General features: G+C 45.1%; 1 protein-coding gene across 5 annotated transcripts; it reads right to left on the bottom strand.

The window, feature by feature from the left end:
- Positions 1–14,374: 14,374 nt before the first annotated feature.
- Positions 14,375–55,859, bottom strand: MRAS (muscle RAS oncogene homolog). Of its 5 annotated transcripts, none has more exons than XM_075152913.1 (7): positions 55,746–55,859; positions 55,072–55,246; positions 32,639–32,852; positions 23,241–23,394; positions 19,868–19,967; positions 18,479–18,558; positions 14,375–15,333 (listed from the first exon to the last, which is right to left on the bottom strand). In XM_075152913.1, the coding sequence occupies exons 3-7, from the start codon at positions 32,829–32,831 to the stop codon at positions 15,234–15,236; spliced, it is 627 nt and encodes a 208-aa protein (XP_075009014.1). In that variant the 5' UTR covers positions 32,832–32,852; positions 55,072–55,246; positions 55,746–55,859; the 3' UTR covers positions 14,375–15,233. The 5 variants fall into 5 exon arrangements, with proteins under 5 accessions (XP_075009014.1, XP_075009012.1, XP_075009013.1 ...); XM_075152911.1 differs by lacking the exon at positions 55,746–55,859 and adding an exon at positions 55,503–55,614 and having other exon boundaries at positions 32,639–32,849; XM_075152912.1 differs by lacking the exon at positions 55,746–55,859 and adding an exon at positions 55,503–55,614.
- Positions 55,860–144,179: the final 88,320 nt, after the last annotated feature.

Consider the following 144,179-nt stretch of genomic DNA (forward strand, 5'->3'; position numbering starts at 1 on the left):
AGCATGTGTGAGTGCTTAATGGGAATAGGGTGGGGGGCAGTAAGGGATGCAAAGCAATGAAGTAAATGTACTATATGTGAACGGAGCTCCCATTTGAGCTTACTCGGCACCTGAGATGGAGAGGTAGCTCCAAAACACCTTTGAGTTCGCTGTACCTGAGGCTGTGCAGGGATCTGACCCATCATGGCTGCATGGAGGGGGCAGCCCTTTCCCTGGCACAGCCCATCCCATCCCTGTGCCCTGGGTCACCAGCCCATGCGGGTGCTCCCACCCACTTAACATCACTTTAGGTAACTTGAGAGAACCTTGTTATAATAAAGAGCTGGCCATAAATGAGCGCCAGAGGACAGGGGGAGCAGCAGTTTTTCCTAGGCAGGGAGTGTCTGCTGTAGATGGTACAGAAAACAACCTGCAATTTTCAGAGCTTCTCCTGTACTTAAATGAGAAAAAACAGCCTTGTCTCTTGAATTATCTGCTCCGTTCCTGTCCAAAGGACTTCTCATATTCTTGTGTTATAGTACACGAGCCTGAAACACATGATATAAGCAGCTGCCAGGCCAACTGCTCTGATGATAATCGAGCCAGTTGTACATACTTTCGTACATCATACCCCATCGCATCCGACTCTTACTCACCCTGTTACCAACTGCTTCTTGTCTGTTTTCTCCAGGAAATGGACTTTATCAGTGAAGTTTGCAAGAAGCCCTCCCGATCCCGGCGGGGGGAGTGATACTCTCCCCCACCTCCGCTTTACGTTGCGCAGCAGGGCCAATTAGGAATTCAAACCAGGTAGAAAGTGAATATACAGTGGCAATAAGAGCCAGTGGCATGATTGATGATGCTTATACAAATGCTTCTGGCTTGAAAAGCAGTGTCTGGGTTCATTCCAGAAGCTGTGTCTAATTTCAAAAGGATCTGGGAAAAAAAAAAGAAGAGAGTTAGCAGTGCATGTTAGAGAAAGCAACTGCCACAGATTATTCCATCCCCAAAATATCAACCAATTACTAAGAGCAAAGCGTGAGAGAACTAACAAGAGCTTTTACTCATACTGATCCTCCTGCACATTTACTGAAATAGGGATGAGACTTTTTTTTTCTGTGGGCTTCCCAACAGGAATTGCATTGCTCTAAGTATGGTTTTAAACTTAGGTTGTTACATATATGAGGAATAATGGCTTAAAATTATGAAAACCTGAGAGACTATATTAGCCACAGTGAAAAAGCAAACCTGAATTTTCCACTGATTCAAATAGATCTGTGCAATTTTTGGAGAAAACAAGAGGTTTTATTACATCAGCCTTTGATTTTTACCTGACATTTGCTAGCGATGCCCGTCTGTGTGTCTCTGCATTCGTGCACAGCTTTGACATAGTTAAACCAAAAACCCTCATTCCCTGCCTGTCCTTCCTCATCAATCAATGGCCCCTCAGTACTGTCCTGGCACATCCCCTTCTGCCAGCCACCGCAGGAAGGGAACAGAAATCCTATGGAAAGACGTTGACCCAGATTTACCCTGGAAGCCGCCAAGCCCAGGAGCAACAGGAGATGAATGCGGAGCAGGTGTCGAGGAAGCGTGCGGACCTGCCAGCGACGCGGGCGATGGGCTAGTGGATCTCTGGGTATCTGCCAGCCTGGGCTGCCGGACATCCAAAAATCCTGGGCAAATGCAGAGAGGCACTGTGTCCCAGGCGCAGCAGTCCGATGCATTGGGATGCGTTAGCCTTCTTCCACGTGCGCAGAGGCTATTCTGAGCAATCCAGTTTGGGATGCTTTAAAACACACTTTTGGACCCGAAGGGGTTCTTAGGTTAGTATGAACAGGCTGTGACAGGACTGGGAGAGCCCCGGAGTGCGCAGGGTGAGTGCAGGGGCACGGAACGTGGTTAAGACGGGACAGGGGAGCCAGAGGTCTCCAGTAACTTTTGGCACTGAGGCGAGTATTTGCACAACCCAACCTGAGGCATTTAAATGAGGTGTCTAATTTAGGACTGTGGTCTCCAGAGGCCCTTGTGTATTCATTGGAGAGAGGCAAGCTTTCCTGTGGGGTGATCCGCAGCAGAGCCTGTATTACATGGGAGGGGAGCCCATCTCATCCAACAACTGCAGAGGGAGCCATGGTAGTTTGGGCTCTTCACTTGCACACCTAAGCCAAATACACAGAGTTAAATGCTGCGACCAACACGTCTATGCGAGAGGGAAAAGCCATAGTGCTTATGTGTTTAAACAGGTGTCTGGGTGGAACAGGACATCCCTGGCCCTAGGCACAAGACCCCTAACCCTCACTGGACCGTATCCTCATGGTCCAACAAGAACCGCCTCCCTCTGGGTCGTACCGGCAGGACCGCTGCTCCTGGCCTCATCCTGGCTCTTGCCAGCAGTGTAAAACATGATTTCCTTTTATCCAGGTGCCTGAATAATACTGGGATCTGACTGGCACCTCCTGCCATCAGTCTGTTTCCTGGACTGTGTGTGGTGCAACTGGTCCATGTCTCAGAGGCGGGTGTATCATCCCTCTGAGTAACGTTAACCACGGTAAGACATGGGGCAGCCTCCGAAGTCCCACCTCTTTGAAAGTTTTTGCTCCGTTGGTGACTGCTACTTCATTGCCTTTAAAGTGAGGGCTATCCTTAGCATCAGTAGAGCTCTTCAGGTAGATTTAGGGTTTTCAGGGTGTTGGCTGTTCTTTTATTTTGTAAATACTGAGTGGGCTGCAGTCAGATGGGTAATCACCGATGCTTCGTTGAAGGCATTGTTGCATGTGGCAATTCATTAAAAAGCCCCAGGGAACTAGAACAAGATTTTTATTTTAAAATCTGTAGGACACACACAATGTTCTCTCGCAACCCAGATTTGTCACAGCCGGCTGCTGTAAAGCGCCATTCTCTGCTGTAAGCCATCTTCAATGCATTGTCATTATAATTGACAACAGATTTTTTTTTTCAAATGACACTCGAGGAGGATTGGAGGATGACAGCACATGACTGAGTAAAATTATAGTTAGGGAAACATAGCAAAAGCCGACTCTTCCCAGAGAGCTTGTGGCTGTCAGGCAGGGGTTTTTTTTTTTGTGTCTGAAATGGGATTAAGCCAAAAGGCTCATGGATTTACTGCCATTTGTGCTCTGGTCCTTTATGAAAACAAGTAAACCAGTGTCTATTTTGAATACACTGGATTAAGATTTGACCTCACATTTTGCAGGGTTTGGGTATCAGAGCGAGTCCCTGGCAGGGCCCAGTGTGCCGGGGGGGTCTGGGAGGTTGGGGGTTTTGGGAGGCTGGGGGGAGCTGCCCACGCCGCTGCCCTGGGCTTTCCAGCGTGGTTGTGAAGGAGCCCCTTTGGCTTGCTGGGACCCCTCCACCTTGCAGGCTGCTGCATGATATGCACAGGGGGGTATCCAAATTTTTTTTCGGGGTTTAAACAATCTCTCTCCCCGACTCACATTTCAAGCAAGCAGTGTTAAGCTGATCTTTGCCTAATTACTGCCTCCCCTCCACCTATAAGGTCCCTCTACTCATTCAACTGACCAGACTCCTCTTGTCCAGATGAAGCCCCTGCTCCGGTGCCACCTTAAAGGCACAGCCCTGAGCAGCAGGACCACATTTTAGATCCTCCATTCAAAAAGGCTTCACCAAAGAAAAAACATTAAATGCCAGTAAGTCTTAAACAGATGGAGAGTCAGTGGCAAAAGCTACAACAGAGAATGCTCCAGAAAGGTGACGCAATGAAGAAAGCCTCTTATATCAGCTATGATGGATAATATAGAGTGAAGATGGAAAGGCAGTGATGGAGGAGTAAAGGCAACAGCTAAGAGAATGAAAGACAGATAAGGAGAAGGAGAATATGAAAGGAAAAATGATCCGAGTGCTGATTTGGGGAGAGACAGTTTACTCTTGTAAGCTGCAAAATACAAATGCTTTGCCTGAAAGTCCCCTGCAGCAGCAACGCAAAGCATTTTCTCTGTAATGCACGCATTTGGCGAGCACTCTGGGTTACGTTGTAAGGGCCTGCCATAAGTCTCTTCAGTGAGTGTACATTTAACTGCCATGAGGGTAGCAGTCTGATGGACTGCAGCCCCTCTGCAAACCAAGCCTCTAACTGTACTCAGCAGATATTCCTTGTGCGAGGTCTTAGAGATTAAATACATCTCTGGTCCGTTTTGTATGGCAAAAATGCAGAAAATACTTGTTAATAGGCCACCTCTGCATGTCACTGTCATTTTTATGTGGTCTTGTATTGCTAACCCCAGTGAAGACGGGCTCCGTGACTGAGCAGGGCACTGTGCAAAGCGAACAGAAAGGTGGTTCTTAAAGCACGAGAACTAGCAAGGCTCAGAGTGCAGGGTAACAAAAATAAACTTCTGTTTAAAAAAAAAAACCACCACCCATAAACTGACAAGTGATCGATTTACCTGCATAAGAGCCTGTCTGCCTTTTAGAAAGATGTTACCAGATGAAGACAGGAATAAATTATGTAGCAGAATTGAATGTTTTAGGGAGAGGTCATTTCTTAATTGAAATTGTCCAGTAAGAAGGATGACTGTGAATTAAGGCGTAATTGCAGAGCCGCATGTCTTTGGTAAGAATAAAGAAGCAGGCCACAGCTTTTCTGTCAAAATGATTACTGAATTGAAAATTATTGGTGAAGCTGGCACTTTTTGTGGAGTGTGTCTCCTTCCACAGAAGCGCTCTCCGTTTCTGTTGCTAAAAGCCTACCCAGTGCAAGGTCTCAGCCACTTCTTCCCCTCAGGGTTTCTAACTGAATAATATCTGATTTATATTTTGGCTTTCTTGGTGAAAAGTCAACATTTTATCTGCATTTCTCTCCATTGCCCTCCCCTGTCCTCTGCCTAAGAGGGGAAAAGCAGAGAAATAAAGCAGCTACAGAATGCAGCCTCCCAGTACCTCTGAATGGACAATGTGCTTCAGCAGTGACTGAGGGCTCCTTTGAAACCAACAATGAAAGCATCTTTTCTGTCGAGGAGCACAAGGCTCACAGGGGCAAGAGACTTTAATGACACCATTATCTTTCAGGCAATTAGGAGTCGCTGGCACAATCCAGCATTGGTACAGCCACTGTTTTGATTGCACTGCAATGGCTTAGTGAAACGTAAACTGCTGAGACTTAGGAACATCATAAATCGCTTTTAATCTCAAACCACCATGGATAAAAATGTACTAACACAGGCATAATCGGAATTCACAGGCATATTTTCTCTTTTAAAAGCATATGCCTGGGAACAGAGGTCTCCCCTCCTCCCATCCTCTCCCCGCGTACACCAGCTATGTAACGCTTATCCTCCTGCTTCTCTCCTAAAGCGCTTGCAAGAACGGGTTTGAGCCTGCCAGCTACGTGTGTGTTTGTTGTGCATTGTGGATTATATTTTAATGACATACCCTAAGCCTCTTACGCTCAAATGAATGTGCATTTAACTGTCTGTGCGTTCGTGCCGGTTTATAAGGTAGAGGGTCAGCCAGCTTATCCCCCAGCTTCTCTGCAAGGGCACCATCCAAGAATTTTAATGGAGCTTTCAAAAGCCTCCCATTATACAAGGTGCCCTTAATGGAGAGTCCTCCTGCCTCTGAAAGTTCCCTCTTGTTGCTAGACACAATGAAACGTGAGCCATAATCTCTCCAGAGAGCGCCCAGATTTTTTCGTGTCGCAGCGTGTGTCTGGGATGCAAAGCACGGCTCCCTCCGCTCTCCTGCCACAACCAGAGGGATTCATTTCATTAGTTCAGAAAGCTGTTTTGGAGGGAAGGGAGGTTATGTAGGTCACCGATTCATCCCTGCTGCCTTGCAAAAGGAATTCATTATGAAATTTCACTTTAATTAATGCGATGCACCAGCTCTTAATAGTATTTCATCAGGACATCTGGTAAAAGCACATTAGCTACAGTTTAATGTTAAGACATAATTGAACAGAACTCCTGTTGGAGCTTGGCTTTTGCAATATGTTTCACTTCTGCTTCTCCTGCAAGCTGCCGATTAAAGGAATTGTGGGACTCCCTCATCGGAAGGTGACAGAGCCTGATCCAACGCCTGTTCGACTTCACAGAAAGGCTCCGGTTAACATTCACGGGCTCTGAAGTGGGTCTCTGAGGAACAAACCCAACATCCATCCTATATATACATACCACGTGCTACTGATACTGCTGCCGATCTATAATCTTGAATATAAAGTAACAGCTCTGGTGTTTAGTTCCAGTTGTGTTTGAAAGGCCATCGTCAAAAGGTCTTTACAAACCATTTTCTCTTGGCTTAACTTAGAACTTTTTCCTGTTCTAATTTTATCTCTGCATAATTGTGTGTTTTAATGCTTATCTGATTATCTGCCCAAATTAATGTCAGCACAGCAGCTTTCCAAACAGCCGTATTAAATATTCACATCCAAATGGGATTTTTTCAGCCCTTTGTTTTACAATGATCTCCTGGAGTATAAATGCGAACTCTCAAAAGATTTTAGTTACTCAGTAAGTACTAGGTCATGATTATTTAAGTCTAAATAATAGGCTAAAGAGCCTTTGGAAGATTAATATATTTAGAAAAACTTTGTGAACTGTTTGAAATCTTCTGTTTGATTTGAGGCTGCCGCCTCCACTTCTCCTTTTCTTTTTTTGGGTAAGGGTTTGAATAGCCATTAACAGTAATAATAAAAAACATCCGCCACTAACGCAAGTGCAGATTGCTTAGCTTCCCTTTTATACTCTCCCCCTTCAGCAATTTTTTCACCATTGTTTTGGGGGCAGTTTTACTCCCAACCTTTGCTGAAAAGGGACACAAAGGACTAAGGTGTTAGAGAAGGTTTTTCTGCTGTTTAGCTGTTCCTTGGGTTATTTTCTGCACCAGCAGAAAAGAGAAGGGGACAGGAGGGATCTGGAAAAGCATAGTATGCCCTCACCAAAAACCCCAGCGGGTTCCCAGTGGTGCCCAGCACCCGGCAGTCCTGCTGGCAGTACCCCCCTGCACACCCAGAAGGGGTCCTGAGGGCGTATTGACCCCCCAGTCACGCCAGACGCCGCACGGCTGGCTGTATCCGGAGGACCCCACACCACTCACCCTGTCTGTATTTGCTGCGGGACACTGTCGCGAGGGGCCGGTGGGACCGGTGGAGAGTGCTGGGACAAGGCCAGTCCACACGGCAGGTGAGGCCACCTCTCCTCGCAGATGCTCTCCTGGGGTCCAACCTCTCTATAAAACAGCTAATCCTGATACCAAGTGAAAACAGACAAATTGTTCCTGTCCTCGGCTGGTCGACGCAGGGGATTCATTTCTGGGAAATGGCCAAATTGCCCCAAAGAGATGCTAAGACCCTCTTAGTGGTACAGGTTGGCAATGAATTTGACCCTGTCCTTGAAGCTGCTGCGAGGAGGCAGCTGGCCAGTAAAAGGTGCTGTGCTGTAGCCAAACTGGCTCTCCAGTGATTTTTCAATGCTACAAGTCCCATACTGGTCACAGTAAGAGGAAACCCAACTGAGACCATTGCTAGGGCTGAAAAAGCCTGCGGTTTGGCAATAGTTGGCAATAAAACATAAGAAACATATAGGCAGCCTTCCTCCCTGTAGCATTGGTCAGGCCGATGCTAACTCTGGCCCAAAAAGCAGAAGCAGTTTACTCAGCACAGGCATCAGCAACATAATTTACATGGCCAGTTCTGAAAGTCCTCTGGATGCCAAAAGGAATAGCCAGGCTGGCATTAGCATCCTTTCTTCATTGTTGCCTTAGGACAACATTGCCAAAGGACCTGTCATTTTAAAAATAAGCATTAGCCTCTGAACCCTTGGAAACGTGAAACAGCAACCCAGCTGGGGGCTCACGCAGCTTACGCTTGGTGCTCGCGGGTTTGTTCTCCTAGGGCAGCCCATCGCTAATGTGGTCACCGGTCTGGGGGACTCCATGGGGCAAGCACGATTCAAGCTCTTGTTCTGTAAGAAAAACCAAAGCAGTCATGTAAATAAGTCCAAAGGCATTTTACAAAGAGTAAACTTTTTTTTTCCCCTAAATGAAGTAGAACTTGTGACCTTTTTCATTTTTATTTTATCTCCATGATGTGATAAGCTGAATCCCAAATTAAGAACGAGATGGATTGTTTAGGAAAACAAATCAATTGAAAACACCAGGAAATACGCCGCTTCTGGAAGCAGCCTATATCTAGTAGGTATTTACAGTTTGTATCAGGGACTGAACCTCTCAGGATAGCTGGCCTTAGACCTCTTCTTTCAGCATTTAATATTTGTCTTCAGTTAAGTCTATGCTAATTGTAGATTCTCAGCTTGAAGCAAATTGAGCACAAGTCCCAGCAGTGCGAGGTGTTTGGGCATTTCACCAACTTCAGCTCTTTCTTTCTCAACGCTTCAGATCTCTGCGCTCTCATTTCTGCAGCCTACAGAACAAGATCTGCCGCCTCCGAGTGTCCTGGCTGCAAAGTGGTTGGATTGATTTGGGAATGCTTTAAGATCCTGAAATGAAAAATCATTAGTGCCACTTCTCTATTCTTATGGCAGCAGGTACTGTGTGAATTTTCCCAGAATAATTGTTACGTGTTAGAGTAAACCCACCAAAACCGCAGCAGAGTGCCATCTCTGACTTTAAGTATTTCGTGCTGGTGGTGTGACTCCTCTTCCCCATGAAACACCTTACCAAAGGCTGCCCAAACACCCCCCATCAGCAAGCTAACCCTTCTGGCCAAAGGGTGCTGAAGGAAACAAAGAGACTTCACCAAGCCGAGCAAAAAAACGTGGGAATGAAACTCCGTGACCAGCTCTGTGGGAAACTCAATGCCAGAAACCGGCTTAAGCTCTTGTGAAGGTTTGGAGACGGGGATGAAGGCGAGGCAAGGCAGGAAGCTCCCAGGGGAGGGTGGGCAGCACCCTGTCCCCAGCTCACACCATTGTGCTTTGTTCAACCTTCACAATTGTGTGAGCAGAGCCCGGCGCATCAGCCTTCACTTCGAATTTCCTGCTTTTTGTCGGCTCGCATCCCGGGGACTGTTGTTTGAAACACGGCTCTTATTATGGAGCTTGCAGAAAAGAAACCCCTGCTCCATAAGCATGTGCCCAGGCCTTTCAGCGGGTTCCCAGCACCAGGGCTCCTGCTTTAAGGGGACATGGGCTATTGAGATGCAAAGAGGCATACCAAATACCTGACTGGGTCTTGGGCTGGCTAGGCTTGGCTACTGAGGAGCTGCCGTCACAGAAGCCACACGATAACCACCTCTGCGTGCATCAGTCCAAGGACCAGCTCGTGACTTGTTCAGCTGGGCTGACTTCTCAGCAGAGATTGTCCTAATCACAGACCGTGCAATGTCTCTTACCCAGATTTGCAGAGGATTTGGCTTTATAGAACAGGCTCTCAATTCACAAAGCTCCTTCCTCCTCCTCTTACTCCTGCTCTCTTATTGAGCAAATCCAGGATTATGTCCAAGTCCCTCCTCTTTGGCTGCTGGACCTGACCACATGCCCAGTCTGAGCTCTCAGACTATGTCACACGCCCTGGTCTGCATGAGAGAGACCTGGGAGGAAGGATGGAAACCAGAGAAGTAGTAACGCTTGTGGAAAGTCAGACTGCTGTGTTGGGCTTGGAATGATGTTGCCGGTCACCCAGGATTTGGCAAAGGGAGACCTCACTTCAAAAGAAATGAAAAAGCTGTCCCAAACCTGCCAGAAGGATGAGGGGATTTTGCCTGTCTCTTCTCCGCACTCAGCACTGCTGGACATCCCCATCGCTGTCATGAGCACTAACCCCTGCGCTCACCGACCTGGCAGGGCTCACGTGCTGAGCGTGAGCCTTCCTCCCCCGGCCCCCTCTTCGGCACCGCACACAGCAGCGAGGCAGCGCCTGCACGTTTCTCCTGCCGCGGGAAGTCTTGGCCTGCTTGTCCTGCTGGCCACTTACTGGTGACTTCTTAGAGCTGGAGGGAAGCAGCAGTGATTTGCCACAGTGGTGGGGAAAAACCCCAAAACCAGAGCATACCTCCGTGCTGCCGCTCCTGCGCGTCTCTCCCCGTTGCAGGATCCAGCACACGCAGAGTCATCTCCCTGCTCTGTTCTGCTGCAAGCAAGTCCCGTGTTGTCCCAGAAACTGTGTCTGTGAGATCATCTATGAAATATTTATTCCCCTCGCATGCAGGAGGAAAAGCAGCAAAAAGCCTGCATAATATTGATGGAATCCCTGATAGCCAAATATTGAATTATTTACAGCCTAATTGTGCAAGTGATACTCACGAGATCGCTGCAAGATGCAATTAATACATTGTGCAGAATGGGTGACTTCTACTTCAGACTTTGTTTTGATGCATTGGTGAGTCCCTAAAAACCAGGTGAGATCCCTTTGCAGAAGAAGAGCTAGAATATCCACAGACTTTTCTCAAAGCGCTGCTGTGAAAAGGGCTCTCAAACCACCAACTAGCTGCTCAGCTAGCTGCCCGAAGATAAGTGTCTGGAGCCATTTCAGACGCTCAGGTGAATCTTACCTGGCTGCTAGCTGTTGCTTCGGAAGGGCACAGATCTCCGATAGGTCTTGAGTTACATCTGAAACTCCCAGATATGCCCTGGATACCCCAAGGCATCTCAGATGGCATTAAATACATCTATGGAAGACACAGAATTGAGCCTACGTGACCCTGGCCCCAGCAGACCTCCCAGCACAAACTGCAACGTTCCCTGTGTCGTAGCATCCTTCATCTCCTTTTTACTGTAGTGCTGGATCTGTAGCTGTAATGCCGGACTTCACACATACACTAAAGGTCCTCCTTTCTGCCCAGCCTACAGCAGATAGATGAGATTGGCCATTGAACCCCAACTCACAGAACCTGGATTGCCAGACACAGAGTTTTTCTGTCCAGTCCCAGGTACACGGGTTGATGTGGCAGTTGTCACAGGGGCTTAGATATTTCTCTAATGCCAAACTTCTCTAAAGCCCTCTCTCTCTCTCTCTCTCTCATTAGTAAATACATATCTGAACCCTGACATCTGGAGTAGTCCACAAGTTGTGTCTCTTAAAACACTCCTATATTCTGTACTCCTCATTGTATTCTACCCTTAGCAGAGCTTTGGGGGGATCACCTCGTTCCCAAGCACTTCAGCAGCACGTAGTGACCATGCCTTGAAATCGCTGGAGCTGAACAAGGCTCTGGGCAGTCGGTTTTGGCCTTAAGATGGTAACAAGCAAAAAAAAAAAGGAAAAGTCTGAGCCAGTATTACAATGCTCTCCTCTCCGTGCCTAATAATGTTCATTTCCTCTTGAGACGAGACACATCATGTATGTCTAAACCTCTCAGCCTACCCCAATTTACAAATTCTAGTACAGTTGTAGGTTTGAAGAGCCAGCCAAAATTAATTATGACAGATTAAGGAAGAGAGCAACATACTGCAATGCCCTCCTGTTAAACTGAAACAAACTAAGCAATCTCAGCCCCTCATGAAGCTCCTGCTTGTCTCGTTCACCACCTCTAGTGTTTTTCTGCTGAGCACCATCATCTGAACATGGTTGACTCAGATGTACCCAGACTGTCATTCAGCAGCTTTGCCAGCGGTAGCCCTGGCCTTGGCCGAGACAGCCAAGAAAGCAGGTTTTTAGGTAGGTAGGGCGGCACGGTTGGGGTTTTTTGTTTGTTTTTGTTGTTATCAGGCTTTTGTTCCATTTGGAGTTGGCAGGCAGAGGGGGACAATTAAATTCTCTGCTCATGCCAGAGGAAAATGTATTTATTTTAGCCAGGTACTTTTCCTTCTCTTCCTTCCCAAACCCCCTTTTCCTTAAATGAGAGACAAAAATAGACAGGCAGACGACTTTGCTTGTACAATAAATGCCATACGCCTCAAAAGCCAGTAAGAAAACAAGGCAGTGTCTGCTTTGTAAGCAGAAGGACCTGAGGAAACAGCAACGCGATTTACCTGAAGGCAGTGGTACAGCTGGGATGAGATCCCAGGTTGGGGAGGTGAATTACGCCTTTACAAAGCCAAAACTTACGCAGCTTAAGAATTTTTTTGTTGTTTTACAAATATTATTCAGTGCCTAAAATGAAAAAAGGAGGCCATTTAGGTATCAAATACAAATGAATCTGTAAGGTTTTACCCCTTTTCTCTTTTCATTTTGTTTGTAGGTGTCTACTGAAAGCAAGGTAAGGCTATGGCCATCTCTACCTTCTAAATTCCTGTTTAGCAGAAGAGGAACCAGTTGCTGTGAGCCAAGTGAACGCAGATTTACCCAGGGGCTGAAGATGACGTTAGGTCACTTGGACCATCAGCTCTTTGGAAAATGAGCCCCAAGCGCACCCTTAGAGGATCCTTCTCCAGACTCTCTGACCACAGCAAAGAAGTCCCTTTCCATTGGATGCTCCATAGGAAAAAAAAAAAAGCCACCCACCAGTACGGTTGGTGCTTTCGGTAGCGTACCACCAACCAGCGTCTCTCAGCCCCGGTCTCTAGGTGCTGCATATAGCAGGGAAAGTGCTCTTGGTTTGCTAACAGCCCCGAGTATGAAAGGGCGAGTGAGATGGCAATAGGCTTTGTATCTCTTCACTATTTTGAGCACCCTAGACTCGTTAAAGATGCAATCCTTGTTGGAAAACACTCCTTGCTATAAACAAGTTGATGAACATAGAAGAAAACAGGCATGCTCTCCCCATTTGCCACTACCCATATTCAGTTGTTAATCTGCTCCTTTCCCCTCCTCCCCCCGTTATTCTGCAATATCTGTTAGTTGCTAAAGAAGCTGAAGAAACAATTAAGATGCTTCAGAAAAAGCAGATAATTTCTCACATGCAGTGCGGAGTACCCAGCAGATGTGACTCAAGATACACACATGCTGTTTTCAAGCAAGCGTTCCCAAGGGTTTAAATAAAAATGATAAGGCTGAGGGGTTTCAGCAGAAATCAGGTTATTTTTAAGTGGAAGGGCTCTAGGGAGTGTTAGCAGGGCATCATCTTCTTGTGCTATGGGGATCCCATAGCGTTAGTTGTGTACAATTAAAAAAAAATTAAGCCAGTAGCCAGGTTAGATGGGGATTCTGGCAGGAAAGCGGTAACAGGGGTTACAGCAAATTGGGTTGGTTGCACATATCAGACACCTTCTGATTTACTAGAGGCAGAACAAATGAGATGCCTACAGGGAGCTCTTCACCCCAGAAGATAGTGGCAAGTCTCAAGAGCCAGGATTTGACCCGGATGGTTTCGGTCACCACAGTTCAGCCAACAAGGAAACAATATAGTGGGAGAAAGGCTGCAATGGTCTGGAGCCAGATCTCAGTTGACACAGGGTGTTGCAACTTTACTGAAACGTGTGGCCCACATCCAGCGCAAGAGTCCATGAAAAATATTTCTTCCCACTATCCACCTCCTTAATCCAGCCCCAGCATCTGTCACCACACAAAAGGGGACGGAGGCGGTGGAGCCAGCGCTACGGTAAGCAGCTTGCTGAGCCAGCCGCAGACATTTGCCATCTTCTGGCCAGGATGAAGACTGGACAGATTAGGAAAATGTTTTCATTAGCTGCACTCACCTGAAAAATAATCAGCAGCCAACTCCCATTTCACAAGGTGGCCTGGCAAAGAGTCAAGAAACGAAATCCGGCGGCAAATGGATTGCAAAGACAAACATAAACAATTAAGTTTGTGATGATCCACCATCTTGAATGGATCTTCAATATCCAATACCAGGATTTTCTGCGCTCAGACACACAAATCTCAGGCATTCATACTCTGCCAATATTTTAAGTCATGCCCATAAAGTGTAGTTGAATAGGATTCAAGCTGATGAAAAGCAAGTTGTTAATTTTAAAGGGGTTTGGTGACCCTCTGAATGGAGCTGATGGCTTCGGTCCAGCAGATGACAATCCATTAAATTAAAGAAAAAATTGCCACTGTAATTCTTAGTGCCAGCAAAGGTGTGAGAGAAAATGTGGCCCCTCCAGGATGTGCACAACCGTATTCCTGGTGCCACAGACGGCGGCTTGAATGGCTGCAGGTTTTTTGCCTTGCCTTTTCATAAGGCATAAAGATATTTAGTCTCCGCTGTTTTCAGGGAGACATTTTAGATATACTAAGCTTATGAAGAGACACATCCCACTTGAGTAATTTTCAAAACACCTCTTCCTTTCAAGTCACCAACTCCCAGAGAAGTGGGGAGAAGAAGAAATGAAGAAACATTGAGCCAAAGCCCATAAACAGTTTTTTTTCTGTGTGTGCGAGATGAGCCTGGGAAAAGCAAAACAATTCATTGGCCCAAGAGTGGCTTTGCAGGGAAAGGTTAAGGAATAATAAAGAGGGATTTAGATCGCACCACTTTACATGCGTTTATGAGGGAGAAATTCATCACCCAGATAACAAATTCAGTTCAGGTTTTACTTCCTCTCTCCCTTTCCTCCCCCTTAAAGATGACATACCCTTCCATTTGTAAATTACTTTAATTTAAATACTTCCAGGTTAACAAAACGTCTTAACTTTGACATGCCCCAAATTACAGAACAGAAACAAAACCTCTTCACAAAGGGTAAGAAAAAAAAATAATCTAAGCCCAAACCTCCTTTCCTAAGCTGGAGTTTATGGTCTGTGAGCTGGCTGCCCTCCAGAGTCTGACACAATGTCTGGAGCACCCGGAGCAGCTGGAATTCATTTTCTTCCTCCAAATCTATGCACTTTCATATGAAGTCGTGTTTTGGCACTGCTGCCTAAGAGAGAGTTCAGTGCAAAAAATCTAACCCCGGCCGTGTTTCTCTGCAACCCAACACTCGCTGAGCAAACAACGAAAAAGGAGAAGAGGACAAAAAAAAAAAAAATATCAGAGAAAGAAAAGAAAAGCCCTTTCCCTTCCCCCACACATACACAGACGACTGTACCAAACAGGGGGGCTATTCATGGCTGTTCAGAAATGGGTCACAAGGAGAAATGTTTGCAGATAAAACCAACACTTTTTCTTTTTTTTTTTTTTTTCTTTTTCTCCCCCTTTTTTTTTTTTAAATAAACATCATGGAGGCCCCTGGAAGGCGCTGGGGATGTTCGAAAGTCAAGGTCCTGCTGATCCCTTCCGCCTCCCGTTCGCGCGGCTCCCACGCCAGCCCCGGAGCGCAGCCCCCCTCCGGGGGGGTCCGGACCCTGTCGAGCCGCCTCCGGGGAGCCCGAGCCGCCGTGGGGAGCCCGAGGGGGCGGCGGGGCCGTGCGGGCGTCGCGCTGCTGCTCCTTGCCTGGGTTGGCAGTGGGTCAAGGGGGGAGGAGGGAGGCGTCCAAGGCACTCCCGGGCAGTCCCGTCACAAAATCACGCACTGGAGTTTGTGGGAGCCCGTGGCTCTGTCCCCTCGCCATTTGGTCTTCTTCTTCTTCTTCTGGCTTTTCTCTGGGATCTGTTGCCTGTTTTGGGAGACAGAGAGGAAGACAAGCAGGTGAGACACAAGGCTGGGTCGGACATCAGCATCCAGAGCCCTGGGCAGCCAGCAGAACAGCATCTTGGCATGCATATGTATATTTGCATATATATCTCCATATACTCTTCCACCACCACGTGGCTTTTCAAGCCACACAGCTAACAAGATAACAGCCTGCGTTTTCAAGGAAGGAGGAAAGAAGCCGTAAGCAAACATTAAGGCTAATGGCAGGGATGTCCTGCCAGGGCACTATGCCTCCGGTTGCCCTGGGTGAACTGCTGCCTCCTCCCCTGCCAGGGACTGCTCTGGTGATTCTCTAAGCAATGCAACATCACCCATCACGCTGCTGCTAACGCTCGTTAGGGAGGAGGGCAAAAGAGATACAAAGCGCACAGAGAAATAAATCCTCCTGGAAAGATTGGCTTTCAGCCGGCATTGCCCTTAGCCAACTGCACTGCTGTGGACTTGGTTATGGAGGCGGACTAAAAAACAATAATGAAAAAACAGAGTCTGCTGCCGATGGGGCTCTGGCCTCCCCTGGACGCTGAGAAGAGCACCAGAGCACGGAGAGCGAGCTGACCCCAGAAAGATGTCCCTGGTTGCCTAAAGTCACAACTGCCAAACACGCAGCCGAGAGCCCTCCTGCGCTGCGCCCCGGCAGCCCCCATCAGTCGGGTTGTGGGCAACCTCTAAAATGTTACGCTGAGGGCTTCTCCCTTTCTGTTACGATGAGGCATTGCCCAAATGCCTGTTTGCAACTGTACCTGTTTGCAGCAGCCGCTCAGCTAGCCCAGCGGTGGAAATTCAACAGAAGAAGGCTTTGTAGTTCAAACACCCGACAGGCAGCCCGTAGACTTAGATTTTATTGCAAGATAAACCATCCGAACACCGGCAGCTTCCGTTGATTCAAACAGTGTCTAAATAACCAACCTGAGTTCGAACTGTTCAAACCCAGCCTCTTTGCTATGTAATACGCCAGGCACTAAACTGAGTGTTTAGACCAAGTTATCCAGACCAGGATGAGACATAGCTGGGGGACAAATCATTACGGCTTCATCTGGTGTTTTTCTTACAGCCTCAGCTCCCAAATGCTTGCAACCACCTGAAAAAATCAGCTTTGACTAATAAGATTTTTTTTTTCAGTCTTCAGTATGAAGGCTGGAGGCATGAAAAACATAAAACTTCAAAGCTCAAAACTAGAAAGCTGAAATAAAAAAATACTTTAAAGTTAATTTGGATAAACACTAAGCGCCCGCAAGCTGTTCACAGTGTTCTGGAACTGTTTTAGAGATCCAGAAAACCACGTCCCGTGCCCGCTCAAGGGTTCTGCTGTGACAGTCCTTGTGTAGGCATTGCTGCAGCATAAAAAGGATATAAAAAAATGTAAAAGATCTATCGGGCGGACTCAATCACCCCGCTCCTTTCTGGATTACTTTCAGACAACAGTTTCTTGCATGAAGCTAAATAAACTGGGAATCAGCCAAGTGCAAGGAGCACGAACAGTGCCAACCCTGAACGAGCGTCCTCACCCTGCAAACTCACATGGGCTCTGAGGAGCCTCTACATTTGTAAAGCACTCCAGGAATTGACACAGTTATTAGGGAGCTGTAAATTTACATTTTATTTGGAAAAGCTCACTTAAAAAAAGAAAAGCAATACTTCATGGGTGATGCCATCCTATGGCTGCGGGCAGTTTGCAACGTCCAAAGACCAAGCGAAGCTGCTTTGTGGCAAATGACCAGCTAGATCACACAGCATCTCTCTGCTCTCTGACTTAACCCGAGTTCAGCTCTTGTGAACGTTTCTGGTGCCCTTGATGCCACGAGGGTTTCACCTGGCTGGCAATGACTTTCACAGTGACTGCTCAGGGAGCTGAGGTGCATCACCTATTTTTGAGGTTATAGAGTGCATTTTCAGGGCTTGAATTTAGTGATGCCTCATTACAACAGGCTCTTTCCAGCCTGTCTGGAGTCGTGTTATGTAGAGAAAGCGAACAGAGCCTCACCATCTTATTTTGGCTATGTTTTTCCTTCCCCCAGAGTAGAATAGATGGTGGTAAGAGCTCGCTGTAACACAAAAGTAATATCTAGCCAGCTAATGCTGAGTTACAGAACAGTTGGGAAATAGCTTGGGACACTTCCAAGTCAGCTCTGTAGTTCTCCAAAGACTTTCTGCCCCCTGCTTTTGAAACATGTGGGAAGAGTGGGCAGTACCATCTGCTTTTGATGGAGGCTGACTCGAGGCTGCGCTAAGATATTCACAAGTACAGATACGCTGTGAATAAATGCCTCATCGTTTAATTGCCGAGAGAGGCACTTTGACTGCACGGCAGGGAGGAGCATGATTTCATCTCAGCACCCTCCCAAAACATGAAAAATGAGGGCTCAGAAAAATCTGGCAGACAACCGGTGCCAGAAAAACAAATCTTCTCAGAGAGATTTGAGGTTATCAGCCGAGACGCCGAGATGTGCGTGCAGCTCTTTTCCTGCAGGGCAGCCGGGATTTTGGAAGGCAGTCCCTCCCCGCCGGCAGCGGGAGCAGGGGTTCGCCCGGAGAGCAGGCGTTTGCCAAAGCGAGCAAAGGCAATTCATGCCAAAACTGGGAACAAACCTCTGCAGTCTGAGGAGGAAACCTGTGGCTTAGCCATTAGGTCATGCTGTCTCTCCTACAAAGCGGCTTAATTTTTTCCATTTAGCGAGCAGAAAATGTTAGAAGTCACCTACAACATTAGAATTTTGTAAGAATTTTTTGCCAGTCCTTTTTAACCTCTGGCAACGTGATACCCTGAGAGGACAAAGCTATGAAAACCCAAATTACTGGTCCAAAGATTTTAACGCTGGCCTTTTAAAGCTGATCGTTATAGTAGGTTTCGCACTGTTCATTGAATAATGTATTTTTGCCATGGCCACAGCTAGTTCTCAACCTGCCTAGCAATGATGTCCTACAAGGGTAACTAAACGTTAGTAACATCCCTATGCAGATATAGGACAAGAAAGTTTAATAAACCCCATAAATCTCCCACCCCCAACCAAACCACCCTGCTCCCCAAAAATTGGCTCCTGGCTCTCTGGGCCAGGACTCCTGCACGTCCCGTCCACGGGCAGTGAGCAAGTGAAGAGTTTGCAGGTTACCTTATTACCCTCACGAGATCATGGAAGGCCTTGTCAACGTTTAGAGGTGGGTCCTTGGCGCTAGTTTCTATATAGGGAATCTGGAGGACAGAAGCATATCATGAAAGAGATTAGTAACAGCCTACACGTTGGTAGCAAACCAGTTTCAAAATGAAAAACCCTAAAGGCTGGAGAAATCGGATGCCTAAGAGACCGGGGAAATACAGGTAAACAAAGTGTTGTCATGACACCGCTATCAACACTTTCATGCTCACAGCAAGGTCAGCAAACGCTTACAAAAGGTCTGGAATCGGCATCAGGCAAACCAGCTGCTATCAGAGCTCCGGGTTTGGGGAAGAATAATCATAGACTTCACGTCGTCAGATGTTCTCTCCCTCTAAGCTGTGCTAGCAGACATGAAAATAGCCGAAGGTTGTTGAAAGATGAGCACTTGCCAAAAATTCTTGCTTGCCACATTTTATTAGGACTACTGCATGAATATTTCATGACTACAATTCCCCTTCAGTGTAAAACGATCTTCTCCTTCAAAGTGTGACAGCCAGATGGGGCCTCCTAGGGAGCTTGTCCAGCACGCTGGCAGATTTATAAAACTGCCTCTGATAAGGTATTTCAGTACAGGGTCTTTTCCAAAGCGTGTGCGTACAGATGGGTGCAACATGTTGCAGTTCAGGTGTCCTGCCTCCTGCAGAAACGAGCTTCCTTGGGAGGGAGTGAACCTGCCCTGCCAAACTCCCATCGCGGCTCGTTTAGGAACGCCACACAGTTTGCTGTTTAGGCACAGCAAGCTGCCAAGAGGTCTCAGGCTTGTTCGCCTTTTACCTTTCCATTCAGTTCCTCCCATGGGAGTTGTTGCCCCCCCCCGGTATTCATGGCTGCTGGCATTTAGAGGTGATTACTGGAGTATCATGTCGTCTACACTCATCCAAGACCAATTTCTCAAGCTGAATGCAGAGCTAAGAAGTTGGGCCAGATTTATATAGGCTTAACAACCCTGTAATGTCATTATCTTTAACAAACTCACTTCCTACAGACACCTGGTATACCTCCCGATGCCTAACTCTGCCTTTTCACTCCAGGAGGGTGCACTTTCTTCCCTCATTTTGAACATTTCACGTTTCTCACCATTTGCAGACACCTTGTACACGTGGCTTTGTGATGGCCACAGCTTTACTACAGCCTGCTGTATAGCAGAGGCTCTAGTTCCAATCATGAATTGACCCTACTGAAAAGAAACTGTATTGCTACTACTCTGTAGTAGTCAAAAATGTAATTGCAAATGTTCGATTGTAAGAGAAATGCTTCAATTCAGCTCCAAATGAGTAGGGAATTAAATTCTGAATGCCTGTAATGGGACTTACAACAACCAATTAAACAATCCCGCAAACTTACATTATGTTTTGTTGCCATTTCTCTTCCCTGTTCTCTTGTAATTTTCCGTAAATGCATTAGGTCAACTTTGTTCGCCACCAAAATCATTGGAAAGGACTCTCTGGAAAAAATCAAACCCACCACCCAATTATTAGCAAACTACAATAAAAAAAGCTGAGCATAAGTTTCACTTTCTGATGCTGACATCATCTAACATTTTCAGCTACAGACATACCACATACATGTAAAGAAATATAAAGAAAGACCAAACAAACACACATCAGCCCCCAGACTACACATATGCTACACATATGTTCTATCATAAAAATTTACTTGACAAGTTGCATGCATGCATACATTCCTTCTTATTTGCAGGCACTTCAGGGACTTAGTGTCACCGTTTCTGCAATACCTGACAATAGCTAAGACTGAAGATCCAACTAGATGAAGAACTACAGAATTAGTCAGGAAATTAACTGAGACATAGAGACAGATCTTGAACAGGAGAACGGGACTCTTTTGTAACAGTTAAGGCATCTCAGTAACCACATGTCTTGGCAGCTGCTAGTCATTGCAAGGTAATGAGCTATGTTGGAGGAACTGGTGTCAGTTCATGTCCTGGTGGAGACTCATCCACTGAGAGCAACCGTGGCAGAAGAAAAGACAGACTCTGGGAGAGCTGGCACTTTGGGGGGCACCTCATGAGGGACAAAATGACTGGGGGCAAAGATCCCCATCAGTTGTTACCCCAAGACAAATTGGAAGACTAGCAGTGGTAGCTGGAAGGATGCTATTACCTGCTTCTAATCCCAGAGCAAAAACCTGATGGATAAAGGTCCCTCTGAAATACTCAGTGTTTCTTTAACTTTACGGGGCATGTAAGTGACTGTCTTCAGCTACCGCCTGAGGAGAGACCCATCTATCCACAGCACGTCCAGTGCAAGACTCTCCTGACGAGGCGTGTGGGTCAGGCTCATCCCCATAGCTCTGTGACCAAACCGAAGCGAGCCAGCTCACACCACGGGTGGTCCTGGCGTGCGGCTGCTGCCCACCCCACCCCACCCCACCCCACCTCCCATATGGGAGCCTCTCCTCCAGCTGCATGACACAGAGAGCACAGTCGGGCTGCAGGGCCTTTACCCGCTGCCAGGATGGAGGTGGTCCCTTCTTACAATTGACAGTTGTTGCAGTATTATTTTCTTACATTTAACTTTAAACCCTCCTAAAATGATTCCAGTGTTCTCTGCTGTAACAGAGCTGATTTTATGGGGGTAAGGAGCAGCTGGCCGTACTCATTTCTGCATAAAACACTTCCCTGAGTAATTCTGGATTTTCAAACAGCGTTTCTGTGTCATTTTTCATCGAGACGATAAGGGTTCCATCTTCTCTCTGGCACGTTGCCCCATTGCTCTGGCTGGAAAAACACCATACTGCACTCTGCATTTTAAATGAGTCTTACAGTTGTTCATTCTGATAATGTGGCTTTGATTTAATTTTAATACCTGAGCATTGATATATCTTGACTCTGATCATTCTGGAGCAAAACACTTGCTTGTCTGGATTATTTGATTCCTTTTTGGCTTGCAGCACATTGATAAGAAAGGGATTGCATTTGGACAGTATCTCATTTGCCTTGTTTACATCAGACATAAAACTCTATGGGAACTTTGTTCCCTGTTGTAAGCCGTACGATTGCTAGTTGGACAAAGCTACTATAGCTGGAAGTTTTAGTGTAATGAAAGTTATGGAAGGAAACAGGAGGAAGGCTTTGAACAGCTCTGCTAACGCGGCAGCCTGCAATTCCTTTGGATTTTAAGTTGCCAAAACTGACTGCTAGCTTGAAAACCAGGGCGATGCTCTGCCCCCAGCCACTTGCGGGTCTGGCAGGGCGGTTTCTTTACTCACGCTGCTCCTATGGCTGCGATTTTCTGAAGAAGCTCAGGTTTTGGGTGAAGCGTTAAGCTCCTCGCACTCCACGCTTCGGTGGCGTTGAGCGGGGAGACACAAACAACCTCCCCAGCCTGTTTCACTTCCTGCTTCTCACACGCCGGCCGCGGTGTTTGCACGGCGTGCGGAGGGGTAAAAGTTTCAGTCCCGAGCAAAACAATGAATACCGCATCTTATTTTCACAAAGTTAAATTAGATAAAACTGACATCGTTTTGGGGCAGGTTACAGGAAACGCTGTCCCATCTCCCTCAGCTTTCAGAAACAGATTTAATTTGCCCCAAGCTGAGCTGGCAGTGAAGAAAAGATTGTCGCGACCTGGGAGGCAGACCGAGTGACTGACATTTTTCTTCATTTAGATGAAATCAAAGGGTGGTTTTGCCTTTACTTTTCACTCTTGTGGGCTCTGCTTTGGATGCTTTACTGGAAGAGCTGTCAGCTGTGAACCTCACATGATACGAGTCCACCCTTCCTGTGGGGAAGTTATTCAGAGCTGCGAAAGGAAGCCAGCAACGAGGCCCGAATCCTCTGGTGGCTTTTCTTGATGACTTCCATAATTAAAAGCCATTATGAATGGAAAAACTAAGTGTTTCAAAGCTGCAGACATATAAGGGCTTGATTCACACCCCACCCAGTGAGGATGGACTCATCACCTCTTGAACTGGGATGGGAAGAGGGAGTTATCTCAGAGATAAAACCCTGGCAGCTTCCCCTCGCTGTCAAGACACATTTGCTTACCACGATTAAACCCTCAGCGCTACCTTCTCCCACGCGCGCACAAGGAGGGGAGCGGGCGACCTCTCTTGCTTTCTCCCCAGCCACGCAGAGAGGTTTTATTCCTTGAAAACGGTTGCTGCAGAGCATGATGCTTTAACTGCATTACACCCCTCGTAAGAAATACAGTTCCTCCTGACGCAAGGCGTTTTCCCCTTCAAGACGCTTGTTCACAGCCCCGTATCTTGCAGGACCTTCTAAGGTTTCCCTGGCACAAACTGAAGCCAGGGCAAGGAGGATGCTGCCAGGACACACAAAAGGATCAGGGCCGAATGAACGCGTGCTGAGCCCCTGTTGGTGTTCCCGAAGTGCCTGCACTGCACAGAGCATCCTTCTCCCTCTTCAGAGCCAAACAGGTTACCTGCGAAGGTCTCCGCCTTTCTCACACTGCCCTGCCAGACTGTCCTGGCTGGAGTTTCTCCCCTCCAGACCCATTCTCACTCCATCATAACACTACTGGACTCTTCCATGTTGAAAGCACTAGATGCTTATCAGAAAAAGTGAAATACTTCTTATTCCTCATACGTAGGTCTACAAACGCACACAGAGCATGCAAGGATTCGCCCCGGGTCACCCAGGAGGCGAAAGGCAGGGCGAGACGTGCAACCGCCCCCACGGCACGGTCTCCAGAGCGGCGGGAGGGGGTCAGGCAGCGCCTGGCTCCACAGCACCCACCTGTCCTTGACTCTGAGGATCAGCTGGTGGAACCGGTCCACGTGCTCGAAGCTAGCCTTGTCCGTCACTGAGTAGACTATAAGGAAACCATCTCCGGTCCTCATGTACTGCTCCCGCATTGCGCTGAACTCCTCTTGGCCTGCAGTATCCAGAACTAGGACAGAAGAGACGAAGGTTTTTAGTTACTGTGAGGACCTGCGGCTGCTGTCACCGCTAAGTGTCCTACATGGCCCTTCTGCCTCTGCTGAGCTTGGTCCTCTCAAAGGCTGCAAGAGTTGACAAAAGCAAGTTGGATGGACAAGGTGGTTTCTTGTTACAAAGCAAAAAACACTCCCAGACCCCACTCATCACCGTGTGCCTATGCTGGGAGTGGATGGAGGAGAACAAGACTGCGTGGATTTTACTTTCCTTTTCCAGCATCAAATACTGACCACTGAACTTGGGGAGTTGCTCCTCTGGCAAGATACAGCTCAAAGTATTTTGCAGCCCTCCATCTCCCAGCTCTCTCTGTTTCCCACATGGAAAAACCCAAGACTGGAAGAGTAAGTAAATGCCAGTTTAAATGTCAGGGACAATCTACAAACTGCAGGGTGAAGCAGAGCTGGGAGACAACCCAGAGTAACAGCTACAAGCATTTTCCTTTTCTCAATGCCTGGATATTATTTCTACAATTATGTGCTTTCAGATCAAGACGGTACAGCCTTGAGGAACTCCCCTTAAATATTTAGTCCCAAGTGGTGTTCTGATATTGAGAAGCTAGTTAAAACAGGTGGAAAAGCTTTAAGTGACTTGCATATCCTATATAGCGATCGTGTTTCTGTGCATTGACAATGCCTAGATCTATGCTCAAATCCCCTAAAACACCCCAGTTGTGGCAGCAACCCAGATGCTGTTCCCCACTGCATTAACCTCCTGTCTAATGTGACCATAACTCACTGGGTCTCCATCACTCTGCCTCGCAGGGGGTCCCATCAGCTACATCAGGGACCACATGCGGAGCAAGCTACGCCAGCCTTCTGGCTAAACACCACACACTGATGCACATCATCAATGCCAATTCTTGGGCCCCAGCTTCGTACACTGCCAGGATTTTGACTGGCAGGAGGAGGGTACAAGAGGAGTTCGTCAGTTTAGGCCATGCCAGTACAAACACGGTGTGAGCTCAAAATGCACTGGCTGCTCCGAATAGTAGTCCTAACGCATCGTTGTACCCTAGAGGCAAACGCGGGACCTTTATGACGACTGGGAAGGTTTTCACATCCCAGGGCTGGGTGGGAAAACTGTTTCCGCCTCCGCTGTCAAGTCACAGCGTTAGCATCTGCTGCCCACGAGTGATGGGGAAAGCCCAGGGCACCGGTTGATGGAGACTGTGGCAGGAGCGTACTGCTGACAGAGCAGCAGGGCTTGATACGGGTTTTTCTAGTCGGAGCAGGCCCACAGCCCTAGCAAGATGTTCCCTGTAGGGGTAAGTACTCAGGCTGCCCCGATTTCCAGATGGGGCCAGGATAAAGCCCACTTTGCTGCTGGTGTTACTTGCTGAATCAGCAGGGGTGGCCACAGGCGGACACGCTGCGTGTCACAGTGCACCCCACGTGCCAGCCCACATCTTCACTGTATGTCTGGAGGAAAGGCAGCTACGCTGGAGGACCTGGAGACCTTACTTGGTGATGGCAGGCCCTTTAAAGCCTTCAGCCTCATTCATTCGCCTGCCCTTGCTGGTCTTGAATGCCTGTTTCCAGGAGCCTTTAAGGTGAAAAGAGCTTCTAGGCTCTTGCAGAGACCCCGAGATTTAGGCTTGTTTGCTGAGTAGCTGGAGCTTGCTGGAAAGTCACAGGTGTCTTTTCATAGCCTTTTATCCTGTTTCTCTCCTCTAAATCTAGGACAAGGGTCTCAGCTCAAAGGCTTCCAGCCTGTTCTTAAGGACTGTACAAAAAAGAAAAAAGAAAAAAGACAAACAACCCAAAGACACTGCATGTGCTGGTGAATTTCTATGCCCTGGGCAGAATTGCTACCATGGAATAAGGCCAGGCCCGCGTGGCTAGGACGGAAGAGGAAATTAATCCTTCCTACCCACCCAACCTGTAAGGAGAGGTTGGGCTGCCCTCATCTGACTCCTGCACCAGCTGGACGCGATGGCAGGGCAGGGCTGAGAGCTGACAACCAACGCACACACACAAACACACACTCCCTTCCCCTCTCCAACACACGTACCCAACTTGTGGTGGAGCGGGACAGCTTCTCGCAGGGGGCCGGGCTCTCCTGCCCTCCCTCCCCCTGACACGGGGCAGGTGCCCGAGCGCAAGCCGTGGGCAGGAGGGTGGAGATGGATGTGCCGTATCCTGCGTGGTAATTTGCTTAGGGACTTCCCCTTGCTCTGGCACATTTGCAAACCACCATGAAACACAGGAGGAGCATCCAGCTCTGCTTTTGCACCCATCGACCCATCCCCACCTGCTGCCCCTCCAAAGCTTTCTATCCCCTGCGAGAGGGCAGGGGACGAGCCTTGGAGGGGGTCTGTGGGGATACCCAAGGGACAGCACGGGGCTGCGCTCCTGCCACTCCTACCTCGCCTGGATCTTGGCCACGGCATCACACTAAACACAGGCAAAGCTGCTGTGTCAGCAGCTGCTATTTAAAGGGAATTCACTTGCAGCATTCATAGAAAGGCGAGCAAGTCCAGGCAGCATTTAAAATGGCACTTTGGAAATGCAAGTAAGAGACGCGCAGCAGTGAAGGTTAAGGTTAATCTCAGATGAGATATTCATGCAAAATTAAGCATCATATGGTTGGCCAGAGAAAGCCTTTGTTTTAACTTTAAATGTCCTCTGAAAGACACTGCCTGCCCCCCACCCCCCATCCTAACAGTTCTGTGCTACATGAACTGTAAACAATCAGAGCAGAGAGCGCGATCCGGATCCTTAGTAGGCAGGACGGGACCACATCCTGGAAAGCATCAGCAGTGAAAAAGGGCCAGATGCAAGCCGCTTTGCTTCTTGTGGCATAAGAGCTTCAAGACAACTCTTATCTACAGAAATGGGAAAGTAGCAAGGAGAAACCTTCAGAAGGTGAAACTGGGATGGGGATTTGACTGGCTTCCCAAAGGGGTGAGGAGATTTAGGATGTTAGCCAGCATTCGTCTTCTTCTAAAATCCCCGTTTCTGCAGACAGGACGCCAGAAGAGATAGAAATAATCATGAGCAGAGAAGAACTGCGAGCTCTCTCTTCCCCTGGTACACTTTAAAACCAGCAGTTGCCTCTGGCAGCTCATAAAAGCCCATGTGGAAACAAGGCTGGACCAACGCACAGCGGGTTTCCCCTACCTCATTCTTCCAAGAACTGAAATCAGATTCACAGGCTGCGCAGCGCATGGTCAGGGACTTCCAAGCAAACTTGGTGAAGTTCCCACAACTTGACCGAAGAAGCAGCAAGAAGGAGCGTTAACAAAAGCATTTGGGTGAAGCGGGAGGAGAGAGAAGCCAAGGAATATGTCTGACGTAGGAACAGACATCCAAGGAGGGCAAAGCCATTTTACAGAGCTATCATGCAATCAGCTGGAGACTAAACTAAGAGCAATTAGGCTGTGAGAGCCCAGCAGGGAGGTCTCTTGCTTCGCAGGTAGGAGGGTGCTCAGCAGAGAGATGCCCTGTTCCACTTTCCAGTGGATGTGACCCCAACTATTGTGATGAACTCCTTGCTAATTGAATCCTGCCCCCTTAGAGCTCTCCACACCATTTTCCTGTGAATCCTGATGAGTTAGGCAAGAGTACGGCTGCTCAGAGAGCACTTCTGAGCAGACACAGGAGCCCAGGAATACACAGGGATTTGTGGCCCAAAATAGAAGCACTTGGTGCTTCCAGGTATTTTATGTAGCAATGTCTCTGCGACCGACAGTGCTCTGAGTGCCCACCCAGAGACACAGGCATGTAAATCTAAGCCAAGGGCAGAGACGTACGATGAAATCTAAGTCACAGCATTGCTTTTTCTAGAGCCTAGGCTGGATTCAGTTCAGATTCAAACACAGCCTTCCCACCTTCAGAGAGCTCAGATCTGGTTGTGCAGGCGAGTTCCTCTTCTCTTTTCATACCTAGGCAAAATTCTCTCCTACGTTAGCCACCTTTACATTGCTGGGTGGCTAGGTGTATAGATCAACTCAAGAGAGTTTCTCCACTGTCCATGGCATCTAAGGGACCAAAGATGACCAGACAGGCAGGTTAAACCTATTTTCTATTCTTCAGCCCTTGGGTTGCACTGCCCAAATCAGTCACCGGTAGCCCGTTCCAAGCAGCGACTGCATGTTGCTGCAGCCGGTCCTGAAAGCAGCTCAACACGGCTCTTGGAGCACCTTGCCTTCCAGCATCCAGAAGAGCGGCTGCACACCATGAAGCTCAGGGACAGGACGCAGTTTTTTGTGCCTACCTTGATCTCATGCCTGGAAAGGTGAACACAATGTGTACGACTTGATTTTTGCAAGCAGTATCCAGTGAAATCGCTTTGGCTACATATGTCCGGCACATGTGCAAGCCTTTCAGGAGCTGGATGGGTCAGCAGGCAGCTCGGAACCTGGGTTCACAGCGCCAGGGAGAGGAGCAGCACAAAGCAGCCTGACCCCAGGTGTTTTCTGCTTCTTCAGTGACTTCTGAAGCTGCCCTGCAGCTTGGTAGCGGAGCTCAAGGGAAAACTTAACTTGAATTGACAAGTCAAACCAGAGTCTCAGGCTGAGGAAAGCCATCCCCACAGTCTTCATCTTCCTTCCATCAGCAGTGCAGTGGGAGAGGGCAGTCCCCATCAAACACTGGCTTCAGCTGAGGAATTGGTATTCTGGGCACTGAGCAGATGGGGTGCAGGGGCCACAGCTTATATTCTGTATTTCCACACCCCAAGTCACCCTGAAGAGGTACGAGGTGCCCATGCTGTGCGCAAGGCAAGGCAGATGCTTCACTTGGTCACTCTGATGCTTCTGCTCCTCAGATGCAGCCACGCTGCCCCCGGCATGAGAGCCTTCCTCAGGGAAAAACACGCGACAGGGAAACACTGGGGCTTTTATGAGCCCTTCTTCTGTGCCCTAACTAAATACACAGATGTTGTAACATGGAAAACCCGAGTACTTGAATTCTTGCCCTTTCTTTAAGAAAAAGGAAAGAGGGGCCTTCAGAAGAAAGGCTTCCACATCAATAAACAGAATAAAGATGCGAGCCCTTAAAGGAGCTCTTTCTCTAACAAAGGGCAAGTATTCAAAGCCTTGTATTTTCCATGTTGCAACATCAAAATTTTCCTGGCAGGAAGCAAATCCCCACAACCCAAGACAAAAAACCCTCTTTCAAGGTTGCAAAATCCCAGCAATTAAGGGAGGGAAAATACTGTACACACAAATAAAAGAATGAAAGTACAAACTTAATTTGAATTTTAATTCTTTCAATGACGGTACCCAAAGTTTAAATAAAAAAAAGAAAGCAAGCCGCAAACCAACCCTTCTGCCTGCAAGTCTGAAGTGACCTTTGATCTCCCTCTGGCCTCCTGGCTGAATTGTTCCCAAGCTTCCTGAGGAGAAAAGCAGAAAAGCAGACAGCCTGTCCCGGGATGACTAGCAGCAAAAACCCTCGGCAAAAAGGGATGCATGGGAGACACGGGTGGAAAGGGCAGAGCGGGAGCCCGGGGGAAGGAACGGTGCTTGGTGTTACCCCAGGGGGGTGTGCACACCAGGGCTGTGCAGGTCCAGCCCAACACAAGGGCACTCAGGGGAGACTTGGGAAGAAGAGAAATAAAAAGGAAAACTGAAGCGCAGGAGTAGGAAGACAACTTCTAGGCAGTGGGAGTTTCATCTAAACCATACCAGGGGAAGGGAAGGGAAGAGGAGGGAGACCACAGCCTCCTTTCACCTAACACACAGGCACAATTCCTTGCTTTGCTGGTACCAGTTGGCACAGCCCTACTGACAGCCCAATTCATCAGCATGCCCAAGCCATGTGCTTGTGGCCATCTCTTCCTCACCACCTTTTTATCTCTGTGTCGTTTATGAGCCATAAGGAATTTTGAACCATTGGGAATTTTTTGCCATATTAAGGTATCCCACTTTTGGCTTCATACCCAGATTAATAATTCCAGGCTGGCATTTTGCAGCCACACCAAAAGAAATCCTCTGCTAATTGCTAAGTTAGCCTGCACACAGAAAGCAGTGTACAAAATTAATCATAGCAACTCAATTGGAGCAACAGCTAATCAAAGCAGATTAACCCTGCTCCCACTTAATTCTGACCTGATGTGTCTGTACGGCACCTGCGCGTGAATGCATTTAACCAAGCACATCACTGACCTGATTTCTCTATGAACAGCAGGGAATAAATATATTTATTTAGAAAGATAACATATGCAGAGAAAATTGGAGGCTGATCTTAAAGCCTCGTTGAGGTGGCAGCAAGTGAAAAAATGGGCTAGCCACAAATTGCCTGTGCATCCCTTATTCAGCTTAAGTGCCCTGTTCCACTCTACGACACTTGTCCTCCAAACACTGCATCGATGATCTTAGAAAGCTGGCATAAGGCCAACAATAAGTATTTTTTCGTAGTGTTGGACTTCAACACACCAAGTACAGGTCCCACAATCTTCTCGGAGGCAGGGAACTATCCTAGACTCTTCCTTGTAAGAAAACAGACACAAAGCCAGAGAGCAAATAAGTAGAAGAAGAGTGAACACAGGTTTGGCTCCAAGGTCTAAAATCTGAAATAAAAGCCTATTCCATTTAAGTCTGCTTTCAGTGAGAGATTTCAGCAAAGGAAAAAAACGCAAGTCAAACATTTCATCATGCTGCCAGTTAGTGCTATTGAATAAATGTGGGTGGAGGTCTTCATGGAGGGAAGCCAAATGCTTTATGCAAGCTGGCTAACACAAGGGGTTTTTTTACAACATAATGCTGGTGCAGATACCAAATGCTAGAGATGCTTTGTACAGAACTGCTCAGGCAACAGCCTGGAACAGGGCAGGCTGTGTTTTCTTTTTTTCTTTTAAGTTGTTGGATGCCAATATATTTGGCTTTTTTTTTTAATAACTATTTCTGCAAACTCAGAAACTTATGGAGCCCCTCACGCTATATCCTCACTTGGTAGTCTCATCTTCTAAAACTAGTTCCTATTTTGGGGGTGGGCAGCTTCTTCTCCCGACCAAGCACTGCACGAAACATCAGCTTGTAAAGGATTTGGCCATAAAGGACAACTGGAAAGTCTGGAATTTATCATGAGGCATCTTTACCCTTCCTATCATGTTTGTCCCTAATTTTATACCATAAGTGATTCATGCAACCACGTGTAACCACAACAAGAGCAGCTGTCCAAGTATATGGTGACCTCTGAGAATGGCCTAGATCCAAAGCCTATGACAGAAAGCTGTGGCAGAAGACACGTGTGATAGTCAGTCTTTATGCCCTGTTTCTACTGGGCAGATGGTAAAGGCTCACATGCTTTTCCAAGCAAGAATATATATTGCCTTTCTTCCAAAATTCTGATTGTTCAAAATCTCAAGCGATAGGAAAGAGAAGGAGAAGCTGCAGTTTCACTTCTGTGGCTGCAAGGCATCTGTGGGCACACGAACTCTGAAAGTCAGGCATTCCCAACATGCCATTCAAGGCCACAGCTGAATTCAGTTCAGCACAGCCACTAAACTCCATCTGAGCAGAAGAAAAGCTTTTTCATTAAGACAAAAGGTTAAGTTTCTGCTTGTTGGAAAACAACCTCTTTCCCCACTCCCACCCAGGTCAGGGTTGTTTTTTGGTTTTTTTTTGACTAAACAAAAATTCCAAATATGCACGAAAGATGTCTTTTCCACTTCCAAATAATTTACAAAACCCAGGCTGTTTCAGCTGACACCAATGTGTACAGCAGCTGGTACTGTTATATCAGAACACAGGGCATACCAGCGAAGATAAAAGTGGCTCATTTTAGAGGGCTGGCTCTGGATTAAAAAGAAAGAATGGATTTCATTTACAGCAGGATTGGATTTTTCTTTTATACAACACTGGCATTTTAAAAATAAAGGTGCACAGGTACATTATTGAGAGCAGGTATCTCTGATGCAGATGACAAGAAGAGACACATTTGGGCATCGATTTCACAAATATTCCCTCATATCAGCGATCAACCAATGACATATTTAAATGAAGAAATGTCGGCAAGATTAAGTTGCTTGGGTTTTTTTATTATATACTGAGTAAAGGCTGTTCTTTAAGGACATTGGGGCCATTTGTACTCACTAAATTGTATCTGCTAAATCCTTCAGAGTGCAACTAAGATCCCAAGTTTCCAGACCAAGTTTACAGTCTTCACAGCAAACCCCACCACCCTCCACGTTCCACCACTCATGCCAATCCCCCAGTTTTCTGTCCCCGCACACCAATGCACGTGCAGAGACACCAAAGACCTTGAGTGCCTTCACCACAAGAGGATGGAGGGAGGAATGTGCCGTTAAATTTAGTTCAGTTGTGTTAGTGCCCATATACATGCACTTAAGGCACAAAATACGTGCTTGCTTTTATGTACTACCTAATTATTGTATAAAGCCAGACAACATTTGTAACATTTAACAGCAAGATTCCCCTTACGGCTGTGGTCAGTCTGTCTCTTGCAGCACAAACTAATAAGTTGCAGCTTTAGGTAATATAAGGCTTTTTCCTCACTTGCAGAATCAAGATTTTTTGGTTTTGTTTTTTTAGGGTTGGCTGGTTTGGGTTTTTTTGGTTTGTTTGGGTTTTTTTTTGTTTTTTTTTTTTTTTGATTTGGCTTTTTTGTTTGTTTTTTTTTTTTAAAAAAAAAAAAAGAAAAGAAAGTAATTTTTCTTCAAAGAACTGAAAGATCGTGGTTCTTGGTTACAGATCTCTCCAGGCTGGTACCCTACCCGTATTTAAATGAAACAGGTAAGTAGATATGAAAACATCATGCCTGAATGATGAGAGTTAAGAGGTGTTACCATTCTTCACTGTCAGTGGATGACAGTTTTGATTAAATGTTCTTTCTGGTTATAACCCCCGTTCAGTTACTCACTCACTGTTATTTCCCAGGGGACGAGCCTAACCACAATGAAGTATCATTAGCAATAGCCACCTCACGGTGCTGTAATTCACCCTTCGTAGAATCCTACCCCAAATGTCTATGATGATCTATAGGTTTTCACGCTCCTGCAAGAAACATTTCTGTGCAGAACTGGAACCAATGCAACTGGAAGCAGAAGCTTTGCTGGAGGTCAGCTGCAGATCACGTGCCGCAGCTCACAGGCCAGTTTGCACTCAAATTCCTGGCAGCCCACAGCGGAGAAGGAGGGACACAAGGGTACAACGCGCTGTGGGAGGCACTGAGGTCTGTTTGTGCTTATGTTCAGCTAGAATGGAAAGGGGACCACGAGAGTAGCTTGCTTACCGTCAAGAATTGCCCATTGCCCATCTATTTCCGTGTGCTTCAGGTAGGAGTCTTCAATAGTTGGGTCATAGTCCGGCACAAAAATCTTCTGGAAAAACTGAATGGTGAGAGCGCTCTTCCCCACGCCACCGTCTCCAACCACCACCAGCTTGTACGTGGGGAGGTTTTCGCTGGGAACGGCACTTGTAGCCATGCTTCCACTGTGCTAAACCTGCTGGAGAAAGAGATCATCTCCAATCACTTGTCAGCAATGGAAAGAGGGCAACGTGCACATGGCAACTTTCACCTGCTGCTGAAGAAGTGAGGATGAAGGCAGTACTCCAAGGCAGCATCCCAGGGGTTTTCCTTGGCTTTACCCCCTCCCTGATGCACTCTGACATCTAAAGTCCTTTTGGGCAGGAGCAGCAGCACCTACCCTCCCCAAGAGTTCTACCGCAACCCAGACCCATCACTTAGAAGAGCAGACAAAGCCACCGCTGTGGCTTGCTTACTCCTGCCTCGTCTACAAGGATCACTAATTGCCACCAAATGCATGTGCAAAACTTTTATCATCTGAAACACCTTTCCTTTAGGGGCTGGGCCCATGTGGCCACGCCAAAAATCACCCTGGGTCAAGGCAGCTGTCAAGTTCCAGATAATTTCCAGTTGCCAGTGGCCAAATCCCACTGAGAAGCCAGAGCCTTGCAACTCTTCACTGCTTAACCCAGGGTACAGCAAACATTAAACGGCGCGTTACGTCCGGGGGCCACATCTGCTGGCAGAACCAGCGGTGATGGGTGAAACCGGAGTTAAAGGTCCAGTCCTGGCTCTGCCGACAAGAATGCACTTAACTGCTTTCTTCTCCCTCGTTTTCAAGCTTGAGAAATAAAAACAAGAAGGCAGCAGGCCAGGAAGGACAGGTGGGTTTTGTTTTGCTTTAAAAAAAAAAAACAAACCCCAACCCTGCCGTGGCAGGAAGGTTGGTTTCTGTGGCTATGACACAGCCCGGAGAGCCAGCAGAGCAGCTTCCCCGGCAGCGCGGTCACACCGCTCCCCTCGCCTCGGCTGAGCCGCGGAGGAACTGACTCTTCAAAGAAAGAAGAAAAAAATTCACCGGCTGGAACCGGGCAACGTCACACGTGTGTGGAGAAAGGAGAAGAGGCAGCCATTGCTGAACGGCCCATTTCAACACTCAACAGCAGCGACCGCTTATTTAAGAAGCAGCCAGGCGAGTGGTTTTGTACGTATGCTGCAGAAGGCAGTGCCCTCCACCCGCCTGCTGCACACGGGCAACAGTGACGCTCACTCAAATCACATGGGCAATGGGTGGCCATCTCCCAAATTTGAATGGCCATTGCATTTTCGGGGAGGTTTTTCAGACAGCAAAAAAGTAAAATAAAACAAAAAAATCCACCCTAATGATAAGGCTCAAGAGAGGGCCGTTGATTTCCTTGGTATCGGCTTACTTGACGCAAGCCGTACAGCGCGGGAGCAGCTGCGGTGACACTTTCTGCAGGCACCTGCTCCTATCCATTTTGGTTTTCCCATTCATTTTGGTTTTGCTTGTGCCCTTCTGGCTGCAGGCGCTGGCTGGGGTCAGAGCTGAGGGGGAACAAGGACTGCTCTGGACTACCTGCTCTGGGGAAGCTTCCATAAACTGTCGGCTTCCCAATCTGTATCCCCACTTCCCCACACAAGCTTTTGGAGGCTTTCCCAATAACCATAGGGATTTTTCTTCATTAAGAAGAGGACTTTAACTTTTTCCTTCTCAGAGACCACCGAGCAAGGCCGATGCGCCCGGTGCCGCAGGCTGACCCAGGTGGTGCTTAGCAGCCGAGACTGCGGGGCTGCTGCGTGCACGGTGCGAGTGAGCCACCAACTCATATCACTTTATTTCAGCCTATAGTATAGAATATTTTTTTCCCCGAAATTCTTTCATTTTGATATTTTCCAAACAAAACACTTTGACTCTTCGTTTCCAAAGAGGCCCAAAAGCCAACTTAGACAGTTTTTCAAACAGACAAGAGCATAAAACCCCTACTGGTTTGATTTCATATTGAAGAAGATATCCGACTTCCAAGTTTATTTTCTAGTTTCTCTAGTCCCTTTCTCCTAAATCACTATTTCAGTTTAATCCCAATTATCGAACCATAAAGGCACTTGTTCAGGGGTCCCACGTTCCTTACCGTATACCGGAGACCCCAGCCAGACAAAGGGCTTCTCACAGTCATTTCACAGCTCTACTAACCAGCTTCCCCCCACTACATGCCCACCTTCCCACGCATGTGGGCAAGTGCATGAAAGGAGACAAAATAAACCCAGTTGCAAACATTCACATTTGATTTTAAGTTTTACTTATGGGAAAAAGATCCTCCGGCCAGAGCAGCTGTATCTGAATTGCAGCTGTAATCTAAAATCCCCCAAAAACATAATCTAAAACCCCCAAAACATTCATTGTCAGCAGGTGACCCGAGGCATGCCGTGAGAGCACCATTCAAACCACAGTGATGCCCAAAGACAATGTAACAAGACAATGAAACGTGAGTGATTCACCCTATGCTTTTTCTGTCCACAAGGTAGGCATGAGAACAAGGTTTCCTTGCTATTTCTTGATCACCACACCAGAATGCAAGTAGTGCCAGCAGGACACAACTCTGGGAGTTACATTCCCACCTACAATCACAGCTCAATGCCAAAAGAGAAAAATCCACCATTTTTTAAATGAGGGGATCTCCTCTCCTCCATCCTCCCCAGCACCACGTTATGTATGATGACAAGGTACAGCTTGCACTTGAGGACTTCTGCAAACACAGGAATAACTTCCCATATGCATAATCTGTATGTTGTGCAGGTTAAATGCCTTGACCCCTAATTAAGGTCATGTGCTGTACATTTCTCCTTGAACCAAAAGTATAGGAACTAAAAAAGAAAACCCCGTAAGAGGGAGAGAGAGGGTGATCACAGAGGTGAGATCGCTGAGGCTAATGAGAACTGCAAAGGTCTCTTGTCCAAGAGACATTTGAGACAAGCCAAAATTTTCAGAGCAAGAAGAAACATGATCAAGTCTGCTTGTTTCTAAACTATCTTTGGGGAAATTCTTGAGAACAGCAAGAATTTCCACTGCAAGCAACAGCTGCTGGACAGGGAGAAGGAGACCAAGCACCAGCTGAGATCTCAACCAGCCTTATTGCAGTTCCTCACCATAATCCCAAGGAAAAGTTTCTTACCCCCATTTTAGGGAGAGTAGGCGACTTTCTCACGTTTACAAGATCACATCATCAGCAAGCAGCATGCTTGGCTGGACAGAAACCTACGAATTTCAACCAAATTTCTCATTTTTCCTTGGAAGACCAGGTTTTCTTTCCACGTAATCCCGTAAGGCCAGACGATCCTCACAGGCTCTTTAGGATAGAGACCCTGGCTAAAGCCTTGCCCCCCCCAACACATTTGACGACAATTTTTCGCTTTGCCCGTCGCCAAGATTTCACCCCATCCTTCTTTACACGGCTCCGGCCGGGCAGTATGAAAGGCCGATTGTTACTGACATGGCGGGGGACAGGCCGCGGATGTGAAAACCATACTCCGTTTGTGCACGATTTTTGACCTCATCACAAAACCACAAGCTTCTGCTCGGCAGACAAGTGTTACATTTTCATTGACGTTCAGTACCAGCCCCTTTAACTCGCTCCTCAGAAGCCTCGAGCTTATCTTGCATGAAATGCTCCCCAAAGTAGTAGGATAATATTTAGCCCATTGTACAAACTGTGACTCTGCCCAACACGCTTATGGGTTGAATCGGGGCATTTACTTCCCGTTGTTTCCAGAAGTTTGGTCATACTGTACGTCTAAGCTACCAGACTGAGTATTATGTAGCCTGGGGAGAAACAGCAAGAACTGAACTGAAAAAAATAATTAAAAAAAAAAAGAAGTCAAGCACTGTAGGCTGATTTGTTGAGCACAAAAAACCATGGTTTAGGTGACGTTAGCATGAACAGACGAAAACTTCTGTTGAGTGTCAAAAGGCAGTAAGTATAGATGTTTCTGCAGGGCTGTTTCCACTGCTCATGGAAACACTCCTGCTTCCACTGGTCCCATGCTCCCAACACGCAGGTACGTAACGCAAACCCTCTGAAACCCAAGTACATCAATCCCTCTACACCTCCACCTGCCCTGATAACCAAAGCATGAAGACAGCTCATGCCTCGACGAGATTATCATCTAAACCAGCCAATAAATCAAACCTTAAAAACAACATATGTCACCTCCTGGAAAACATTAAACACTCCCAAAGGTGCGCAGAGCTTCCGCGCCGGCTGGTTACGTTGCTACGGGCAAGTGCACAAGACTCGGGCTGATTTTCACATGTTTTTGGCAGGAGTACTGACACAGTCCTCCTCAGATGGGAGCAAGAATAAGCGTGTTTGCTGTAGACCCGACTGAGAAAAACAAAGCACAGACGTTTTTATCTATTGTCTGAATACAAAGCAGCATGTGGTAATACACTAACAAGCTCTGATGATAATCATCTCACAATTTATACAGTTGTTTATTTTGAAGGAGCCAAGAGAAGGATCCATACCCAACGCTGACGAAAGCTGTCAGGGCTCTGGTTAAGTTACTGGAAGGAGGCTGATTTATACCACTGTCTTCATACGCACCGGCAAGATCTGTGTCCTGACAGCACAAGCCAGTAATGCTGACAGTCAGACATGTGGCTACTTCTGGGGTAGATGGCAAGGAAAAAAAGAGAAACGCTGATCCAAGAGCATCACTGAGGCTGAACCTCCTCTGCAGAAAGATTTCTTATGGAGGCAGAATAAACTGCGTAAAACCCCATTTACTTCTCTGGACGTGGGGACGGAGTGGAAGGGCTGAGCCATCCCTTTGGAGCAGCCAAGTAATATAAAAACACCAAAGACAGAGAAATTCAGCTTAGTTTGTGCAGCTGGACCCCCAGGCCCCAACAGGTCACCACAACATAAAGGTAGTGTATCTAATCTCCACCCTCGTTGCAAAACTTGCCCTGAACGCAAGTGGGACAGATCTCAGCTTATGTAAATCATTATAATTTCTGTTCATCTGAGCAGAGGTGTGGCCACATACCACAATAATAAAATTGACCCCAGATATTTGATATTCTACGTGCGAGCATCCCTACCACCGGTTCCAGCTCTGCTCTCCTGGAGGCAGAGCTCCCAGGGCAAAGCCATTACAGCAGCTAAAAGAGCTCAGAACCAAGCCCTGGCTTTGCAGGGGAGGTTAGTGCAATTAAAGACACCGGCTCCCTGACAGAGAAGCCCGGCATGACAGTGATTTATGGTCTCCATGGCAACACGTGACACAAATTGCTTAATTCTGTTATGAAACCTCAAGAAAAAGCTGCAGCAGGGTCTGCGTGGGAACCACCAGCTCCCTTTTCCTCTGCTGCAGCTCTCCAAAACTGACAACTTTAGGGAGCCTGTGGCCGCTATAGCAATGGGCTGAGATTTAGCATATACTTAGGTATATATATGTATGCTGACCAATTCCATCAGCCCATGGCCAAGGGAATTTTCTATCATCGGCTTGCTTTGGTCCATGGACTGCTCTTCACATACGCCCTGCCAGAGTTCTGCGTACCTGAAGACACCAACCTCACCTGAGGCCGAGGAAGACTATCAGCCACAAAGGCTGCCAACTACTCCTACGGTTGCAATTAATAACTCTTCTCTAGCCACAGCTCACTCGATTACGCCCTTTTACCCGGCCACTTTGCAAGCATTAGCAGCTCCATGCAGTGCCTCCAGGGCTGAAACTCTGCAAGATCTGAACACTTCCCTCTCTGTTCCTCTTGCAGACTGCTGGCTGCAGCCACACAACCACCACGACACACCCAGAGACGCTCGCCAGGTACCAAAATAGTTCAGCTTTATGTGTTGCAGGCAATCCCTTGGACTGGGAGCTACTGAGAACCCTTGAAACATGGGACGTGCCCTTTTAGGAGGCAGCTGCCTCCCTTGAGTCATGCTGATCAGGACCAAATGAACTTCAGGAATTTCTCCCTCAAGTTGGCATGACCGTGTTCCAAACCTTCGAAAGCCAAAGGACCCGTAGGTGTATGAACAACCACCGCCAACTATTATTAAATAAAGATGATTAACGCTTAGCCAGGTTTCCTCCAGTCTGCCAGATTTCCTGCCCGGTCAATACCTCAAAAAGGACACACCAAGCCAAAGCTGGGCCGCGTGCAAGTCTTCAGTGGGAAGTCAGCATGGAAGAGATCCATCATGTGGGAAGCCAGAGCCTGATGCCCTTTGTAGTTCTGGCATTAAGTTGTTCAAAACCCAAGTGAAATTTCAACTCTCTGAGGTTTTCTAATAAGGACGATCCTGCCAGGTGAGAGCGCTCTCAACTCCTATCAGCTTCCAGGAGATCTGATGGAGCCCAGCACCTGGCAAGACCTGCACAGGAAATTACAGGCATTTCCTTCTGGAGCAGTGATCAAAGCACTATCAGATTGCTACTAAAGAGGAGAAAAAAAAGTCATAAACCAACTGTTGTTTAAAAATAAAATCCTCAACCCAGCAATAACGAGATGCAACCGGTTGGGTTTTGAATTTGGGGGATGTAGCTGTGGGTCCTGGAAGCGGCCTCGTGAATTCTCCTCCAGCGCAAAAAGATGCTGTACCCCGAGGGCTGCACTCCCTGAACTCCTCACCAGCTTCCCGTGCCAGCCAGACCTCTTCTCCTTTTCAACCCAAGATCGCATCGCCTCCCCCACCGCACAGATGCTGCTCAGATTTACTGTAAGAGAAAAAAAACTCACCGGGGGAGTAATGAAGCACTTGAGATTCACACAAAAGGGAGCTAAAGGCAGTAGCTGCCTCATGAATACTTGGTAGTTATTTCAGGAAACATGGAATTATAGCCTGAACAAACAATAATAATAAAAACCCACGTCACTGGAAATTGCTTAGGTGGTAGGCGGCCCCCCGTCTCCCCCTGCTGCGAGTCCTTAAGCGATAAGAAGGAGCCCTTGCTATAGGACTGAGCAGCAGCTTTCCCGTGGCCAGGCCGGGCTCAGGGGCTCACTCGTATTTACCTGGAAGCACGTGCTTGTCGGTGTCCTGATCTGTATGTAAATGCAGCACAGCATGCGTCAATCATATTGACGCAATGTCATCTGAAACGAACTCCGCTTCCCTCCCCCAACTCCTCCGCCACCTCCCACAACCACTCCATTAATCTTCAGCCTGTTTCTCTTGGTGATTTTGTGCCCTTTTCAAAATAAGTAAAAGATCCCTGTCACTCTGACAAGCCAACACTCGGATGCAAAAGTCAGTTGTTTTTTTTTTAAAAAAAAAAATTAAAAACAACACTTAAAGTCAGACTTGGGTCATCTGTAGAGTTACAGCACTGCCGCTACCAGTTTTGTAGGAGAATCCAGATACAGATAAAGCAGCTATGCGAGATCCACTCCTGTATCTCTCAGAACTTGATTAAAACTGTACGGTTTCCAGTTTAGGGGTGTCCGCTGGAGGTTGATCCAAGCCTTTTGGTAAGGCGTGAAATGAGAGCATCCTTGCACATCAGACTGGGGCCTGAGGAAGCAGATGGCTCAGCTACTTTTACTTCCATCACTTCTGTGTGTTTAAATCCACCATCCCTTTCCTTACTCATTTATTTCCAAAGCTCTTGGGAGACATCGGGACATGACAGATTCTTGTATTACTCTTGAAAATTCTTCACTAGTGAGGCCAGGAATGCCTCTCCTATGTTATCATGGAACTGATGAAGCTGACCTAAACACACTATAGCAAAAAATCAGATAGCCAAGATGTTCCCCTGCCCTGTCCAGCCAGAGATAACACAACAAGAACAAATTTACAGTGGAGGAAGCGGCTTCGAATTCCAATAGCTGCCCTTCCTGCTCGCACAATCCCTGGAAATGGGCAGCTTCCCTCCCACACATCCCAGTCTGCTGACACGCCAATATAAAGACCCCAAATCCACTGCCCTGGGTGGTTTTGCTGCTCCGTTATACTGCTCAGCAAGGTTTGCAAAGCAATAGCCCAGCACTGCGGCAGCGCTCGGTTTGCAGCCAGCTGTTCTGCTGCCTGCACGTAGCCCCGCTGCTGGCGATGCAGCCAGATGTGCGTGGCACAGCCAGATGTGCATGGACAGCCCTCCCGGCCTCGGCCGGCATTGCCATGGGCAGGCAGAGTGGTCCACATGCCAAATTTGTGCACTGCGGAGCTGTTGGAGGGGATCCCAAGCAGCGCTGAAAACTGCCTATCATGGACTCAGGGCTTCACCCTGCCTTCTCCACCACGGTCCCGCATCCCCCTGCCAAAACAAGGGGTGCTTGATAGTATCCTGACCACGCTGTGCACCTACCCCCCGCCCAGCTCTGTGATGGCTCATTGCACTGTAGTTTTATGGACGTCGTGATGTGCACAGGGCAGGCACGGCTGAGCCAACGCACAGACTTCACGGCACCTACAGATGCTTTGGAGATGGTTCATGGTTAGAAAGGGTACAGGGCCATCTCATTCCAGTCACCCTCCTGCAAATCAGTCAATGCATTTGGCTCCAAGTTTGTCTTCCAGTCAGGCTCAATTTGGTATTTAATGCTTTTTACATCTCCAGGGTTGCTACCGGATGTCTTTCGGGATGTAAATGGCTTTTTAAAGACTCCCTTCCCTCCTGGCAAACACACTTTGCGTCTCTTCAGACAGCTGTGAAGAGCTAAAGGCTGTGAAGGTCTCTGGTAATAGCATTGCCATGCAGGGATGGGTGAATCCTGTCAAGTCCATGGCTGATGCTCCCAGAGCCTTTTCAGGGAGATGGAGGGAGGTGAGAAGAGTGGGGATCTCCAGGCTATTTCCAAAACCTGTGCTCTACTGCAAGTCTTCTCCAAAACTTGACTCATGATTGTGTCCTTTCTAGGCAAAAAGACTATTGTTGTCCATATCCTATGGAAAAACAGACAGATCATCCTTCCCTCTCTACATCCCACTGCTCCCTGGAATTACCTGTGAGCTATGGAGCAGCACAGACGTTTCTGCAACACTTCTATACCCCAGGGCACAGGGCAGGCTCGTAGGGCTCTCTTTCAATTTTCCCAGGCTGCTGGGTCGAGGACAGTCCTCCTGGTTCCCCACAGCTCATATAATACTCATTTACAGGTACAAAAGAGCACAGAGCATGCTAGTTTGTGATGCTGGAGCTTTCGTAGAACTTCACCAGCGTGGAATTCAGAAGATGAAGGAACAGCCATCTCCCAGGTTTACACAAATACCATCTCCCAGGTTTACCCCAATAGGCACTTTGCAGATTTTAGGTAGAATTTCATGACTCTAAATCCCAGAACCATGTAGAAGGCTATTTTCCAGCCATTTCCCGGGTCCATGTCATTACTCTGTCACTTGGAAGACTCCAAGATCTCATCACTGGCCCAGGACCCGTAACAGTCATTTTTTCCAGGCTCGTTACAGTGTCTGCCAAGAGCATGTGCCTCTTATTTACGTACAACATGCTGGGGAGGCGACTCCATACTTGGCAAATCCAACAAGCTTGTCTGAAAGAGGAGTGTGGGCAGAGCTCGGGGCCGGGTACCGGGGTGAGGAGTGGGATGGGGGGGATGCGTGGCCCCCTCCCTGCTCCACTCATGGCGACCCGCAGCTGTGCGAGGCCACAGCGTCCCTGTGAACCCATCCGAGGACAGGGAGCACGTACACCGCCACCATCCCGGCCACGTGCCGGGCAAACCCGGACACCTCTTCTCAGCCCTTCTCTTTGGCAAGCTGCGTGGCTGCCAGCTCCCTCCTTGCTGTCCTCCTCCTGCTCCCTGCCAGTCTGGGCAAGCCCTCCTGGTGGCAAACGCACACCTTGACGCCCAGACCAGCGGGCAACTGGCCAAACCACCCTTGAGGAACAGAGTTTACCCATGCATGACTCAAGTTCTCCCTCCCGTCAAGCGCATTCACCCTGCCAGCACCGGAGAGAAGTATCCCGCAAGGATAACCCTTCGGAAAAGATGTACCGGGGTCCCAACTGGTGCTGCTCAGTACCTGCGCTTTGCTGTTGGATGCTCAAGTTTCTTCTCAGGTGTCACGAGTGAACGAGTCCATATATCAGAGAGCAGCAGCCGAAAATCAACACATCTGTGAAAACACAACTTCTGACCCCTGTGGCCAACCCTCACCCCCCAGTTTCAGCACAGACCTGCATCAGGATACCCTAAGCCTGTTCCTTCCATGCTCAGTCTAAACCCTCTGCCTCAAATTTTAAGTCATTCAACTTGCAGCCGCGTGGGAGGGTATATATGTACATTCATTAACACTTCCATTATGCCCTGTGGTTTGGCAGGTGGTGCTGCATTATGGATTTAAACAGTGCCAGCAAGCAAGTCTACAGCACTTCACTGGATTAGCACGCTATGGGAAATCATACCTCAAAAGTGTTTTGCACTCTCGTGAAGCACCTCCGATAAACGAGGGAACAGCAGGGCTCCAACCACCACTACCTCTGTGCAATCACATCAGAAATTCACTCACAACTTCAGGAAAAGATAAACCCCCTCAAAAATCAGTTGCCATTTGGGAAAAAAAAAAAGAAAAGAAAAAGCAACAGCAGAGTCTCTCCCCAGTTAAAGGAAAAGGGAGAGGCACACCCTCTGCTGCCATCGCCACAAAGCATCTTTCGCACACACCAAACAAAAACGTCTTCTGCTTTTGCCCTATAAACTGGTTCTAGCATTCACATGGGAGAAACACACCACACATGGTTATACTCATTTCAGAAGTCAGCCTTGAAGGTACTCGGCCTCCCAATGCCCCATGTCAAAGATGATGCCTTCTGTCTAACCATGGGGCTGGCACTAACAGATTTCTAGAAACTGTGCAGATTCCCCGAGGGGATGCTGTCCCCAAGGGATGAGGAGATGTGCTGGGTTACACCCGACCCACCGAGGAGCTCCCTCCCTGCAGCAATGTGGACAGCAAACACACCACTCAGTATCGGTGAAAGGGCGGATAAGGACCTTTGATGGGACAAGAGGATAAAACATTGGTTAAACACAAATATCACCACATTTCTCATCATTTACTGAGGCCGGACACACTCACTCTGCCTTAAATGTGAGTGGTACCTGCTTAAATGCAGTTGTACCTGCTGTGGTACAGAGCGCCAGCTCCCACAGGACTTCTGCTTTACCTGGGCAATGGGAAGGGCCGTTTCACAGGTAAGACCGCACGTGAACTGAACAAAGCAAAGTACTGGACATGTCTGAGTCTAGACTCTCGGGGTCAAATCAAGAGCTGCTTTTAAAGAAGAATCCCTGGTCCTTGATTAGCTCTTCCAGAACATCGTTTTGGTTCAATTACTCTGGTCTCCTCTGTGAACAGGTTTCCTTGCTCAGATTCTCCTGAGTTTCAATACCCTACAGACCTTGGCAGAGAAGTTTCATAGAAATGTTTAGGCTCCACCATCAGAGCCCAGGAAGATCCGTTTTTTTCTTCCATCCACCATGGAGCTGTGAAGTACAGCTATCCTGCTGCAAAGTCACAACGGAGGCAAGGCATCAAGCTCTTTTCTCAAAAACAGTGGGATGCAGCGCTGCGTTGCTCTGATCTTGTGGTAGATCTCATATGCCATTCCTAGGTCTGTATAGTGCCATTATTTTTAAACACCAAGCAAAGAGATGCTAGTCTTAGTCTTGGCAACTCAGGTACATCTCTCATTTGCATCACATTTTATATCAGACTCATAGAAAGAGCAAGAAATTTGGATTTGGCCCTTCTTTGAACTGCTGGGTTCTCCCTAAGGGACATTCACTCCATGTAGGGGTCTTTTTCATGGGCTTCAGTACATTCAAGGACACCGCAAAAATAAAATTTTAACTGAAAGGCAACTGTAGATATTCTTATGTTTTATCTTGACCTTGAGAGCTGTAACACAACATGGGATGGTTTACCCTGATGGTGTCTTGACATGTTTCTGCATATAAAAATATCTCTACTAAAAGCACAGATAGAGACGGTATGGATTGCAGCCACTTGAAAAAAAAATAAATAAAGCCCCAAAGCATTAAGGGCTGGTAAGGGACAAGATTACTTTCATCCTGCCACAGCATGTTTCAATTTAACCACTGCATCTCTCAGCACTTTTGGTTCATATTCTTTTACCACACAGAGACACAAGTTTGGTATACGCCCAGCCTTAGGAAGGGGAAATGATATTTTGGGTCATCAGCTCCACCCACCGTGTCCACCCACCCCTCCACTCGCCAAGGCTTTTGAAGTGCACCGGTCTCAAACACGAGCAAGAGCACATTAGCCTGGGGTCAGGAGGGCTTGGGGAGCCGGAGCGCTCCTGAGGTTGGGAGGCATTTTGGGAGCTTGTTTGGGGCCAAGTGGCTTCACAGCAAGTCCCTCACCTCCCGCTGCCCACGAGGACACCCTGCCCAGGGCCATCTGCCCCTCTGCCCCCACCACGGACGCTAGCAGACACTTCCTCACCTCCTTCCTCAGCAACTCGTTCACTGCCTTGAAGGTGGAGACCTCCACCCGCCGCCCAAGTTCAGCAACCCGTCACCTCTTTGGCTTAGACAACTCCTCTTTGTCCCTTCCCACCTCCCAGCTAGACCTGTCCACCTCTTTGCGAGCCCTCCCAAGTCCATGCAAACTGCAACTACTGTTATTTTTCTCTATCTTTTTTCCCCCCAAACGGATGAGGCAATCTGACCTCCAAACCAGAGGACTGCTCCCAGTGCTTTGTGCAGCAAAAGGATTTATTCTCACACTGCACAAAACCAAACAGATGCTTCATCGCAGCATACGCCTGAAAACACGATTTTGCTCCTTTGCTTCAACAACCTAACATTTATTCCCATATTCTTGTGAGGCTGGTATGTAAACAACAGGGAGTGACTTGCTGTGCTCAGGAGACCTTAGAAAAAGAGTTGTATTTCTCTGCCCTCCTGGATCCAGTAAGTCGTCCTCCTGAGGTTCAAAGAGTTTCCGAAGCTCCTAATTTAAAAATCCAAGGAATAAAAATAGGTTGCTGGAGAGCTTTACCAACACAAAAGTAGATTGAAACTGTTCCGTTATTTAATAATTCAAATCCCAGATGCTTAATTAAACAGACTTGCTACATTGCAAAAAGAATAAGAAATTACATAACCCCTTAGAAAACTTTGCTGATTAACATGAAAGACTTCTCATGCTCCGCAGGCATTCAGTCTAAGTCAAACTTTTGAAGATCGACTTAACACTCCACAGGTAAATCTCACGTAACAAAACACTCACAGCTCACAGGACAGGGGTGTTGCAGCATCTTATCAGCATCTCTGTGCCGCACGGAGCCATTTTGCAGAACGCGCAGAGGAAACGATGCTCAGCAGAGCATTTTAACAGAGCTTTTCAGACCAAATCTCAGAAAAGCAAATGGTCTGCTCAGCTCCTCATGCTTGCTATTTTGCCTGTTTGCAGATTACATTTAAAAGCATCCACAGCATGTGGAAGAAACAGAGAAGTCTCTCTCCGAGTGCTCTGCCCTTGAGTTACAAAATATTTTCTCAGGGAAGAGCTGCAAGTACTCGTTCAAGTCCACCTCATCACTACGGCTCAGCGTAACCTTCGGACTTTTAATCCAGAGTTACAATCCTTCACCTGCTACCACCAAGGTCTCTTCAGATGGCAGCAAAGGGCGTGCACAGGGTGGGCTCAGGCGATACCTGCCTTGTCCTCCGAGGATGGTTATGTCAGATGTAGACTTGTGGCTAGGCAGGTACCTAACGGCGAGATCATGCGCTACTCAGAGCCACGATGGCAATACTTCATGTTGCACTCCCATTCTACAAAAATAATTCGCAACAGCTTGAGGTTTTGCCAGAGCACTAGGGCATGTCTCCTCCTCCTCCAAGGTTAGCTGGGGACTCTTGTCCCCACCAAATGCCAGCAGCGATCAAACCAACCTCCAGCCTGCAGCAGCTCGGCAGTGAGCACTCCTGAGCTGAAGGGATTCCTTCGGGAGTGATCTCCCCCTTCCTGGTTCATCACCCCACAACACAAGCTCTGTGGACGCCCTTGATGACTATTTCTGGGATTGAGCGCTGGGTACCGAACAACTTCTTCCCCATGAGTCCTACTTTACAGATGGATGTTCCCCACCCGGTAAGTCTTGTGCTTACACTGCTGGCACTAATACTTCCATACCAAGTATTACACAAGACATCAGCTACATATTTTCTGAAGATCACAATCTCTACTACATTGCCAGCTGCCTATGCAGACCACTCAAGAGCTATTTGGGTATGTTAAGTACAGATGACAAACCTGATAATGGTGCCTGGATGTGCCTGAAAGATTAAATTCCATCTGCGTCCTGTTACTTTTTGACATTTCGTAATTTTTTGGAGTCTTTCTGTGTCACAACCACCAACTGGTAAAGGAGCTTGTATCACAGGCTTGCAAACTTAGAGAAGAAAATCCTCTAAATGCTTTTTTGGAGCAAGCGGGTACCTGGAGATGTACTACAGAGGATGTTTTAGTAGCCTTTTAAGTAGGAAGGCCAAGAAAAAAATGGATGGGATTCCCACCGCACCAATGTCCATTAACATCCTTTTAAATTGGGTTGGGTGGGTCTTTGTTCCAGCTATTGTCTATCAGACTCACCATTTGTGCTTCCAGCAATGCAAATAACAGATCCCTATTCAAAAGCTTTTCAACCCCATCATTGCACGATGAGCAAGTATTTGTTTCCACAAACCAGAACCAGCCTTACACTGTCACAGCCTTTTCTGTTTTCCAATGCACCCCTGAAAAATATATCAAAGGAAGCTTAAATATGCCCATTTTTATACTGATATGACCGATTCCTAAAGAAGCAAAACAAAAAGCCCAATGAACCTGAAGACTTCATTTAATGATTATTTTCTGCTCACTCCTCCTCTCAAATAAGCGGGCAAAACAGAGGAGCTGCAGAGCACCTTGTTGTTACCAAATCTGCATGTCCCGGGCACACCGTGCCCTCTGGGTTTGCTCACAGCGAGTCCGTCTCCATCCGCTGTTCTTGGCCCACCCAGCAGAGAAGCCCCAGTCCCTCCTCCACTTGCGACCAGAGCTGAGCCCCGCTGGCAAGCAGACACTTGGAAAGCTGAGTTCACTGGCACTCTCAAATAGAACAGTATTTCATTAAGGAACTTTTAAATAAAAAACTAACCAACCAACCAGAAAACAACACTTGCACGTCATAATTAAGTGCAAGCCAACCGAATTAGCATCAAGACATGCCATAAGCGAAAGTACCTGAACCCTGGCATCCCCAAAGAGCTCTGAAAGGAGCGTGCCGGCAGCTTGCACCGCAGCAGACCCCGACCTCACTTCTCTTTGGGACTACAGCTCTTGTAGAGGAGCGGGCAGAAGCCGAGACGTGCCCAGGCTCTGCCTGCTCCCACCCTGGGTGCAGGTACCTGCTCACGTGGTGCTGCAGGCATGGCCTGAGAGGCACAGGGACGTCCCTCCCCGGGCCGCGACCCAGGTGTGACTTTCCAGCGGAGGAGCAGTAACCTCTGTGGAGGACAACATCTCCGCTGCAGCCCGCGGCTCAGCGAGCTCCCGCCCGAGCCCAGGGAAGTCGACAGCACCGAGTGCTCCCAGGTTTTTCAAGAAGAGTATTTCACTGTAACCAGCACGAGGTACAGGATACGGGCCCCGAGCGAGGCATAGCGTGACTTACAGCTGACTTCAGCGGGCTTTAGTTTGATCTGTAAATCCTCTAGACACTTGACAAGAGTGTTGCTCAACTCCCGCTGCCTTTAGCCTCACAAGAGGTAGACATAAATAATTAGCATTAGCATAGCTCCCCATGACTCATTTTTTCTTCTTTTTAAATATAGCATCCTATAAATGTGGTACATTCTGAGCAATAAAAATCATATTGTTACTGTTCACGATGCAACCAAAACAAAAAATTCCTCCTGCTGGCTTTGCGACAGCTTCCTCCCCCAAATGCAAGACACTGGTGCCCCTCACGAGGCCGGGATGGAGCGAAGGCGGCTCTCCTCCGTCAGGGAGCCCAGGCAGCTCAGGGACACAGTATGGTGGCAGCAGGTGTGGAGCCAGAAGGCTTCATCGTCAACTCAGCCACTCATATCAACTTTATTAAAAAGAGCAGAGCTGGCTCTGGCCACAGGAAGAGCAGGGATTTGCCCAGAGGAACGGAGTTTCAGTGACTGTGAAGCAGCCTGGGCCAGCATCGGGGAAGCCGGGCTCGCTGAAGAAGTGGTGGTGGCATCTCTAGCTAGGGGATGCTCCCCACTCCCCATCTTCCCCCAGACATACATCATCTTCTTCCCTCCATCACCAGGCTTGAGCTTTCCTCCTTAGAAAAGCCAAACCCCACCTTGTCTAGCTAAGGAAATGCCTCAAGCTGCCTCAGAAGCACCGAGGAGGAACCTGATGGGAAGAGCATGGACCAGAGCTTGGTGGTTTGCATGGGAATTGAGACTCAGTTTCAGCACCCTGCTGCCTGTCCTGCTGCAGACTTTCCTGTGTGATCCTGTGTGCTGTGTTTAGCTTTACTGAACACTCCAGTTCCCCAGCTGTACAAATGAGATAAATAGTAGGTCCCTATCTCACAGGTATGTTGCAAAATAAATAGATTTTTTGTATTACAAATGTTACAGGAATGCTTTAAAAATTGCACAAGTACCAAGACTAATCCATCACTGCTCAAAAAGAAACCTAAGACTGATAGCAAATTAAAGTCTTACCTACACAAACATAAGTACTCGAGTATGCAAGACTGTTTTCTTTGTTTATCTGTTTCTTCTGATAACCATGTTTGCCCTGGTGACTCGAACTGTTCCAGTCACAAGTTGTTTGAATTCAGTGCACCAAATTGTGTCTGGAGAAATGCATGTTTTGCTCTGTCTACAGTGACGGCCGAGACATCAGTCATCCTCCCAGCTGTCCTGAAGACATAGCTGAAAATACATGCTTACATCCGTCCTGCTGCCAGGTGACTGAAGAGCAGACATTTTTACATCTTGGACCTCTCTAGTAAGACTACCCCTGAGAATCTATTTTCCACAGTATTTTTCTAATTGTTTCTTCAACCTCCTATTTAATATCAGAAATGAGTAGAGTGGCAGAGCTGCCATGCTCGTCCTAGAAACCGTCATTTTAAAGACATGATAACAGAAGCCTTTTCTTAAAACTTCCAGGAGTATGCGTGGCATAAAAAGCTGATTCCTATTTAAAATAATGACTAAGACTCTTAGGAATCTAACTCCCAAAGTCACACAGGTAGTTTTGAATACGTTACCCTTTTAGAGTAATTATGCCATCAAAGCTCCAGTCAAAAGCTGATGAGCGTTACTAATATATGCTGATGAGTGAGCCTGTAAGTGAAAGACCTCCTTGCTTTATTTACACTCCAGTAGATCAGAAGGCACACCAAGACTTATTTTCACATACAAGAGTAACAGACCTGATCCCAGGAGACACTTAGTGGGGTTAACCCACAGCCCAGGGAGCAGGTTTATTGTAAACTGGCTGCGAGCTGATGCAGTTGTACTCGTTTCTACTGGAGATGATGGAAACTTGGAGCAGCTGTTTGGTCTTCAGTGGATGAACACCAGTCACTACATAAACCAGTGGTCTGGCCCACCATGTTTGATCATTACAAGCCACCATTCAGATGCAAAATAGTCCCCAGGAAGTCCTCAGTGACACTCATCTCTAGACCAAGAACTAGGCAGATGCAGTCAGGAGTTGGCAATAACCAAACAGAGCAGAGATCAGCAAACCATTTGGGGGCATTTCCCCCACCTTTGGGAAAATACATAGATTTTCCCCTCCATGAAATGAAGCGCCCACTTCAGGTAAGTTTAGCAAGTTAACACGGGAATGAGAACTGTTGCATATTCAAGAGAGAGGCTTTGTATGAAACTATGTGGAATTTGCAGCAACAAAGAAGGCTTAGATAGTGGAGGGCTGAGAGAGATGAAGAAAGAATAAACCATTTTTACCACACTGCATGAAGTTATATATTTGGTACAACACTCTTTCCAGAAGCAGACCTTCTGAAAGAGAAGGCAAGGCAGGCATGTTATCTGGGGTAAGGTGAAGGGGTGTCAGCACACTTTTTAAGCTGCTCTATAGTAGTAGTATAAGAAAGTACAAGAAAGTAGTTCAAGATTTTCATCTCAAGCCCATCAATGTCAAACAAATTCTGAGGCAAACAAGATTTAGCCAAAAGTTAATAAAAAACTTCAGTTGTAGAAGCACTGAGCAATTCTGCTGGTCAATTCTGGCCACAAGAGAAGCGGTAGGAAGGGGAATCCAATCCCAGAATATCTCAGATACTTAGATGTCCTCTGAAGTATCTCAGCATTTGCTATATTTATGATCCCAACACACCCCACAAAGAAGAAACGTCTACTACCCCATTTTAGAGAGAAGAAAAGTGGGCTCAGTGAGAGGCAGATTCACAGTTATGGGTATCTGTAAGAATTGCTGACCCTAGCCTAGCTGCCTTTGGGCAGTCTGTGACAGAGAAGGTACCTGGGGGCAGGTTTCTCATCTCTTCAGCTAGCTCCAGCCATTGGACTGGTCTCTTCGATGAAACCTATACATCTGTGCAGCACTAACCGCTACTTACTGAAGAACTAGTGTCTGAAGCAGTAAAATTATCAGGAGAGTCAGCAATAAGTACCATAAGTACTACCAGTACAGCAAACTACTTAAAAATATCGTTAACCTCCCCCAACCCTGCCCCCACCTCTTCCCTCAATCATTATTTCAGGAGAGATATTTTTGTATAATTATTTCATCATCTAAGAACAGGTGGCGAGTTTGCCATATCTCTATGCAAGACTGCCATACGTATTACTCCTCTGCTGACACTTTCTCACATATACATGCATGCATGGATCAGCAATTGCTCCACTACATTCTCAAATGGTGAATAAAAGAGTCATAAATCTCAAAAAAATGAGTATGCCAAAAAATTCAGCATCCGAAGTTACAGCTGTTCATTTCTCCTCTCTGTTCAGGAAGAGCCAGTCGCGTGAAGTTGATGGACTTGCTCTAGATTTACATTGGATACAAACACGCAGGATGTGACCCACTGGAGCGTTGGACCTTCGTTTCCCCACACAGAAAAATACAGCCAGTGACACTCAAGTAGAACAGGAAGGCTGTACTCCCCTCCCCACTAAGGATCTTCTGCCAAGTCCCTCTGTAGGCAACAACAGGAGAAAGAAGCAATAACTCCACCACAGAGCAGGCTAACGTTCCTCCCATCTGCCAGTCCCACGCTCATTCTGTTTTCACTTGGACCAAATCCTCCCAACCCCTTCTGCTTTATACTTCATTAAACTTGGGTGCCTCAGACACCAAGAATAACATTGCTGATCTTTGAAAGGTCACTTTCAAGGCACATTTCCATATCTTTTAACACCACTTCTCGTCCTCAGCCCTGTCTATAGTACTGTCTTGGAAGCCTGAAAATGAATTCCATATTTTCCATACATTGAATTTTTCCCCTCAACCCTGATCTACTTATTTATGACAATAAAAGCTTATGCAAACACCACCACCATGCAAAAACACTCTCCTCTTCGTTCCTCTGGATTCATTTTAATATTCTCCATCTCCAGAGTCTGGAGTGCCCTCTGCGTCGAGGGCAACACATTCCCATGCTGAGGTGCAATCTCTCCTACCTCCACCTCTGCAGGTAAGAGAGGTAAAGGGATGCGTGGTCACGGAGAAGTTACAATGTGGAGGCAAGGGCAGCTCCCAGGCGTAGGGACACCGCGCCGCGCCAGAGGCCCCGCGCAGGCTGCAAAGGCTGAGCGAGGCTGGAGCGAGGAGCCACCAGGAGTGACAGCATGGCTGGAGCAGTGCAAAGAGAACAAACCAGGCAAAACCAAATTAAGACTGGTCCAGTTGAAGTCTGGAACCTAAAACTTTCAAAGGGCAGACGGATTCATCCTAATGAATTGGCTCACCTGTAGCCGGCAGGTCAGCAGCGATGCCCGGGAACTGCGGGAGGTAGATAGAGGCTCTTGGCTTGAATCCAGCCACAAAAAATATTTCACACTTAAAGAGGGAAGATAAAAAGGAAAGGGCAGAAAGGAACAAAGCCAAACAGCCTTCCTCAAGGAGCCCTCCACAATTAAGAGCAGAAGGGAGTAGAGTTTCTGCCCTGATGGTCTCAACAGCGAAACACCACTGGCAGCACGTGGTGCGAGCTAAAGGGCCGCGCAGGTCTTGGGTACAGGACACTGCTTGTGTCTGCAGTTAAAGAAGAGCTCTAAGGAACCACAGCACGATGTCAACGATAACGATTCGTCACATTCACTTTTCCTATATTCACTCGTCCTTACGTTGCCCTCGTGTACTACTTTGCCAATGACAAAACCAGTTCATGTACAGGACTCATCTTCCTCCTTCCAGACCCCAAATGCCATGTCTCCCCCAGTGCCAAAAAATGTGTGGGGAGAAGGAAAGAAGTCCTCTCTAACCACCAGATGATACAATTTTATTCCTCCCTTTTGTTAGCCTCAGTCCCAGTTTAAGAAAAAAACCACCCAACGCAACACATACCAAAAACTCCCCCCATGAAGAAGGCAAGCTTTGTTTCTGTAATTCTTAGTTCCTCTGCAAAAAATTTTGAGCTTGTGAAAACACCCACCAAAAACTTCAATAAATAGAAACTGCCTTTCACATCATTTCTGAAAACAGATGCCAGGCCAGCTCCAACCCTGGTGCAGCTGCTCTGGTTCAGGAGTCATGCTGGTGGGGTGTTTGGCCCTCTGCAATCTGGGCTACACACTCTATCATATGGGATATTTCCTGGAATGGAGGAGCAAAATCAAAGGAAGTCAAACAAATTGACGCAGAACTATAATATGAAGAACACCTATTTTTCTATAGGCACTATTATTTTTGAAGAGATGCTGTCAGCTTTGTGTTTTCAGACTCAAGTACATAGAAAGAAATCCTATCTCTATTAGGCAGTCCAAAGCTATGCTACCGAGATGTGGATTTTTTTAAAGCTATTACTTCATAATTTCCTTGCCACACCCATGTTATCTCTTTTATCTTCTAGTTTTTCTTAAATTAATAGACCCCATTTTTGCAATGCCCCTAAGATTCAGAGCAACAGACAAGCACCTTTCATAAAGAAAAATAATGACAGCTGACCCATGCTGTCTTAGGCCTTTGAAACGCATCTCTCTTGTGCAGAAAGTGCCTGGGCTAACCGGATAAATTCATAGTGAAAATTCAGAAAGCACATCTATATCCAGGTATGACTATAAAGTTGGCGTGCTTGTTCTTAGGACCAACTATTGTATGAACAACAGTTTCCAGGTAAGACATAAATAGAACATTTCCAGTCAATAGCATCCCTTTAAGCCTGCCACCAAAATCTGAACTTAGATGACTTAAGATACCTAAGGACTTGGTGGCTTAGATTTTTACTCTTTCATAACATTAGGCAACTAATGTAGAAAAGTGCCAGCTGATGGGTGCAGAAGGGCTGCAGTTACCTGTGCTGGGGGAGAGCCTCACACAGGGGTCAGGACTCCACTGTGCGCTTTGCTCTTCTAACAAACCCCCAGCCTCTACCCCGAACGGCCACGGTGTAAAGTCCCAATTTGTTGCATAAAGTCATCAGCTCGACAGGCAGGGTTACCAGAGCAGCCAAGCACAGGATGCTGAGACTGGTCCACCCAAGGTCTAACTCTTAACTTGCTCCTCAACTTACACCCAGCGTGGCTTTATCTTAGTTTCTCTGTCTGGGAAGCAGGGTTTTCTAAACACTGTTTCTAGGGCTCTTAAGCCGTTTAAAAAAAGAAAAAAAAAGTTACAAGTTTTCTTTCTAATCCCCAGCAATCCCAAGCACAAGAGCTGAAAGTCCTTGTGTTTCAGCTGTGGTTCAGTTCGCTTTCTCAAAGCGGAGAAAAAGTAAAACCAGAAAAAAAAGCACCTCCTCCTGTCCTTGTTTCGTAGCAATTAAAGGTAGCATCTGTATCTGTCTTCTAAAAGTCTAGCAAATAACTCAAACACATGAATCTGGAAGCTTTCACAAAGTATTTAGTGGTCCAGGAGCAGTTTTAATGCAAGATAAGAAATCTTGCAATACACGGATCAGAACACGCAAGGGGTAGGAAAGTAAAAGATTAGCGTGGCTTTCAATTTGTTGGGGGGAAAAAAAACCCCAGACACAACAAAACTCCAACAAACCCTCAACTTACAAAGACCTTTCATCACACAGCGTGACTGAGAGTGACCCTCTCCCCACCACTCACCCAGAAGAAGACACGCGACCCACGCGGTACAACCACGGCTTTACATGGTCCATTTTCAAGCAGTCAGCAGGGAAGGAAGGAACCCCCCCAGGACACCCAAAGACCACCGCCGCCGCGCAGCACGACCCGCGGCACAAAGCCACCGTACCGTCCCGAGCCCGGCGTCTGGCGCTGCTGAGAGCGGCGGCTCCGCGGCGACAGTCGGCGACAGCCCTTTCTTCCCGACACGGATCTCCGGCCAGGGAAAGCGGCGGTGCCCGGGGAGCGCTCCTCCTGCGGGGGGGCTCATGCCAGAGCGGGGCACCGCATTTCAGCAGGAATTACTGGGGGAAGAGGAGAGACGGGAAAGCCCCGCCGCAGTTACCGCGGGGTGTCACGGTGATCCCACCCCTCCCGCGGGCTTTTCACGCGTGGAGCGCTGTAACTCCTCGCGGCGCTATCCCGCACCCCCTCACTTCGTGGGGGAGAAGCAGAAGAAACTGCGATTTATTGTTTTGTTCGCCGCCCCCCCCCCCCCCCCCGCTAACAGCACCACCCAACGCCGAGCCCTCCAAGCCCCGGCCTCGAAGCCCCGCTCACCCGGGCTGCCGGGGCCGCGCCCTCAGCGCCCGCCCATGCCCGCCGAGAGGCGCCCGCGGCCGGGCAGCGCCGCCGGCCCCCGCCCGCCCGCTCCCGCCCCGCCGGCCGCGGCAGGGGAGCCCGCACCCGGCCATCCCTTATATCGCCGCGGCGGCTGCTATAAATAGCCCGGCCCCGCCGCCGGGGGCCGGGCCGGGTGCCGCCGGCGGGGGTTGCTCGGCGGCGGCCGAGACCCGTCATCACCTGCGGCTCGGTGACGGCGACGCATTTCGCACTTTTGACTCATTTTTATGCCGCTCTCCGGCGGGCGCGGGGCGGCGGCGCGGCTCCCGGGGGGCCCGGGGCCCGCCGACCCCCGGCGCGGCAATGGGCCCGTCCGCCGCCGCAGCCGCCGCCGCGTTAAGGTGGACCACGGCGGCGGGAGCGGGCGGCGGCACCTTAAGCCGCCCGGGCGGCCGGTGCCTCGCCTCTCCCCGCGCGGCACCCGGGCACCGGGGGTCTGTGCCTGGAAGGGAGCGGACCGACCCTCCGGGCCGCGGCGTCTGTGCAGCCGCCAGCGAAGCAGGAGGAGGAGGAGGAGGAGGAGGAGGAGGAGGAGGAGGAGGAGAGTAAACAGCCGCCTCGCTGCGGGCGCTGCTTGATGGACAGGGCAGCAACCGGAGGGCAGGGGATTATACGGGCGGAGTTCATGCCACATGAACACGACGCACACTATGCCATTAAGAACCAGCTACCATAACCACACACACACACACACATATTCATACTAAATACGAGGAAGCCGTATCAACTTTTATCACAGCAACAGAATTTGTGTTTAATACACCCAGGTTTATCCTAGATGGGACTTCAAGGAACACACGGGTAGTGGCTACTTTTCCTACCTCTCCTTTGCGCCCTCCACAATGGGAGACAGAACCAAAGCAGGGCTTCACATCTCACTTGCAGACTCCTTTGCCACCTCACACCTTCCCCTTGCAGCTGACGGGAACCAAAGTCCTGCTTCTGTGCGTGCACGTGTTTATTTACACACGCTGCCTTCACAGAGGATGCAGGCAACGGCTACGTGACAATAATCCATGCAAGTAGGGACTGGTTGGTCTGGCTTTGCCCTGTGTCCTACAAAGGGAGCATCTTGGGCACAGTCCTGCAGGGTGCTGAATCCTGCAGGCACGTGCCAAGCACACAGAGCATCTCAGGGGGCTGCATTTAACTTACCTTGCTGGGTCAGGGTGCACCTCCATGCTGGTTTGCAAAGCAGATGTGACTCGAGTTGGTTCTTACAGACAAGTGAACAGCCCCAGCTCCCCTCCTGTTCCAAAATAGCGTTACGTACACCCTGAAAACATCTACCCGATGCAGCCTGGCACCGTGCTGTGGCCTGCATAAAACAAGAGAAAGCCTCCACGCTGTCTTTCCCACATAAGCAAGAGGCAGAGAGGAGCACGCTGCCATTTTACAAACAAGATACACGAGCCTCTGCCTCAAAATCTGCATTGGTCCAGCAGCATGGAGGAGGTGAGAGGGAGCAGACCCACAGCAAGCAGCTACAGCGTGCCTGGCCACAGCACCCGTGCCGGGTCACCCTGCAAATTCTTCACTAATCTCACTCTGTCTTGAGACGCAGGAGACGCGTCCAGGGGAACCCCCGCAGGCTTTCCTGACCGAACTGCGGGACTGAGGCATTTTGTTCACGTGAATCAACATCTGGGTTTGTAAGACACGTGTTTGTCAACAGGAGTCACAGGTTTGCATGTGAATTTCGTGCAAAACTCGGCTCCTCTGTTGGCTGCAAATTTTCCTTCTGGGACAAAACGGTCTCCCCAGTTTCCCGAGGGCAGACGTTGTCAGCAGCCACGCGTGCAGCGCAGCGGTGGAGGAGGCTGGCTAGGTGGAATCTGCTTTTTTGCTATCAGCACATCCTGCCATGAGCGAGGGCAGCACTGGCAAAGCCACTGGTGAGCGGTACCCATTAGTGAGTCTTAAAATATAGCAGGTCGTTTATACACCCTCGAAGGTGTGGAAATGTTGTCACTAAGTGCTGGGGACACAGCAGTCCTGGGACTGGTAGGCCAAAGGTTTCAGGTTTAGATCTTGAAATCTGAGCATCCAGCTTTGTACTTGGGCATCTTAAACAGATCACCCTTTAGAGCAGGCACATTTCTGCTTCTTGGAGATAGCTGTATTTCCAAACCAAGCCCAACATTCAGACACCGAAACCTGAAAATCTCTGATGCATTTCAAGTGAAAATCAGTAACATTTGAGAGGAAAAGCCCGTGGCCTGGCTCCTGCACGTTGGGTCTCCAGGGTATTCCTCAGTTCTCGGTAGCCTTCCTGCCCATAAGAAATACTAAAATTATGTAGGGAGGAAAGCCAAAAACTCCTCTTTCAATTCCAGCCAGTATCTGGAGCAGCATTAAATTTCTTGTAGTGCGTATTAGTTAACAACATTGCTAAAGGGGAATTGCTGCTGTGGTTGAGCGCTTACACAATACAACTCTTATTTGAGTGCATTTTTTGTATCCTGCTGAGTCACCCCAAGGAGCCCTCAAACAAAACTTCGCGTTCAGTTTGACAGCAGAGGCAGTGGCATGAAGAGCCCTCCCTTTACCAGCCCTCCCCGGGGGGATGCGAGTGCAGGATGGGCAACGCTTCAAACTGTGGAACTTAATACAAAGCTAAAAGAAAAAAGTGCCGTAAGATTTCAGCCAACATTTCCCCCCATACAGTTTTAAGCACACGACATTTCCAGTCTGTTTCATCTTCACTTAATAGATTAAAGTGACCCTACAGTCTCTGAACTGCTCAGGTCAGACTATACTTCAGGCGAACTGTCTCTAAATAAGAGGACACGTTATTTATATAGCGTAATATTTCACTATTAGGGCTAGATGAATGTGGCTGTTTATTGCCCCATATTAAAGCTGAGTGGGTTAATGCAGCGCGAGCCACGTGCGGCCTCTCGGCTTGTTTTGCTGGCAGCTGCCTTTCGGGCTGGCTGGGGACGCTTCCCTTGCCCGCCCTGGCACGCTGCACGGCAGCAAGGCAGGGGCTGTGCACAAAAAAAGCAATGATTTCTCTGCAGGAAGAGTGCAATGGGTAAAATTTTTGTCTGTAGAAGTTCCTGCCGGTGCCACGTAGTTGGGGATAAGAGGTCACTGCAGAGAAGGCAGAGGGTGGAGAGGGATCTGAGGGCACGCGGTGGCCCTCCCATGAGCTAACCCAAGGCGCTGCTGGCATCGCTGCCTGGAGGGCAGCTGGGTTGTGCTGGAGCAGGGAGCTGTACCGAGCTGCACCCTGCAGAGATGCATGCACCATCCTGCAATGGATCAGATCTTGCTAGAGTGGACATCCACGCGCCTGGCCTTTGGTGTTGAATTTGGAGAAAAGCACAAGGAGACAAAGCCTGAGCCCTGTCTGATGGCTCAGTCTCAAACGAGAGGCAAAGGAAAAAGTTGAGGTGCTCCTGTGATGTACCAGATGGCTCCAAATCTGCATGAAACCAACACAATAGCTTTGCTGTCACTGTAAGTCCAGTCGGTCAGAGGCAGCAGATCACTCCTGCAGGCTATGGGCGAGGAATATTGCTGTGCATCTATGGACTAGGAACAATGAAGCTATAAAAAAAGACAGCTTAAACAGCTGAGATTCATTTCACTGATTTTCTTTGTGGTGCTTGGCACGGGCTGCGGTAAAGCTACTTGGCAGTAGAGGACATCTAGTGATATTCACATGCAACTACATAAACCCGATAAAAGTTCACATGTGACTGCTTAAGAGCCAGCGTGGCTAAAGACAGGAGATGGTGTGGCTGTATTGGATATTGTGGATATGGTTGTCCCAGCAAGAGGGCTGGGACAGTTTGACCACCCAGCACCCTCTATAAACAGGTCACGAAGAAAAAAACCCCCGAGAGGCTTTATACGTATACATACAGCAAGGGCATAGACAGAAAGCCCAGGTGAGCTGGTGGTGCTGCAGCTTTTAACAAGGAGACATTACAGGGAAGCACAGGGCTTTTATTTCTACAGCAAAGACCCTGTAAGCAGGGATACAGAGATTAAAATGGGGAGTTTTCTTTCAGGAGTCTTTGCTCTTATCTCAATTTGCCTTTCATGTGACTCACCCTGAGCACACACTGCGAACATCAGCCTCTAGATTTTTTTTTCCTCTCCTAGTGCAAGAGATCAGCCCTTTCTCCATACCCTTTTGCAGCCTGCTGCTCTTTGTTTTAGGAAGGATACATAGAATACTTTCCCCCTCCAGGTTATTTATAACAGAAGATTCTCTGGAAATATTTTTCCATACATACTCTAGATCTGGGATGGAGAATTTGGTTGTGAAACAAAGAGGCTGCCAATTTGGTTTCTAGAAAGACAAGGATCAGCAGAGCTTTATAAAAGAACAAACCTCCCTAAGGAAATAGACTCATTTTATTTCACACTTCCTTTGAATGAAATTATTCCCATTAAGATCACCATTAATTTAAGAGTAAGGGCTTCACATTTGAGGCCTCACCATCTTGCACTTATTTCCATGTCAGATGCACTCAGTTTACAAGTGTTGAGAAAAAGTGGGACTTCATTATTCCTAATAAAACTCAAGGAAAGTAAGTTTCTGCTGGCCAGGTTAGATCCTTGGGAATAGCTGTGCAAACCTACTGTAGGCAAAAGTTTGTGGCTCAGCTGCCCGAGCTGGCTTCAGCTCAGCAAACAGGTCTGATACAGGATCTGAGTGGTACGTGGATATGAAACGATGGCAGCAGACCAGGACTGGGAATAAACTCTGATCAGCACAAGCAGAGAGCGACCACAGCATCAGTGAGTAGCCAGACAAGATTTCTTCTCTTACAGAATAAATTTTCTGGGCTGAATTGCACGTTGAAGGACTGATCCTGGGCACTTGCAATGAGAACTGAGTACGAATTTGGTATGCAGAGATATCTACTCAAAATGCAAATGATGGTGTTGAAAGGCCACAGGGACGTGGGCAAAAGAACAGAGGAAAAGGCTGTATTAGCTAAGACCATGCTGCAATAGCTGTTGGTTCTTGCGCCTTTCATGCATTTATGTTATTTATCAATGGATTCTATATTTAGCAATCGTAAGACCAGAGTGTGGAGCAGCCCCAGCTCCTTGCTGGCGAAGGGGCTCTCCGGAGGGAGCTGGTGGCTAGCAGAGGCTGGCACAGCTCTGGGAGCTCCACGGTAGCTGCTCGTACAAGGCAGGAATCATTTCTCCAGCACACTGAGTCATTGTAGGAAGGAGACCGAATCTTACCCAATTTCCAAAAGCAGAACAGCGCTAAGCTCTCTTGTGATGAAACAAAAGCTGGCAGAGAACATGCTGTTATGTAGCAGGCAGAGAGGCCACTTGAGACACATTCAGAGGGTCCTCGTATGAGCAGCAGTAAAGGACACTTCAGAGGCTGAAAGCTGCTGGTGTTGAGCAGGGAAGGCACAGTGCAGCTGCTTCAGTACTGGAGAGCCGCAAATTAATGTATGATGTGAGTTTTAAGGCAGAGGAGATGAGGAAATCAATGACCCAGACAGAAGGGAAGATAGTGCCAGATGAAGCCCGATGACGACATTTCCAGGCAATTTGTTCACACTGCTGGGTGAGCTGCTCGTGGAGAGATGGAACAGATTAGAGATGACTGCATACACTTTGCCCAAGAGCAAGATTGTGAGATTCACAGTTGCAAGGGCCTTGGTGGCTATGCTGCCTCCATGCAGAAATATTAATAACTGATTCTGTTAACTATCAAAACATTAGCTCCAGCTGATTTTACCATTTCTGCATGTAAAAAGGTAATTACTTTCCCTCTTAGGGATTTCATCTGAGGGATGTACAATGTTACAGTCAGTTACATGTTCACTCACAAATAGAGTCTGGTGAAAAAGGCAGGCTGTCGGGGGAATTTGAACCTGAAGGGACACATGTCAATCAGAACACTAACAAAATTTAGCTATGAAAATCTTATTCTAAGAAATATTGTAATTGCCATTTTACTGGAAAGAGAACAACAAGGGCTTCTTACGTCGCACTGGCAGTCCAAAAGCAGTTGCAGTGGACTAACCTGCACTAATCTAACATCCAACAGGAAGAAAAATTAGCTAATCTGTCTAGTTAATCTGTCTAGTTAATGCTCAGGTTTCTGGTTGGACGCTCACCACACGTCAAGAGCTAAGGCAACAGAATTAAGGACAGGAGAAAGACAAGTGGCCTGGACACTGGCTGCGTGCTGTGAGACATGAAGTCAGACCATGGCAAGTGGGGAGCGGGGTATATTCGCATTGCTTCAGTTTTAATGATCTCAGTCCCACACATATCTTCTTGGAGCGCTTGAGCTTTGGGCAGGTCAGTTCAAACACCACATCTGAGATGCAGCACCACGACACTCTGGAGCACGCTGTCTTAGCCTGCAACTCCAAATACAAAGCAGGGAACACACATTGAGAAATATTATACGGGGAGGGCTGTAGCAGCTGCAGTTGGTGGTGGCTCTGTCCTGCTCTTCCCCAGCATCTCCCTACAAGTTTTTTATTATTCCCTAGGCTCATTTCAACCATCTTATCCAGTGACCTTATGCATCTTTTGGGCTTCTTCAGTATGGTTAGAACATAGGAGAGATGGTCCCCCAAGAGAAGATGCAAGACAGGCTCAACATGGAGACTAAGAAACACTAAAGCACAGATCCAGGTGTCCTTGCACCTGGAGCTTATTTCTGCTTCTGCTGCAAACAGGCCACAGATGTATACGCAGCAAGTCCTGTGCACGGGCTACTCTGCCCATGCGCTCTGGAATCGGCAGGGCTAGTCTGCCCTGCCATTTACTGAGGGCAATATCTCAATAAAGCAGTAGTGGCTGTCAGACCTACGCTGGGGCAGGGGCCCTGCTTTTACTTGGCCTTATTGACTTGTATACAGAGCAGAATGCTGTAAACAGAGCTATAAATACTCCTGTGCCCACTGTACGCTCGAGGTCAGAGCAAACGAGCATAGCAATTCCTTCTGGCTTTAAAAATAAGCTGTGAATCAATGCATTCTTTGCAGGCTGAGTATCCCTGGAACGAGGCTGATGGTGCTGCTCCAAAACATTGGCATTCTGGGCAAGAGCACTGTGGAGAACAAGGTACATGCTAGCGAACAACACAGAAGAGGGCACAAAGCAGCCTGGTTCCCTAAAACCCACCTCTGGCAAGAAGTGATTCAGCAGAACACCTGGATGCCAAACCTGGAAATACCTGTTGGCTCGAGGAAGTATTTATAACCCTCTGAACGGCACTGACCTGTCAGGTTACATCTCAGATCTCTCTGCTGCATCTCAGCTTCCACGCTCTCCATGTGACACTGGCTTTATCAGCTCATAGCTGAGAAAGCAGGACAGACAAGAGGAATGGGAGCTGACCTGGAGTTTGAAAGCCAAACCTCGGCCCTGGGCAGGGCAGCACGACCTCACTGCCAGCACATCAACTACCACCCTGCAAGCCCAGAGAACCCAGTCAAGGCGGCAGGGTGCATGCTACTCAACACTGCCAAGAGCAAAAGCTAACGCTCTTCAAACTCCTTCAGCCCAAACTCCCTACAGGGAAAGTCCAGGGGACAGGGAAAAGTCCTTGAATCCAAACACCTGCCAGAATTATATGGTGGCAGAATCCAGCTTTAGATTAATCCTGCCTTAGCCAAGCACATGAACGAAGGTCCATCCTCCCTACTTCCCTCTTTATGGGAAAACCCTGTAGTTACACCTGGAAGTGATGCACCCTCTGAACCCACCTTGGATGTCCCCTGCAGGGAGACACTTCTCTGATTTCTGAAAGAGTTTTATGTGGAAAGAACAACTGTCTCCAGTAAATTCTTGATGCTACTGGCCCAAAGACTATGGTAGCCAATATTTTTGTAGAAAAGCATTTCAAAGAGGCTCTCCCTCAGATTCTCTTTCCAATTCATATTGCTCCTCTCTCCCTACTTACCAACTTTGCAAACATTTTTGTGGCTGAATAACATTTTTGGTCCTCTGCCTGTTTCAATCAAGGAAAACCTTTCCATTGACTTCTGGGACAGTCAGGCCCAGCTATTAGTGAAACATAAAAGCATTCGAACCCCACACTACTGGGACTGTGTGTGTAAATGGCATTACTTCCCTCCTCCTGTGGTTGCTCATGAGATCAGGACACAAAGGCAGCCAGTCTTTTGGGAGCCTTCCTTCCTTTAGAAGCCTGTTTGCCTTTCTATCTCATAATGACAGTGAGAAATCCTTAAGGGTTTTCTAACTCTCATTCCCCAGCAGAGAGCCCCAGCAGGCAAAGGCTTTGTCAGGCAGCATGTTAATGAAACAGAAAACATGACCTGAATTTTTATAGCTTGTACTTAGCAGGTCATTCACTTGTCATGAAAAGGGACATTTTGCATTGGTTGCCAATAATAGCTTCAGAGAAGCAAGCACTTAGCTTTCATGTTCAATTCCCATGAGGAGGAAGGGGGAGAGGAGACCCAGAGCTGCTCCCTTTCCCCCAGCCCACACTGGGATATTCAAACTATGCAAAACACTCTCCTAAAATTTAGTTGCAGGAATGGGAGTGCTTGTGTGACCCTGGCAGTGAAGCCCACATGTGTGGCCAAGCTGAGCCCCGGATCCCAATCTAGAAGGGTTTCTCATCCTCACATCCCGCTCAGCAGCAGCCCAGCTGGGCAGCTCTTTGCCGAGCACAGCTTGCCGTTTTCCTGGCAGGCCTGCACTGTTCTGGCTGGTCAAGTTAGCTCGCCAGGTCAAGGCTGGGTCACCAGACCCAGGCTAAAATTGTAATACAAAAGTGTCCTAGCTGTGGGGCGATTCTCACAAGCTGGACGGTCAGGCCTTCCTCTTTATGCAAAGGGAGCAGTGAGGCATGCAAACGCCCTCAGAGATAGGGAAGATGTTCTTAAATGGTCTCTGCGTCCAAACTAGCACATGCACCAGCTGCAAGATGAAGTGGGCACAGGAGCAGTCTAGGCCTGTGCCAAAGCCGAATCATTAGATAAAGTGCTGAGAAGCACTTTCAGTCTCTACAGAAGGGACACAAGGGCCCATTTCTCTCACTCCTCCATGACCATGTAAGCTTCAAATAATAAAGGGGGTTGGGATGAACCTCCTCACAAAACCTTTGAGCACCTTTAGCAGCTCCTGCACTGGCCGAGAGGTGAACAAAACTTTCTCACTGATTCCAAGTACTGCATTTTCAGCTGTGCAATATTCTTTGTGTCTCATGGAGAAACCTTAAATCTAAGACCAAACATGTTTGTAATTTCCAATCTTTAAATGGGAAAAACTTCATATTTCCATAGAAAACTCTAGAGACTAGATAATCTCTCTGGTTGGTACAGACTGCTTTGCTCTCCACCCAGTACCTCAGTGTTTTGGCTCAGCCTTGCACTGCCTGTTGTCCCTGTTGCCATAAACCTCTCCAGTGCCTCCTTCTTGATGCCTTCAATTAGCTGAGTCCTTTCCAAAGAAGCACGCTAAAGACTGATGAAGAAAAAGAAAGCAACACTGCGATATTGTTTCCAGCTCTCTCATGATTCCCTGTGCTTATACCCAATATCCTCTCCCCATCCTTAGTCCCCTTTCTGTGACACTAGGCTGTGAACATTTGTGCATTGGGCAACATGACAGGACTCCTGGGCAGGGTCACAGACTCCTGGAAAGGTATGTTGGAAGGGACCTGGGGAGGTCTGTAGTCCAACCTCCTGCTCAAACTGGAAGTTATTGCCAACACTAGCCCAGCCAGCCGTGGTTTTGAGCCCAGACACAACTGTAGTGCGTTAATTACTGCCTGCTGCACTCTCACATACATGAGCTATGTGACTGTTGGTCAATGGCAACAAAATTGAGTTACGATATTATTCCATTAATTCCTTCTGTTCCTACAGCTTACTCTAAGTCTTGCTGTCATCTATACTATTGTTCTCGTTTCAGCTGGGATAGAGTTAATTTTCTTCCTAGTAGCTGGTATAGCGCTGTGTTTTGAATTTAGCATGAGAAGAATGTTGATAACACACTGATGGTTTAGTTGTTGGTAAGTAGTGCTTACACAGTCAAGGACTTTTCAGCTTCCCATGCTCTGCCAGCAAGAAGCTGCGAGGGGGCACAGCCAGGACAGCTGACCCAAACTGGCCAAAGGGATATTCCATACCATATGATGTTATGCTCAGTATATAAACTAGGGGAAAGCTGGCTGGAGCCGGGGGGATTGCTGCCTGGGAACTGGCTGGGCATTGGTCGGCGGGTGGTGAGCAATTGCATTGTGCATCACTTATTTTGTATATTCTTGTATCATTATTATTATTATTATTTTCCCTTCCTTTTCTGTCCTATTAAACTGTCTTTATCTCAACCCACAAACTATACTTTTTTTTTTTTTGATTCTCTCCCCTGGGTGGGGGGAAGTGAGTGAACAGCTGTGTGGTGGTTAGCTGCCTGCCGGGTTAAACCACAACAGTCTTTTTTTGTAATCTACACCGCAGCCGGGGAGAATGGCCCTACCTGGAGCCTCTGGCAGAAAGCACCAGGGAGACCCTCAGGGTTTTGGAGTCGGGGATACAGAGGATCTGAGGCCCCCCACACTCCAACTGAGAAGGAGATATTGGCAGCATATGAAGGGATTCGAGCTGCTTCAGAAGTGGTTGGCACTGAAGCACAGCTCCTCCTGGCACCCCGACTGCCGGTGCTGGGCTGGATGTTCAAGGGGAGGGTCCCCTCTACACATCATGCCACCGATGCTACATGGAGTAAGTGGGTCGCACTGATCACACAACGGGCCCGAATAGGAAACCCCAGTCGCCCAGGAATCTTGGAGGTGATCACGTACTGGCCAGAAGGCAAAGATTTTGGAATATCCCCAGAGGAGGAGGTGACGCGTGCTGAAGAAGCCCCACTGTATAATAAACTACCAGAAAACGAGAAGCAATATGCCCTGTTCACTGATGGGTCCTGTCGCCTTGTGGGAAAGCATCGGAGGTGGAAAGCTGCTGTATGGAGTCCTATACGACAAGTCGCAGAAACTGCTGAACGAGAAGGTGAATCGAGCCAGTTTGCAGAGGTGAAAGCCATCCAGCTGGCCTTGGGCATTGCCGAACGAGAAAAATGGCCAGTACTTTTTCTCTGTACTGACTCATGGATGGTGGCAAATGCCCTGTGGGGGCAGCAATGGAAGCGGAACAACTGGCAGCGCAGAGGTAAACCCATCTGGGCTGCCCCATTGTGGCAAGATATTGCTGCCCGGGTAGAGAACCTGGTTGTAAGAGTACATCACGTAGATGCTCACGTACCCAAGAATCGGGCCACTGAAGAACATCAAAACAACCAGCAGGAGGACCAGGCTGCTAAGATTGAAGAGGCTCAGGTGGATCTGGACTGGCAACATAAGGGTGAATTATTTATAGCTTGATGGGCCCATAACACCTCAGGCCATCAAGGAAGAGATACAACATATAGATGGGCTCGTGATCGAGGGATGGACTTGACCATGGACACTCTTGCACAGGTTATCCATGAATGCGAAACATGCGCTGCAATCAAACAGGCCAAGCGGTTAAAGCCTCTGTGGTATGGAGGACGATGGCTGAAATATAAATATGGGGAGGCCTGGCAGATTGATTGTATCACACTCCCACAAACCCCGGCGACAGGCACTGCGGCTACTCCAACCCCCGCGACAGGCACTGCAGCTACTCAAACCCTGGTGACAGGCAGAAACCAGGACAACTATTAATGAAGTCATCTATCGTATTAATAAACTGAGATCACATGCCCATTTTTCTGGAGGGCAGATAAAACTAAAGGCTGGTGTTTTCATGCCCTCACCAATAAGTAGTACCGTAGTCCATCACAGATCAATGGGGCTGTTGTTGAATAGCCCTTTGCTCCAAAAAGAGCCAGGTGTCAGGAGACTATCCTCACCAAGAGGTAGACCCTGCCCTCAAGAGCTGAAGCAGACCATGAGGACGCATGGCTGCGTGAGATAGGAGCCAGGAGTGCTGACATGACACTGCTCTAACTCATGTAGGTCCACATGCTTCATTACACATTTATGTCTCTGAGGGACAAATCCGTGCATCTGCCAGGCTGGTCTGACCAATGCCTTTCACACATGAGCCATCAAACTGCCAGACTTGCCCCTGTGCGGGGTCTTTAAGACCCTGGTATCTAACTCTATTCACCAGGGCAGGATCATTGAATTACTGAGTGCACTCAGTACAGGATATTTAATAAGGGCATGAAAAAGCTACCGAGAAACAGAGATCGTGACCCTGTTTCTGCTAAACCAGTTTAATTTTAAAATAAAAAACTCTCAAGAAAAATTTGAAGGGACTTGTAAACATGGATAGCATGGCTCATCAGATTAATTACAGGACAGAGTGCATTTCAGATATTGATCTGGGTCTGGAAAGGATTTAATAAGATTAGTTAGGAGTTACTAGCACAAGATGGAGATATTCATCTAGTTCATAGCTTTGCTGAAGTCAGGGTACTTACACTAGACAGAAGTGCAGCCCTTTGAAATCCCCAAGCAGAAACTACCACGAGCTTTACAAACATCAGTAAATCAAGCCTCAGAGGAACTGTTATCTCATTTCACATATGGGAAACGGCAAAACAAAAGCTCTTTGCCCCACTGTTTTAAAGGTGGTTGATGGGAAACCTTCAAGCACAGCAAATTTTAGAAGCAGAAAACCTGCTCACAGCTCAGTGAATCTGCCAGGCATTAGACCAGGTCACAAAAAAACTTATACTCCTTACTCAGAAAAGGACCATCTTGAAATGGAAAGTCACTGAAATTGCCATCATGGTTGGTACAAGTTAGCTTCTTTTTTGGTGCTTCCTGAAAGGGGAGTTGAGTTTAGAACGGTTTCAAAGAGAGAATAATGGTTTCAGCCTGAAATCTTTTCAGTCACTGCTCGCCCAGCATCCAGGCACCGCTTGGAGACCATATCAGGATGCTGCTTGGATTGTGCTACTCTTCACGTTTCTTCTGCTTGCTGCCAGGTTCTGACAAAAGTGAACTATTTCTTTTCAGATGGAAATCAATGATATGTTGCCTGAGTGAGCAAGGACTCAGCCTTCTCTCACTATCCCCTTGCTCACCAGGCCTGGATGGTGTTTGTGGAAGGCCATCCGTTTTTACAAATATTTCTTTGCAAGAAGCAAAGCTGAGGGTCACAGGACTTCAGTGGAAGTCTCCTGATGAAGGTTCCTAATGCTCTAAGAACCTCTGTTTGAGTATAGCTGCATGGACGCATGCAAAGTTGCTTGCAGTGTTGAGGCTCCATCTCACCCTCAGCATATTGCCACTCTGAAATTCATTTGGATAATGGACGTTGCTTGCACAGGTCTTGATATCTGAGGACATAATCTTTTGAACTCTGTGACAGTCTGGGTTCCAAGAAATAATTCAAAGGGTGTCCTAAATGAGCACGTGGGGGTTGTTTGCACTGACAAGAAGTTAATTTAATTGAAAGAGATGCTTCAGCATGCTCCAGTAATTCAGATTGCATGCTAATTCATGCCTCTGTTCTGTTGAGAATGTATCACCAAAATTTCCAGTATCCCCTATCAGCCATGCCCCTTTAGAAAACAGAAGCTGCCAGCTCATTTAAAAACCACCTGTCAGTTTTAACTCAGACCCCAGCCAAGATCCAAATCAGCAAGACTAGAAATAAAAGGCTCTGAAGTGGGCTACTAGCTGGGACCTATTCATTCCCCCCTCAGCGGTGCAAAGATCATGAGCATTTACACGATTTGAGAGCCTGAGCAGCATTTGTCAAGCAGAGAAGCCACAGAAAAGAGAAGTCCAAGTGTTATGCCGACCAGACCCATCCCACAGGGAAGTCTGCTGCCTCCCTGGGGCCCGGGGTAGAGACGTTACTAGGAAACTCCCTGGTCTGGTGCGGCCCTCTGATTACTACCCACTATTGGTTATACAGGCTGGCAGTGAGGAGGTTTGCGGAGAGAAGTCCAAAAGCGGTCAAAAGGGACTTCAGGGCACTGGGGCGATTGGTTGCAGGATCGGGAGCACAGGTAGTGTTTTCCTCAATCCCTTCAGTGGCAGGGAAGAATGCTGAAGGGAACAGGAAAACACACCTGACCAACACGTGCCTCAGGGGCTGGTGCCATTGGCGGAATTTTAGCTTCTTTGATCATAGGGAGGTTTACACGGCACCGGGCCTGCTGGGGACAGACGGAGTTCAGCTGTCTCACAGGGGGAAAAGGCTTCTTGCTCATGGGTTGATGGGGCTCATCGAGAGGGCTTTACACTAGATTTGAAGGGGCAAGAGAATAAAACCAGGCTCACTAGAGATGAGACTAGGGGTGGCATGGCAATGTTGGAGGTGAAATCGGTAGCCCAGCTCAAGTGCATCTACACCAATGCACGCAGCATGGGCGGCAAACAGGAGGAGCTGGAAGCCATTGTGCAGCGGGGTAGCTATGACTTAGTCGCCATCACGGAAACGTGGTGGGATGAGTCTCATGACTGGAGTGCTGCAATGGATGGCTATAAGCTCTTCAGAAGGCGAGGCAAGGAAGGAGAGGCGGCGGGGTGGCTCTGTATGTTAGGGAGTGTTTCAGTTGTCTAGAGCTCAACGATTGTGAAGATAAGGTCGAGTGCTTGTGGGTAGGGATGAGGGGGAAGGCCAACAAGACAGATATCCTGCTGGGAGTCTGTTATAGACCACCTAACCAGGATGAAGAGACATTCTACAAGAGGCTGGAAGAAGTCTCCCAGTCGCTAGCCCTTGTTCTTGTGGGGGACTTCAACTTACCAGACATCTGCTGGAAATACAACATGGCAGAGAGGAAACAGTCGAGGAGGTTCCTGGAGTGTGTGGAAGATAACTTCCTGATGCAGCTGGTAAGTGAGTCTACCAGGGGAGGTGCATTGCTTGACCTGCTGTTTACAAACAGAGAAGGACTGGTGGGAGATGTGGTGGTCGGAGACCGGCTTGGGCTTAGCGACCATGAAATGATAGAATTCTTGATTCTTGGTGAAGTAAGGAGGGGGGCCAGCAAAACCGCTACCATGGACTTCCGGAGGGCGGACTTCGGCCTGTTCAGGATACTGGTTGAGAGAGTCCCTTGGGAGACAGTCCTGAAGGGCAAAGGGGTCCAGGAAGGCTGGACGTTCTTCAAGAAGGAAGTCTTAAAGGCGCAGGAGCGGGCTGTCCCCGTGTGCCATAAGAAGAACGGGCGGGGAACACGACCGGCCTGGCTGAATGGGGAGCTCTTGCTGGCACTCAGGGAAAAAAAGGAGAGTTTATCACTTGTGGTAGAAGGGGCAGGCAACTCAAGAAGAGTACAGGGATCTCGTTAGGTCATGCAGAGTGGAAATTAGAATGGCAAAAGCCCAGCTAGAACTCAATCTGGCCACTGTCATAAGAGACAACAAAAAATGTTTTTACAAATATACTAATGACAAAAAGAGAGCCAAAGAGAATCTCCATCCTTTTTCGGATGCAGGGGGGAACATTGCCACTGAGGATGAGGAAAAGGCTGAGGTACTTAACACCTTCTTTGCCTCAGTCTTTAATAGTCAGAGCAGTTATCCTCAGGGTACTCAGCCCCCTGAGCTGGAAGACAGGCACAGCAAGCAGGATAAAACCCCATAATCCAAGAGGAAGAAGTTAATGACCTGCTACGCCACCTGGACGCTCACAAGTCTATGGGACTGGATGGGATCCACCCGAGGGTACTGAGGGAGCTGGCGGAGGAGCTTGCCAAGCCACTCTTCATCATTTACGAGCAGTCCTGGTTAACAAGGGAGGTCCCAGACAACTGGAGGCTTGCCAATGTGACGCCTATCTACAAGAAGGGCCGGAAGGAGGATCTGGGGAACTACAGGCTGGTCAGCCTGACCTTGGTACCGGGGAAGATTATGGAGCGGTTCGTTTTGAGGGCGCTCACTAGGCATGTGCGGGACAACCAGGGGTTCAGGCCTAGCCAGCATGGATTCATGAAAGGCAGGTTCTGCTTGACCAACCTGATCTCCTTCTATGAGCAGGTGACCCACCTAGTGGATGAGGGAAAGGCTGTGGATGTGGTCTACCTAGACATCAGTAAAGCCTTTGATACTGTCTCCCACGGCATTCTCCTAGAGAAGCTGACGGCTCACGGCCTAGACAAGTACACTCTTCGCTGGGTAAAAAACTGGCTGGACGGCCGGGCCCAGAGAGTTGTGGCGAACGGAGTTAAATCCAGTTGGCGGCCGGTCACGAGCGGTGTTCCCCAGGGCTCAGTTTTGGGGCCAGTCTTGTTCAATATCTTTATCAATGATCTGGACGAGGGGATCGAGTGCTCTCTCAGTAAGTTTGCAGACAACACCAAGCTGGGCGGGAGTGTTGATCGGCTCGAGGGTAGGAAGGCTCTGCAGAGGGACCTGGACAGGCTGGATCAATGGGCTGAGGTCAATTGTATGAGGATCAACAAGGCCAAGTGCCGGGTCCTGCACTTCGGCCACAACAACCCCATGTAACGCTACAGGCTTGGGGAAGAGTGGCTGGAAAGCTGCCCAGTGGAAAAAGACCTGGGGGTGCAGGTTGACAGCCGGCTGAACATGAGCCAGCAGTGTGCTCAGGTGGCCAAGAAAGCCAACGGCATCCTGGCCTGTATCAGAAATAGCGTGGCCAGCAGGAGCAGGGAGGTGATCGTGCCCCTGTACTCAGCACTGGTGAGGCCGCACCTCGAATCCTGTGTTCAGTTCTGGGCCCCTCACTACAAGAAGGACATTGAGGTGCTGGAGCGTGTCCAGAGGAGGGCAACGAAGCTGGTGAAGGGTCTGGAGCACAAGTCTTATGAGGAGCGGCTGAGGGAACTGGGGTTGTTTAGTCTGGAGAAGAGGAGGCTGAGGGGAGACCTCATCGCGCTCTACAACTACCTGAAGGGAGGTTGTAGCGAGGTGGGGGTTGGTCTCTTCTCCCAAGTAACAAGCGATAGGACGAGAGGAAATGGCCTCAAGTTGTGCCAAGGGGAGTTTAGACTGGACATCAGGAAAAATTTCTTTACTGAAGAGAGTGGTCAGGCCTTGGAACAGGCTGCCCAGGGAAGTGGTTGAGTCACCATCCCTGGAAGTATTTAAAAGATGTGTAGATGTGGTGCTCAGGGACATGGTTTAGTGAGCATAGTGATGTTGGGTTGACGGCTGGACTCAATGATCTTAGAGGTCTTTTCCAACCTTAATGATTCTATGATTTGAGACATTTGAGGAAATATCATAATAGAGTATGAGGAAAATTCAGTCACTTGCAGAAAGAAAATAATTTCTGGGTCACAGGATCTAGTTCACCCATGGGTTGTGGAAAGCAGTCTGGGCCATTCATGAGACATTTTCCTTTCTTCTGCCACTGGAGGATGACATAAGCAATCGAGTGTATTGCATCGTTGCCTAGAAGTAGAAATCCGCTAACAGGAGCGGGAAAGCTAAGATTTAAGAGAAGATGGTCTTGATGTGTGATGGTATGCAGGTATCAAGTTTTAAAATGTTGCAATTAAATGAAAAACCTCTGAGGAAAGCAGAAAGTGACACAGCAGACTGAAAATTAAATCCTTGGACGAGTACAGACTCAGGTACAGAATAAAGGGATTTAAGGAGCTGACACATCACGTGCACTTCAGTGATTAGAAAAAAGCTACAAATAAAAGTAAGCATTCCTTTGTAACTTGTACTTTTCTTTGGGAGTGAAGAAAAAAAAAAACCCCTGACTCTCAATTGTATTGGGGGAAAAAGCATCTGATTGTGTTCCTCTCTTAAGAAATTAAGCTAACAAAGGATTTAGATTTGAAAGGAAGAAAGACAATCGTCTTTGCTTTCAGATTAAATACCTAACAATGGCACTTCTGCTTGGAGTGCTTAAAATCTGTGGAAGTACTCACATGTATGCTAAATCCACAGGAGTTAGATCTCGGAGGCTGAGACTGCAGAGGCTGGGTGAATACCAGCAGTCAGGTTCCCCCTCTTCCCCAAAATCTTCTCTCTCCTCCTCCCACTCCCTTTTTCAGCTTTGATGTGAAATCACCGTTTCCAGGATGTGTTCTTAGAAACCCACAATCTGATTTTGGGGGAAATCCTCCATCCATGATAAGCTGTTTCCATGGGGATTGGATATTTCAGTTTCATTTTTATGTTGGGAGCTTCTATATAAGATTTACTTGCCAGTTTTCATGCCACTAAAAAGATAAGGAATATAGCACCATGACAGAGGTCAATTTATATTCCCTCCATATAGAAGGTACTGGGTAGGGTGAAGTATGGCATATCAAAGCTGTTTGATTCTGTGTTACAAATCCAAACATTTTCTCATTATGGAATAATCTCAATATACAAATGAATGAGAAATATCAAGAGATCAATTTGAATAGGTTCAAGTCTCCCAGTCCCTATTAGCATTCCAGAAGAGGCAATAGAAAAACCAGCCCCCTAAACCCAATCTGTCTGGAGAGTAAGCTGGGAAAGCAGGTAGTAATGGCATACCTAACCAGGGGTTTCTCATTTGCTTCTTATCCTATTAACGATAACTGGCCCCAACCTGAATTCTGCAGCTATGCAAGATTCCCAGTAAAGCCACCAAGAGTTTACTGGGGCAGGGATGAGGGAAGCCTCTCAGTTGCACCTTGGATATCTGGAATCACTCTGCCTGTGCCTGGAAAGGCTAAAGCATCTTGGCCATATCCTTTTATACTTGATGGAAAAGCTCCCAAGTTGTATATAACTTAGCAGTGTCACTTCACTGATAAAAAATGATGCAGTTTTTCCTCTGCTTACTAGATTACAAAAACACTTATAAAAGCAGAGTGTCCCATTTCAGTATAGACTACTTACTCATATCTCCCGATTGCAAAACAGATATTTGCGTGGCCTCGCAGGACTTTGGTCCTGGTCCATACCTGCCTATTTGCATGAGTCTGAATTGAGATTAGATTCTCATGGCTTGGGCATCTCCTTCACTTGTTCATAGAATCACAGAATAATTTGGATTGGAAGGGACCTTTAAAGGTCATGTAGCCCAACCCCCCTGCCATGGGCAGGAACATCTTCAACTAGATCAGGTTGCTCAGAGCCCCGTCCAGCCTGACCTTGAATGTTTCCAGGGATGGGGCATCTACCACCTCTCTGGGCAACCTGTTCCAGTGTTTCACCACCCTCATCGTCAAAAATGTCTTCCTTATATCTAGTCTGAATCTACCCTCTTTTAGTTTAAAACCATTCCCCCTTGTCCTGTTGTAACAGACCCTGCTAAAAAGTTTGTCCCCATCTTTCTTATAAGCCCCCTTTAAGTACTGAAAGTTCCTGAACTTGGTCACTGAAACCAGTTGTGAGGTCTTGGGATAAACTCTCCTTTGCCCTTGTCTCCTCAGATGGGCCATGTGAGTAGAATTCTAACACTAGCAGCCTACTCTCAGAGCGGTGTCCCTGTGTCCCCATGGGAAGCATGGATCCAAACTGGTCCACAGCAGAGCCAGAGCAGGCACAAGCCAGCACAGTAAGAGCAGGCAACTGAGCCATGCAACAACCCAAAGCTGCCTTGGCACTGGTGATGCCCAAATAGGTCCTTCTTCAAGGCAACTCTGCAACGCAAATGCTGTTGCTTGTGCCATTCATACCTGGATGGACCCTGCTTAAAAATGATGATGGGAGACACCATCAGACTATAATCAGGACCTGAAAGATTTGTCAGGACTGGTCCTGGAGATGGTCAACAGAAAAGTTGTTTCTTTCCTCCAGAAGTACCACTTTCTGTTGAAAAAGTGTGTGTGTGTGTTTTGGGGAGGGGGAACCCTCGAAACAGATTTCATCAAGAATTCTCATGCTTTCACTAGACACCTCTAACACTTTTAACCCCAACATTTTCCAGGGGGGGAAAAACCCACAAAAGTCAATGACAACATCTAAAGAGATCCTCCTGGCTGTCTTTCTCCCCTCTTCCACATTGAGAGTGGGAAAATAATGAAAGGTGCTTTCCAGGCAGCTGTGATGGTGAGTAACCTGCGAGGGATATGGGACTTTGAGAACACAGAAAAGACTTATTATCTTATCCCCTCCTTAAATCTACCTGTCTAGAAAGCCAGCTGCAGTGTCCATCCACCTTTTTGTTGTCAAATAACACCAGCCTTTAAGGTACTTGGTAAGATGCTGGGTTTGGACACCGAAGAGTAAGCAAGCACCGCATGAGCTAATCTGAGCAGCAAGGAGAATGGACGGGGAGATCCTTGCTTCCAGCTGTTTTGTTGTGTGCTGGCTCATTCACTTAGTGATTTATAATTTGTTGCTGGTGAAGCAAACCAGAGCTCCTGCCTGTTGCTGCCACATGAAGAGCAATGGGGAAAAGCCGCCTCTTGGCTGCCTGTGACACGGACCTTCCCATTGCTGCTTCTAGGCTCAGAGGACATTTGCAACACACTGCTTAAAGGCTGAATTTGACACCATCTTTCCTTTTAAAGAAGCTTTAAAGCCACTTTTTTCTATTTAGCAAGTATCATTACTTTGAAGAAATTCAGTCCTCCAATTCAGCTTGTAAAATTAATCTCACCATTTCCCCCAACCCCTATTATCAGATGGAGTAAAATATCCACGCTGTTTTCTTGATTAAAAGATTGTTGCAATCAGCAATGAATGAACAACTGTTCATGAGGGTAAAATTGAAATGATCCCTGATGTGAGCACATGAGCTGTTACAAATTTTTCCACACTGAGCTTTCAAAATAATTGTAATAACCCTGCATAATTTAGCTTGGGCTTTATTGTATTCCACATCAAATCAAACCCAATAATGGTTATTTCTAAAATAGCAATATTCTTTCAGTACAACTCACCCAAATAGAATCAGTTCTCTCAGTGGGTTTTCTCTTCTACGAATAAATGCAGCATGATTTACGGTTACACAGAAAATTGGCCCATCAATGCAGCCCTATCGCTGGTACCATGAATAACAGGCTCTGCTGTCAGAGATTCACCTAGTTAAAGATAGCAGATATTTCACACCTAATACACTAGTGACAGCCGAAGCCTTCCAGCTGCTCTCAGACTACACCCTGGAGAAATAAATGCTTCTGTTTTTTCAGCTCTGGTCCTGATCTTGCACACAAAAGTAGCTCTGCCAACTGGCTCCCAATAGCCACAAGCTGGATCCTAACAATTCCTAAGAAAAAGGATCAGGTTAGAGGCCCGTGTCCTGAGATTTGGCTGGACAAAGAAAATGAATCAAGAATTATATAGCAAAGGAGAAAGATCAAATTAAGCTGGATTTAAATAGACTTAAAATGTTGTCAGATACAATTGTACAAGTTAATGCTCAATCGCACAAAGGTCAGAAGCCCTAGAAAATAATTAGAAGACTTTGCATTGATGAGTATTGAGTTTGGGGAACAGGAATGGGAACTGAAGGAGGTAATCCTCTTATTACGCTACTAAATTGTTGGTGGAATTACTGGGTGAAAGTCCAACTCATGAATTGATGCATTCAAATATTCCCCATTAACAGGAAATTTTATCCCTCTGGAGTTTACCCTAGCAGAGAGTGGCAGTACTTGAACAACTTGCTGAAAAGTGAAGCTGGTAAAGTTTCACAAAAGAAATAAGACAAAGTATTCTAAACCAAAGTCGGTGTTTATCATTGGAGCAAATCTCTGGTGGAAGGGCTGGATTTTCTCCCATTTGTGCTTTTGTATGGAGACAAGATGCCTTTGTATAAGATCTGAAAAAACCCCCACAGTTTTTGACCTTAAAATAGGGGAACTTCGTAAAATTAGGATCATCTGAAATACAATGTTGTTCCTTCATGAAAGACTTTGGTTTTGAAACAGGTTTTTGTCTTCCACCAGCTACAGAAATAAAGCTTTCAGGACTCCCCAGTCCCAAGGGCAGAAAAGAAAGATTCCCCACAACAATGAGTGTGCCAAAGCCCGGGGCTGATCCGCAATACGGAGCTCTGGTTCAATCCCTTCTCTGTCCAGGCTGGTGAAAACTTTTGGATCTCCTTTTTTGCATAATATAAATGCTACAAAGAAGTTTAAGGTGAGCGATAGTTATCATACTGAAATTAACAAATTAGTAATAAATTCATTTATTATATTTATTAAAATAATTCCCATTGCAAAGAGACCCATTTCTGTTTTGAGGAATTGGGTAAGGGGGAAATGTGAAGAGATTCCTCTGCAATTCCATGTGGTATTAAATGGCCTGTGACAGGCAGGCGATCATAATACACGAGCTAGTGGGCACAGACCTTAATCCTTCCAGCTTTAGACATCTAGGGAGTAAGATTTTATTAATGAGCCAGGTGAAGTTTAAAGGTAAATCTGCTATAACTAGCTTAACAGGGACAGCTGAAAAAACCCAGACAGGTAGCTCTCATTCAGTCTGAAATAAGCAGAGAGAACTACGTGAGGTTTCCCAATTGACCATTTAGTTATCAGTAAACATGCGAGGGGGGAATTGTCTTCCGCGTGAAGCACACACTGATGTTTTACAGAATCAGCACCCAAAATGAGACTAATACGGTCTGTTCAGTAACTCATCAGCAGATATGGTATGAAAGTGTTTGCACTTGCTTATCCACAATGGGACAGCCTTGCTCTTTGGATCAGGAGGGACTCCCAGGGATTTTCAGCTCTGTATCAGGCCCTACACATTAGAGTTTGCCACGCTCCACAGGCTTCAGAGGAGATAAGCCAAGCCCCTGGATGTGGATTACACTGTCTACAAGTGTGGGTCGCATCCTGAAGCCATTCAAACCCAACAGGCATCAGGAGAGATGCTGCCAGCCCCAAGGTGCGCGGTCAGGGCCTGGAGAGGGCTTAATTCTGAACATTAGCCTCTTACGTAAAAAATGCGGATACTCAGGTCCTCTTGCTTTTTAGTCTCTGTCCTTCCTGAAACAAGAGCCTTCCCTTTTTCTAGCTGATCCAAAAAGCAAGCAAGTGAGGACACTAAGTGGAGAGTCCTATAATAACACCCTCCTGCCCAAGGCAGCTTCAGGTGGCTCTCGGTGGAAGGCAGCTCCCCTATTCACAGGAGGCCAGGAAGCAACACCTCAATTTCGGTGGTCACTGGAGCTTCCCAGGGCCAGACCAAATAGCAAAACGGTCACACAAGTGTTCACACACGCAGCAGTAGCACTGCTGACCTCCAGACGAGCACACCAAGATCCTGCTCAAGTTCTATACAGAATAAATGACAAAACTTGATCCCCTTCCCATGCTCCAAGCCTCGTTTCTTCATGCTAGCTCAGTGCTCTGGCCAGCTTAATATTTCAGTTTATTCAGTGTGACATTATAAGACACAGCATTGACGTTTACATCTCATTTGTGCGTGGTGAGGATCACTATGCTGTTATCAGCAAAAACACTTTTCAGCACCTTCTGGTGGTGGGCCTATGAAAGGACCTTGGCATCTGCATCACTTGGGGGAAAAGATGCCTTATCATTCACTGGTAACTGGAATAAAGTGATTTTCTAGGAGAAGAATGTGGAGTAATTTACTTAGTTACTCTGAAAAAAAAAATCTGACATCTGTATTAGATACCAGGAAGCTGAAACAATATCCTGATGTTACATAAAAAATACATTTTTTAAATACCTGGCTGAAGTGTCCTACAGAGATATATATCATCTATTTTCTTACCCCTGTTTTTTGTTCCTTTGCCACACTAGCTGTTTTCACTGCAAGCTGCGACAAGAACTTTTCTCTAACCTGTCCTGCCGCCATAGATCTGAGAGATCTTATGCCATAGCATAAGAAGTAGAATAATAACAGTCTCAGACTAAACCAAAGGTTTTTCTCCCACACAGTTTTTCCAAGGCTATTATGTTTGCAAACTCTGCTAACCATGTTAAAATTAGGTTGCAAACAACATTTTTTTCCAGAAAGAGATCTCTCTAGCACATAGGGCATCTGCAACAACACTACTGAAAATAAGAGCATGGTCTGACAGAGCATTCAATTATTCATGCGTTCACAAGTACAGGACAGGCAGGCTCGCAGCCTTCAGAGCTGCCACCACATCTCCGGTACTGTCCGGCTCCGACATCTCAGTGCAGCCTCTGCTGGATGCACTGCACCCTTCTGCTAAGAAGGGGCCAAACCTTTGTTTAACAAAAATCTATGGAAGTCCAAGGAGGAAAATCCCCAGGTTCTGAGAAAGCCGCCTCAGCTACCGGAGACTTCATGGCCCGCTCCTGCGGGCACTCAGGCTGTCACTGCCACACCAGCTCCTTCCTCTCAGGGAGACGTCTGTTAGGAGGCCAGCTCATGAAACATTTACTCTGCATCAGTGTCACATACTGTGCACTTTTCTATCCCAAGCTATAAAAAATGCAGTGTGCCTCCCTGCCTTTGGTTAAAGGGAATGGTTTTGCAGTTAGCTGGTTAACCTCTTCTTTCCCACCCTTCACTTGAGGATGACTCCCTGCTGCTTTACCTTAACTCGGAAGGAACCCAAGTGTTTAAGGCAACTTGCAGTAGCAGGACACTTCTGTTGGATGAAGTTCCTTCAGAAATGACTGGGCTGGTAGGGATTTCTGTGAGCAGTGAAGCAGTAACAGGGAACTGAAAGTCTTTGACTGAAGCCTGGGGCGTACCTGGGTCCTCTGGAGTGCATTTGGGAGGGGCTGAGGGAAGGTGGAGATGATGTCTTCTCTCAGGCCTCTCTGAAACGCTGTTCATCCTGGGTCCATCTTACCATTAGTAAGATGAGGCATCGGAGTTTGTCATTCTGCATTTCCCCTCTGTAAGGGAGATTAGTTGAAGAACCCAAGATCTGTACAGGGAGTTGCTAGGTGGGATGTGGCCAGGTCTCCTGGATCCCACTAGATTAGCAGCACAAACCATTGCAGACAGAAAGCAGGCCCTGGTGGGTTGAAAGGCTGTAGTTTTCCAGCTGAAGGCTTAATGATCATGCAGTGAGATGCAAGAAGAGGTTATAGACAATCCAGTGTTAACAAGGTAATTTTTATGCGTAAGGAAGCTTACCTAAAGTTTGCTCTGCCAATTTCTAATCTAGCTGGAACTTGCTATCCTAATGTCTCAGGTCTCATCTTTGAATGGGGTAAAATATTAATTAGTGACTGTATTAAAGAGCCTCAACGTAAAGGTGCTGCAAACATGCAGAGCACAGAAGCCATCCCTGTCTGGGATACTTTGAATGAGAGCTGCCCTGGTCAAGGACAATCTTGTATTACATGACTGCACACTAATAAAAACTACCCGTGTCTCTGGTGACATCTCTAACTTATAATGACAGCAAAGGATGAGAAGCACTGCCCATTGTCAGATTAAAATGTAATTGCCCCCTGTTAGCCATACACTAGTCACTTTATTGGTGCTGTGCCACTGGACAGTTCTGAAATTGCTGAAGAGAAACTGTGCGCCTGTAAAGTAGGAGCCAATTAGTGAGCAAACATCCCCTTGCTGCCAGAATCAAAATGGTACTGTCCTCCAGGTATGAGCTAGAAAGTCAAAAGAGATCTAACTTCATCCTGTTATATATTTAAAAGCTAAAAGTAAGGCTGATGTGGTTTATAGCATTCAAACTTCGTATTTTGGAATTAGGCATTTTTCCCCCAACCAGTTTCTAACCAATAGTTCATTAACTGTTCAGGGCTATCGAGTGCTAATTTACATGCAACTTAACACTTACATTACCACTAAAGATTATAGTGCTATTGCAGCTCTCTTGACCCTTGGACACAAACTAATAGCAAAAACCAAAAGGCTAAAGAGCTTAGGACTGCTTGAAAAACATCCCCCCTCTCCCTCCCCCCAATAACATATAAAGCCTTTTAAAAAGCAAAACTTCCCGAGAGCTGGGATGGTGAAACAATAGATTCAGCTCCTACTTTGAAAAGCAATGTCTGCAGTACAGACTACAGCTGATTGATCTCACTCGGTGGAGTTGCGCTCAGGAGGGTCGGGCAGTGGGGTGAGATGGGAGCTTAGACGCCTCAGTCGGATTTGCTGAGGTGGAAGTGAACCAGCCATGTTTTGTGCTAAGGAATCTGCAATTCAAACAAGAAAATTCTCTTTCATCACAAACTTCAAAGTGGTTTCCAGTAGTTTCATTGACTGGCTTATTGATTCTGCCTTTTGTTCTCAGAAGGGGAAAAAAAAGTCTGAGAGGTAGCTTGCCTTAAGAAACAAAAGGCTGTACTATGGGTTTCATTTAAATTCTCTGTGATTATTCATTATTTGGCAGCTTGTTTCAAAGCATCTCTTCAGCTGTTTTATATGCCTTCATTTCTAATGCTGTCCACGATTATCCTGTAAGGTCCTGATCTCCTAGCTCAAAGCTTCACCCATGAAATAGAACTCAAAGGAACCTTTCTGTGATCTTAAATGTTTTAACAGCAAACTCCAATGGGTGGCTGCAAGTATGGTGTACTCCATGCCAGCCCTCACTGAATCCCACTACCGTTCATGCAGCTTGGAGACAGCTTGTTCAGGTGTGCCCAGAGCATGAAAAAAAGGGTGCTCAGCAGTATGCAGGGAAGACCATGGACATCTTCCCCTCCTCACTCTGCAGAATAGTCTCCAGCTCTACTGGATACCCAACCGCAGCTTCACCATTATCTTGCCTCTCAAATGCAACAGAGATGTAGCTAGGAGAGTTCAAGCAGGTATCCCTTAGTCAGGTAAGCATGACAGCATCTCCTACCTCTTCAAGCATCTTCCTCATCTGGCCCTGACATTAGAATAGATCCTCTATGATTATCCCACTTGACCCAAGAGAGCAACATCATCTGTGGATTTTTTTCTTGCTACTTTCAGAACCACTTTGCTTATGCAGGAAGACGAGTATAAGGGTAAGTGTTCTACCCATCTGTTGCACATAGAATGGTGATTTATTCAACAAGGGTCTGGGAGAAGTTTAAAGAAAGAAGAGACGGGGGTTTGGTCCAAAGAGGGACCTGACAGTGTTGCCTTCAGATCCCACTCAATGCTTATGAGAGCAGTAGCAGAGAAGTGACTAGAAAGTGCAAGGCAGCTCCTGTTCCCCCTATAACCCTAGATCATCTCTGATCGCTAAGTAGATTTATTAAAACTGTCAATACAGAGTAGTTTTGTGAATGACAGTTGTTAATTTTTCTCAGTGACAGCTTAACTAGGATCCCCTATGACAACAACTCAAGTATCTTCATATTCCTATTCATTAATAAGGTTTCACCCCCCCCATCCATTCCAAGCTTTCAATTAGGTACTGAATCTACATTTTCAGCCTTGTAGTGACTAAAGTAAATGCATGAAGGTCCTGCTTTGAAAATTATAGGAGCCATCTGTAAGACTGACCCCTCAACCCTGTACCTGGGTTAGGAAAACATTGTATGACCCAGGCTTGAATTCAAGGTCTATTCTAGTTGCAACTGGTGGCAGTTTAGTAAGTGAAGCAGCCAAAAGGACCATCTTCTCTGGGAAGGGCGGGGACAGTTGTTCGTCAGGCTCTGACAGGTTGGAGATGACATCCTCTACCCCATTTAACTATTCCCACCCTGGGAGCAGCCCTGAGAGTACAAAAGTCCCAAAACATTAAATTCAGGTTCCTAAGTTTGGTGATACTGGCTGTAACACTAGAAAAATAAGTAGTCAGGAAACTTTTTATCTACAATTATTTGATGGAAAGTTTAACTGTGAACTGGCAAGCCTCTGAACTGGCTATCGGTGCTGCAGGGCAGCATTCACAGCGTGAAGATGAGTGCGGAGCCTTGCCAAGTGCAGCAAGTAGGGTGGGTAACAGTAATCACTTTGCCTGCATTTATTAGAGTTTAGCACCACCTAATGTGTAAGTGCTTCAACTTCAAGCACTTCCCAGTGCAGGCAGGATGGAAACAGCCTAGCTGGAGCTAGAGAAAGCCTGTGGCATCAGGAAGCATTAAAATTTAATCCCTTATCTACTGAGCTCCTTACTCTTCCCTTACCAGGGGAGAAGAATTTAGGAAGAGGAGCAGGCAGCTCTGTTGTGAGCACACCTGGGACAGTCGAGAGGCAGAAGAGCCAGGAGAGAAGGGACCCCAACCATACCGATGGTGACTGTCCACAGTTCAGACATACAGGAAAAGATCATTTTTTCATTCAGCTGACAGATACAGCTGGGAAGAGTTAGCAGCCTTCTCTCGATTTTCATCTTGGATATTTGACATTTGTAGGGTTAAACATGACAGATGGCCACTCCAGCCATTTCAGGAGCAGCAGCTGACAAAGGGACCTGGAAAGGATTTCAAGACTGCTCTGAGTCTGGGATCAATTTGGACTCTTCAAAAGCTGCAGGAATTGCATTAGAAACAGCTTTGCAGGGTTTGAGAGACGAAAAAAGTACTTGCACTTCTAAATTAAAGCAGCAAGTGTAATGATTCGCAACACCCTGCAGGAGCACGGGGCTAATTTCCAGAGTCCGCTTAGGAAAGGACTGTTTTAGAACAAGTAATTCAGTTGAGCTCTAGTGATATTTCTATGTTTCTAACTTTTCTTTAGCCTCAGAAGAGCTACGCTTGGGAAAATATTGCCTCCAGTAATACTTTGGGGAAATCAAAATGAATAAGCCAATAGATAAATTGTCTCCCCCTTCCTCCATTTAAAAAAAAATGCTATTACAATTAGGATACATGGACTACGAGGATAGCTGATAACTTCAGCAAAACAAAATGAGAATATTAGAAAGCATTTGGGTTTCTGACACATTTAGATCTAAATACATAAAAGAAGAGAGGGACTGAAGTGCTGCCCAGGTTTGCCAAGGCTCCCTATAGAGTACCTGGAGAGAAGTAAACACCTAAGAGACACCCACAGCCAGCTCTCCACCACCTCCTCTTACACAAAGTTCCTACCTGCAGCTGAGCATCTCTCAGAGTACAAACAACAAACTCTCTTTGTACGCAGATTTGAGCTGTTGGCCATTTCTTAAAGCTTAGCACTTGAGTCACATATGGTGCAAACAAATGTTTTGGCCCCTGGCCTGGCTAGAAGCCACCCTTGGCTACAGAAGCCATTATTTTCTTAACGTACTATATCTAAAAAAACGAAGCAGCCCAAAGCTTCCATCTGCTTCTCCCCTGCGACTGGGAGAGGACACGAAGCAGGCCAAGGCGACAGCTGCTTCTCAAAAGACCCCGCAAGGAGTGATGCCTGGATCAGGAAATAAGGCTTAAGGTAAAAAAACATCAAGTGTCAGGAAAAAGATGAGACCACGTCCTGTCCAGCCTATGTTGATTTTTTGGAACAACCCATTTAGAAGACAAGCCTAGCAATATCTAAGCATGCTTTCAGTTTTACCCTGGGTAGGCATCTCTTAAGACACCAGGATGCTGTTTTCAGTCACAAAAGCTGTTATTAAAGAGCACAAAGCTCAGTATCCCACTGCCCAGAGCCATTTATCTTCACTTGCTGCCATTTCATGCAGTCAGGAGCTCAGGCAGCTCAGCACAGCCCAGTGCATCTCTGGAGCATCTGGAGATGGTGTCCTAGCCAGAGCTAGGGATTCCCCAGCTCCCATTTAACAAATAATCTCCTTTGGGCTCCCCAAAGTGACACAAGTCAGCCTTGTTATGATCATGAAGTAGGCTCTGGGTTTAGCTGGGAGCTGGGCCAGGATAAAGAATGGGGTTTCAAATAAATATAGAAAGTCTCAGTCATACCAGGGTCATTCTAAGTCAGCTTAACCAACAGACCCTGAATAACCCCCCTGAGAGCACCATCCTCCCTTGACTAAGTTAGCAAGGTGACTCAGACATAAAAAGGATGTTTCAAAAGAATTGCAAACTAAGGGCTTACAGGGCTGGGACTTGTAGGTCTCCATTACTTGGTAAGATTCAATGACCCAAACTTGAGAGACTTTTCCCCCCGGAATTGTTACATTTGAAGGCATCAGAAGCTTTAAAATTAGATGACCCCCTAGAGTATATGCTGAAAAAATAAAACATATCTATTACATTAGTGCTAACGCTGCAGAATATATGGTGGTGTAACAAATTAAAAGAAAGTTTCATCTTTCTTAAGTCCAAAATCAAGGGATTTTTAGCAGTCAGAAATTAATTAACATCTCTAGAGATAATTATCTCTGTGTGCAGTTATGGTTCCCTATATTCCTACCTCTTTAAAAAATTTTATCCAACCTAATAGTAGGATAATTCAGGAGTCCCTCAATCATTTAGCTCTTGACAGCTCATGGTTTTCAGCTAGATTCTTATAAATATTTTGGTGTTTAAAGGGGCTAATCAGTTATGATTCACAGCAAGATTTTAAGCGACTTTTCAAACCACTTTCAGGGATGAGGCTCTTCTGAGGTGCAATGCTCTGGACCTTTTAAGTCATTGATTTTGGTCACCTTACCAAAATACATGAGAAAAATCTCCATGTCCCTATAGAGCTTGTCCTAACCGTAAATAATTTTGTTAAGGGACTAGTTGTAACATGTAGGAGAAGGTTTCAGCATTTCTTGTTTATACCACAGAAAAAGCATTATGAAGCTTCAACCTGGGCTGATTTTTTTTTTCCCTTGTAAAACAAAAGAACAAAGTACAAGTGGTTTTATTTCATGAAAAAAACTTTTTAGCCTACATCCTTTTAAAAAGTTTGATTGCCCATAAACAAACCACTGTAATTTTGTTAGTCTTTTCAATCAACTCTTTAACTATTATCCTTAAAAACCAGGACTGTGGAACACCACTCATCAAGTCGATATAGCCAGAACCAAATCAATTAGTGGATTTATAATACAGTATTAGAAAAGCAGTTAATAAAACTACCAGCCTGAACAACACTAGGAAAATTCAAGCAGCACAGGACCAGTTCTTACAAACGTAAGAAACCAGCTCAGAGCACGTTCTGCTCACCAGCCTAAGACAGTAGGCAAGTCTTTCCATTTTTACTGAAGTTTCACCTTATCAAAGCTTTTTAGTGAAATATTAAACAAGCTCTCAAGAAGTACGTTAAAGCTAAGGTGTTACAGGGCACATCAATAGTCTGGCACAAGGTTTGCACACTAATTCTACCTGCATTTCCCAGCCCTGGTTCAAAGTCTGGCAAAATACGTCCATGCGTTGCTGTGTGCATCATTCCCTGATAGCACAGTCTGCAACTTTTCTTTATCTTACTATAAAAAGGGGCACCCATCTTTGTGCAGAAGTGTGCACGCTCCCTGCAGATGCCATTACGAGCCTCCTTTTTTTTCCCCCTCAACCATCATAACCCCAAAAGCACCCTCTTGCTCCAACAGTATAACAGCATCCTCTGCAGCCCATGGCCTTCCAACGTGTTCTGCCAATGTAATCTCCCAATAAAGCTAAAAACAAAAAAGGAAAACCAATAATAAGACAGGCAAAATCCATGTACTAAGGATTGTGGTCATGTAACACACACCCGAGTCCCCAAACACTTCTGTCTCCTACAGATGCACAGGATCATTTGCCTCCTAGAACTTTTTTTCCCCCATTGAGCTCCTTCCTGTTAAGTCCTCCCTGTGCATGGATACACCCTCCAAGAGTTACACAAGGTGCAGCTAATGGAGATGTGATGGTCTATTAAGCCCTCTTAATTAGTGTGGGATTACACAACTCGTGAAAAGAATTTAATAAAATGGCACAAATCAGAAGAATAGAGAAACATATGACCTCACTATATTGCTGCTTTGAAAAAAGAAAGAGGGAGATAGATAGCATAAGAACTGGATTAATCTCTCCTTCCCCCAGAGCATGTTACCAGTTCTTCCTTCAGAATGAGACAGAGTACTGCAAAGCTCTACTGTGAAGGGGAAGCTCACGCCAGATGTACAACACTTGTGCAAGAGCAGGACTATCACTGCGTATCTTCTCTGGCAATTTAAATGTGCTCCAGACCAACTCCCCAAAAGTTTGAAATACAAGCTTCTTCTAACACATAGAAACCCAAGTATTCTCCTTAAAGAAAAGAGCTCGTGATCTTCTGTGTAAGGCTTTTATTCTCGTCTTGCATCAAAAGAGAGCCTGCAATGGAGATGAATCAAAGAGACACTTCCTGTTTATGCTATGGCTGTAGATGCAATTGGAGATTAAATTACGCAGGCACAAAATTGTGCTCATCTTAGTCTCTGTACAAGAGAATGGGATGTAAAATTAAGATAACAACCCTTAAGAACAGCCACCGTGAATGCAATTCAGTCCAACTGATCTTTGAAAGAGAGAAGTTTTTTTCTTCAGAAACTATCAAATCAGAAGGACTTGAAACTTCAGAATAATCCTAAGGAAATTGCAGCAGCATGTTGCAGAACACCATTGCCTTTAATAACAGCCTGGTGGGTTTGTTTATTGCTGGCAGTGCAGGAGACTGGAAATCTCATTAGTTCTCCAGACCGCTACGGCCTGGCTTGTGGGGAAAGAAACCTGCCCCTTGCTGCCCCTTTAGTCTGACCAGGTGGAAAGTGAGTGCTGATGGCTTTGGCGCTTTTCCTTGGCATTATGGCTAGCACTACCAGTAACTGTGGCAATTAGTATATTCAGTGCATGACAAATGGTACCAGAATAAACTGACCCTAATACTGCTGTCGATCAAACCTAGTGTCACTTCGATTTTGGGGTTTGGAAGGTTTAACTGTAGGCAGAAGTTGGCTTTGCCTCTGTATACGGGTGTATTTTTCCCTCCCCACTTTTTTTTCCTGCTTGTACTACCACCTTTAAAGGCACCAGTTAGAGAATTTTTTTTACTGTTAAGTCTGTATTGAAAACTCATCATTCCAGTAAAATGTAAGCTTCCCCAGCTCAGGAAGATCATGGACTGAAATCCTATATAAACATAAGACATTGATGTCTGCAGGTCTTTTTTTTTTTTTCCTTTCTTTTTTTTTTTATGCACTTCTCACATAACACACCGTTTTTTAATTCTGATTTAGTAACTTCATTGCTGCATCTCCAGTAACAAGGCAGAACTGCACTATGCCAGGTGCTGTAGAAAGAGAAAATAATTCCTAGTCTAAACAAGTATGCAGTGCAGTTTAGGTAAAATATTGCATCTCCCCTTCCCTGATCGTTGCCATAAGATGCCGGGAGTTGGCAGCAGAGCCTGGAGCAGCCCCAGAAGCCCCCGCTCCCCCTGCAGCTGCTGCAGCAAATGCTCCTTTCACCTGAAAGGGCTCTTGTCTTCCAGGGCTGCCGTTCCCTCACTGCTCAGCAGTGCTGATGATGGTGCATTTTACAGCATAAACCAGAGGATTGTTCTGAATATTAGCATATGGCTTTTGACATCTGGTCCTCTAAGAGCGGTAAGCTGCCAATCAGGAAGCATATTGGGTACAAGCATATTTTTATCACTACCCTTACTAATCACCAAGATTAGTCCCCGCTTGGCAATTGGGACTGACAAACACACTGAACCTATTCAAATATCCTCATCCATATTCATTTCCATTTAAACAAATTAAATTCTCGTGTAAAATAATCCTCAAATTCTCAAAAAAGCTGTTTGTTTTTCTACTTAGGTGGCACGAGTTCAAAGACATCCTGTTAAATATGCATAATTTCTTAAGAGCAAAAATTACAGCTTTTAATGGTGTTTGCCTTCCACTTCATGAAAATCTCTTTTAATGTCACTAGAGATCTTAGGAGCCTGGACAGAAGTTTCCTTTTCCAGCCCAGGAGGCTAGAAATGTCATCATTTTCAGAGCACAGCTGCTTTGTCAAGACACATTGGCACGCTCAGTTTGAATAACAAACACTGAACTCCAGGAAGCATTTCTAAATCTCCATCGATTAAAAAAACGCAAAAAACCTCAAACATAAAACAAGCCTTAAACGAGGACCAGATAATCCATCCATCCTGAATCTTTTGACTTTTGGGGAAAGAAATGGGTTTTTCAGAAAACGACCTTCAGCAGCTAGTAAATACACATCAGAGGAGGCCGTTTTTCAGTGCTTGTCTCTCAGAGGTGAGAGAGAAGGACATGAATTTTAAGCAGAGATTAATCTAATGAGCCATTGTATTAATAATAAGAAAAAATCTTCAAGCTAAACTGGATTGTTTCAGAGAGTCAAAGGCAGAGGAAATTGAGAAGATGAAATAAAACCAAAAGTGAAAAGAAGTAAGATGGATTTGACTGAATTGCTCATTGGCATAGAAACCTTAGCCCCTCATCACTTGAAAAAAAATAAATTGCCAGAGAACCGAGACTCTGAGAAAAACTTCATGAAGACAATTAGTGTAGGAAGGAAGAGGTGAAATGAACCAAGAGAAACAGGTATGGCTATATTTTAGCTTGCATATAGTATGGGCGTGTTCTTCCTATTATATCATGACTCATAAACCTTTGGTTCAAAAGATTTGAATATTAATAAAGACTAATCAAAACTATGCAGAATGATTTGATACAGTTGGCTCCTTTTCCAGTCTTCTGGTAATGTGTCACCTCTATTTCTGGTATGTGGTTTTGTTCGTGCTCTTCAATTGGATACATTTTTTTTCCAAATTGTTTTCAAGATTTCCCTACTATCTATAGGCAATAGGCAATTTTGTCCTAAAATTATTTTGCTGGCTTGACAGTGACGACTCACTCAGAAGACTATTCTTCATTAGGAACATGGATATCTGTATTTGACCTTACATGAAATAATTTTATGGAACAAATTAATTGTCTGAAACAGTTCTTTCTTTGTATGTTTACGAGAATATAAATATTCCTGAGGAACAAATATTGGATCATAGATTTTCAGGGTCTGTACTTTCTTGCTACAATAAACTGTAAAACAGAAACGATAACGGAATCCTTTAGATCAAAAAGGCAGCCCAGATGCCATTCTAGCAATTTCAGGGTATTGCCATGATCTTATAAAAATGACTCAAGTTAGGAAATTGCACCAGTGTGAGAAGCACCTGTGATGTTCACTTTCTGTTGCTTTGTCTTTGTATGCTAGGGAAGAATAACATGTCATTTTGCAAGTAGCACATCAAAAGATGGTGATTCTGTGGACTTAGGTTTTCCAGCTGCCCTCCCAAGTGCACACTTTGATGTCTAATCAAGGGTCAGTTTATGCTCCACTCTTTATTCTGGGTAAAAGCACTAATAGAGTCTCTCTGATCTTTTCTTATTTTTGCAAAATATATGGGAATTTCAGGTCTTTGAAACTTCTACAGAAGGAAAGAATGGTAGAGAAACTTACATTCCTGCAAACTTTGCTTCTACAGAAAAGCAGGATAGACTGTGCGGGTTCAAGGCTATGAGACAGAGTATTCCCTGGTGGAGCCTTCTGGAAACCATAATGCAATTCAGAAAATATGTTAGAATGCCATTAGACATATTTCCTGCAGTCTTTACTTCATTAATGTTACCATCGCTTACAGAGTAAGAAGCACTGGATAAAGTTTTCCAGAACTTAGCACGAGCCAGGAGCCAGAGCGCAGGAATGTTGCCCTACATCTGTGCGGAATGTTGCCCTACATCCCCGAAACTGCCAAAGGCTGCTCACTGGTAGTGGTCATGGATGCTTAGAAAACAATACAGTTTCCTTGTGTCTCTCCCAGATCCAAATAGAAACAGCAGCTCTGTAGAACAAAAATGAATCCCCCTACGTAGGGTTTTTGCTGCCTCCGAGAGTCAGGACAGGCACAAGCCCTCCTTTAGGCAGATCCCATCACCTTCTTCCTTGGCCACTTACTAATTTCTCTATAAGAGCTTTTAATGTGCTGGTCTACGGGAAACTCTGCAGGCTGCAGCAGCTCACAGGGATGAGGGCAGGCTTGAAGGCTGTATTTGTGGCTTATTAGCCGTTTGGCAGGGCTGGGCTCAGCGCAGGTCCCGGGGATGCGGAGGGGGCGGCAGCGCGGCAGCAGCACCGCGCGGTGGCAGAACGCACACGCGAGTGGGGCTGCAGCCGCCTGCAGAGCGGCGAGGGCAGGGAAAACCGCCTGCTTCCTTCCCCTGCTTCAGCTGCAGGGTTTATTAGGCTACCGAGGGGATAAAGCTAATGAAAAACAAGAAGAAATTCAATCTTCCTAACTGGGAGAGGAGGAATACCACTAAGCCTGTCGGAGAGGTGGGGAGCATCAGCTGCTACATAGTGCACATCATAAGCAACCAAGAGGGATGTTGTGGATTTAAAAGTGGAACTGAAATCAGAAGTAGCAATTTTTTCCTCTCTTTCATAAGGACAAATCTTGGGAGGCTGAGCTGATCCCTCCCATCATCAGACCTCCCACCTGGGAGAGAATTTGCTACCCAAATGACTGTTGTTTGATGGTTAAGGCAGGGAGGTTTGATTGACAACCGGCACTCAATCAAGCATTATACTAATCCTATCAGTCTATTGATAGGCAGACAGACAAAAAGGCAGAGGGAAGAAGGGAGAGAAGTGTGGGTATTATGGAAAGCTAAAAGCCAGTGGCTTTTCAAGCTAGTGATTGGAAAATTACTAGTGAGAGATGTAGAATATTCAACCAGAAAGTCTTGAAATGCTCTTGCTTTTAGTCATGGATTTTTTTTCTTTTTTTTTTTTACCTTGCAGAGAGCAAAGGTAGAGGGCATCTGTCACCAACCAGATTTACTTCTGGGCATAAGACAACAAGACAAGAGTGATTTCACTTGCTTCCCCATTGACCCCGAGATGACCAAATCATGTTCGGTTTTCCTGACTTCTTATAGACAAGACCTGCACATCAAAGATGGCCTTGCTGGCTAATTCTTAGCAAGTTAACAATTGTTAAAGATGATCAAGGTGAAATATTTAATACGAAATAAAATGCAGGATTCTTTGTTCTACCCAGTGTAACAATCCATTCCTGAAACTTCTAAACACTTAGTGAAGTGTCTCTTCTCCTTCATACTTTAATTTTTGTGAAGGACTTAGCTTGCAGCAGGGAGTGGAACTGGAAGAGTGCAAATCAATGGTTTCTCAATCATTTCAATATAATTAAGCAGGTACAAAAGGCTGAGCCAAGTTCCGAAGAAAACTGGAGCTCTGATGACCCTACCTGCACCACACCTTGAGACTTCAGACGCTCTCTTAGCCCCTGACAGAAGCCAATGCTATTTTTGATCCTGATGCATGATCAAAGCACCATGAAGCCCAGGGTCATGCTCCCACAGTGACAAAGCAAGAGCTCCTGTTTGTAGGGTGCACCATTTTTCAAAGAGCGTAGTCTCCCTTCCACGTCCTTGCAGATTTACTGAGAGATCAGATAGGAACAGCATGCGATTTCTGCAAATGGCACTGTGACAGCAGGGAAGACAACTCTGTTATTGCTGTTAATCTCGAAGCCTGTGCGTGTACCCAACTCACTGCTCCACCACCACTCTCCATATGTGAAGAGCCATGGTGCTGCATGCTCTCTCCCTGGGAAATGAGACTTGTTACTAGCAGTAACCTTTATCTCTGTGTGACATTTGAGCTGCCAGGAGAGGATGGCAACCCTTTCATGCCTGTGCTTGCGCCTTCCCTTGGCAAAGTGTCAATCAAATCTGGCATGTGCTTCTGCTGCTGCGGTTCTGGCATACTTCACGGAGGGCACAGAATTACAAGGTTTACAGGATGCTTTATCACTGCAGACAGTATTTTCCTACACTACCTCCTATATTCCTCTCCAGTTAGTATGAAAGAGCAGAAGCTCCTATCTGCTTCTGCTGGGCACGCGACTGATCCTCTCACCTTGCTCTCCTTAAATTCTTCAGTGACCTTGATTTCACACAGAAGATCACTAAGGCTGTTATGTTTCCTGTTTCAAGGCTTATCTGCCTATCTGTGCCAGGAATGAAAAGCTTTCAATCCTGTCTTTTCCTTTTTACTAAGCCCCAATCTATTTTTTTGAAAATGAAAGTCCTTTTAAAGTAAATCCTTTTTTTAAAAAAAAAAAAAACAAAAAACAAAACCCAAAAAACAGGGATTATATAACGCAGGTATTAGCAGGAGACTAAACTTTGTTATCCAGGAAGTTCCTTTTACTCTTACATTTCTGTGCAGATGACAAATCTTTGTCAAGCTATACTGTAATTGGACCTTCATCCTGAATCTGAAATTTGCTCCATCCAAAGCACAATGAACTCTAAGTTCTTGATCCCCTCACTTCATACTCAGGTTTTCATTCTGTTAAAAGGGATGAAAACTCGTCTAAATGACTTCAATTCTGCAAAGCTGGACCTGACCGAAAGTTAATGTAGCTGGCTCAGGTTCTGAAATGCAACAACATCCTAAAATTTTGGGTTGATAAGAAAGCTTTAAATAAAGTTACAGTAAATTGATAGCATGCTTCTTTCACACCGCATCTAATGTCTGTCTATATTCAGAGTGAAAACTACCCTTGGAAGGAAAGACAGAGTCCAGCTGTGCAACCGGAGGCCCATCGCTGTGTGACGGATGGACACTTCAGGTGTTCCACTTCCCTGTTGCAGAAAGTCTTGTTTGGGCTGTCAGATATGACTTTTAGGATTATGATGAGCTTGCAAAAAAATAATCAGAACTTCTGTGAAAGATTTTGGTTGTTTCCCCCCGGCCCAGAAAGCCCTGAGAACAGTATTTCAGTGGACTGGTAAAAATATACATATTCTAGTTTGTCCTTTCTGACACATGCCACAATGGGGACCTGTCCCTGGAAATTATATTTCATTAAGAGATTCACACTTTCTTGAAGCTAAAACTCAAATGCAAGTAGCTGATACAATGAATGTTCCTAAGCAAGTCCATAATGAGAGAAAAAGAGCATTAGAGATCCAGGTCAGCTGGTACTACTCACGTTCTGGATTTTGAGTCGTGAAATATTTTTTTGTTTTAAAGCCCTCACTCTTGAGCCAAACAAGCTTCAACTTTCACTTGTTTTTAGAGCAAAATGCAAATGGAAGGAAGCCAGAAGGGATTTGCTTTCAGAAACTACTTGTGTGATTTCTGTATGGCTGGAATTGGCAAAGCAGCTTCAAATGTGGAAACGCCGGCCAAGGCACTACAAACACGTGCTCTTCAAATAGTCATGTCTTGGAGTGGAGATCCATCAGGGACAGGCATGGGAAGGCTCTGTTTGGAAGGGAAAAACTCTGGTGGAAAGCTGATGTCTTGGCAAGTGAGTGGCCATTCTAACCTGATTTCCACATCTCCAGAGGCCACCCAGGGGTTTGCTTTGGCCCCACTAAGTGAAGGAGCAAGTGGGTTTTTCACTTTTACATCTCCAGCAACAGGACTCCAAGGACCACACAGGTCCAACTCAGTGCATTTCACTCCCATCCACATGGGCAAAGGTTTCTTCTCTCCCTGTTTCTGTGCCTCTCCAGAACAGACTCCCTGGGATAAAATAAAACCAGATATGGTTCCTGGGACTGCTGCTCTCTGACTAACAAAGAGGAAAGAATTTCCTCTGTCTCCTCAGACTACACTGACCATTACTTCTAGAAAGCTTTGGTGGCATAGAAATACCAAAGAAGGAACAAAAAAACCCACCTGTCACAGAAAGAACCCAAGAAGGGATAATAATTTAGTGATCCCTTCAGGAAAAAGGGGTGCATTTCCTGTACAAGATCACCGTGTTGATGGGTTAGAAAGGACCATCCCTTTTTTTGGCACCACAGGCTGATTTTCTGTGTTAGCTCAACAGGAGGCCTGTCAGGAGAACTGTTAAGACAGACAGCAAATAAAAATACTCAATCCTATTTTAAAATCTCACGAGTTTCAGGACCTGATTCATGACATGTATTTGCCTGCAGTTGGTCACGCTTTATTCTGACACATCTCTAGGTCTGATCTTCTCCTTCCCCTGCTTACTTTGAAAGCTGGGTCTCTGTTTTCTGCCTGCAAGTTCGGCTCAGATGCCTTTAGTCCCTATCTTTATACTTCCTTTCCCTGCCATAAAATTGTCCACCCTAGTCCTGGAGACCGTAAGCGAGATGTGGCAAAAGCCTGCAATATCAGACTTTAAAGCTTAAATAAGCAGATGTCACCATTGCAGCACATGGCAATTCTGCACCTAAGCAGAGCAGAGCAAGATATACAATCTGGGCTGAAAAGAGCCCCCAGTCACTGGTGCACATTGAGTCTCTGAGGCGTCGTACCTGGAAATCTTTCAAGCCATTGCTGTAACAATCTGCCTCCTTCCCACCTGCTACAGCGTGAAGTATCTCAGCAGAGCTTTACTGGCAATGAATATTACCATGTTGTTTTGAGCCTCAGGCCAGTGCTGTAAAGGTCAATGTAAATAGCTTCTTAGTTACCTCTCAAAGACTTCGATAAAACACTACAGTAATGAAGTTGCTCTCATTCGTAGCCTTTTCCCTTAGAAATTCAGGCCAATGTACCAGCCTGCCGTGAACAGAAATGTCACTGACACCTGGCAAAACTGATGAGCTCTTCATGATTCTAAAACAATTCCAGGTCGTCCCATGGTGACCTTCGTTGATAGCCCCTCAGCCTTGCTGCCCCTTCTTTCTAAAAAAAGAAAAAAGAATTTGGTTTAAGAGTTTATAACATCTGGGTTTCTTGTGGAAAAAAAAATCCCTTCTTTTCAGCATAAGGGAAATGCAGCAAGATCAGAAAAGGCTGTCTCTGTAAGGGAAGGCCATGCTATGTTGTACTGCTGTGCCGAGTTTTAGCTTCCTCTTGGATTTTTTTTTTTTAAGCTTCAGTGGTGGGATTTCTGTATTTATGATCCAATCAGTGACTATGACCCATTAAACTAATACCCGGAATTAGTCACTGGAAGAAACCTGGGAAGTTAGCCACAGAGCTGTTTAAAGGGAACTGATGTAAAGGCTCAGACAAGTCACTGCTCAGAGCTCTAAAGTGCCTTTTGCCCCCTCTTTTCCTGAATTTTACTGCCAGCTAATTATGTAAGAACAAAAACATTTTATTTTGCGAAGCATAAGGAGTGGGGAAAGGCTTTAAGGCTGCCTGACTGAGGGAATGCCACATTGGAGATGCTTCAGGTTTTTGTTCTTAACAGAAAATTCAAACTAATTGACCTCAAGCCCGACATAGACATGTAACACTTAGCATTTTATAACCGGGGACTGAAATGCAGGAACAGTGTTTATCTAGGTTCAGCTCTTTTGAAATGAACAACTGATCTGTTTTTATGATGTGGGAATGGGAAAAACTCTAAGGAGATGCTGTTGCACTTGGGGAAGATTTGGGTACCTCATACAGAAGGCTGATATGTATTAATATGAATAGATACTTATCAAATCTAGCTGCAGAACTGGCTCTTTTCTATCACTGGTTATTCCTGCTTTTAGCTGCAAAGATTTGTTGGAAGACATATCTTTTTCAAGGTATTTTAGATACTGCCAATTCTAATCCATGCCAGAAGACAGAATGGCAGATATATGGAAAATAAAAAAAAATAGCATCAAAAGCAGAAAACGTAACAGTAAACAGTAAAAGTGTTGCTTTAAATTTTAAAATGCCCAGGAAATATGATGTATGTGCAAGTAGGACAGAAATGTTATACAGTTAAGAAAAAACTGGTTTTGTCAACATTTGGACAAAAAAGGAAAAAAATTTTAATGAAAATAACTCTTCATCTTTTTGTATTTCCATATAGAATTAACTCTCATTATTAACTCTGTCAGGCCTGCACAATACAGTATCTACTAAATATAACTGTCTCAGTGCAGTCTACAAATAGACTAATACATTAGTCTGCTAACACCCTCCTACAGCCCCCCAAATGTGGAAATCCTAGTCCATAAATGTATCCAAGACAACCTGTAAGGAAACAGTAAGGTAAAGTCCAGGTACATTGGAGACCCCTAAATCTGGATGTTGGAAGGGTCTTTAAACCTCTAAGTCAACACCTTTAGGTCAGACTTGACTCCCCGGTGACTAAGCCCTGTTTGGGATTTGGACCACCACTACTCAGGTGACACCTCCATCGCATGGAGGCTGGAGTGTAGCAACTGAAGCAAAGAAGTACATGTTTAATTCTGACAGGTTTCCCTTACAATTTCCAGTCCTCTTCACTTTCTGATTCTTGTGCCCTTTTGCAATCAAAGACAAAACCTTTCAAAATGCTTCCAAAACCCTTTTTTTGTTGAATTTACATTTCAAAAATTCATGGGAAAATGTTGAACTCACGTAAAATTTGATAATAGTACTGGGGGATAAATTTGAAGAGGACTGTAATTCCACAAAAGATAATAATGAGATGGATTAGTCCTAAATCTCTGACAGTGATGCTAAAGTATGCTTCATTAATATTATTGACTGTGATTAATGGAGTTAACAAAGCTAATGAGGTTTATTTACTTCAATGTATACAATACTATTTGCAGGCTTCCCAAACAGCAGCATGATGGTAATATCTAACAGCATTTGATGTGCAAAGTGATTAAAAAAACATTTGAAATATCTTTTAAGGAAGAAAGAGAAGATGAATGATCTAGTTTAAGTAAAAAGGAAGTAAATGAGAACAAATAAGTGGAGCTGAGTAAATAATTCAGAATGAATAATTTATTTTATATACTTAGCCCTACATTTTTTTGCTCATGGGATCCATGGAAGTGAAGAGATTTCCTCAAACCTATTTATCATATGAACTTGATAGCTTAAGGAAAGCCTACACAGGAGCAGGACCAGGAGCACTGGAAACTCAGGCTTCACTATGAAGGTGTGAATGGCTGGGGAAGTCAGATTGTGTTACTTTTGTTCTCTCATTAGCTAAACAACCAAAGACTCCAGCACCAGTAATTCTCAACTTGGCAGATGAATGCCAAGTATTATCAGTATTTATTGTCAAGCCTAAAAAAACCTCTGGCTGTGACTGGAGCCTACTGCTCCAGGGTATTTGCAAATACATAACAGAAATACTGTGTTTGTCCTCAAGGCTGTCTACACTGATGGGGTCAATCCTAGGAAGCCATCAAATCCTGTAGCCTGGTCTGCTGAAATATATCCAGTAAATCCCTTTTCTCTCTAGCTCAATCCCTCTTTTGAATTTCTGGTTCTGCTCAGTTGCTGCCTGATGTACGTTGCAGCATATCTGGAGCTTTCACCCATTCTTCAAGCCTCCAGCTCAAGCAGGCCACTGCCAGCCATGCCAGAAGTCCCTGTTCTGATTTCTGTTTTACACCTCATTTTCTAAATCTGCTACAACTAAGTTAAATGACGTCTAGAAGAAAAAGCAAATAAATATGCAGACTGATGCTTTGAACAGCTCTTCAAGCCAACCCAATATACACTTATGCAGTACTTAAGGGGGTGAAAAAAAGAAGCCCTAAAACCCCACGGAGAATCATCTCTGAATCAACCCTAAATACCAATACAAACTCTGTGAGTCTACAGGCTAAAGCACTAACCCTCCCCTTCAAGGTGACCCTAGCGATAGTCCTTGTGGTTATGGCAGTTTTCTTGGACGAAATAAAGTATAGGAGCAAAACTTTGGAAAAGTGTGACCGAGACCTATGTGAAGCTGAGCATTTTTATTTGCCAGTGATGTTAGTGAACGTTGATGCTCTCAGCATCTCTTGGGCACCAGGCAGGCTCAAGAGATGTACAAACAGCGAAGGTAAACAAGGGAGCTCCTGTAAATACTCATCCACACAAACCTTGGAAATTCACTTGTTAAAAGTGCATGTGGGCATAACACTGGACACATATGGCATGAGGATGTAAAAAGTACATGGGGAGAGTGAAAGTAAGTAATGGAAAAGGCATACTGTGTTTGCTGTATGGACTACGTTTATAGCTGCAAATCATGATTACCAACAAATGATGAAGTGGTCTATTTGGAGAAAAGGAAGTAGAACAAATGCAAAACAAAAACAACAACAAAAAATGAAGGCTTAATTGCATCAATTTTTTTCTTGTTCCAGCTCACTCCATTCTAAACTATTACCTTCCAAACAAATATTAAAGCAGTCAGACATGTTTTACTTTGGTTTGAATCAAGCAACTGCACTCAGCTACCTGAGGCGGGTACTTTCCTTATAACATAAATCAGAACACATTGAAATCAGTGGGAGAATTCCCTTTGCTTCAAAGAAGACAGGGTTGATTGCTTGTTATGAAAGAAACTGCTTCATTTGCTCTGCACATCTAAGCCTACCCCATCTCTGCACTGTAGGAACATTGGTCAATTGACCTCAGATGCCAGGTTGCTTCTCTCCTTGTACATGAGATATCTTTTTTGTCAAGAGATAGTGCAAATCAATCATTTCTTCAGGTCATGTCAGATTTCTGAAATTGTCCTGGTAGCTATCAGGTCCCCCTAATCCTACTAGTTCTTGCTTGGAGCACAATCAGCCTGAATAACAAAGGAGGTGTGAAAAATCTGTGCTGAATTTCCCCTCCCTATGGAAAATTGAGTTTTAAATCAAATTCAGTCCTAGTGAAAAGTGTTTCTTTTTTGTGTGAAAACCTAAAAATTTTCCCATAAGGAAACTTCTGAATTTCTATTTTGAGGTAGCTTTCATAGTAAACTAAAATGTAATTAAAAATGTCAAAATCAAGAGAGTTTTCTTCCCAGGTTTCAGTGAGATTTTTCCTGCTTGATCAATTTCATAGGTTACCCAGGAATATTAATGGTCTCAAGGAGCTTAGTGTCTGCAAGGAGCTCTGCAAGGTACCTGCAAAAGCACAGGTGGGACTGATGTGCTGTACTGCTGAGGAGCAGCTTGTGTGGGGAGGGATGATTCAGCCTCCCAGATTGAGGCGTTGACACCTACATTTGGTGTCTACATGCAAGTGTCTAGATGTGCACTAGGTGTCTGAGCTCTCACTGCAGTCAATGGAAATGGAATTCAAGTGCCAAAACGTGTCTAAAGTGCCACTAGAGGTACCCTAGTTTACCCCCCTGGTCTCCATATGCCACTTCTGAAGGGCTTGGGTAGCCCTACATCCTGGGTCATATCTGCCAGGCCCACACGGATGTTTCGGATACCCTGGAACATTTCAAATAACCCTAGATGTTAGGGCGTTTGAACTCAGGCTGCAAGTAACCAGAGTGAAGATGCCAGTAAAATAGACATCCTATATTACATAGATTGCTTCACCTGTAATTGCTTCACCTATATTACATACATTACTTCAGTTTGTAAGAATGGGTAAAATAGATTAACATTACCAAATGCAATGCACATCTCCATCCCTGGCTCCAGTCCGTGACTCCCAGACCTACACAGGTGATGGAAGGGAAGTGTTTGGGCAGACTGTATGAAGACTCAGCATTTCTAGAGGTTTGCTGTGGCATTTCTACAGTAATTTGGGATTGCACTGGCCTGGTCTGTGATAAACCAATTACAATATGGTGGTACACAAAGAAAAAAAGGACAAAGAAACAAAGCATAGGGAAGCTAAGCTGCAATTTTGCTCCCTTTTTGGTCCCTTTGGGATGCATTCACTATTAATCCACCAAAAGCACTACGAGGTCTCCACCAGCAGTTGTTTCTGATGCAGACCTGGCCCACTGTCACATCTTTTGCACTGTCTGGAGGCCCTGCCATGCTCTACAGCCTGTTTACTTGCAAGGCATTTTTTTTTTTTGAGGGTCCCTGGCCCTGTGCCCATTCTCCCTTTATAGTTTCTCCAGCAAAAACATGTTGGAGGTCATTGTGAAAGGAACTGGTCAGAACAGGGCATGTTTAATAACATATTTCAGGAAAACAGGCTGAAGTTTTTAAAAAGCAATCCAAGATCTGATTGATTTATCATGGTCTGTCAGTGAGCTTCTGCCTTCCATGAATCTTTGCCAAGACAGGCCTCACACGATTTAAGGGACAGAGGCTATAGGCAGCTACTGAGATTAGTAATGAGAGAAATTTCTTGGTCAGTATGTGCAATTTTTTTTTCTTTTTTTTTTTTTTTTTTTTAGGAGGCTGAAGTAGAATGTGTTCCCTGGTCTCTGGTGATGGCAAAGACCTACAACAAAATCACTCATGGCCCATTCTTGCAGAGCACCCATCCCACCTGCAATAAGGCTTCCCACCATATTTCCCCAGCAGGAAACCTGGTGCTCCTGGCACTGCCAGCCCTGTCATTTTCATGGGTACTTGAACAAGGTTTAACACTGAAATGCAGAATTTCATCTGGTGAAACGTGCAGCAAAGCCTCGTTGTGGGTTGTGCAGATGCTTCTCAAGGAATTTATATGAACCTAATCTCGTTAAACTCTTACAAGATCCTACAAACTGCACCATGGGGGACTTCTCTGCTGGCAGCCTTTTATATTAAAAACGCATCTTTACAGAAAGCCTTTCATTTGAATCCTTAATCACATGAATGGGCTGACTTTTTATTTTTTTTAGCACTGTCAGACAGTATAGCAGCCTCTTGTCCATCCCTAACCTTGGGGCCCGTGCAGCTCAGCAGAGGCACAGTGCAGGAGGACTCTAAAGTGCAGCCTGTGCATCTGTGCTGTCCTCGTTGGGAAGATGGGTTTCATGGCAATGACTGTTTTAAGGAGTCAAACTGACAGCACTGATTTCAGGAGGCAGGAAAGTGCTAACAAGAGCCCTTGAAGCCCCTGCCCCCAACTTGGATGAAAGTCTTGTCCACATTATTCCCCTTCTGTCACTTAAGCAAACTTCTCTACCTGCTATAGTTGAACAGAAAGGAAAAAACTGTCTTAGCATCTGTAGTAAAAAGGGTTTTCTAATTGAATAGGAAAAATGGTGCCTTAATATGCTAAGTAAGTTGGGTACAACATTTTGCTCATTTTGCAAAGGGAGAAATTAATCCTCCAGGTGCATCTCAGTAGCACAGTGGAGCCTTAAAAGGTTTGGGACCTGCTCCCACATGCAGATTTTCAGAGGGACTCAGATAAGCATCTCCTTTGCAATGCTTTTAGGTAAGTACTCAGAAGACCACCGTCCACTGGACTGCATCCAAACCTTATTAATTTGGCACCATGGCTGTGGCTGATGATACATTTTGAGTTGGCTCTGACGGTTGATGCTGAGCTCTTGAAAATTTTGCCTTCTGTGACTTGCCCAAGGTCACAGTGGAGGTCAGTGGCAGAGACAAGAAGCAGACTCAGATCCTGAAACAATTTGATCCTGGCTATTAACCAAAAAATACATTCTCCTTCATTAGGCATATAGTGCTGAACCCACATGAGGCACCTAACATAAAACCTAAAGCAAAAGATCTCTATTTGGATCTGGTCATCTCTAGTGGAAAATGAATTGGGCACATATATACAGAATCTGCTGTTTCTTCCTAAGGCTTCAACTGATTAAATGAAAGCCATGTGAGAAAACCTGCCGTAGGCCACAACATCTTTTAGGTCTGTGAAAGGAAAAAACCCTTATAGCTTTTAATAAGCTCATGAGATTTTACCCTCTGTAACCACTAAATCCATCACTTTGCAACAATGAAGATAATTTATGATTGCCTCAATTGTTTCTTTTATTTATGGGACATTTTTAGTATGGAATTTAATCAAAGAGATTAAATGTCATACTACCTATTACCTTGCTGTTAAGATATTAATCCTATAGAAAGACATATCAAACTCCGGATTAATCATAAAAAGAAAGAAGTGTGATGGCAGTGCAATTGCTTTAGGATTCATGATTTTTTAACTTATTTAATCGGGGCAGAAGTTGAGATGTCACTGCCTCTTGTAACATACTTGTTGTTTTTCAGAATTAGGAATGGATGTGAAAATAAGTAGAGTTAGGTCTTGATTTAACAAAGTGCTTAGCATACACTTAACTTCAATGTGCTTGCCTTGACTTCAGTGAGACTTATGCCCGTGTTTAAGAAACATGTAATGCAGGATTAAATCACCTGCTTAATTTTAAGCATCCACTTAAGTGCCTTTTGGTAGGTAGGGCTTCAGTAAGCTAAGTTACATATTTGACAGGTTTGCCAGCTTAATAGTATAATTTCAAAGCTAAGAAAAGGGAATAAATATGCTGCCTATATTTATATCTCATTTTCTGTACAAAATGGTTTCCCAAAGCCCTTTATGAACCATAAACTGAACTACATTTCAGCAATTGATTTCAAAGCCTTTTCTACTGTAAGAGCATAGCACTAAGAAACATGATGAGAGCAAGCACAAAGATAAAAAGTTCAATATACACTCGCAGGAGCTATTGTAAATTGAGGGGGAAATCCAAGACCACAGGAGCATAGCAACATGGTGTTAATTTGTAGTTTTAATCTATTGATGCACTTTTAAAAAAGACCTGGGTCAAGTTAGCACACTGTTCCTGCAGAAGATATTTGCCATCACAGAAAGTAATGATCATCACTGCGTTATTAGGAATAACAACTCATTGGTGACCTTATGAGATGTACTTGCATTACAAGTACCATGTTCTTTTCACTGAGAAGTGAGTAAAACTGTATTGTCCAAACCAGGCATGGGTAAGCCCAGTTCACAGGCATTTACTATTTATTGCACCAGTGATGTACCTTCTGGATAGGTCTAGTTTTCAGGTGCTCAGATCAGCCAACTTACTGTGTTTTCTCACAGCTGGCCAGACCTCCTGTTGGGTAGGTCATAGTTTTCACCAGGTCTCCCCTCAGTTCTCCCCTTTGCTTCACCCCAGATAAGCTCTTTTCATCTGTGCTGACCTAGCCTCAGGCAAATGTGGCCTCCCAGAGACCATGCACAAAGAGCTTTCAAGAGCACCTTCAGAAAACAGGTTGTCTGGCAGCTGCCCGAAGTGTAACCTACAGATTAAAGCTTTCCTGAAAGAACAGGTAGCCAAAGTAAGCTTTGTATGTGTATAAGTTGTGCTAAATAGCTAATTGGTTTTGTAAGTCAAGTCTGACAATGCCAGCCAAGAACTCTTCCCCTAGCAAAGCCTCAGGAGCACCTCTCCACTCCACACCACATAGGTGGATTAACCTTGTGCTAAGACCTAGTAGTTAATGGGGTCTGGATGTATTTTTAAGTGAAGGCCAAGAAGAATTATCAGTACCTACTCATGATATATATATAAATTAGTGAATCCCTCAAACTTCCCAGGGAGCAGGCAGGAGGATTTGAAAGGTTTTCAGATGAAAACAAGACTGTGATATATCACATCTGTAAGGGCTCCCATCACCACCTGCTGAATGACTGTCTACTGAGGATGACCTTGACATTGCTCTAGCCACTCCTGACATCAGCTAGATTGAACCTGACTGGACTAGAGTCGAATAAGTAATGAACAAGTGCTCCCTGTTTGCAGTTCCCTTTGTTCCTCCCTGCATAGATTACAGAGAAAAGGTTTTCTAGGACACAGCCCCAGCCACTGTCTAGCTTTACCCTGGCTTTCCAGCCTCATCAGGGCAAGGAGCACAGGGACTATCTTGCCATGTCATCCAGGAAATGCACAAAAAGCCTCAACAAAAAACATCATCTAGCAAAAATGAAATATTCAAACAGGTTTGCAGATGACAATGCCTGTTTCTGACAGGAGAATATTGTTTGGGAGAAGTTATTTGCACAAGCCAGTGAATGATTGATGCGAGGCCAATGAAAGATTGATGTGTGAAAACGCAGAGCACATCTGCCCTAATTGAAAGTCCTGGGTTCCCCAGGATTATGGGAGGGAAAAAAAAATCCTGCCTACGAGATTCACCCTGTCATCCTGTTCTCCAGAAATTTTCTAATCACTCATCCTACCTCTTATTTTCATGCTGATAGCTCCTTGATGCCTCCATCAAGATTATCATGGAGTGATAAACTGTGCATACATAGAGGACTTGGTAAGAAGTCAGGTTGGAAGCAGAGTAGTTGTGGAAAAGGAAAGCAGCAAAGTGAGGGGAACTGATAAGGAAATCCAGGTTTGTCCTTTAGCATCCAGCTCACTAGACAGTATCACAGATGTCATACAGATCCATCCTGGTGTTTTGGTTTATGACCAACAATTGATTACATAGAGTCAGGAGAAACTCTTATTATACCATCTTATGTTCCTTGCTTCCCCTGCACTTAATGCTTAGGAAACAGAAAATTCTAAGAAATACTTTGAAAATCATGTCTATGCGTGATCTGTGCAATTCAGACATGCCGAAATGGCATCAGACAGGTTGTTCCTGTGAAATTCTTTGCAAGGCCAGAAAGATATAATTTAGAGACTTATCAAATGAAAAAAAGGCCAATCTGGGCTTCCTTTTGCAAATCAGAAGGCTTCAATATTTTGGAGGTTTAGTTGCACAGAGCTTGCAAACTTCACAGTCAAATCTCACTGATAATATAGCCAGGACATGGCAAATTGAATCCCTCTCTGAACAGCTGTGTTGCCTCTCGCTCACAGCCAAGTCATGCCCAGTACATGCCTTCTGGTACACATTGACACATAACAGCACATTAAACAATAGTATATTCTTGGTCTCCTTCTCCCTTCAGTGCTTCCACCTCCACTCACTGACCTCCTCCAACAGACACCAACATCAGCGCCCTTTTCAGTGCACGTACTATCTGGCACCTTCAAGGCCAGCAGCACCATTAGGAAACACCAGTGAACCTGACCAAAAGCATGAAATTACAAGCATTAACTCTCAGCCAGGGTTCACTGGTAGTTCACAGAATTCCTTGCAGCCAGGAGCTAATTAAAGAGAGTGGTATGTATTTAAAACATTTTAAATCTCATTGTTTTCCTACTAACTCTGCTGGTGGCACAGAGCACCAGCAACTAAGTAATTAGTGATACTGCAATAATGGGCACAGACGGAGTCACTAGAAAGCTTCAGTCTCACCCTGGAATGGATTTCTTTGCTAATATTATCAATATTGTCCTCAGAGTTAAAGGATGGTAGATGGCAAGAGACATGGTTCTGAAGCCTAGAAGGGATCTACCCATCCACAAAGAGGTGGTGAATGGAGACTGGTCTTCCCTCAGCCTTGCAGGCTTTAAGACAGACAGCAACAAAAAATAAAGGCAGAAATAATTACATATATGATTTTCTTCAAAGTAGTCAGTAATCTCAAATAGTTAGTTTTTGGAAAAGTACTGGGAGACTTTCCTGGTATCATTATTTGATGTCCAGTAATGCCCGAGATCTCTGTTTGAACCTTCCCTCCCCAGAGCAGACTCTGCACAAGCACAGAACAAAAATCTTTCTGGTCCCCGTGATCTTTCACTGGACAAGCTCTGTCAGACTGGATCCAAACTTTGATGTAAATCAGTTTTTCCCTAAAGAAGCCCATACACAACACCCAGGGTTTCAAAACAAAGTGTTTTTATAATTATTAAATGTCTTATGGCGACTATTCATTTTTGTTCTGCTAGTAAAGTAAAAATAAAGGGGGTGGAAGGTCACAAGGGGACAGGAGAAGGCTTAAACATCTTTGTCTGTTACATGCACATTATACTGCAATTGAGGGAAAAAGTTTCTATTCAGATGGCATAAGGGTGATATAGCTGTCATTGAACTGGTTGATCGGGCACTGAGCAAGCACTGCACTGCTATATTCTTGCCATTCAGCAGAAGTATCATTTATTTGCATGGTCAAATAATAGAAAGTGACTTTATCCCTTCTGCTGGCTCTGCTTTGAGCAGGGGGTTGGACCAGAGTCCCTTTCCAACCTCAGTGACCCCATCCCATCCATTGTAAATGCCCTGTCTCCAGTCTCTGAAATAGGCTTTCCCTTCCCAGCATCTTCTGGAGCCCCCATAGCTTGGCCTCTGTCTCAAGAGAGCTCAGCCTTTGATTTTCCTGTGCTTCTGGTCTCTAATTTCACAGGTTAAAACCAGTGGATTTATTTTCAATGCCACTGTTTTTGAAGGGGCTTGGGGGTACCTGAGGTGTTGCTGTTACAAAGGCTATGCTTGCAAAAACACTTTCGGGAAATGTGAGCTATCCCTGCTCTCCCATTAAGAAAACAGCAGTTCTGTTTTAGGACTATATTATGTGTTGTTTTTACACAGCAACAAAAAAGGGAGGACTGTCATTGTAACATCTGCTCCTGATATTGGACTGTGATGAAGTGTAAATCCAAGCTGAGTAGGCTATAAATTGTATTATACCATTGCTCCTCCTGACCCTATAGTCAGCCAAGTTTTCTATTACAAAGACCCTATATTCAGGAGTTTATATCCTGGCTATAAAAGTTTAGTCTAAGCTGAAAGTTGGCATAAAACACCATAACTCCAGAGTGAATCTTTTTTGTAAACTTGATAATAGCTTGTAATACACTTCAATAGCATTTTTCATCCAAAGTAGATGGAGTGTTTAAAAATCACTTCACACCCCATGGAAACAGTTACCAGTGGAATCGCCTTCTTAATAGGCAGAGTGAAATATTGCTCCTAGTTAGTTTAATCTGCAAAGGAAAGGCTGGGTTTTGGTGCCTGGTTTGGTAAACTGGGAGGAAAGAATGAAATTGATTCCTTTTTCTTTTTTTTGCAACAGACTATCACAGTCATTATAAACTACTTCTGAAGATTTTTAAGTTCTAAGCTAGTCCTAACTTTAGTTATCAATAGTACAAAAAAAAGAAGCTGTAAACTAAGAAAAAAATTCTATTTGTATTTTTAAAACACACTGGGTAAGAAGTAGAGAAAGGTTTTTAATGAATTTTTCCCCTTCTTTCCTACTTGCAAGTCTCCAGCCTTTAAGTTTTATTTCAGTTCAAACATTTAAGTCAAATCTGTTTCCTCCCCCTTCTTGATTTTTAGTTCAGTTGATTTGATCACCTAAATCCCGTATTATTGTCCCTGTTCTCTGCACAGATTAACATAACTTGAAGCACCAGCAGATAAATACAAGAATTCCACTGTTAACCCATAAAGAGCAGACACCACCCAATCTCTTCTTGACAAAAATAGGTTCTCAGGAGCATTTGCCATAAAAAAGATCAAAATCTGATCAATACATGACTGAGGGTGGATCACAGCCTGTTGCTCTGGATGTGAACGCCCAGTCCCTAACAGTGTCACATTAAAGAACTCCAGGCACAAAGTGGGCTCAGATTGGAGTAAATCCAATCCAGGCCAGTCTCAGGGGCTTTGCATTGGAGTGAGACATTATTTCAGCACTGATCACCTCAGTTTTGATGACTTAATTTTGAAATTCTCATCCAAAAGCTCATGTGATGGAAATCCTCCTTGAAGGAAACAGTCCAGGACATAAAGCTGTGATCACTCAAGCGAGAGGGATGCTCAGGGACACCAGTTTTCCCTGTCTCTTGCTTACACATTTACCTCTTATGGAAGGAAGCAAGACCTGTACGTACAGCTGACAAGATAATCCCCCATAAAAGCCTCCAAACTTGATAAATATCCCCCTCTCCCAGGAGGATGCATTGTTTCTTTGCTGTTTTGGACTAATGAGTGTTGATTGTGATACAGATCTTAACATGACCTAATCACCAGCCAGGTGAAACTCTTGTCAATTTTTTTCATGTACACATGGAAGAGGCAGAATTAAAACCTTCCTGAGACCTAATGATCCAGGAGGTAAGTGGGAGGAAAGGGGAGGAGGAGTGATTAATCTCCCACTATTTAGCATCACCTCATTCTTTACAGAGAAAGCATGAGAGTTTTATAGATTATATTGTCATCCAACACCTCGGTATGCACATCCCTGGTCCCTATGGGGAAATCTAAGGCTTCCTGTGCAGTAAAGATCTCCTAAAGTTTTATTCCCTGCAGCACGCAGAGCTGTTTCACACAGTATTTCCACCTGGGCTGACACAGCTCTGTGCAGGCTCCAGGCTGGCAGCACAGCAAGACGAGCATGAGAAACCTCCACGAGCGATTTGAACAACCTCCTCCGAGGTTTGTTAGGAGGACGCGAGTTTGGCTTCCACAAACCTGCTATTCATGCTGGGGGATATAGATGGCTCAGCAGCACTGAAGAAAGGCACTGTCTTATGGGGCAGCCCAGCTGGCTCTCCTTATGTCTGAAGCATACAGTCTGCTACAGCCTCTGACACTCTGCAAGGCTGACAAGGACTGGTAGCCATTTGACATATAAAGTATGCAAAGGGAGGTGAACTCACTGTTTCCTGACTCTTCAGTGCCTGTAGAAGTACTCTGTAAAAGAAGTATCTATCTTTAGTCCCTTCCCAAGATAAAAAAATAAAAGGAACAAAGTTTGCAGTAAGTGGCATCATCTCTCTGCAGCATAAGCTTTAAAACACGCAGGGAACAAACTGCCTCCAAAGATTAAAGTCCTTTGTTATTTACTTAAAAAGAACTCTTTGCTCTGGTGTTTTTCCTCCTCCTTTAATCAGAATTATTTCTAAATGTCATCGCACACTTAAGGGCATACCTGCACTGCTAAAGAGAACATGGTGCAGCCTTATACTGGGTAGGAATGACTGTACGGAAACCAGGAGTATGTGCCTTGCCTCTCAGGCCAGGCAAAACGAGAGGTGAACTCGGCTGAGCTGCTGTTAGCTCTCCAACAGCTCCAAGGGTGGCTCTGGATACACCCAGAGATGGGCCCCTGGGTCAGGTGTTTTAGAACTCTTGCTTGGGACTCCACTGTGAAAGGGGCTGTAGCCCCCTTATCAGATCAATCCCAGGAGTGGCCAGATGTGATGCAGTGAGAAAGCCATTAGACAAGAATCAAAGATGGATCCACACCAAGTGCAACCCACTGCTGTCCCTGCCTACCTGCTCCGATGGCATCCCAAGTGACTGCTGCAGTAAGAGGTGGCTGTGCACACCCTTTCTTCTCCTTGGATGCTTACCTGAGAGACAAGGTTTCCCACGATTTCCTCCTGTCCATCCTGTGGGATGAGGACTGCTGAATACGTCTTCCTCACTGCAGGCACACAATGATGGGCTTTCTTCCTCACTCCTTAGTGGCAGCTCCTCCAGTGTTCCCTGTGCTGCTGTAGTCAGTCCTTCCTCCCCACTCCTCTGTGTCTTGATGTCAGGGAGCAGCAAGAGCAGGGCTGCTCCACAACAGAAGGCAAGCTGGGAGCTGAGGAAGAGCACAGCATTGGTGGTAACAGGGTCTACCAACAGTCCCAGATAAAGCAAGGTGATACATCGGGTCTAGGGGTCATCCAAGGAATCCACACAGGAGCAAAAGGAGACAGAGACAAGGCTGCAGCATGGGTCCAAGGTCCATCCATGAGACAGTGCTGAAGACAAGCTATCTACAGCACAGGGCCAAGTCTATCCAGAAAACAAGCCCTGCAACAGGGCTGAGAACAGATACATCCAGAGCATAGCTTGGAGAAGGGCTGAAATCCCTGGCCTGAGCTTAAATAGACCCCTTGGGCCCAGGGGAAGGCTGTGGATGTGGGTCCCAGGTGAGGCTGGTCAGAGTCATTAAGGCCTATTAATGCCCTGACACCTAATTACATTTTTCACACTGCTGGGACTGCTTCTCCCTCTTCTGTGCACTGGAGTCCCAGCACTATCTGGGACCTGACGGTGTTATTGCAATGCAAATAACAAAGCAATTAATCCGTGATGTGAATTAAATTCATGTCAGGTGCTACTTGATAGGTGCCCACACAACCTGCCAGGAGGAGTGTAGCTGCTAATTAGCACCCATGTTGGCTGTCGGGGTAAGGACACCAAACATGTGAATGGAATACAGAGAATAAACTACCCACGCTGGGAAACTGCAAGTTGACAGAGTCTTTTCCATGCCAGGTTTTCTGTGGACTAATAACAGGTATCATCAAAAGAGATGGGAACTCACAGGTCTGTAGCGTTCCTGATACAGGGGACTCTGTTGGATAAAAAAAAAATTAAACTTTATTTTTGCATAAAAAAAAATATTAAACTTTACAGGTAGAGGTACCTTAAGAGATAGGTGCAAACTACGCAGAAACACTTAGAACTACTAAAACCAAAAAAGGTAATACAAGCAAAAAAAAAAGGAAACTAAACTGTTTTGGTCATTTACATTGGGTTCTCTGTTGCTCTGTAGCCTGACTCTGCTGGCAATGTGGGTAGTTTCTGAGCTTCTAACTGTATTGATTTTCTTAGCAGAAAAAGCCTAAGGTTATCTAAACAGTTTCGTTTCTTGCTTCTTTGTGCTGAATTCATGATTTTCTTTCTGCCTGAATATAATACTCTCTGTTGCACATGCAGCGTCGATCCATAACCTGAGTAGAAATTGTCCTCAGAATCAGCTAATAATCAAGGCTGGTGCGTGCTCTGGTGATTAACAGATCAACACTCCCACGACCAGCAAAGATTTTCATTAGAGCTAGTCAGAGGGGCAATGGGCCAATTACTGGTGGTGTCAATGGGTGCAGCTCCTGAGTTTGGCCAAATTTCTTTGTTTCTCGGGCTGCATTCAGCCTTGCAGCACTAGCAAAAGGGACCCTTTGAAGGTATTTCCCACCAGGGCAGCTGGTACTGACTTTGCTGAAATGCTTTCAGTGCTTTCATCCCAGAAGCAGAACAAAGGAGAAACAAGAGGAGTTTCCAGGTCAGGAACACAATCATTTGCATACTAGGTCATCCCATCCCTGTCGAATCCCTCTTGTACCTGGGATTTCAGAGGGAGGTAAAAATCTCCTACTGGAGCTGGCACACACAGAAAACCTGGCTCACCGCATGCAGCACGTGAATGAGATGTGATTCCCCTGCAGCTCAGGCCACCGTAAATCATCGGCCAAACTACTGCCTTGGAGAAGTCATTCAGGGCAGAGTAAACCCATTTCTCCAGGGAGGAGGTGTGCCGGAGCAGCAGAGGACGGGACACTCCTGCAGGCAGAAGGGCTTCAGACTCCCCGAACTCTGCGTAACAGCTCTGGCCCTGCATCCCTCTTTTATCTGGGCTGGAGCCAGAGCTGTTAGGAAAGCAGGTTTTGGAGCTGAGACCTCATGGTACAGAGCACAGGGCGGGATTTGGCTGCTGAGCAAAGCACGTAACCCTGAGCAGCTCTTCTTCTTTGCCCCAGGAGGAGGATGAGACCCTTTCAAGTCAGCTGCCGACACTGTCCAGCTTCACTATCCACTGCAAAACCTTCTCCTCCTCCCCGTGACCAGCCAGACTGTTGCATGCCATACACCAAACACATAAATGGAGGGGATCAGTCGTACTTGGGCACTGCTTGCCACCCCACTTCACATCTGTGCTGCTTTTGGCTGGGGTAGCGTTAATTTTCTTCACAGTAGCTGGTATGGGGCTATGTTTTGGATTTGTGCTGGAAACAGTGTTGATAACACAGGGATGTTTTCGTTACTGCTGAGCAGTGCTCACACAGAGTCAAGGCCTTTTCTGCTCCTCACTCCACCCCACCGGCGAGTAGGCTGGGGGTGCACAAGAAGTTGGGAGGGGACACAGCTGGGACAGCTGACCCCATCTGACCAAAGGGGTATTCCATACCATATGATGTGAGCATATAATGCTGGGGGAAGGAGAAGGAAGGAGTGGATGTTCAGAGTAATGGCTTTTGTCTTCCCAAATAACCATTACGCGTGATGGAGCCCTGCTTTCCTGGAGATGCTGAACACCTGCCTGCCGATGGGAAGGAGTGAATGAATTCCTTGTTTTGCTTTGCTTGTGTGCGCGGCTTTTGCTTTACCTATTAAACTGTCTTTATCTTAACCCACGGGTTTTCTCACTTTTACTCTTCCCCCCCCATCCCATTGTGAGGGGGTGAGCGAGCGGCTGCATGGGGCTCAGTTGCTGGGGGTTAAACCACGACAACACGCTGTGACCTGTGGCTGCTTAAACACCAGCAAGCAGCCACCCCATCTCAACATGCCTCGGCCACCTCTCCACTGATGCTAGTGCCTACTGTAATTGCCATGGAAAAGCCCAGCTTGTGAAGCACCTCTCCTCCCAGCCGAGGCCCTCAGAGGCAACTTTTTATGGACTAATAAGCAGATTCTAGATTAATGACCAGAGTCCTGCAAAGCTGGGGAGAAATCACCACAGGCTGTGCAGGGCGAGATGGGGCAGGCTGTACTCTGGCTGCTGGTGGGGAAGAGTTATTCTGCTTTGTGTGTGTGTTATATTCAGGGAGATATTAAACTAGCTCTCTTCCAGCATTGTCACGGATGCTGCTCTGATCTGCTGCATTCAGTAATTTGTGCTTCTCCCCCAGAAAAGAATTTATTTCCTCTCTGTGCTGGTGTCAAAGCTAATATTAGCGAGTGTTACTGAACCATTTTACATCTGCTCTAACAGCAGCTGCTCCGCAGGAGGGTGACTTGACAAGAGGACAGGGCAGAGGAGAAAAGTCACATTAGGCACTTAGCAGAAGGGGCGGGAAGGAAGGGCTGGACACTGCGGGGCAGCGGGAGGGGGGCACGTGGCTCTCAAGCAGAGGGATGCAAAGAAGGATATAAATACAATATAAACAGCCCTCTTCTCACATGCATGTCTGAGCAGCGTGAAGTGCCCCATGTGGGAGGGGTCTGGTTGTGTGATTGCCACTGAGGAGGCTTGCGGGGATGAGCCAAATTAACTCTGCTCAAAATCTGCCTGGGAAGCAGTCTGGCAACGAAAAGAACAATTTGTGGATTTTCTTTTCTCTTGTGCTTGGAAAAAGCAAGCTCAGACTATCCTGATTCTGAGACAAATACGTCAAAGTTCATGTTTGCGCTTCAGCAAAATAAAGGGGGCCACCGGCAGCCAGCAGCTCTGCAACCAGATATCCTGCTCCTAAAGGGGGACAAACCAAACTGGCGAGCATCTCTTTGCTGGACATGGGGTGAGACAGAGCCCAGCTGGTACGAAGTGGTGCAGCTCTGCGTGGCACTTGGCGGGGCTGCAGAGCTTTGTTCCAGGGACAGTCCCCACCCTGCTGTTTCCCTGCACGCGGTACCTGGTGCTCTGTGGGTGATTGTGGGAGCTCTGCTATTAACTTATTCCAGTGGTAGGAAGGGACTTTAAAGGGATATGGTTCTTGTATTATGTTCTTACCACACTTCAATAGCTCAGCAGGTGGATCAGTGCAGATGAAAAGGAAAGCCATTTGGTCAACGAGCCAAGGATTAAATTGGGAAATTCAAGAGCTTAAGAGTGTAACTGTATTTTTTTGGTCCGCCCTAAACAGCCATCTAAATGCCCAAACGGCATCTCCAGGGCAGGGAGGGGGCAGACTGGTGGAAAACAACATGGTGGTCACTTTGCACCCAACTCAGGAAGAGTTTGAGGTTTCTCAAAACCTCTACCTGTTTTTTCTTCCCAAATATTAGGGATACACAAAACTTCCGTCTCCCTGCAATGTCCTGGCCCCTTCCACAGGCCACTCACACTGTGGCTGCCAGGAGCGGAAAGGCCCCACTGGGAACATGGGCTCCGATAGAAATTGCATTTCCCACTCTACAAAGCTTTGAGATTTCAAAGCAAGTTTTCCTTCTGTGTAGGGATGAAACGAAGAAACAATAAGAAACTGGTATTATTAAACTCTGCATATAAGTGCATTTTACTGTTTTAAATCCCAGAAATATTCATAACCAGAGCTGGGTTTGTGCTCCTGGCTTTGCGATGCAGACCCGAGCCTGCCTTTTGGCGAGGAGGCTGCAGGGGGTGCTGGAGATCGCAGTTTCCCTCCCCATCCAGAAGCCAACAGCTCCACCGCCGACTCCAGTATGTGCTGGAGACTTGTTTACATCTGAAAAGATTTATTTATGTTGTAAAACTATCTGCTGGTGAATGGATGAAAAGAAATATGTGAGGGAAACCATAATCATTTAATACTTATTCCGTTTATTTTCTATTCATTTAGCAATGTTGGCATTCTCATCATAATTAAAGGGAGCTGGGTGGCTTTCTAATGCTTTTCCACGTGTTTCTTCCTTCCCTTTGAAGGTGCTTGGCAGATTTAGGTCATACATTTTCTTCCTATCGCGCAGCAAGGGAAGAGGGAAAAAAATTCCCAGCACCAATCTTTTCTAATACTTCTACATTAGTTCAATCCAGCAGAGGTTTGCTCTGCCTCAAGCTAAAGAAAATCTATTAGGTTCTTTAAAGAAGTAAGTCAAAGGGGATGCATCCAGGATAAGGTCAGGCAAAGATGTGCACAGCAGAGAATGATAGTGCTCAATATCATTGCTTTGGCTGTCAGCAAAAGTTCACCCCATGGGATGCCAAACTCCACTTAAACTTGCCTCCTGTCTTCAAATGCCTCTGCAAGCTGGAGGCGAGCACTTTGCACTTTTTCCTGGCACTCGCCTGAGGTAGGTGGGAAACAAAAATTCAGAGTCGAGGACCAGATGTCCTGTCCCAGCAATGCAAACTGTGAAAGGGTTGATACTGCAGCCGTCCAAAAGTCACGTTGCTTCTGTCTTACGGGCCATTTTAGAGCGTGCTTTATAATATACTCATATTTAACAGCTAACGTTTGTTCAAAATATTACAGGTAGCTTTTTACTTAAAAAGCAACATGTGCAGATCACCAGGGCACATGTTTAATTTTAAGCAGATGATTTATGGTTAAGATGGGTGGTTAGACCTGTATCTTCACACCACTACTAGGGATTTTTGTTCAGAGTCTGAGACAGCAACAGAGTCACTGGAGGTTTCTGCTACACTCGGAGACAGTTGCACCCAGAACAGTTTCAGAAATTAGGATCCTTCAGACTGTGACTCAGTTCACACAAGACACCACCGCTTTGTGGAAGGTCCCATCTGTGCCCGCTGATGGTAGCAGGGCGTGAGGGCGACAGCTCAGTTAGACGCCTCATGTCAAGAGGGAAGGAATCCAGAAAGTGCTGCCGAATTGCATCCCACCTGCTTTTTTTGGAGTCTGGCAGTTGACGCGGTTGTGAGTTCAGCGTCAATCTTGGCACGTCTCTCTGATGCTGTCACAGGCAGGTACCAGTGGCTGCTCCTGCCTCAGTTTTGATAGACCCCCAAGAAGAGGAACAGTCCTTTTGCCTGTCTGGGGAATGAAGACAAGGAAGAAGAGGGAGATGGGAACGCGTACCTTTCTGCCATTTCTCCTTGGTGCACTCTGATCTAGCTCCACAGCAGGTTGGGGCACTGCCCTTTTCAAAACACCCCCAGCTTTGGCAAGCAATGCCTTTGGAGTACCTTTCCCTTGTCCGTCCCTTCCCTCTCCGATTCTTGGAGCCCTCACACAGCTGCCTTCTTGGATCTGTAACCTCCTCTGTATTTCAGGTGCTGCCCATGTGCTTCTAAAGCACCGCAGACAGAGAGGAAGGGGGAAACCAGTTTCCTTTTGAAATCCTGGTCTGTAAAAGCCTTTTACATAGCAGCATGCCAGGAGACAAAACGTAACTCCAAAGAGGCAGGACATGTTTTAGAAGTGATTTCACTTTCCCCAGTTCAGCAGCTCTGGAGGGCTGGAGCGAGCGGGTGCTGCAGGGGGGAGGATAACCTTGGGTGGCATGGTGCTGCCTGGCATTTTACAGTCAGCATCAGTTTGGACACGATCTTGGAGTATACAATGAACTCTGCATGGCCACTGTGGACTGATAAATTAAAGGCAGCGGCCAAGAATACCATAAACAGTGGTGGCTGAGGAGTCTGGCACCAGTAATTTAAAATACCACAAATTGGGATTTCCAAAACCTGAATCCCTGAAATGCTCAAGTCACCAGGAAAGGTTTGCAGTGGCTGTTGGTTGGCCAGCCCTGACAGCCGCCTCTAAACACCCTGCCAACCTCCTGCCCCCACCGGAGTCACCAGCCATGGCTTGGGGAGAGGCGGAGAGCCACTCTGAGACGTACGCAGGGTCCGTTTCTTGTGCAGCCCGACTGCAGCCACGCAGCCACTGCCCTGCTGTCGTTATTTCAGCTGCTGAGCTCCGCTTATTGTTCTCCAGAGGAGTCCGATGGCAATGGGGTGTGCTTCGCTAAGATAACGGCAGTTATACTAGCTGGGAGCAAATGACAAGGGCTATCAATCCTCACGCTTCAGGGCACAAACTGAATACCATTTCAGGCTAGCCTGTGCAAACTGTTCTTGACAAAAACAAAGGTATGCAAAATTCACTTGAATACTTACGAATTCTCAAGCTCAGATTGAGCCTGTTAAGATGTTTGCGGTTTTGGGGCACAGGAAGGAAGCTAAAGCTAAACTGAATCCCATCATAGCAGCATCCCCCGAGTCCCCACTTTCCCTGTGTTCCCTGTGCCGTGGCTTCAGAAACAGCTGTGGAGTGGAATGGGTTTTGGTTTGCAAACCTGGCCTTGCCTGGGAGTGAAACTGGGGTATGAGGGAGGAACTCTGTGTGGACACCAGTGGAAGAGTCAAAAGGTCAACTGGCAGCGCTTCTGCCCCTCTCACCTCTCCAGCTTGGCTCATAAAATCAAAAATTTCCATTGAATCATGTCAACAGCAGAGGGTATCCTAATTGCCTCTGCTTCCACCCAGCAGTTCTTCTTCCAAGCTGACATCTCCCAGCAGCTAATTCCAGTGTTGCTTAATCTAATAAACTACAAAGAAATCCCAGTACCTTTTAAAAATCCTTTCTTTGGAGATAGCTGTATCTGATTCTCTAATAAGGATTCTATTAAGGGAAGCCTCTGCTGTGCTTTGTTAAGGAATTGATGCAATTTGATTTTTATTACATGAACACAGTAACACGGATAGTAACTGTCTCTGATACAAAGAGTCAGTGCAAAAAGTATTGTGCTCCCTCATGCAAACCAAGATAAAGTAATTAACTTTATATTAAAAAAAAATCTCTGTTGAGATCTGTTCTGCATAATTCAACACCTTGTGCCAATTAAAGAGAACTTCTTTGGCTGTAATTTTATACATCTTCAGATTTGTGTGTGAATATATGAGGCTTTATGAATGTTTTGATGGGTGTAATTTTTCTTGTAAAGTTTACACATTTATTTGCTTTATTCATAAAGTGAGACTTTGAAGAAGAGCTCCTGGATCAGGCCTAAATGTCAGCCTTGATGTCCCTGGCAGGGACAGAAGAATTCCTGCCCAAGGCAAGAAAACTCCACCCCAGGATCCCCTCCTCTGCCCTCCTCCCCTCCCACCTTCCCTTCCCAACCCCTCAGCACTGACCTGGGGTTTGGATGGCAGGACCAGGGTGGGTAAATTGGCACAAGGGCTCTGGTGATTCACTGGGATGTTCCTCGGTGCCTTTCAGAGTTGCAGGGAACAATTCAGAAGAAATTTGGAAATACCAAAGTGAGCTGAGGACCAGTTGGAAACCAGCTGAGGACCACTGAGGACATCACAGACCCTTTCTCCGGTGGCCACACAGCCCCTCTGTGTTATTGCCTCTGAGAGGGTGGTTCCTTCAGGCCCATTGGGGTGGCAGGCAGCAGGGTGAGTCTGGCACCACGTGTGCGTGGCCAACCTGCTCCCCACTCTGTTCCCTTGTGAGGAACAGAGCCTGGGAGGGTGAGAAAAGCCCTGAGAGAAATTTTCAGGATAGGTGGAAGTTGCCTGTCACCACTGAAAGCCCACCCTAATGCAGCAAACAGCTCATGCTGCTCCCCTGTGAGACAGCTAACTGTTATTGTTAGTGCTCCTCTGGCTTTAATCCGTGGGAGGGCTCAAAATAGCTAAAAAATACACAATCAGAACAAGGCGTTTCTTGTTATCCTGTGATGCAGCAAATCAGGATGGTTACTTGATTGATGTGGCTTCCCCAGAAGATGTAGTGAGGATAGCTGTGATAAATAACGACAGTCCAGTATTGGCAACAGTAAAAAAAATCCATGGCATGGATGGATTAGGTCAACACCAAGAGATTAGGTGGTGTGCAATCAACTATTAAATAGGCTAAATACCGTAAACAGTAGGTCTAAGTTTTTAAAGGAGAAATTGCCAAATAGAAGTCAAAGAAAGAAGTAAAGACAGTTTCTTCTCTCAACAGCCAGTCTACTTACCTGGGCTGATAAGCTGCACATGAGGGTGACTCAATTAAGAGGATAATAATTAACAATTCTCCAAAGCAGACAAACTCAGTCACTGAGCCAGTCAAGAGTCTTATTCCTCCTTTCATATCCTCAGCTATGCAAGTGCTATAAAGTCGCATGTGCCAGTGTTTGAAAGCTAAGGTAGAACCGCAGCTGACCTGTTTTAGCTGACATTTCTTGCAGCAGTTTGAATTGGCTCGATTACATCTGGAGGCTGCTCTGCTGGGCTTCACCGTGGTGGCTCCCTGTGCCACAGGTGGGGATTCTGAGACTCAGCCCCGCTCTTGGGCTTTCAATACTTAGAAATTTTCCCCCTCTTCTATCTATATCAGCTATATCTATATCTAATCTATATCCATATCTATATCCATATCTCTTTGCTCCTATGTCTATGTAGATATAGCTAGACTATAGTTAAGGTTTTTCCTACTATTAATTATTCTATTATCATAATATTGCTAAGCGGCCCTAATTAAATAAGATCCAAGTCATACACTAGTTTCCATTACAGTTATCTACAGTTTGTTTGGGTATTTCTCAGACATTTGTGTTTCAGTCAGTAAATTTTACATCAAGCCCGTGACCACCAATTAATCCAGGGTGCATCTTTTTGGTTTACTTCCAAATTGCATTAAAGAGGTTAAATGGGGCAGAGGCCAGTACATCCCTTCACCAGCTTTTCCTGAGCAGCTATCACTGTACCCAGGATGCTTAGCACAGAGTGTATGTATATGCTCACTTTAAATAAAAGACTCTGACCTAAAGAAATTATATATTTAGACAAGTAAGACATGTAGTGGGTGGAACAAAATTAGAGTAATCTTTACTCTAAGCAGGAGAAAAGAGGGAAAGATCTGAAGCACAAGTATTAAATAACATTAGAACTTTTTATAGCACAAAAATGAAGTTGCTTTCAAAATTCTAGTATAATAAAAATAGCACAGCACCATAAGAGTAGAGTCGTGTATATCTGTATTAGGGTACCTGTAGTAATGGATTACGTCTGTCCAGAAAGGGCAATATGCTACCCAGCTGCAAAGAACTTTTATACTGATACAATTTATAAAATGGTATTGATTTAACTCTTGCAGTAAAAAATCATGTCCCCTGCAAGTGAAACAATGAAATGGTAAAAATATTCTGAGTAGACCGAAAAGTATTCTGTAGGAGAGCTTGAAACTACATTTAGCTCTTCCAGAGATGCAAGAAAGTGATAATTTGGCACTTCCATTTCCTTTTTTTCCTAGATCTTAATATTTAGGAAGGAATCTGCAGAAAAATCAACCCACCGGTGAGTTCATTTGGGAAAGAGTAAGGATTGTTAAAACTAATGTTATACATTCTTTTAACCCATCTATATGATCCAAAGACAACTGGAAATCTCACTCACAGAGGCTGCTTACCAGAATCTCATTATTTTCTCTTCCTGTTATCAATTAGTTTAGTAATCCCACAAAACCAGCATGTTTCGGTTAGGCCAGAGTCAATAAAGGAAAAGCAATCACCTATAAAACAGATGCAACTTTCCCCCTGCCCCACCGGATTATCTAATTCTTTTTATCTAATATTTGCTGTTTGGATCAGGCCCATGAGTTTTGTTAAATCTTGGCTATTTTTTTTTTTCTATTTTGCAAACCGGCCTGTCAGTCCCTATTAAACAAAAAGATAAACTTTTGGTTACAGCTATAGTTTGCAAGTCAGTAAAACTAAGTGTTGCCTCTGGCTCTGCAACAGACTGCACCTAGGATTTTTACTATATTTGTTAAACAATTTTGTTTGTTTGTTTGTTTGTTTGTTTTTTTTGTGTAGAATAATCATTGTGCTACAGCCTCTAGTGAGAATTAAGAGAAAAGTACAATCACGTCAATGTTATTTTACTATTAGTCCTACATATTTCTCCCGGTCTGTGTTGGAATTTGGATTGCTTTATCTGTCCTAGTATAATAACCTGGTCTATGAGCATCCTGGCTAATGAAGAGAGTCTGTTGTGGATTTGTGTCTTATATCCCTAGAGTTCTACCACAGTAATAGATTGAGTGCTGAGACCCATAAATTTTTTTCATAAAATTCATTGGACCATCTGTGAGGTCTCTTTTGCTATGTCAAAATTGCTTAAAATTCTTCATAGATTCAGAGTTGCAGAGGGGAAGGACACGCTATAGGATGTGCAGACAGCATGATCACATTGCCTTTTCCTCCTTTGAGATCTGAGCAAAGCCAGAACAACATCTGCATGCAAACGGATGCAGAAAGGCTGAGTCTCGGGGCCATATCCATGGGATTACGGGATTAGAGATTCACTGGGCACAATCCTTCACTGTTGTGAAGGTCAGACAATGTGCCCGTGGAAGGTCCTTCAGCCCTAACAAAATCAAATAATCTACCAAATCTATCAATAATCTATCAAAAATCCCTTCACATGAGTAGGAATCTAACCACTGAGGTGGTTGCCTTTGGGTGCCAGCTTTGTGACCTCTTCTTGCAAGAAGGTGGTGTAAAGAGTTCTGTATTGCAGAGGGATCTTTCCAGGGTTACATATTAAAGTTATGTTAATTATCCAAAGCACCTGGAGATCCTAGGAGGGAAACTGTTGAAGAAATGTAAAGCATCATTTTTATACCAAGCATTAGGAAACTGCCAAGGTTTTCTTGTCAAACAGGAATAGCAAGGTTTTGATTCTGAACTTTCTAAAGTAGCCTTTAATAAGCAAATACTTTAAAATGTGAAGGCTATTGACTTACGAACATTTGTAATCCGCTCTCTGTCTGGGGAGAGCTATAAGCTTCTTCATCCAAACGATGTGAAGAATAGTCTAAAGCCATAGATGGAATGCACCAGGGTAAGCTTTTTAATACGAGAAGCACCAATGAGCTTTTGAAACACATTTTCAATCTTTTTTTTTAAAAAATGGATTAGTTGTCTTTTGTTATTTTTAAGCCTTTTCTAGAGATCAGCTGGTGGCACTGATAAATTATCCATGGAGCTAAGCAATCTCTGCTAATTCCAAGCACCCTTTTCCATCAGGAAGATTGGTCTGAATGGAATGTGTTACTTCCCATTGACACGATCTTATGAAAGATTTCCGTATGGTAATGTACTTGCTTCACTTACAATGCATTACTTTAATACAGCATGTCATGGTGATGGAAAAGAGTATATCCAGGGATGTGACACCAGGAATGTAATGCAGCGAAAAAAAAAATACATGTGACCTCCTACCCAATGTGCATCCTGCTGTGGTCCCCTCCCAACACTCATTTATATGAGAACTATTATATTTTGGATGCTAATACTGAGACAGATCTGGGTCTACCTTCTGTTGTGTTACAGCAGTCAGCTGGATTACCTCAAGTATTGCACCTTAGCCAGCAAACTTAGCACACAACATCATTAAGAAAGTTATCAAAGCATCATGATTATTTTCAGCATATTAGAATTAATTTTGACATCCAAATTAAAACATACCTCTTCTTTTATAAAGGCTGCCAATTTCTACTGTAAAATTAGTATCGTCAGAGCAGGTTGTAATGGCAGATTATTCATAAATTCTGTCTCTAGCAATGGCTGATAAAACCTGCAAACACAGTGCAGGGAACCCCACAGTAGTTAATTATGGAGGAGGTTGCCCACAAAAGTTGCTTTAACCTCTGGTAGTTAGAGGCTGCGCTAAAGCCTGAGGCATGTGGGTTTATATCCCTTTCTGTGTTTTATAAAATTCTTCTCAGAGGATTTTCTGGAGACTAGAGATTTTCTTACCCAATGGATGTCCATTCTTTCACCAATACAGTGACATTATTGACTTCGGAGAAGAAGCTTCCCAGGGTACCTGTGCAGCAATAAGAAAATTCCTTCCTTTATGTAAACGGTTAATAAAATTGCCTTGCTTCCAGAGAAACAAAACATGAATATATATAGTGTATATATAGAGCACTCATGAAAGGGTTATTTTTAAGTTGCCAGAATATTAAAGATAACTAGCTTTCATTTAATTTTACATGCTTCAGAAAATGTGCTATATCATATGGCTAATCAATGAAATAATTTTTTTGATGGTAAAAGGTTCTAGATTATTTTGGCTGATGCTGTTATTATCTGATATTCTCCTCAGGAAAAGTCTTGAGCTCTGAGTAACCTTGGATTTTTGTTTTTCTTTTAGGGAATTCAGCTGAGCTGAAGCAGTAAAGATGAGTATTGACTCAAGAAGTAATTTTGCAATGTTGTACAGCAGAAAGGGTAAATCATATTTCCAAAGGTTGTACTCAGCTCAGATTTGGCTTTGGATACTCGTCAGCCTGTTCACAGCCCAGTTGTATCTCGGTATAATTAGCTCAGCAATCGCAGTTACATAGGAGCATTTTTGTCATTATAACCAAGCCGTCAAACTAGACATCCTGCCACACAAAAGGGGATGATCTATGGCAAGCTGGGGAAGGGCAGCAGCTCTGCCTCTTACTTTTCTTAGTAGGGAAAAGTAGAAGAAAAATCTATGCAAAAGATAGGTAGAGGTGCAAGCATGTCCCCATTAACATGCAGTGATCCTCGTCCATATGGACTTAAAGAAAGAAATACCATTTTAAGAATGGGAAAAGAAAAGGTATCTAGCCAGATTCCAGCTACCAGTTTCTTGATCTGTCTTCCCACTTTTTTTCACACTTAACATTTTCCATAATTCTTGAAAGCAAGCAAACAAATGCATAGGTACTGCAAATGATCTCACGGGACTTGAAATCACAAACATGTAGGTAACCTAGCAAGCAGAGGAAGCAGCTAACCCTGCAAGGGTTTGATGTTAGAGCAAAACCGCAGTAGCAAATTGCACCTGGGTTTTCATCTTATTCTGAACCCTTTAACCTGAAGGGCTACAATCCACTAGTCTAATAAAGCACAACCTGCACAACTTTACTCTAACACCACTGTTAGGTTCTTATCCACAAAGTGCATTGCCAATGTAAAACAAAGTATGAGTGCTAATTATTTTTGTTAAGGCTTACATTTTCATGGTAACTTAATATCCAGGGTAATTCACCAAATACAAATACTTAGGGCTAGATTTGACATTTTTCTTTATAATGCTAAAGCTACTGGAATTACGTAAGGCCCAATAATGCCCACTGTGGCATTTAGACTCTTCCTCAAATGGCTTGAACTGTCTCTTTTTGAAGTCCATAATACAAACAGTATATAAGCAAGCCACAAGTTTTGCTCCCTGGTGCATGCAGCTCTCTCTAAGAGCTGGCACAGTATTCACTCTTTCTGTTTTTTCCTGATTTTTTACAATTGTGATGACTAGAAAATGGGATTTTTCTTCCTCTTTATTGTAGGATTTTTGGCATTTCAGGGAACGATGGAGCAACATCTCACAAACCATGAAATGGCAACATTTTGCTTTGCCGGGACAGTGCTCAGAAATTGCAATTCAGACCCATCGTGTTCCTCCTCTTCTCTCATCGCCAGGCTCCCAAGAGGGATTTCATTTTGCAGAGTGACTGGACCCACTGTGGGAGGCAGCTCATTGTGGGAGCCACATGGCTGTGGTAATGCGATGTCACCTCCCTCCACAAAGATGTGGACCAGTTAAAGGGAGCCCAGGAAAGTGGACAGAGAATGACCAGAATTTTTAAAGATATGAGCTATGGGGGCATAACCTGGTTTGGATAGTCAGAAGGAAAAGAGAGTGAAGATGAAGGCACAAGAACAGTCACTAGATGTGCTCATTTCAATCTTTTCTCTACGTGTGCATAAAGCAAGAGGTATCAGGCTGACATAGCCATCAGGGATGTATTTCAGTTAGACCTCAAGGGAGAAAAATTTATTATGGTAGAAACAAGTTGGGGACGTTTCATAGCCTTTATCACTGGGGTCTCTTAAGAACTGGTTGGTTGATTATAGGCTGGTTTAAAGTAAAAATATACTGAAATTGGTTTAGGATGGGAAAATAGACTTCTTGGAGTTCCTTACTATGAATCTTTTGAGAAAAATGGACACTCCCTATCTTCCCTGTTCCTTCCTTTTTGTCACTTAATGAAAAACTGAAACTTTTGAAGAAAGCTGAAATTTTCCAATGAGACTGGCTGTCCATTTTGGACTTTTTGAGTTTTTTTCATAGTCAGTTTGAGGAACAAATGGATAAAATTAGTCCTACAAAGGATTCTTTTCAAAGGGTCAATTAGACCCTAATTCAGCACAGACCTTAATTTTTAATGTACTTAAGAAATTACTTCTCATGGTGACTTTGCTGTAGTATAAATACTGTTAAAGATGTAGTACCACACAGAGATGCTCTGAAGTACACAGCATCAGCCTTTGGTGAATTTAAGCCTAACGTGACCCTGGTTACTGCACTAGAACTGAAAGAGTATGTAAATTTTTAATGGAAAAAATACTAACATTAAGATATGCTGTAGCTTTCCATTTGAAATAGATTTTCAGACAAAAGAAACATTTCAAATCCTCTGGATAAGGAAGAAGTATTGCCTTCTTTAGTATGCACTGAGCATAAATATCTTGCTAAAATCTTTAGTTCCAGTCCAAGAAGGAGAAGTATCTTACAGAGTCTGGGAGCCTCTGAAGCAAAAGAGATCAAACAGGCATGTTTGTGCTCTGATCCAGCTGCAAAATCAGCAGTTTTATTAACCCATTTCCAGTAAGCACATTTAGTGACGTTTCATAGAAAGTCCATGTGGGATTGCATGGGCTTTACAAATGGGGAAAAAGGGGAGGAGGAGAGCAATGAGTTGAGAGAAGGCAGAAATAAGAGTTCAAATAAGGATCTCTTGCATTTTATCTCACCACAGACATGTAACTACCTTGGAAATACCTGGGCCAACAGAACGGGAAAAAAATAGAAAAGAGAAGACGAGCTGGTTTCTGGCCTGTTTGTGTGGCAGAAGCAGTCCCATTATGTAGCCTGCTTGTGCAGACCTCTTTATGAAATGTACGTACATTTGTAACACTTTATATTTAGTTTAATAATTTATCAATAGTTAATATTTCAAAAGAGTGAAGTAGAAAATCAGATAAAATTTTTATACCTGCTATTAAAAGTCGAATGGAGAATTGAGAGACAATCCAAGCAATCAGCCCCGCAAATCTGTCTGCTGAATCAGCCTGGCTTTGAGCAAAAAGGAAACCTTACATTTTGTTTTGTGCTGGGAGTGAGTGGGTGCGTCTTGGTCTCACAGCAACAATGGCCTCTCCCAGTCATAAACTTCCAGCTGATCACCAGCTCCTGCCAGGTCATTTTAAAAAAGATTCCAAAACCTGTCACCTGATCATCTTTTCTTAATTACTTAATGGCTCTTGTTATTGCTGTGGCATCTGATATATCCAAGGTGTGATCTTTCAGCTAGTGTAATGCTGAATCATGCCTTTTAAGCCTCTGCTGCTACTAATATCAATGGCACCGAACTGATTTTTGACATTTTGCTGCTTTGATGGGTCATGAGATAATCGAGTGAAAAATCTCTAAAATCTCTAAAAAGTCTGGCAATCACCTTATATGGGAACTGTTGCTCCTGACATAAAAAATAGTAATACAAAAATAAATTAAAAAGAAAGGAAGGAAAACAGATAGAAACCCCATAAACTGCTTAAAATGTTAACTCAATCAATATTAAAAATAGATTTTAAGAAGTTTTAGAGGCTTTTTGTTTGGGGTATTTTTTTGCTTATTCAATAAAAATGGCAGGGGTAATATAATAACCAGTATAGTATTTTATAGCAGATTTACTGCAGTCTAAGTCCATTAAGGGAACTTTCCTCTGCTTTTTTGAAAAAGGTCTTTCAATTTTCATTTTCCAAGGAAACACAGTTCACGTTTTTCCAGTTTTACAGCTTAATGCACTGAGTCAAGCGGGAGGTGGAGAGCAACTTGCTTAGGAAGTCAATAGACTCTTACTACAATAAGTCAAAGCAAACTTGTCGATTTTGGTGGGAACAGAAGCTGGGCAAAGACAAGACTACTGCTGTACATGCCTGTGGCTGAAGAGGTGCACAGGACTGTGAGCTAGTAAGCAACCCACAGCCATGGCCAAATATTTTAGATTAGAGAGCAACAAAAAGTAGAGTAACCAAAGAAGATAATTGATGGAATTGTATCTAAAAAAACTGCAACAAAGCTAAAAGGTTTTTGGTTTTATTCTCAAAAGGTAGTGCCTTTAAACTGTACAGGGCTTTTGAGAAACTTTTTGTGGTGTGCTGAAGCAAGCTAACAGTGATCTAGATGGATTTACGTGTAAATGGATATTCACACTCCTAACTTCAGGCATATTTGCTATGTAGTCAGTGGAGCCTTGCATTGTATGACTTAGCAAGCCCGAGTTAGCTTTCTGCTTCTCTCCATTAGCAACAGAAGGAGCCATGATCTGTCACTTGTACATGAAAGTTATGTGGTATGACTGTGGCCTGCTGTCCAATACAATGTGTGTATGGTGGAGAAACATTGTTTTCTCTTTTCTTCCATCCAAAGAAAGTTTTGTACATGTCAATATGTGGACTTAAAACTGTAATTTGTGGCTTTTTCTAAATAGCGGATAAGAAAACACACGGCCTTGTTATGTCACATGAGTGTACCCTCATTTACTTTCACAGAAGGGAGAGAAGAAGAAACCCAACATTACATGTCCTGAGTCTTTGAGAAGCCTTTGTGTCTTACAACATCCATGCACACAATGGCAATGCATCCTGAAAGAATAACAAAGGAGATGGCTGAATTGCTGGCATATAAGTAACAACTAATTGTCCCTAACCGTTTTAGTAATACACACACTTATTCAGTAAAGAGATGATCTAAAATCCTTTGATGTTAATGGGTCTGTTTCTATTGACTGCAGCAAGTTTTGGATTAGGCCATGAAGATTTTTGTTTCTGCATGCTGCTTGCTTAACTGGTCAAACAGCATTTATTATTACATGCCTGTGAGGGAAAATGTGCTATCTTCTCACTAGAGCGTTTACTAAGTTCAATCTCTCATGTTTAATTTTTTACTACTGATGTGTTGTAATAGTAAAAAACCAAGGCTACCAAAGAGTTCCATCTGAAATATAATATCACATGGAGAATATTTACTTAAAAGAATCAGATTCCATAAACTTTAGAATAGCAGTCAAAACATAGCTATCAGAAAGAAAACAAGAAATATAAGTACACCAGATTGTTATTGATTTAACATTAATCATTATTTTGCATTGTTCACATCTCTAACATTATTTGGGGGGAAAAAAAAAGTTTATTAATTGTTAATGCCAACTATGCCATTAAAAAAAATCTGTGATTTGGGTGAACTTTTTTACTGAAGCTTGAAGGATATCTTCCAGTCTACTTACTTAAAATATTTATGCATTATAGACTACTGGAGAAAAAGAGGTTCTCATATTCTTTTAGGATTAAGAAATTTTTCACGAAAGGACAATAAGAAAGAAAGGCTTAATTTTTTTTCTAGACTTAGCTAAGAATAATATAAAAATGTTACAGTGGCAAATCCCCAAATGGTAAAGTAATATGAGGTTACATTGGTGTCATTAAGAAATGGGATTAGTGCCTGGGATATTGTTTAGTTTGAACAAGGCAGAGTAGCGTTTCCTCTTCCCCAGAAAGTTAAAAGGGATGTGCGTGTGTGCGCGTGTGTGCTGCCCACAGCCAGCTGATACCTATCAGCTCCCCCGGACTCAATATCTTTTGCCCCTGGGATAGGGAACTCAGCGAGGTCTTACCTCGTAGTGATGTACCAAAGGGTGGGAGAGTGAAACCGAAGGAACTCGGAGGTTTTATCACATTTAAAAGGGTGGTTCAGCTCCATCCAGGTGCCTATCCTGATTCCTGAAGATGAAAGGGCTCCCTCCAGAGAGAAAAGCTACCCAAGGAAGGTGTCAGCCGCAGCAGAGGACCCTTTTGACCTCTCTGAGGAGATACCATGAGCCAAGAGGTCCCCAAAGGTCCAATGAGAAGGCACAGTGGCGGGGTGACCCCCAGGGTAGAGAGCACAGGGTTGCAAGAGGTCTCTTGCTGCTGGCTCCTGTCACACCACGCAGCTGATGGGGCTCCAGGCTTGTCCTTGCCTGCAGGTAAAATGCATAATCAACTTCAGCAACTCTGCCTGAGGATGCAACAGTGTCACGGTAGCTGGTGATGTTTGGGGTCAATGCAAGATCCTCTCCCTCCCCCTCATGCATGTCAGCAACCACCTCAGGGTGGACAGGTCAGCCTTGTCACAGAGACCAGGCAAGAAGATAAAGCCAGGCCCACTAAAGAGTCCTACCCAGGGATTTCTGGAGTTCAAAGCACTGCCTTTTGCCTATTGGGTGCATTCAACTTCTTGACACACATAATTTAACTTATTTGTAGTTAAAGATTCATTTTTTCTCTTGATAAGACTCCCAGTTCAATTCTCCACTTAGACGTTTTGTATAATTAATGTTTTTGCTGCTGGGTTTTAAAATTTTTTTAATAAGCTCTGCAACTGTTGACATAATTTAGCAATGTACAAATTGCACGTAACAAATTGTCCTAGGACAGATGACAGAAGACCTCTTTTGAAGGAATGACCTTTCTGCAGTAAATAACAATGTTTTCTTTCTTTCCCTTAGAATTAATTTACTGTTCATGTAGCAACAATTTGCAATTATAAAACATAAATTTCTAAACTTTTTAGGGAGCAGCTCTGGAGTGTTGAAAAGTCAGACTGTTGACCATTGTTGTATGTATTGATCACTATTGCTTGAGGTGTAGAGCACCCTCATTGCATCGTGCTAGTTACAGTGATACCAAAGGCCAAGACTATTCAATGTATATATGTGTAACAAGCAACACTGCGTGATGTTCAGAGGATATTAAATCCCACAATTTTGGAGGGAGGAGGTCAGCAATCTTTCTCCCTTCCTGGTGTTTTTGTGTCACCTCCTTTTGTCTAAGGCATTTATTTCTCCCTAGTAAGACTAAGCCACAGCTAGAAAGACTCTCCTGAAATACTGATTCTCAGGCAGGTGCTTGAAAAACCTGACTTGATTCTCACTTATATATTAAAGCTCTGCTGTACTGCCAGAAGCATGTAAATCACAGCATGACCCATCTTTGACTACTAGTTTTGATGTAAATTGCTTCACATAAGCAAGAAATGAACTAAAAACTACAAAGCAGCCTTTAAAGAACATTCTCCAAGAGACATTTTCAATTTTATATTATCCAGAAAACACATGTCCCTTTCACCAAATTCCCAGCTGTGACAATTGATATGGTAGTCTGGGAAAGAAGGCAGGTGATAGTTTCTATGCTATTAGTGTCCTTAGGTATTTAGAAGTTGGCAAAGAAATTTGCACGTGGGGCTCTACTTTGGCATCATCTACACCTCAAGCTGTATGAGTGTCTGTGAACATTTGATTTCACCACCTGTTGCCAGGGTTGGAGGTGACAATGAGGGAGATCATGCTTAGGCCATGGAACTTGAATTTCTTCTCTCCTTTCCATCACTATTTTGGGGGAGGAGGGTGGGGAAAGGCACTTCAGTAGATGATGGTCTCCCCAGAGCTCTGGATACACGGATTCATCCGTTGTATACTGTGCTGGTAGTAATTTGGCTGCAGTTTCATCCACTGATGCCAGCGGAAAAACCTGACAGGCTTTCCACAAACCTGGGGAAGGTATTAGCACAATTTGGAAAAGATTGCTAGGCCACACTGCTCAGAGCCAAATTCAGTCCTCCACAGCACTGGTTGTGAAGAATGAGAAACCACATGTATAGACTACAGGGGAGAAGAAAATGTTAGCTGTAAGCTAAAGGAAAAAGAGACAAAGAGCTTCTTCCAAACAATGAAAGAAAACAGAGCAGCAAAAAGGAAATCTTGTCTGCTGGCTGCCCTGTAACACTCAGAGGAGGCAAAGATGAGGTCTTTGATGTCAAAGAGGAAGTTTCTCCACCACACACAGAGAAACTTTTTTGCTACCAATGTGCATTCAGCTAATTCCAGGTTTTCTATGCACAAATGAAAACTTTCTCTGTCCTAGGCTCACGAATACAGCATCCCTCTCCTTACCTCCTAGCTGTACTGCCTTCTCCTTGGCTCTCTTTGCACAGGCACCGAGTGTTACCCATTAGCATCCTTCCCTCAGGCCTTATGATGGTGATTTCTCGCTGCTGGCCTCACATCAGCTGGCTTTCCTTCTGGCTCTTCACAGCCCTATGCACTTTATAGGAAGGGATTATTAGCACTATGCATTATTAGAAGCTAATAGCAATATTCTTAACCCATGTCACCGTTAAACATAAAGAAGACTAAAACCTGAAGACTATACCATCTGGCTAATAGTGGACAGAGTGTTTACACTGTGAATGAAATAAATTCTGAACAGTGGTAAAAATGCTAGGCATTAATGCCCTAACACTGTGCAAATCGCAGTCAGAAAGTGCAGGAAGGACAGGAGGAGGTCAGGGCAAGTGACCAGACCAGCCATGTCTCCCGTGTGCATCAGCTTTCCAATTTCATTAATTCCACGGTCTGAAGGCAGAAATGCTGTAGCATGGAGGGGACTGCCGGGCTCCAAAATTATCACCACAGGTATGCCCCCCCCATATTCTTCTGCTTCTGCAACAGCCAAAAATATCAGTGATAACTCCACTAGCAAGACTGGGAACCTCCCATGTCCTACCAGGATACCAGGCCCAGTTGGAGAGGCATTATTGCTCTTCATGAGGTTAATCTAGCTGTTTCCACTTCCTTATTCTTTGATAGATGTCTCCTGTGGTCTGGATGAAAGTTCTTAGTGGTACAGCTCCAGGAAGACAAATACTGAGGTGCCTCTCCGCCTGATGGAGCCCCCTCTCTATCTCAGCTGGCACCCAGCCTTCTTACACACCACACGGGAGAGGAGGTCACAAAGCCAGTGTGCTGAACAGGGAGGGGGGGCCCTCTTCCACCCAGACTGCCCTAAAAAAGCAGTCTGAGCACTTCTGTAGGGCTCGCTCAGACTCTCCTGTTGACTCTGTTCCACTTTTCATGGAAAAAAACCATGAGGATAAGAATGAGCCCCTGCCCCAGGTATTAGGGGAGTGGCCAGGATTTGAGAACTGATAACCTTTTGAGGGTTCAATGAATTTTAGGCATCTATTAGCTTGGACAAGTACAGCAGAAGGGCACTTATCTCGTATTCTTATGGGCTAAAGCCTTAACTATGCAGCTTTGACAAGAGGTAGGAAGTTCAGAGCATACCTTGCAGGAGAAAGCCAGGGAGCTCTGACTTTCAGAGAGGTCACGGAGCCATAGAGGTAAATTGGGTGGAAGCAGAATTAAGGTCTACTTCCCTGTTTGTGAAATGCGGGTGTCCTGGTTTCGGCTGGGATAGGGTTAAATTTCTTCCTAGTGCTGTGTTTTGGATTTAGTATGAGAAGAATGTTGATAACACACTGATGTTTTCAGTTGTTGCTAAGTGCCCTTCTAGTCCAAGGACAGCTCCCATGCCTACTGACTGAGCTAGGTACACAAGATGGGAGGGAACATAATCAGGACAGCCAGCCCAGCTGGCCAATGGGGTATTCCATACCATGTGACGTCATGCTCAGTATATGAAGGGTAGGCGTGATCCAGGAAGTGCCGATCGCTACTTGGTTATCGGTCAGCGCGGGTGGTGAGCAATTGCATTGTACATCACTCATTTTGTATATTCTATCATTATTTATTATCATTATTCTCCCTTTTCTGTTCTATTAAACTGTCTTTATCTCAACCCACGAGTTTTTCTCACTCTTACCCTTCCGATTCTCTCCCCGTCCCACTGGGGGGGCGGGGGGAGTGAGTGAGCGGCTGCGTGGTATTTGGCTGCCTGCCAGGTTAAACCACGACAGCGGGTTAAAGGCTTATGGGGAAAAAACCACTAATGGTTACAAAGAGTTCAGGCTAAAAGGGAACCATGCATGTATCTGGCATAAATAAATCTCATTTGTGAATCTGTTTTAACATGTGCTCCCGTAGAAAGAGCTCATGGTCCCAATGTTTTCTGTGCAGTGATGGCTGTTCTTGGGAATGGCACGACATGACAGACTACACAAAACTACCAAAGCTGAAGATTAAAAAAAAAAACAGCATCACCACTCTGAAGTTTATAAGTGAAAGGAAAGCCTCCTATAAGCTTCAGTGGGCTTTTTAACTTTAGTGAACTTTGAAACAGACTGTTTCCCTTTTTGGGAATCTGGGACAGTCTAATTCAGTGTCTTAAGCAATGTGTTTGACCCATTATCTAAAACTGCGACTACAAGTCTCGTGATATTATTAGAGCCAACAGTCCCACTACCAGAATTTTCTCTGGAAAAAAACTTGAACCTTTCAATCCAGAACTGTAGGAGCCCTAATTACTGGAGTAATCAGACTTCAGTTAAATATAAATATCAGATACAATTAAGTTTTGCATTTGGTCTGAACTTTTGGCAGTTGTGGAACTAACCTGTCAGATCCTTCAGCTTGAATTTGTTCGCCTTTGGTTTGCCTGGAGGTCTCAAAGGTATCCACTAAGCCCTTGCTTGGCCAGACCTGGTTTGCCGAGGTCCTAAATTAGGTTCCCCTGCCAACTTCTCCCCCTCCTCCACTTTTTGCAATGTTGAGATGGTGCAGCTATTTAATATTAAACTTAAAGGCAAACAATTTGTATTCATCTTTCAAAGGAGAAGGAAGAATAAGCAAATGCTCTATTACGATTGTGTGCATTTATATTTGATAAAAATGGTTGCAATTTATATGCAAATTCAGTGTGACTCAGCCTCCCGGCAATTTGTCAGTAGGACCCTCAGCATCACAAACCATTTATGCCCTTACCTAAGCAGCGCTGGGCCCATCTGGAGGCATTTTAGCGAAGAGAGTCCAAATTCTGCTTTAAGGGGTTGTAAACACATTCAAGCAAGGTACAAGCCCGGCATACCACCTCCCCCCCTACTCACTGGATTATTTTTGCTCATTCCTAAGGATGTTTTCTTTTACAGTCCTGCTTTTGATAACCTCTCCTTTCCAATAAAGGCCCAGTGGTAAACATGTCTCGGCTTTAAAGCACAGATCTCCACAGCTTTATTACTATACTCACAATGAGCTTGAAGGATTGAAAGCCTCTTCTTGGCCCACATAGAAGCTGCTTGATATTACTACATCCCTCAAGCCTCTACAGCCCTGGGAGATGGCACCAAAGGCATGAGTACCACTTCCCTGATCTACTGGAAACTGCAACTTGGCCACCATCTGGATTTACTTGTTTTTTCTTCTTTTTTTCCTGACGGTTGCCTGCCCTTGCCCTACTACTTCCTTTATCCCTCCCATTTTTCAGTCTGCCTTCAAAAAACAAAAATGAGGAGCATAAAATGTGTCTTGTGTCTTTTCTTCCTGACCTTCCTGCCATCCTAGCTGGGCACTTCATAAGTTGTTTGGGGAAAGAACCACTTCGTATGTCTGCATGCCCTTCTTTAATCATTACTTTGGGGAGGTACATTTAAGGGTATAAAGACAGGATATTGCATACTTCCACAGCCATCTGTTCGGTGCTGATGTACATTAACACGTGGACACCATGAAGAGGAGCAGACTACTCTATTAGCAAAACAGAGACTTGTCCTAGACAGACGACCCACACATGGGCTCAGGAAGGGCTCTCAAGGGGTGTCGCAGAGAAAAAAGCAGTCATGACAGCCAAACAAAAAAACCAGGAAAAAAGGTGGACAAGGACAGCTCCAGGGAAGCCCTAAAGTGAGAGTCAGTAATGCAATACTGTCAGTAACAAATAACCCATCTAAACAATCCAAGAAGCAGATGTACAAGGCGCAGTAATAACAGAGCTCTTCTCTAGCCTAGATTTAATTTTGTTAAAGGAGGGCTGGAATTAACTCCGGTTAGATAATGCATTTGTAAATGCTGGTATAGACAGACTGGAAACATTTATTCCAGGAGATGAATGTTTGTGGCTTACTGAACTGGCTGGCTAACACAAGTTAACTGGCAATCAATTATAGCAGTGACATACTGTGATGGGGGGAACCCAAACCACCCATGACTTGGTTTGCTATTTGTGATCATTAATGGATTAAAAAGCAAGCTCTTAAGGAGAAGATGAAAAAATATGTATGTGTTTTAGACCAGTTATTTGGTGGCCTTTGTATTCCCAATAGCTTGCAAGCACAGGTAGAAGGAATTTTTGCTTTGTACAGATGAGGAAATCAGAGGAGGAAATTAGTTTTTATTATTGGCATTGTTACGCCAAAAAAAGGGTCACTGAAAAAGCCAGTGGGCATTTTTCAGATCACCTTATCTTCCCAAGGAAGAAAAAGGCTATTAATGTAAGAGAAATTAAAAAATAAATCAACATATATAGGGAACCTTGTAAAAAATATAATTATAGCTTGTCATTTATGATGGGAATGAAAGTTTGCAGCTGTAGAATTCAGTAGCACCGGTGCGAACATTTCAAAGTCAGCTGCAAGGTATTATTTATTGGGTTGTTTCATTTGAATTAAACTCACTTTAAAGTTCCAGAAAGAGCGCTCACACCTACATTTTTCATCCAAGGTTTTGCAATTCTGGGTGACATTCTCCTTCTCCTCTCCCCTTCTCTCCACCCTCCCAGAGATGAGAGACTAATCCTATATAGAGCCGCTGTAGATATAATTGAACCCCAGGGTGCCAGAGCAGTACTGCTTTGACATGAATTCCATATAAAAGTGTTTCTGTTACTCTACATTTATTCTGTCTGTGGAATTTAGTGGTGATTTACAATATTGATTGATTACTATCTATCTTCCTTGCTATTCTGCTTTGCATTCCACTTCAGAGAGGCTGAATTCATCACTGACAAGGCTTGCAGTCTTAAAGGTATATCCTGAAGCCACATTGTTTTAGGCACATATTCTGGTAACATGTTTTTAAAAATTCCATTTTTCCTGGGATCCAAGCAGTCAAACTCATGGACCTCTGGACAAACTAAAAAAACCCCAAAAAGCAACAGCAAAAAAATCCACATTAAAATTTAGTTAATTTGAACTGATTTTTTCCTCATAAATTAAATAAAAAAAAAAAAAATCCATTCAGGTGTATCATAAATGGAGCTGCTTTTATTCCGAACCTCTCCTCTGTAATTTTACAAATCAAAATGATTGATCTAAAAATCCTGGGGAAAAAACTCTTAAAAATTATGAATTTTGGGGTTTTTTTTCAGCTGAAAAAAATTCGCCTTGATTTATGATTAGCTTCACCCTCACAGATGCATTTTAGGCATATTTTGACAATCCAGTCTAAAGCAACTCAAGGTATTAGAAATCATTTAACAAATTCTTACAGAAAACATACTGCTGCTTTGGAAAGGCGTACCTTATGGATTTGCTCTGTCCTTGCGAAATCACCTTGGCTGATCCGTGGCACTTGCTTGTTCTACAAAACCTGCATGTGTTACTACGCGTGCTGGTAGTAGCATGTACTAAGGACTTGACCCAAAGCCCGTCAGATCCAAGAGCTTCCACCAAGCTCAGTGAGATTCAGATCAGGCTAATAATTGCTCATACTTGTGTACTAGTAACAAGAAAGGTGATTTTATGGACTAATTGTTGCCACTGATAACAAAATGCTGCAGTGTCCTGCTCTTCATCTTTCTCTCACATTTTATCCCTTCTGGGTTCATTTCTTTTCCCACTGTGGAGGGTTTCTGGTCTGGAGCGAATGGTGGTAAACAGGTAGACTGCTTCTCAACGTGAGGAAACTCCCTTTTCTAACCTGTCCCATTACATTTCTCCGTGCCTTTAATCTGTACGGATTGCATGGGCTCAATGGCAAAACTGCCCTTGGCTTCAGCAGAGGTGGGGTTTTACCCTTCAATGCTGAAACAGTTCTTTCTCCTGATGTGTTCCCATGCACAAAGGCTGTGTTTGTGGGACAGAGAAACCTGAGACTTTGGTGTTGCTAAAATATAGGAATAAAAAGTTGTTTGTGATCAAAGCAGCAAACAAATCTCCCTTACCAGGCAGTGTCTGAACCCTCAAATTCTTTACAAGGTCTTGTTCTAATGTGCCCATATGCAAATAAACTGGATACTCCAAACAAAGGTTAGAAAGGATTGAAAAACGAAGTTTGGGGAGGTAGGAGAGTGCCGGGGTATTGTCATTCATGTTGAAACTCGATCAACTGCAATGATGTTTATCTGCCAAACACTTCAACTATATTCCTGAAAAGCAGTGTGCTATAAGGATAAGATACGACTTGCAGTTCTGTCTGAGCCAGAAGAATTTCATGGTGTACTTTATCCTTGAAAAAGCAGGTAAACATCTCTGAAGTGCGCATTTTGCACCAATGAGTGGTTAAGAGGAAATGACTGGCGTAATTACAGTACGCTTTGCGCTATTAAGCCAGACGCCAGTTGACTGGGTGCCCCAGGGCCAGTTTCTAAGCTGTCTCTACCAAAGTGGAAACCAAACTTCAGTGTAATTTTATTTGACTTGTAGGATCTCGTGTGCACATAATTTGGCAAGAGCTAATTTCCTGGTGAGCAGCTTTTAACATTTCACATTAGTTTAGAACGGGATACGCTCTAGAGGTTTTGGATGATTATTCACTAAACAAACAAGCAAGCAAACAAAAATCTGTAGCATCTAGAGCTGAACTGTTGCAGAGACAATTAAGTTTAAGAGAAAGGAAAGGGAGAATTAGAGAGAAGACTGCTGGTGGGGGTGAAACAAATACATGGGGCATATAAGTAAATGCAATTTCATGTAGTTTTGTATTGATTCTCCATACAGTTTGGCAGATAGACCTGTAATATAATTATCTCACTTTGCACTCTTTTTTGTGGTGTGCCCCAATAGTTCTTCCAAGAGTTGAAGATGTCTGGGAGGGAATTTGGAAAGCACCTGCCCGACACAGGAACATATGTTGCATTGACTTAAGTGGGACTGTGTTCCTGAGTGTCTTGTGTGCTTTTAAAATTTAATATATTATGGTAATTTATTATATCATCTGAAGTTATCAGAAGTGCCAAAGTCACCTGTACATTAGTCATTGAACTAGTCTATTAGTCCTCCCAATCCCACCGTGTTCAGCATCTCCACTCATCTCTTCCTCAATCCCTTTTATGACTCTTTGTCATCTCATTATAAGAATTATTTTACTCAATGGCCATTCTCTGCAAAGCCCCTTGTCAATCTCACCCCATGCTGCCTCCAGCTCCTGTGGCTGCCTGATCTCTGCCTCAGTTATTTCCATCTAAGCGGTTTATTTTTGTAAATTCAATCTTTCCTTTTTTATTGTGTTGAAATGGCTATTCCCAAAGTCTCAAATGTCTTTTTGACCACATTTCAGGACTTCTGGTCATCTTAATCCTCTTCATCTTCTCAATTGTTTTTGACAGTGCCTCCATAAATATACATTTTCAAGTCTTTTGAGATTCCTCCAATCTCTTGGGGTGCCCCCCTATAGTGTCAGAGTTCTGCCACTCATGCAAGCTTGTTCAATTGCCATTTTCATGGAAATGATTCCAATCTCTTTTCATTCCTAGCCTGTCTGCAACCATACCTCCTTTCTTTCACATTGCAGGTTGGCCCCTGTCAAACGGCTCAGGATCAGATGAAATGACCAAACCCCAATCTTTCCTGCAAACCTCCTTTCACTCTCTGTGACCTCAAACACTTAACGTTGTTGGGCAATTCCTACTTCAGTTTTCCCATGACTAAATCTTAGATCAAAGAGTATGTGCATGTGCATGTGTGCGTGTGTGCACACTTGAGCTTTCTCTCACATGGGTGAGAACTAGATGACAGTATCCGTGAAGCAACCGAGATAATATTTTTCTGCAGTTGTTTTCAAATATTGGAAATACCAACTCTGGAAAATAAAAAAGAAAACTCAAAAGGGAGAGACAGATCAACAACTCAGGGGAGTATAACTGATTACATAAACAATTCAGACTTTTCTGTTCCCTTTGATTTTTGCAAGTTTATTTTTACCTGTGTTTTATTACAAAAATTTCCTATTACTTGACTATTTGTAAAGCTTAGATTCAATATATGAAATCCACAGCCTCTCTTCATAGATAACATCATTGACAGCTCAATATATTTTTCCCCTTTGGTGGAAAAATGAAATGAGGCAAACTTTGGAGTTAATGAAGAAAACACAATGGATATTGAACAATGAACCGCTTTTATAAATTAAAAGTTTTTCTTGCAGGAAGGAGAATGGTGTACACACAGTTCTTGACTCATTTTAAATGGTCATAGGACTTTCTCGAGGACTCCCATAAGCTGTTATTCAGAACCTTAGTAGCAGTGATTTAATGCGCTTTATGAAGTCAGGCTGCCTATGCTGAGGCAGTGATGCCTGATCAGATCACTATAGTTTACTGTTACAGTAAGTAAAGGGCTTTTATACATATACGTGATTTTCCAACCATGGAATAACACCAGATTATCTGTGCTTGAGGAATTACAGTGACCTTTGGGTCAATGGGATCTGTAGTAAGTCACAATGGCAGGATGATTACATTATCCCTAAATTGTTTCTCATAGATGAGCATCATTTGGCTGCATGTCTACTAGAAAAGACGAACCCACAAAGCTGCCACCAAGTCTCTCAGTTGTTGCCGGTGTGGAAAATAGTGGGCCTAGGCATGCTGAGCAATTTTTAAGACTTGGCTTTTCTCCCAACATAAGTTATCTCTGCTCCATTGCACATCTCCAGTTTAAGATCAACTCTGTTTTATTTTCATTCTTCCGTTTTGACTCACGCTATGTTGCTGCTCAGCCCTCATGACCTTTGACAGGTGAGCACCACAAGATTCAGTACAGTATCTGTGGCAGCTTTTGGAGGACACTATAAGGAGATGTGAACTGAGATGCTGATGACATCCTTTTCTAATGCCATTAATGCATCCTTCCAGGATCTGGGCTTTTGGCAAAACTTGGACTAACTTCAGTACAGTTGTGATTTTCTCCAGGGGTTCTCTGGAGTTTGGAAAAATCCTCAGGGAATAAGAATAATTATCTCATGGAAATACTGAAATGATTGTGTTTGGGTATAAGAAATGGTTTAAAGACTGGACATAGACTGCCATCTCCATTCCCAGGTAACTACTCTCTGACAGGTAAAATGAACTACAGTTTTGAGGTCATGCTGAGTTCATCACTTGAGCCTTGATCAGGGGCAGTCAAAAAGACATTCTCTTTTTGCCCTTTGGATCTACATTTTTTGTACGAAGCCATGGTCCCTGTAATTACTGCAGCTGTAGTTCTGAAGCTGGATATTTTTGATGCTCTCGGTCTCACTCATTGCTAAAGAAAAACTTCAAGTAACACATAGCTCTGCAACCCTTCCTCCAGACTATAGGTAAAGGCTAACCTGTCTTTGCAGCAAGACAATTTTCTACTCCCTAACCAGCAAATCCTCAACATTAAATGGCTTTGCACTGACAGAGCCCTATAAAGAGATGTTATTGCAGACAACAATTAGTCCCAAAGTATACTAAGAATTAGTGTGGCAAGCTGCCACAGGAAGCCCCTCATGATGCCAAACAAATACTGCTTGTCTGAAAAAAAAACAAAAAACTGTAATGCTATGACTTCTTGAGCATACATGCTGTCACTTTATCTATTAACACATGTCCAGCTATACAGCATGGTGCAGCATTAACCAGGACACCTCTGACACTTCTGGTGTTCTGCACAGTATTCTCAAGATTATGGCCCTGGTGATAAGTCTTTTGTTGGATGTTTATTCATGCCTATACCATCCTTAAATGTAACATCCCTTCCCAAGCACTGGCAGCAGCATTAACCAGGGCTGAATAAACAGGCTCTGAAAGTGTCCAAGTCTTTGGGATGCTCTTTGGACCCTCCCAGTCCCAAATGGATTGAGAAGTCCCTTGGCCACCTATTCCACTGTCTTCTGCTGTTGGGCTTACTGGAAACGTGGTCTAACCAGCCATTTCTGCTTGAGTCTCTGCGTGGACCTGAACAATAAGCACATGGACTTTTTTGTTAGTGAACCTGATATCGAGAAGTACTGAGGGCACACTGCCGGCATGGATTATACAGTTCAATTTAACCGCTCATTGAGCAGAGATTATATTTTCTAGAAAAGGTACAGGCAGAAGCATGTGGTTAGTCTGCATGTGAAGTGGCTGAAATTGTTGGCTGTTTTCACTCCTTACTTCTAGGACACAGCAATTTAGAAAAATAATACTGAAACTGAAAACCTTAAGAGTGTAAAGAGCCTGGGGCTTTGTGCCTGCATTTTAACATTGCTACAGGCAGAATTTTAGAGGAAATTGCTAAGGGCTATTGGCTATTGGTGTGTAGAGAGAGAGAGAAAGCAAGAAAGTGAAAAAAACTTCAGTCAACCATGTACCCTTCCCCAACAGGAGAATTTTTGGGGTCAATTTCTGAAGCACAAGCTAAATTCTGAAAGTACTCTAGGTATTCTTAAGTGACCCAGCACAGCGAGTGGGCCTTCCAGAAGCATCTATCTTTGCTAATTCAGTCAAAATCAACACAGAAAGGAGTTCCTCTATTGACTTGTAGCCCAAGATACTTTTTTTTTTTAAGATTTTCAGCCATTTTCACCTTTATGTTTTCTTATTTTCTGCTTGTGGTTTTAATCTGAAAGATCAGTCCTGTGAGAGGATGCTTAATTGAGAATAGTAGTGAGATAATGAAAGAGGCCATTTGTCACATCTCTTGTCGCATGGTTGCTGCTTTCCTTGACGTGCTTTCCCAGGGAGGAGACAAGCTGCCCTTCTTTCACGCGATTCCAGCTCTGCTCATGCTGCGAACGAGAGGCACATTTTACATTGTCAAGAAGCAGAACAACCCCTCGCTGCTGCTGGAACTCACGCCCAAGCCTGAGCAGTGCATCACACTGCGAGTTGCTTGTGTGCAGGGGCTTGCAGCAGCAGCACTGTCATAGCTGGCAATGGGACTGTGGGCGAGTCATTAAAACCTAGATGACTCTGGCTGTGATATGCCCCCAGATATTCTATTTCCTCCCCAAAACTGTAGGTTGTCCTGATAGTGGAGGCTAAATGCAGTTGCTTTTCATGACACCAGATGAAGGAGTATTGTTGGGTGGCCAAATAAGTGCAGGGCAAAGGAAGGTCAAAGACACGCTTTGCATTGCATTATTTACATCAGTGCTGGGAAAAAAGTCTTGTGGGCTGAGAAGGGGTAAGTGGAGATTAAAGGTGTGCATTAAAGCTTCTTGAAATCAATGAGTTGGATTCCATTGACTCCTGTGAGCTCCAGATCAGATTTGAACAACAATCACATAGCCACTTTGCTTGTGTGGATTCTCTTCTTGTTTTAAAAAACCCCCGCAGTATCAAATACAGCACTTCTAGAAGAAATATCAGAGATTTTACAATTCTTCTCCACACTTACTTCCCATATAGTTTTTTTTTCTTTCTCCTCTTGCTTATGGATTTTTCTCAATGTGTCCAAAAAAATATGGATTTCATCACAAGGTTTTATCAGTTGGAAAAAATAACAGGCCCCCAAAAGGGGAAAGATTTGTTTTGTGAAATACAGTCTTCTAATTAAGTGTGTGATGGAACAGAAATGCACAGAGTTATCTTGGGAACATATCATTATGGATACTGAAGACTTGAGCGTGGGTATCTTCATTTTCCTATAGGTTCCCTATAGCTTAACTGTGCACTATCTGGTGCCAGGTGCTGCTTAGCTGCAAACCCTCTCTTCTTAGCTGGAAGGGTTCATACCAGAATTAGGGATGAGTACAACACTGGGGTACCAATAGGAAATGCGCTTGCTGGAGGTGCTGAACTTTTGGCAATAAACTAAATCAAATTCTCTTTCTACACGTGGGGTAGCAGAAACAAATAACAACAATAAGACCAACCCCTTACTGTTAGACAGAACTTTTCATAATGAAATTTTGAAGTGTTTTAAAAAGAAATCCGATTTATGCACTGGGAAGCCAATGCAGAGAGTGATGACACGACTGAGCCTGAGTCCAGTCAATGATCTGACTCAGTGGGTCTGAGATTATAACTCAGATCTCCCCAGTTGCAGGGCAGAAGCCTTTAGGCCACTCTGCAGTGAAAATGAAACAAAAGACAGCAATCATGAGGAGATGGAGAAATTATTTCTTGGTGTCTCAGGATTGCTTGTATGTACATGTATATTTATATGTATATGTATATCTGTATGTATATATATATATATATATATATGCTATTACCTAGGGGTAACACTGAACAAATAATCTTCAGACATATATTTTCCATTATTACCATTCTTGGATAGAAGTGTTGTCCTGATTTCGGCTGGGATAGAGTGTCTCTATGTGAGCTGTACTGCTGTGCTCATAAAAGGTCCTGGGCCACATCCCATTGAAGTCAGGAAGATTTTTGGAATTGACTATGCTGGTGCCTGTCTGAGGAATTTAATTAAACACATGAGATACGGTCTGAAAAATCATAAGGAAACCACTTTCCTTTCTCCTTTTACAACCAGACACTGTCAGTTGTGTATCCAATACAGAAGATCTAAGAGAAGGCACTGTATGTAAATGCACAGAAGGCATTTTTCCTTTTCCTGTAGAGCTGAATGTGGAAAATGTAGCAGTAGTCAATGGGTTAATGAATCATAAACTAATTCTTGACACCTCCACTGACAGAACAAATGAAGATTAAGTTCCTTTGGAGAATCATGATTTTCATTAAATTTATGAACTTCAGGACCGATAAATTCTAATCTCTAATGTCTCTACATTATTCTAAAGCTTCTTGATGGGATAGAGCTCTTATAGGCAGGCAATGAAGTGATTACATTAGATAAATTGGGAATAGGACAATGATCTCCTGCACACCAGCTATAGCAGGGCTCTTGTGGACTGGATTATCCTCTGGATGCACAAAAGGGGTCAGTAGCAGGTAAATTAAATGATGGGCTGCCAGAGGAGTTAATAACTATAACTCCCAGCTCAGATGCGTAGTCCTCTAAAGGAGCAGCCTGGTGCATTCATTAGTTACTTGACTTCTTTCCAAAATCCTCAGCAGAGACAGTGTCACCACACGGTCAAAAGAAGGGCAAAAGGGTGAGATGGGAGAT

This window comes from Calonectris borealis, chromosome 6 (genome assembly GCF_964195595.1).
Source record: "Calonectris borealis chromosome 6, bCalBor7.hap1.2, whole genome shotgun sequence".
NCBI lineage: Eukaryota > Metazoa > Chordata > Aves > Procellariiformes > Procellariidae > Calonectris > Calonectris borealis.

Bases quoted from the DNA above. Each gene is read 5' to 3' on its own strand.
- MRAS (XM_075152913.1), bottom strand. From the start codon at position 32,831: ATGGCTACAAGTGCCGTTCCCAGCGAAAACCTCCCCACGTACAAGCTG. The intron at 18,559-19,867 runs GTAAGTTTGCGG...TCTGTCCTCCAG, and splicing joins AAATGGCAACAAAACATAAT to ATTCCCTATATAGAAACTAG. The intron at 15,334-18,478 runs GTAACCTGCAAA...CTCCCAAAACAG, and splicing joins GATCTCGTGAGGGTAATAAG to GCAACAGATCCCAGAGAAAA.